Source organism: Corythoichthys intestinalis, unplaced genomic scaffold (genome assembly GCF_030265065.1).
Source record: "Corythoichthys intestinalis isolate RoL2023-P3 unplaced genomic scaffold, ASM3026506v1 HiC_scaffold_24, whole genome shotgun sequence".
NCBI lineage: Eukaryota > Metazoa > Chordata > Actinopteri > Syngnathiformes > Syngnathidae > Corythoichthys > Corythoichthys intestinalis.
In genome coordinates this window covers 1893734-2037912 of record NW_026651593.1, presented here as the reverse complement: position 1 = coordinate 2037912, position 144179 = coordinate 1893734, and positions in this window count along the sequence as shown.

Below are 144179 nucleotides of genomic sequence, written 5' to 3'. Positions count from 1 at the left end.
AAATTTCCACATGTAACTACTAGATTGTGATACAATACACTAATGGGTGAAGTTTGGTTTACTTCTGCGCAGCGGTTTGGGAGTTAACATCAAAATTACATTTCTCGGCCATATCGCATAGATCTCACTGTGAAAAGGCTTAAATGGCTTTTTTGACCTAAGTTTAATAATTGCGCTCAAACCAAATGTCCTAGAACGAAATTTTTAAATGTAACTACTAGAATGTGATACAATACACTATTGGGTGAAGTTTAATTGACTTCTGCGCAGCGGTTTGGGAGTTAACATCAAAATTACATTTCTCGGCCATATCGCATAGATCTCACTGTGAAAAGGCTTAAATGACTTTTTTAATTAAGTTTGATGATTGCGTTCAAACAAAATGTCCTAGAACAAAATTTTCAAATGTAACTACTAGATTGTGATACAATACACTATTGGGTGAAGTTTGGTTGACTTCTGCGCAGCGGTTTGGGAGTTAACATCAAAATTACATTTCTCGGCCATATCGCATAGATCTCACTGTGAAAAGGCTTAAATGACTTTTTTTAATTAAGTTTGAAGATTGCGCTCAAATCAAATGTCCTAGAACTAAATTTCCAAATGTAACTACTAGATTGTGATAAAATACACTATTGGGTGAAGTTTGGTTGACTTCTGCGCAGCGGTTTGGGAGTTAACATCAAAATTACATTTCTCGGCCATATCGCATAGATCTCACTGTGAAAAGGCTTAAATGACTTTTTTAATTAAGTTTAATGATTGCGCTCAAACCAAATGTCCTAGAACAAAATTTTCAAATGTAACTACTAGATTGTGATACAATACACTATTGGGTGAAGTTTGGTTGACTTCTGCGCAGCGGTTTGGGAGTTAACATCAAAATTACATTTCTCGGCCATATCGCATAGATCTCACTGTGAAAAGGCTTAAATGGCTTTTTTGACCTAAGTTTGAGGATTGCGCTCAAATCAAATGTCCTAGAACCAAATTTCCACATGTAACTACTAGATTGTGATACAATACACTAATGGGTGAAGTTTGGTTTACTTCTGCGCAGCGGTTTGGGAGTTAACATCAAAATTACATTTCTCGGCCATATCGCATAGATCTCACTGTGAAAAGGCTTAAATGGCTTTTTTGACCTAAGTTTAATAATTGCGCTCAAAGCAAATGTCCTAGAACGAAATTTTTAAATGTAACTACTAGAATGTGATACAATACACTATTGGGTGAAGTTTAATTGACTTCTGCGCAGCGGTTTGGGAGTTAACATCAAAATTACATTTCTCGGCCATATCGCATAGATCTCACTGTGAAAAGGCTTAAATGGCTTTTTTGACCTAAGTTTAATGATTGCGCTCAAACCAAATGTCCTAGAACGAAATTTTCAAATGTAACTACTAGAATGTGATACAATACACTATTGGGTGAAGTTTGGTTGACTTCTGCGCAGCGGTTTGGGAGTTAACATCAAAATTACATTTCTCGGCCATATCGCATAGATCTCACTGTGAAAAGGCTTAAATGGCTTTTTTGACCTAAGTTTGAGGATTGCGCTCAAATCAAATGTCCTAGAACCAAATTTCCACATGTAAATACTAGATTGTGATACAATACACTTATGGGTGAAGTTTGGTTGACTTCTGCGCAGCGGTTTGGGAGTTAACATCAAAATTACATTTCTCGGCCATATCGCATAGATCTCACTGTGAAAAGGCTTAAATGACTTTTTTAATTAAGTTTGATGATTGCGTTCAAACAAAATGTACTAGAACAAAATTTTCAAATGTAACTACTAGATTGTGATACAATACACTATTGGGTGAAGTTTGGTTGACTTCTGCGCAGCGGTTTGGGAGTTAACATCAAAATTACATTTCTCGGCCATATCGCATAGATCTCACTGTGAAAAGGCTTAAATGGCTTTTTTGACCTAAGTTTGAGGATTGCGCTCAAATCAAATGTCCTAGAACCAAATTTCCACATGTAACTACTAGATTGTGATACAATACATTAATGGGTGAAGTTTGGTTTACTTCTGCGCAGCGGTTTGGGAGTTAACATCAAAATTACATTTCTCGGCCATATCGCATAGATCTCACTGTGAAAAGGCTTAAATGACTTTTTTAATTAAGTTTGATGATTGCGTTCAAACAAAATGTCCTAGAACAAAATTTTCAAATGTAACTACTAGAATGTGATACAATACACTATTGGGTGAAGTTTGGTTTACTTCTGCGCAGCGGTTTGGGAGTTAACATCAAAATTACATTTCTCGGCCATATCGCATAGATCTCACTGTGAAAAGGCTTAAATGGCTTTTTTGACCTAAGTTTGAGGATTGCGCTCAAACAAAATGTCCTAGAACAAAATTTTCAAATGTAACTACTAGATTGTGATACAATACACTATTGGGTGAAGTTTGGTTGACTTCTGCGCAGCGGTTTGGGAGTTAACATCAAAATTACATTCCTCGGCCATATCGCATAGATCTCACTGTGAAAAGGCTTAAATGGCTTTTTTGACCTAAGTTTAATAATTGCGCTCAAACCAAATGTCCTAGAACGAAATTTTTAAATGTAACTACTAGAATGTGATACAATACACTATTGGGTGAAGTTTAATTGACTTCTGCGCAGCGGTTTGGGAGTTAACATCAAAATTACATTTCTCGGCCATATCGCATAGATCTCACTGTGAAAAGGCTTAAATGACTTTTTTAATTAAGTTTGATGATTGCGTTCAAACAAAATGTCCTAGAACAAAATTTTCAAATGTAACTACTAGATTGTGATACAATACACTATTGGGTGAAGTTTGGTTGACTTCTGCGCAGCGGTTTGGGAGTTAACATCAAAATTACATTTCTCGGCCATATCGCATAGATCTCACTGTGAAAAGGCTTAAATGACTTTTTTTAATTAAGTTTGAAGATTGCGCTCAAATCAAATGTCCTAGAACTAAATTTCCAAATGTAACTACTAGATTGTGATAAAATACACTATTGGGTGAAGTTTGGTTGACTTCTGCGCAGCGGTTTGGGAGTTAACATCAAAATTACATTTCTCGGCCATATCGCATAGATCTCACTGTGAAAAGGCTTAAATGACTTTTTTAATTAAGTTTAATGATTGCGCTCCAACCAAATGTCCTAGAACAAAATTTTCAAATGTAACTACTAGAATGTGATACAATACACTATTGGGTGAAGTTTGGTTAACTTCTGCGCAGCGGTTTGGGAGTTAACATCAAAATTACATTTCTCGGCCATATCGCATAGATCTCACTGTGAAAAGGCTTAAATGGCTTTTTTGACCTAAGTTTGAGGATTGCGCTCAAATCAAATGTCCTAGAACCAAATTTCCACATGTAACTACTAGATTGTGATACAATACACTAATGGGTGAAGTTTGGTTGACTTCTGCGCAGCGGTTTGGGAGTTAACATCAAAATTACATTTCTCGGCCATATCGCATAGATCTCACTGTGAAAAGGCTTAAATGACTTTTTTAATTAAGTTTGATGATTGCGTTCAAACAAAATGTCCTAGAACAAAATTTTCAAATGTAACTACTAGATTGTGATACAATACACTATTGGGTGAAGTTTGGTTGACTTCTGCGCAGCGGTTTGGGAGTTAACATCAAAATTACATTTCTCGGCCATATCGCATAGATCTCACTGTGAAAAGGCTTAAATGGCTTTTTTGACCTAAGTTTGAGGATTGCGCTCAAATCAAATGTCCTAGAACCAAATTTCCACATGTAACTACTAGATTGTGATACAATACACTAATGGGTGAAGTTTGGTTTACTTCTGCGCAGCGGTTTGGGAGTTAACATCAAAATTACATTTCTCGGCCATATCGCATAGATCTCACTGTGAAAAGGCTTAAATGGCTTTTTTGACCTAAGTTTAATAATTGCGCTCAAAGCAAATGTCCTAGAACGAAATTTTTAAATGTAACTACTAGAATGTGATACAATACACTATTGGGTGAAGTTTAATTGACTTCTGCGCAGCGGTTTGGGAGTTAACATCAAAATTACATTTCTCGGCCATATCGCATAGATCTCACTGTGAAAAGGCTTAAATGGCTTTTTTGACCTAAGTTTAATGATTGCGCTCAAACCAAATGTCCTAGAACGAAATTTTCAAATGTAACTACTAGAATGTGATACAATACACTATTGGGTGAAGTTTGGTTGACTTCTGCGCAGCGGTTTGGGAGTTAACATCAAAATTACATTTCTCGGCCATATCGCATAGATCTCACTGTGAAAAGGCTTAAATGTCTTTTTTGACCTAAGTTTGAGGATTGCGCTCAAATCAAATGTCCTAGAACCAAATTTCCACATGTAAATACTAGATTGTGATACAATACACTTATGGGTGAAGTTTGGTTGACTTCTGCGCAGCGGTTTGGGAGTTAACATCAAAATTACATTTCTCGGCCATATCGCATAGATCTCACTGTGAAAAGGCTTAAATGGCTTTTTTGACCTAAGTTTGAGGATTGCGCTCAAATCAAATGTCCTAGAACCAAATTTCAACATGTAACTACTAGATTGTGATACAATACACTAATGGGTGAAGTTTGGTTTACTTCTGCGCAGCGGTTTGGGAGTTAACATCAAAATTACATTTCTCGGCCATATCGCATAGATCTCACTGTGAAAAGGCTTAAATGGCTTTTTTGACCTAAGTTTGAGGATTGCGCTCAAATCAAATGTCCTAGAACCAAATTTCCACATGTAACTACTAGATTGTGATACAATACACTAATGGGTGAAGTTTGGTTTACTTCTGCGCAGCGGTTTGGGAGTTAACATCAAAATTACATTTCTCGGCCATATCGCATAGATCTCACTGTGAAAAGGCTTAAATGGCTTTTTTGACCTAAGTTTAATAATTGCGCTCAAACCAAATGTCCTAGAACGAAATTTTTAAATGTAACTACTAGAATGTGATACAATACACTATTGGGTGAAGTTTAATTGACTTCTGCGCAGCGGTTTGGGAGTTAACATCAAAATTACATTTCTCGGCCATATCGCATAGATCTCACTGTGAAAAGGCTTAAATGGCTTTTTTGACCTAAGTTTAATGATTGCGCTCAAACCAAATGTCCTAGAACGAAATTTTCAAATGTAACTACTAGAATGTGATACAATACACTATTGGGTGAAGTTTGGTTGACTTCTGCGCAGCGGTTTGGGAGTTAACATCAAAATTACATTTCTCGGCCATATCGCATAGATCTCACTGTGAAAAGGCTTAAATGGCTTTTTTGACCTAAGTTTGAGGATTGCGCTCAAATCAAATGTCCTAGAACCAAATTTCCACATGTAACTACTAGATTGTGATACAATACACTAATGGGTGAAGTTTGGTTGACTTCTGCGCAGCGGTTTGGGAGTTATCAAAATTACATTTCTCGGCCATATCGCATAGATCTCACTGTGAAAAGGCTTAAATGACTTTTTTAATTAAGTTTGATGATTGCGTTCAAACAAAATGTCCTAGAACAAAATTTTCAAATGTAACTACTAGATTGTGATACAATACACTATTGGGTGAAGTTTGGTTGACTTCTGCGCAGCGGTTTGGGAGTTAACATCAAAATTACATTTCTCGGCCATATCGCATAGATCTCACTGTGAAAAGGCTTAAATGACTTTTTTAATTAAGTTTGATGATTGCGTTCAAACAAAATGTCCTAGAACAAAATTTTCAAATGTAACTACTAGATTGTGATACAATACACTATTGGGTGAAGTTTGGTTGACTTCTGCGCAGCGGTTTGGGAGTTAACATCAAAATTACATTTCTCGGCCATATCGCGTAGATCTCACTGTGAAAAGGCTTAAATGGCTTTTTTGACCTAAGTTTAATAATTGCGCTCAAACCAAATGTCCTAGAAAAAATTTTTTAAATGTAACTACTAGAATGTGATACAATACTCTATTGGGTGAAGTTTAATTGACTTCTGCGCAGCGGTTTGGGAGTTAACATCAAAATTACATTTCTCGGCCATATCGCATAGATCTCACTGTGAAAAGGCTTAAATGGCTTTTTTGACCTAAGTTTAATGATTGCGCTCAAACCAAATGTCCTAGAACGAAATTTTCAAATGTAACTACTAGAATGTGATACAATACACTATTGGGTGAAGTTTGGTTGACTTCTGCGCAGCGGTTTGGGAGTTAACATCAAAATTACATTTCTCGGCCATATCGCATAGATCTCACTGTGAAAAGGCTTAAATGGCTTTTTTGACCTAAGTTTGAGGATTGCGCTCAAATCAAATGTCCTAGAACCAAATTTCCACATGTAACTACTAGATTGTGATACAATACACTAATGGGTGAAGTTTGGTTGACTTCTGCGCAGCGGTTTGGGAGTTATCAAAATTACATTTCTCGGCCATATCGCATAGATCTCACTGTGAAAAGGCTTAAATGACTTTTTTAATTAAGTTTGATGATTGCGTTCAAACAAAATGTCCTAGAACAAAATTTTCAAATGTAACTACTAGATTGTGATACAATACACTATTGGGTGAAGTTTGGTTGACTTCTGCGCAGCGGTTTGGGAGTTAACATCAAAATTACATTTCTCGGCCATATCGCATAGATCTCACTGTGAAAAGGCTTAAATGACTTTTTTAATTAAGTTTGATGATTGCGTTCAAACAAAATGTCCTAGAACAAAATTTTCAAATGTAACTACTAGATTGTGATACAATACACTATTGGGTGAAGTTTGGTTGACTTCTGCGCAGCGGTTTGGGAGTTAACATCAAAATTACATTTCTCGGCCATATCGCGTAGATCTCACTGTGAAAAGGCTTAAATGGCTTTTTTGACCTAAGTTTGAGGATTGCGCTCAAATCAAATGTCCTAGAACCAAATTTCCACATGTAACTACTAGATTGTGATACAATACACTAATGGGTGAAGTTTGGTTTACTTCTGCGCAGCGGTTTGGGAGTTAACATCAAAATTACATTTCTCGGCCATATCGCATAGATCTCACTGTGAAAAGGCTTAAATGACTTTTTTGACCTAAGTTTGAGGATTGCGCTCAAACCAAATGTCCTAGAACCAAATTTCCACATGTAACTACTAGATTGTGATACAATACACTAATGGGTGAAGTTTGGTTGACTTCTGCGCAGCGGTTTGGGAGTTAACATCAAAATTACATTTCTCGGCCATATCGCATAGATCTCACTGTGAAAAGGCTTAAATGACTTTTTTAATTAAGTTTGATGATTGCGTTCAAACAAAATGTCCTAGAACAAAATTTTCAAATGTAACTACTAGATTGTGATACAATACACTATTGGGTGAAGTTTGGTTGACTTCTGCGCAGCGGTTTGGGAGTTAACATTAAAATTACATTTCTCGGCCATATCGCATAGATCTCACTGTGAAAAGGCTTAAATGGCTTTTTTGACCTAAGTTTGAGGATTGCGCTCAAACAAAATGTCCTAGAACAAAATTTTCAAATGTAACTACTAGATTGTGATACAATACACTATTGGGTGAAGTTTGGTTGACTTCTGCGCAGCGGTTTGGGAGTTAACATCAAAATTACATACCTCGGCCATATCGCATAGATCTCACTGTGAAAAGGCTTAAATGGCTTTTTTGACCTAAGTTTAATGATTGCGCTCAAACCAAATGTCCTAGAACGAAATTTTCAAATGTAACTACCAGAATGTGATACAATACACTATTGGGTGAAGTTTGGTTGACTTCTGCGCAGCGGTTTGGGAGTTAACATCAAAATTACATTTCTCGGCCATATCGCATAGATCTCACTGTGAAAAGGCTTAAATGGCTTTTTTGACCTAAGTTTAATGATTGCGCTCAAACCAAATGTCCTAGAACGAAATTTTCAAATGTAACTACTAGAATGTGATACAATACACTATTGGGTGAAGTTTGGTTGACTTCTGCGCAGCGGTTTGGGAGTTAACATCAAAATTACATTTCTCGGCCATATCGCATAGATCTCACTGTGAAAAGGCTTAAATGGCTTTTTTGACCTAAGTTTGAGGATTGCGCTCAAATCAAATGTCCTAGAACCAAATTTCCACATGTAACTACTAGATTGTGATACAATACACTAATGGGTGAAGTTTGGTTGACTTCTGCGCAGCGGTTTGGGAGTTATCAAAATTACATTTCTCGGCCATATCGCATAGATCTCACTGTGAAAAGGCTTAAATGACTTTTTTAATTAAGTTTGATGATTGCGTTCAAACAAAATGTCCTAGAACAAAATTTTCAAATGTAACTACTAGATTGTGATACAATACACTATTGGGTGAAGTTTGGTTGACTTCTGCGCAGCGGTTTGGGAGTTAACATCAAAATTACATTTCTCGGCCATATCGCATAGATCTCACTGTGAAAAGGCTTAAATGACTTTTTTAATTAAGTTTGATGATTGCGTTCAAACAAAATGTCCTAGAACAAAATTTTCAAATGTAACTACTAGATTGTGATACAATACACTATTGGGTGAAGTTTGGTTGACTTCTGCGCAGCGGTTTGGGAGTTAACATCAAAATTACATTTCTCGGCCATATCGCGTAGATCTCACTGTGAAAAGGCTTAAATGGCTTTTTTGACCTAAGTTTAATAATTGCGCTCAAACCAAATGTCCTAGAAAAAAATTTTTAAATGTAACTACTAGAATGTGATACAATACACTATTGGGTGAAGTTTAATTGACTTCTGCGCAGCGGTTTGGGAGTTAACATCAAAATTACATTTCTCGGCCATATCGCATAGATCTCACTGTGAAAAGGCTTAAATGGCTTTTTTGACCTAAGTTTAATGATTGCGCTCAAACCAAATGTCCTAGAACGAAATTTTCAAATGTAACTACTAGAATGTGATACAATACACTATTGGGTGAAGTTTGGTTGACTTCTGCGCAGCGGTTTGGGAGTTAACATCAAAATTACATTTCTCGGCCATATCGCATAGATCTCACTGTGAAAAGGCTTAAATGGCTTTTTTGACCTAAGTTTGAGGATTGCGCTCAAATCAAATGTCCTAGAACCAAATTTCCACATGTAACTACTAGATTGTGATACAATACACTAATGGGTGAATTTGGTTGACTTCTGCGTAGCGGTTTGGGAGTTATCAAAATTACATTTCTCGGCCATATCGCATAGATCTCACTGTGAAAAGGCTTAAATGACTTTTTTAATTAAGTTTGATGATTGCGTTCAAACAAAATGTCCTAGAACAAAATTTTCAAATGTAACTACTAGATTGTGATACAATACACTATTGGGTGAAGTTTGGTTGACTTCTGCGCAGCGGTTTGGGAGTTAACATCAAAATTACATTTCTCGGCCATATCGCATAGATCTCACTGTGAAAAGGCTTAAATGACTTTTTTAATTAAGTTTGATGATTGCGTTCAAACAAAATGTCCTAGAACAAAATTTTCAAATGTAACTACTAGATTGTGATACAATACACTATTGGGTGAAGTTTGGTTGACTTCTGCGCAGCGGTTTGGGAGTGAACATCAAAATTACATTTCTCGGCCATATCGCGTAGATCTCACTGTGAAAAGGCTTAAATGGCTTTTTTGACCTAAGTTTGAGGATTGCGCTCAAATCAAATGTCCTAGAACCAAATTTCCACATGTAACTACTAGATTGTGATACAATACACTAATGGGTGAAGTTTGGTTTACTTCTGCGCAGCGGTTTGGGAGTTAACATCAAAATTACATTTCTCGGCCATATCGCATAGATCTCACTGTGAAAAGGCTTAAATGACTTTTTTGACCTAAGTTTGAGGATTGCGCTCAAACCAAATGTCCTAGAACCAAATTTCCACATGTAACTACTAGATTGTGATACAATACACTAATGGGTGAAGTTTGGTTGACTTCTGCGCAGCGGTTTGGGAGTTAACATCAAAATTACATTTCTCGGCCATATCGCATAGATCTCACTGTGAAAAGGCTTAAATGACTTTTTTAATTAAGTTTGATGATTGCGTTCAAACAAAATGTCCTAGAACAAAATTTTCAAATGTAACTACTAGATTGTGATACAATACACTATTGGGTGAAGTTTGGTTGACTTCTGCGCAGCGGTTTGGGAGTTAACATCAAAATTACATTTCTCGGCCATATCGCATAGATCTCACTGTGAAAAGGCTTAAATGGCTTTTTTGACCTAAGTTTGAGGATTGCGCTCAAACAAAATGTCCTAGAACAAAATTTTCAAATGTAACTACTAGATTGTGATACAATACACTATTGGGTGAAGTTTGGTTGACTTCTGCGCAGCGGTTTGGGAGTTAACATCAAAATTACATACCTCGGCCATATCGCATAGATCTCACTGTGAAAAGGCTTAAATGGCTTTTTTGACCTAAGTTTAATGATTGCGCTCAAACCAAATGTCCTAGAACGAAATTTTCAAATGTAACTACCAGAATGTGATACAATACACTATTGGGTGAAGTTTGGTTGACTTCTGCGCAGCGGTTTGGGAGTTAACATCAAAATTACATTTCTCGGCCATATCGCATAGATCTCACTGTGAAAAGGCTTAAATGACTTTTTTAATTAAGTTTGATGATTGCGTTCAAACAAAATGTCCTAGAACAAAATTTTCAAATGTAACTACTAGATTGTGATACAATACACTATTGGGTGAAGTTTGGTTGACTTCTGCGCAGCGGTTTGGGAGTTAACATCAAAATTACATTTCTCGGCCATATCGCATAGATCTCACTGTGAAAAGGCTTAAATGACTTTTTTTAATTAAGTTTGATGATTGCGTCAAACAAAATGTCCTAGAACAAAATTTTCAAATGTAACTACTAGATTGTGATACAATACACTATTGGGTGAAGTTTGGTTGACTTCTGCGCAGCGGTTTGGGAGTTAACATCAAAATTACATTTCTCGGCCATATCGCATAGATCTCACTGTGAAAAGGCTTAAATGACTTTTTTAATTAAGTTTGATGATTGCGTTCAAATAAAATGTCCTAGAACAAAATTTTCAAATGTAACTACTAGATTGTGATACAATACACTATTGGGTGAAGTTTGGTTGACTTCTGCGCAGCGGTTTGGGAGTTAACATCAAAATTACATTTCTCGGCCATATCGCATAGATCTCACTGTGAAAAGGCTTAAATGGCTTTTTTGACCTAAGTTTGAGGATTGCGCTCAAATCAAATGTCCTAGAACCAAATTTCCACATGTAACTACTAGAATGTGATACAATACACTAATGGGTGAAGTTTGGTTTACTTCTGCGCAGCGGTTTGGGAGTTAACATCAAAATTACATTTCTCGGCCATATCGCATAGATCTCACTGTGAAAAGGCTTAAATGGCTTTTTTGACCTAAGTTTGAGGATTGCGCTCAAATCAAATGTCCTAGAACCAAATTTCCACATGTAACTACTAGATTGTGATACAATACACTAATGGGTGAAGTTTGGTTTACTTCTGCGCAGCGGTTTGGGAGTTAACATCAAAATTACATTTCTCGGCCATATCGCATAGATCTCACTGTGAAAAGGCTTAAATGGCTTTTTTGACCTAAGTTTAATAATTGCGCTCAAACCAAATGTCCTAGAACGAAATTTTTAAATGTAACTACTCGAATGTGATACAATACACTATTGGGTGAAGTTTAATTGACTTCTGCGCAGCGGTTTGGGAGTTAACATCAAAATTACATTTCTCGGCCATATCGCATAGATCTCACTGTGAAAAGGCTTAAATGACTTTTTTAATTAAGTTTGATGATTGCGTTCAAACAAAATGTCCTAAAACAAAATTTTCAAATGTAACTACTAGAATGTGATACAATACACTATTGGGTGAAGTTTGGTTTACTTCTGCGCAGCGGTTTGGGAGTTAACATCAAAATTACATTTCTCGGCCATATCGCATAGATCTCACTGTGAAAAGGCTTAAATGGCTTTTTTGACCTAAGTTTAATGATTGCGCTCAAACCAAATGTCCTAGAACAAAATTTTCAAATGTAACTACTAGAATGTGATACAATACACTATTGGGTGAAGTTTGGTTGACTTCTGCGCAGCGGTTTGGGAGTTAACATCAAAATTACATTTCTCGGCCATATCGCATAGATCTCACTGTGAAAAGGCTTAAATGACTTTTTTAATTAAGTTTGATGATTGCGTTCAAACAAAATGTCCTAGAACAAAATTTTCAAATGTAACTACTAGATTGTGATACAATACACTATTGGGTGAAGTTTGGTTGACTTCTGCGCAGCGGTTTGGGAGTTAACATCAAAATTACATTTCTCGGCCATATCGCATAGATCTCACTGTGAAAAGGCTTAAATGGCTTTTTTGACCTAAGTTTGAGGATTGCGCTCAAATCAAATGTCCTAAAACCAAATTTCCACATGTAACTACTAGATTGTGATACAATACACTAATGGGTGAAGTTTGGTTTACTTCTGCGCAGCGGTTTGGGAGTTAACATCAAAATTACATTTCTCGGCCATATCGCATAGATCTCACTGTGAAAAGGCTTAAATGGCTTTTTTGACCTAAGTTTAATAATTGCGCTCAAACCAAATGTTCTAGAACGAAATTTTTAAATGTAACTACTAGAATGTGATACAATACACTATTGGGTGAAGTTTAATTGACTTCTGCGCAGCGGTTTGGGAGTTAACATCAAAATTACATTTCTCGGCCATATCGCATAGATCTCACTGTGAAAAGGCTTAAATGGCTTTTTTGACCTAAGTTTAATGATTGCGCTCAAACCAAATGTCCTAGAACGAAATTTTCAAATGTAACTACTAGAATGTGATACAATACACTATTGGGTGAAGTTTGGTTGACTTCTGCGCAGCGGTTTGGGAGTTAACATCAAAATTACATTTCTCGGCCATATCGCATAGATCTCACTGTGAAAAGGCTTAAATGGCTTTTTTGACCTAAGTTTGAGGATTGCGCTCAAATCAAATGTCCTAGAACCAAATTTCCACATGTAACTACTAGATTGTGATACAATACACTAATGGGTGAAGTTTGGTTGACTTCTGCGCAGCGGTTTGGGAGTTATCAAAATTACATTTCTCGGCCATATCGCATAGATCTCACTGTGAAAAGGCTTAAATGACTTTTTTAATTAAGTTTGATGATTGCGTTCAAACAAAATGTCCTAGAACAAAATTTTCAAATGTAACTACTAGATTGTGATACAATACACTATTGGGTGAAGTTTGGTTGACTTCTGCGCAGCGGTTTGGGAGTTAACATCAAAATTACATTTCTCGGCCATATCGCATAGATCTCACTGTGAAAAGGCTTAAATGACTTTTTTAATTAAGTTTGATGATTGCGTTCAAACAAAATGTCCTAGAACAAAATTTTCAAATGTAACTACTAGATTGTGATACAATACACTATTGGGTGAAGTTTGGTTGACTTCTGCGCAGCGGTTTGGGAGTTAACATCAAAATTACATTTCTCGGCCATATCGCGTAGATCTCACTGTGAAAAGGCTTAAATGGCTTTTTTGACCTAAGTTTGAGGATTGCGCTCAAATCAAATGTCCTAGAACCAAATTTCCACATGTAACTACTAGATTGTGATACAATACACTAATGGGTGAAGTTTGGTTTACTTCTGCGCAGCGGTTTGGGAGTTAACATCAAAATTACATTTCTCGGCCATATCGCATAGATCTCACTGTGAAAAGGCTTAAATGACTTTTTTGACCTAAGTTTGAGGATTGCGCTCAAACCAAATGTCCTAGAACCAAATTTCCACATGTAACTACTAGATTGTGATACAATACACTAATGGGTGAAGTTTGGTTGACTTCTGCGCAGCGGTTTGGGAGTTAACATCAAAATTACATTTCTCGGCCATATCGCATAGATCTCACTGTGAAAAGGCTTAAATGACTTTTTTAATTAAGTTTGATGATTGCGTTCAAACAAAATGTCCTAGAACAAAATTTTCAAATGTAACTACTAGATTGTGATACAATACACTATTGGGTGAAGTTTGGTTGACTTCTGCGCAGCGGTTTGGGAGTTAACATCAAAATTACATTTCTCGGCCATATCGCATAGATCTCACTGTGAAAAGGCTTAAATGGCTTTTTTGACCTAAGTTTGAGGATTGCGCTCAAACAAAATGTCCTAGAACAAAATTTTCAAATGTAACTACTAGATTGTGATACAATACACTATTGGGTGAAGTTTGGTTGACTTCTGCGCAGCGGTTTGGGAGTTAACATCAAAATTACATACCTCGGCCATATCGCATAGATCTCACTGTGAAAAGGCTTAAATGGCTTTTTTGACCTAAGTTTAATGATTGCGCTCAAACCAAATGTCCTAGAACGAAATTTTCAAATGTAACTACCAGAATGTGATACAATACACTATTGGGTGAAGTTTGGTTGACTTCTGCGCAGCGGTTTGGGAGTTAACATCAAAATTACATTTCTCGGCCATATCGCATAGATCTCACTGTGAAAAGGCTTAAATGACTTTTTTAATTAAGTTTGATGATTGCGTTCAAACAAAATGTCCTAGAACAAAATTTTCAAATGTAACTACTAGATTGTGATACAATACACTATTGGGTGAAGTTTGGTTGACTTCTGCGCAGCGGTTTGGGAGTTAACATCAAAATTACATTTCTCGGCCATATCGCATAGATCTCACTGTGAAAAGGCTTAAATGGCTTTTTTGACCTAAGTTTGAGGATTGCGCTCAAATCAAATGTCCTAAAACCAAATTTCCACATGTAACTACTAGATTGTGATACAATACACTAATGGTTGAAGTTTGGTTGACTTCTGCGCAGCGGTTTGGGAGTGAACATCAAAATTACATTTCTCGGCCATATCGCATAGATCTCACTGTGAAAAGGCTTAAATGACTTTTTTTAATTAAGTTTGATGATTGCGTCAAACAAAATGTCCTAGAACAAAATTTTCAAATGTAACTACTAGATTGTGATACAATACACTATTGGGTGAAGTTTGGTTGACTTCTGCGCAGCGGTTTGGGAGTTAACATCAAAATTACATTTCTCGGCCATATCGCATAGATCTCACTGTGAAAAGGCTTAAATGACTTTTTTAATTAAGTTTGATGATTGCGTTCAAATAAAATGTCCTAGAACAAAATTTTCAAATGTAACTACTAGATTGTGATACAATACACTATTGGGTGAAGTTTGGTTGACTTCTGCGCAGCGGTTTGGGAGTTAACATCAAAATTACATTTCTCGGCCATATCGCATAGATCTCACTGTGAAAAGGCTTAAATGGCTTTTTTGACCTAAGTTTGAGGATTGCGCTCAAATCAAATGTCCTAGAACCAAATTTCCACATGTAACTACTAGAATGTGATACAATACACTAATGGGTGAAGTTTGGTTTACTTCTGCGCAGCGGTTTGGGAGTTAACATCAAAATTACATTTCTCGGCCATATCGCATAGATCTCACTGTGAAAAGGCTTAAATGGCTTTTTTGACCTAAGTTTGAGGATTGCGCTCAAATCAAATGTCCTAGAACCAAATTTCCACATGTAACTACTAGATTGTGATACAATACACTAATGGGTGAAGTTTGGTTTACTTCTGCGCAGCGGTTTGGGAGTTAACATCAAAATTACATTTCTCGGCCATATCGCATAGATCTCACTGTGAAAAGGCTTAAATGGCTTTTTTGACCTAAGTTTAATAATTGCGCTCAAACCAAATGTCCTAGAACGAAATTTTTAAATGTAACTACTCGAATGTGATACAATACACTATTGGGTGAAGTTTAATTGACTTCTGCGCAGCGGTTTGGGAGTTAACATCAAAATTACATTTCTCGGCCATATCGCATAGATCTCACTGTGAAAAGGCTTAAATGACTTTTTTCAATTAAGTTTGAAGATTGCGCTCAAATCAAATGTCCTAGAACTAAATTTCCAAATGTAACTACTAGATTGTGATAAAATACACTATTGGGTGAAGTTTGGTTGACTTCTGCGCAGCGGTTTGGGAGTTAACATCAAAATTACATTTCTCGGCCATATCGCATAGATCTCACTGTGAAAAGGCTTAAATGACTTTTTTAATTGTTTAATGATTGCGCTCAAACCAAATGTCCTAGAACGAAATTTTCAAATGTAACTACTAGAATGTGATACAATACACTATTGGGTGAAGTTTGGTTAACTTCTGCGCAGCGGTTTGGGAGTTAACATCAAAATTACATTTCTCGGCCATATCGCATAGATCTCACTGTGAAAAGGCTTAAATGGCTTTTTTGACCTAAGTTTGAGGATTGCGCTCAAATCAAATGTCCTAGAACCAAATTTCCACATGTAACTACTAGATTGTGATACAATACACTAATGGGTGAAGTTTGGTTGACTTCTGCGCAGCGGTTTGGGAGTTAACATCAAAATTACATTTCTCGGCCATATCGCATAGATCTCACTGTGAAAAGGCTTAAATGACTTTTTAAATTAAGTTTGATGATTGCGTTCAAACAAAATGTCCTAGAACAAAATTTTCAAATGTAACTACTAGATTGTGATACAATACACTATTGGGTGAAGTTTGGTTGACTTCTGCGCAGCGGTTTGGGAGTTAACATCAAAATTACATTTCTCGGCCATATCGCATAGATCTCACTGTGAAAAGGCTTAAATGGCTTTTTTGACCTAAGTTTGAGGATTGCGCTCAAATCAAATGTCCTAGAACCAAATTTCCACATGTAACTACTAGATTGTGATACAATACACTAATGGGTGAAGTTTGGTTTACTTCTGCGCAGCGGTTTGGGAGTTAACATCAAAATTACATTTCTCGGCCATATCGCATAGATCTCACTGTGAAAAGGCTTAAATGGCTTTTTTGACCTAAGTTTAATAATTGCGCTCAAACCAAATGTCCTAGAACGAAATTTTTAAATGTAACTACTAGAATGTGATACAATACACTATTGGGTGAAGTTTAATTGACTTCTGCGCAGCGGTTTGGGAGTTAACATCAAAATTACATTTCTCGGCCATATCGCATAGATCTCACTGTGAAAAGGCTTAAATGGCTTTTTGACCTAAGTTTAATGATTGCGCTCAAATAAATTGTCCTAGAACAAAATTTTCAAATGTAACTACTAGATTGTGATACAATAAACTATTGGGTGAAGTTTGGTTGACTTCTGCGCAGCGGTTTGGGAGTTAACATCAAAATTACATTTCACGGCCATATCGCATAGATCTCACTGTGAAAAGGCTTAAATGGCTTTTTTGACCTAAGTTTGAGGATTGCGCTCAAATCAAATGTCCTAGAACCAAATTTCCACATGTAACTACTAGATTGTGATACAATACACTAATGGGTGAAGTTTGGTTTACTTCTGCGCAGCGGTTTGGGAGTTAACATCAAAATTACATTTCTCGGCCATATCGCATAGATCTCACTGTGAAAAGGCTTAAATGGCTTTTTTGACCTAAGTTTAATAATTGCGCTCAAACCAAATGTCCTAGAACGAAATTTTTAAATGTAACTACTAGAATGTGATACAATACACTATTGGGTGAAGTTTAATTGACTTCTGCGCAGCGGTTTGGGAGTTAACATCAAAATTACATTTCTCGGCCATATCGCATAGATCTCACTGTGAAAAGGCTTAAATGACTTTTTTAATTAAGTTTGATGATTGCGTTCAAACAAAATGTCCTAGAACAAAATTTTCAAATGTAACTACTAGATTGTGATACAATACACTATTGGGTGAAGTTTGGTTGACTTCTGCGCAGCGGTTTGGGAGTTAACATCAAAATTACATTTCTCGGCCATATCGCATAGATCTCACTGTGAAAAGGCTTAAATGACTTTTTTTAATTAAGTTTGAAGATTGCGCTCAAATCAAATGTCCTAGAACTAAATTTCCAAATGTAACTACTAGATTGTGATAAAATACACTATTGGGTGAAGTTTGGTTGACTTCTGCGCAGCGGTTTGGGAGTTAACATCAAAATTACATTTCTCGGCCATATCGCATAGATCTCACTGTGAAAAGGCTTAAATGACTTTTTTAATTAAGTTTAATGATTGCGCTCAAACCAAATGTCCTAGAACAAAATTTTCAAATGTAACTACTAGAATGTGATACAATACACTATTGGGTGAAGTTTGGTTAACTTCTGCGCAGCGGTTTGGGAGTTAACATCAAAATTACATTTCTCGGCCATATCGCATAGATCTCACTGTGAAAAGGCTTAAATGGCTTTTTTGACCTAAGTTTGAGGATTGCGCTCAAATCAAATGTCCTAGAACCAAATTTCCACATGTAACTACTAGATTGTGATACAATACACTAATGGGTGAAGTTTGGTTGACTTCTGCGCAGCGGTTTGGGAGTTAACATCAAAATTACATTTCTCGGCCATATCGCATAGATCTCACTGTGAAAAGGCTTAAATGACTTTTTTAATTAAGTTTGATGATTGCGTTCAAACAAAATGTCCTAGAACAAAATTTTCAAATGTAACTACTAGATTGTGATACAATACACTATTGGGTGAAGTTTGGTTGACTTCTGCGCAGCGGTTTGGGAGTTAACATCAAAATTACATTTCTCGGCCATATCGCATAGATCTCACTGTGAAAAGGCTTAAATGGCTTTTTTGACCTAAGTTTGAGGATTGCGCTCAAATCAAATGTCCTAGAACCAAATTTCCACATGTAACTACTAGATTGTGATACAATACACTAATGGGTGAAGTTTGGTTTACTTCTGCGCAGCGGTTTGGGAGTTAACATCAAAATTACATTTCTCGGCCATATCGCATAGATCTCACTGTGAAAAGGCTTAAATGGCTTTTTTGACCTAAGTTTAATAATTGCGCTCAAAGCAAATGTCCTAGAACGAAATTTTTAAATGTAACTACTAGAATGTGATACAATACACTATTGGGTGAAGTTTAATTGACTTCTGCGCAGCGGTTTGGGAGTTAACATCAAAATTACATTTCTCGGCCATATCGCATAGATCTCACTGTGAAAAGGCTTAAATGGCTTTTTTGACCTAAGTTTAATGATTGCGCTCAAACCAAATGTCCTAGAACGAAATTTTCAAATGTAACTACTAGAATGTGATACAATACACTATTGGGTGAAGTTTGGTTGACTTCTGCGCAGCGGTTTGGGAGTTAACATCAAAATTACATTTCTCGGCCATATCGCATAGATCTCACTGTGAAAAGGCTTAAATGGCTTTTTTGACCTAAGTTTGAGGATTGCGCTCAAATCAAATGTCCTAGAACCAAATTTCCACATGTAAATACTAGATTGTGATACAATACACTTATGGGTGAAGTTTGGTTGACTTCTGCGCAGCGGTTTGGGAGTTAACATCAAAATTACATTTCTCGGCCATATCGCATAGATCTCACTGTGAAAAGGCTTAAATGACTTTTTTAATTAAGTTTGATGATTGCGCTCAAACAAAATGTCCTAGAACAAATTTTTCAAATGTAACTACTAGATTGTGATACAATACACTATTGTGTGAAGTTTGGTTGACTTCTGCGCAGCGGTTTGGGAGTTAACATCAAAATTACATTCCTCGGCCATATCGCATAGATCTCACTGTGAAAAGGCTTAAATGGCTTTTTTGACCTAAGTTTGAGGATTGCGCTCAAATCAAATGTCCTAGAACCAAATTTCCACATGTAACTACTAGATTGTGATACATTACACTAATGGGTGAAGTTTGGTTTACTTCTGCGCAGCGGTTTGGGAGTTAACATCAAAATTACATTTCTCGGCCATATCGCATAGATCTCACTGTGAAAAGGCTTAAATGGCTTTTTTGACCTAAGTTTAATAATTGCGCTCAAACCAAATGTCCTAGAACGAAATTTTTAAATGTAACTACTAGAATGTGATACAATACACTATTGGGTGAAGTTTAATTGACTTCTGCGCAGCGGTTTGGGAGTTAACATCAAAATTACATTTCTCGGCCATATCGCATAGATCTCACTGTGAAAAGGCTTAAATGACTTTTTTAATTAAGTTTGATGATTGCGTTCAAACAAAATGTACTAGAACAAAATTTTCAAATGTAACTACTAGATTGTGATACAATACACTATTGGGTGAAGTTTGGTTGACTTCTGCGCAGCGGTTTGGGAGTTAACATCAAAATTACATTTCTCGGCCATATCGCATAGATCTCACTGTGAAAAGGCTTAAATGGCTTTTTTGACCTAAGTTTGAGGATTGCGCTCAAATCAAATGTCCTAGAACCAAATTTCCACATGTAACTACTAGATTGTGATACAATACATTAATGGGTGAAGTTTGGTTTACTTCTGCGCAGCGGTTTGGGAGTTAACATCAAAATTACATTTCTCGGCCATATCGCATAGATCTCACTGTGAAAAGGCTTAAATGACTTTTTTAATTAAGTTTGATGATTGCGTTCAAACAAAATGTCCTAGAACAAAATTTTCAAATGTAACTACTAGAATGTGATACAATACACTATTGGGTGAAGTTTGGTTTACTTCTGCGCAGCGGTTTGGGAGTTAACATCAAAATTACATTTCTCGGCCATATCGCATAGATCTCACTGTGAAAAGGCTTAAATGGCTTTTTTGACCTAAGTTTGAGGATTGCGCTCAAACAAAATGTCCTAGAACAAAATTTTCAAATGTAACTACTAGATTGTGATACAATACACTATTGGGTGAAGTTTGGTTGACTTCTGCGCAGCGGTTTGGGAGTTAACATCAAAATTACATTCCTCGGCCATATCGCATAGATCTCACTGTGAAAAGGCTTAAATGGCTTTTTTGACCTAAGTTTAATGATTGCGCTCAAACCAAATGTCCTAGAACGAAATTTTCAAATGTAACTACTAGAATGTGATACAATACACTATTGGGTGAAGTTTGGTTGACTTCTGCGCAGCGGTTTGGGAGTTAACATCAAAATTACATTTCTCGGCCATATCGCATAGATCTCACTATGAAAAGGCTTAAATGACTTTTTTAATTAAGTTTGATGATTGCGTTCAAACAAAATGTCCTAGAACAAAATTTTCAAATGTAACTACTAGATTGTGATACAATACACTATTGGGTGAAGTTTGGTTGACTTCTGCGCAGCGGTTTGGGAGTTAACATCAAAATTACATTTCTCGGCCATATCGCATAGATCTCACTGTGAAAAGGCTTAAATGGCTTTTTTGACCTAAGTTTGAGGATTGCGCTCAAATCAAATGTCCTAGAACCAAATTTCCACATGTAACTACTAGATTGTGATACAATACACTATTGGGTGAAGTTTGGTTGACTTCTGCGCAGCGGTTTGGGAGTTAACATCAAAATTACATTCCTCGGCCATATCGCATAGATCTCACTGTGAAAAGGCTTAAATGGCTTTTTTGACCTAAGTTTAATGATTGCGCTCAAACCAAATGTCCTAGAACGAAATTTTCAAATGTAACTACTAGAATGTGATACAATACACTATTGGGTGAAGTTTGGTTGACTTCTGCGCAGCGGTTTGGGAGTTAACATCAAAATTACATTTCTCGGCCATATCGCATAGATCTCACTGTGAAAAGGCTTAAATGACTTTTTTAATTAAGTTTGATGATTGCGTTCAAACAAAATGTCCTAGAACTAAATTTTCAAATGTAACTACTAGATTGTGATACAATACACTATTGGGTGAAGTTTGGTTGACTTCTGCGCAGCGGTTTGGGAGTTAACATCAAAATTACATTTCTCGGCCATATCGCATAGATCTCACTGTGAAAAGGCTTAAATGGCTTTTTTGACCTAAGTTTGAGGATTGCGCTCAAATCAAATGTCCATAAACCAAATTTCCACATGTAACTACTAGATTGTGATACAATACACTAATGGTTGAAGTTTGGTTGACTTCTGCGCAGCGGTTTGGGAGTGAACATCAAAATTACATTTCTCGGCCATATCGCATAGATCTCACTGTGAAAAGGCTTAAATGACTTTTTTTAATTAAGTTTGAAGATTGCGCTCAAATCAAATGTCCTAGAACTAAATTTCCAAATGTAACTACTAGATTGTGATAAAATACACTATTGGGTGAAGTTTGGTTGACTTCTGCGCAGCGGTTTGGGAGTTAACATCAAAATTACATTTCTCGGCCATATCGCATAGATCTCACTGTGAAAAGGCTTAAATGACTTTTTTAATTAAGTTTAATGATTGCGCTCAAACCAAATGTCCTAGAACGAAATTTTCAAATGTAACTACTAGAATGTGATACAATACACTATTGGGTGAAGTTTGGTTAACTTCTGCGCAGCGGTTTGGGAGTTAACATCAAAATTACATTTCTCGGCCATATCGCATAGATCTCACTGTGAAAAGGCTTAAATGGCTTTTTTGACCTAAGTTTGAGGATTGCGCTCAAATCAAATGTCCTAGAACCAAATTTTCACATGTAACTACTAGATTGTGATACAATACACTAATGGGTGAAGTTTGGTTGACTTCTGCGCAGCGGTTTGGGAGTTAACATCAAAATTACATTTCTCGGCCATATCGCATAGATCTCACTGTGAAAAGGCTTAAATTACTTTTTTAATTAAGTTTGATGATTGCGTTCAAACAAAATGTCCTAGAACAAAATTTTCAAATGTAACTACTAGATTGTGATACAATACACTATTGGGTGAAGTTTGGTTGACTTCTGCGCAGCGGTTTGGGAGTTAACATCAAAATTACATTTCTCGGCCATATCGCATAGATCTCACTGTGAAAAGGCTTAAATGACTTTTTTAATTAAGTTTGATGATTGCGTTCAAACAAAATGTCCTAGAACAAAATTTTCAAATGTAACTACTAGATTGTGATACAATACACTATTGGGTGAAGTTTGGTTGACTTCTGCGCAGCGGTTTGGGAGTTAACATCAAAATTACATTTCTCGGCCATATCGCATAGATCTCACTGTGAAAAGGCTTAAATGACTTTTTTAATTAAGTTTGATGATTGCGTTCAAACAAAATGTCCTAGAACAAAATTTTCAAATGTAACTACTAGATTGTGATACAATACACTATTGGGTGAAGTTTGGTTGACTTCTGCGCAGCGGTTTGGGAGTTAACATCAAAATTACATTTCTCGGCCATATCGCGTAGATCTCACTGTGAAAAGGCTTAAATGGCTTTTTTGACCTAAGTTTGAGGATTGCGCTCAAATCAAATGTCCTAGAACCAAATTTCCACATGTAACTACTAGATTGTGATACAATACACTAATGGGTGAAGTTTGGTTTACTTCTGCGCAGCGGTTTGGGAGTTAACATCAAAATTACATTTCTCGGCCATATCGCATAGATCTCACTGTGAAAAGGCTTAAATGACTTTTTTGACCTAAGTTTGAGGATTGCGCTCAAACCAAATGTCCTAGAACCAAATTTCCACATGTAACTACTAGATTGTGATACAATACACTAATGGGTGAAGTTTGGTTGACTTCTGCGCAGCGGTTTGGGAGTTAACATCAAAATTACATTTCTCGGCCATATCGCATAGATCTCACTGTGAAAAGGCTTAAATGACTTTTTTAATTAAGTTTGATGATTGCGTTCAAACAAAATGTCCTAGAACAAAATTTTCAAATGTAACTACTAGATTGTGATACAATACACTATTGGGTGAAGTTTGGTTGACTTCTGCGCAGCGGTTTGGGAGTTAACATCAAAATTACATTTCTCGGCCATATCGCATAGATCTCACTGTGAAAAGGCTTAAATGGCTTTTTTGACCTAAGTTTGAGGATTGCGCTCAAACAAAATGTCCTAGAACAAAATTTTCAAATGTAACTACTAGATTGTGATACAATACACTATTGGGTGAAGTTTGGTTGACTTCTGCGCAGCGGTTTGGGAGTTAACATCAAAATTACATACCTCGGCCATATCGCATAGATCTCACTGTGAAAAGGCTTAAATGGCTTTTTTGACCTAAGTTTAATGATTGCGCTCAAACCAAATGTCCTAGAACGAAATTTTCAAATGTAACTACCAGAATGTGATACAATACACTATTGGGTGAAGTTTGGTTGACTTCTGCGCAGCGGTTTGGGAGTTAACATCAAAATTACATTTCTCGGCCATATCGCATAGATCTCACTGTGAAAAGGCTTAAATGACTTTTTTAATTAAGTTTGATGATTGCGTTCAAACAAAATGTCCTAGAACAAAATTTTCAAATGTAACTACTAGATTGTGATACAATACACTATTGGGTGAAGTTTGGTTGACTTCTGCGCAGCGGTTTGGGAGTTAACATCAAAATTACATTTCTCGGCCATATCGCATAGATCTCACTGTGAAAAGGCTTAAATGGCTTTTTTGACCTAAGTTTGAGGATTGCGCTCAAATCAAATGTCCTAAAACCAAATTTCCACATGTAACTACTAGATTGTGATACAATACACTAATGGTTGAAGTTTGGTTGACTTCTGCGCAGCGGTTTGGGAGTGAACATCAAAATTACATTTCTCGGCCATATCGCATAGATCTCACTGTGAAAAGGCTTAAATGACTTTTTTTAATTAAGTTTGATGATTGCGTCAAACAAAATGTCCTAGAACAAAATTTTCAAATGTAACTACTAGATTGTGATACAATACACTATTGGGTGAAGTTTGGTTGACTTCTGCGCAGCGGTTTGGGAGTTAACATCAAAATTACATTTCTCGGCCATATCGCATAGATCTCACTGTGAAAAGGCTTAAATGACTTTTTTAATTAAGTTTGATGATTGCGTTCAAATAAAATGTCCTAGAACAAAATTTTCAAATGTAACTACTAGATTGTGATACAATACACTATTGGGTGAAGTTTGGTTGACTTCTGCGCAGCGGTTTGGGAGTTAACATCAAAATTACATTTCTCGGCCATATCGCATAGATCTCACTGTGAAAAGGCTTAAATGGCTTTTTTGACCTAAGTTTGAGGATTGCGCTCAAATCAAATGTCCTAGAACCAAATTTCCACATGTAACTACTAGAATGTGATACAATACACTAATGGGTGAAGTTTGGTTTACTTCTGCGCAGCGGTTTGGGAGTTAACATCAAAATTACATTTCTCGGCCATATCGCATAGATCTCACTGTGAAAAGGCTTAAATGGCTTTTTTGACCTAAGTTTCAGGATTGCGCTCAAATCAAATGTCCTAGAACCAAATTTCCACATGTAACTACTAGATTGTGATACAATACACTAATGGGTGAAGTTTGGTTTACTTCTGCGCAGCGGTTTGGGAGTTAACATCAAAATTACATTTCTCGGCCATATCGCATAGATCTCACTGTGAAAAGGCTTAAATGGCTTTTTTGACCTAAGTTTAATAATTGCGCTCAAACCAAATGTCCTAGAACGAAATTTTTAAATGTAACTACTCGAATGTGATACAATACACTATTGGGTGAAGTTTAATTGACTTCTGCGCAGCGGTTTGGGAGTTAACATCAAAATTACATTTCTCGGCCATATCGCATAGATCTCACTGTGAAAAGGCTTAAATGACTTTTTTAATTAAGTTTGATGATTGCGTTCAAACAAAATGTCCTAAAACAAAATTTTCAAATGTAACTACTAGAATGTGATACAATACACTATTGGGTGAAGTTTGGTTTACTTCTGCGCAGCGGTTTGGGAGTTAACATCAAAATTACATTTCTCGGCCATATCGCATAGATCTCACTGTGAAAAGGCTTAAATGGCTTTTTTGACCTAAGTTTGAGGATTGCGCTCAAACAAAATGTCCTAGAACAAAATTTTCAAATGTAACTACTAGATTGTGATACAATACACTATTGGGTGAAGTTTGGTTGACTTCTGCGCAGCGGTTTGGGAGTTAACATCAAAATTACATTCCTCGGCCATATCGCATAGATCTCACTGTGAAAAGGCTTAAATGGCTTTTTTGACCTAAGTTTAATGATTGCGCTCAAACCAAATGTCCTAAAACGAAATTTTCAAATGTAACTACTAGAATGTGATACAATACACTATTGGGTGAAGTTTGGTTGACTTCTGCGCAGCGGTTTGGGAGTTAACATCAAAATTACATTTCTCGGCCATATCGCATAGATCTCACTGTGAAAAGGCTTAAATGACTTTTTTAATTAAGTTTGATGATTGCGTTCAAACAAAATGTCCTAGAACAAAATTTTCAAATGTAACTACTAGATTGTGATACAATACACTATTGGGTGAAGTTTGGTTGACTTCTGCGCAGCGGTTTGGGAGTTAACATCAAAATTACATTTCTCGGCCATATCGCATAGATCTCACTGTGAAAAGGCTTAAATGGCTTTTTTGACCTAAGTTTGAGGATTGCGCTCAAATCAAATGTCCTAAAACCAAATTTCCACATGTAACTACTAGATTGTGATACAATACACTAATGGGTGAAGTTTGGTTTACTTCTGCGCAGCGGTTTGGGAGTTAACATCAAAATTACATTTCTCGGCCATATCGCATAGATCTCACTGTGAAAAGGCTTAAATGGCTTTTTTGACCTAAGTTTAATAATTGCGCTCAAACCAAATGTCCTAGAACGAAATTTTTAAATGTAACTACTAGAATGTGATACAATACACTATTGGGTGAAGTTTAATTGACTTCTGCGCAGCGGTTTGGGAGTTAACATCAAAATTACATTTCTCGGCCATATCGCATAGATCTCACTGTGAAAAGGCTTAAATGGCTTTTTTGACCTAAGTTTAATGATTGCGCTCAAACCAAATGTCCTAGAACGAAATTTTCAAATGTAACTACTAGAATGTGATACAATACACTATTGGGTGAAGTTTGGTTGACTTCTGCGCAGCGGTTTGGGAGTTAACATCAAAATTACATTTCTCGGCCATATCGCATAGATCTCACTGTGAAAAGGCTTAAATGGCTTTTTTGACCTAAGTTTGAGGATTGCGCTCAAATCAAATGTCCTAGAACCAAATTTCCACATGTAACTACTAGATTGTGATACAATACACTAATGGGTGAAGTTTGGTTGACTTCTGCGCAGCGGTTTGGGAGTTATCAAAATTACATTTCTCGGCCATATCGCATAGATCTCACTGTGAAAAGGCTTAAATGACTTTTTTAATTAAGTTTGATGATTGCGTTCAAACAAAATGTCCTAGAACAAAATTTTCAAATGTAACTACTAGATTGTGATACAATACACTATTGGGTGAAGTTTGGTTGACTTCTGCGCAGCGGTTTGGGAGTTAACATCAAAATTACATTTCTCGGCCATATCGCATAGATCTCACTGTGAAAAGGCTTAAATGACTTTTTTAATTAAGTTTGATGATTGCGTTCAAACAAAATGTCCTAGAACAAAATTTTCAATTGTAACTACTAGATTGTGATACAATACACTATTGGGTGAAGTTTGGTTGACTTCTGCGCAGCGGTTTGGGAGTTAACATCAAAATTACATTTCTCGGCCATATCGCGTAGATCTCACTGTGAAAAGGCTTAAATGGCTTTTTTGACCTAAGTTTGAGGATTGCGCTCAAATCAAATGTCCTAGAACCAAATTTCCACATGTAACTACTAGATTGTGATACAATACACTAATGGGTGAAGTTTGGTTTACTTCTGCGCAGCGGTTTGGGAGTTAACATCAAAATTACATTTCTCGGCCATATCGCATAGATCTCACTGTGAAAAGGCTTAAATGGCTTTTTTGACCTAAGTTTGAGGATTGCGCTCAAATCAAATGTCCTAGAACCAAATTTCCACATGTAACTACTAGATTGTGATACAATACACTAATGGGTGAAGTTTGGTTGACTTCTGCGCAGCGGTTTGGGAGTTATCAAAATTACATTTCTCGGCCATATCGCATAGATCTCACTGTGAAAAGGCTTAAATGACTTTTTTAATTAAGTTTGATGATTGCGTTCAAACAAAATGTCCTAGAACAAAATTTTCAAATGTAACTACTAGATTGTGATACAATACACTATTGGGTGAAGTTTGGTTGACTTCTGCGCAGCGGTTTGGGAGTTAACATCAAAATTACATTTCTCGGCCATATCGCATAGATCTCACTGTGAAAAGGCTTAAATGACTTTTTTAATTAAGTTTGATGATTGCGTTCAAACAAAATGTCCTAGAACAAAATTTTCAAATGTAACTACTAGATTGTGATACAATACACTATTGGGTGAAGTTTGGTTGACTTCTGCGCAGCGGTTTGGGAGTTAACATCAAAATTAGATTTCTCGGCCATATCGCGTAGATCTCACTGTGAAAAGGCTTAAATGGCTTTTTTGACCTAAGTTTGAGGATTGCGCTCAAATCAAATGTCCTAGAACCAAATTTCCACATGTAACTACTAGATTGTGATACAATACACTAATGGGTGAAGTTTGGTTTACTTCTGCGCAGCGGTTTGGGAGTTAACATCAAAATTACATTTCTCGGCCATATCGCATAGATCTCACTGTGAAAAGGCTTAAATGACTTTTTTGACCTAAGTTTGAGGATTGCGCTCAAACCAAATGTCCTAGAACCAAATTTCCACATGTAACTACTAGATTGTGATACAATACACTAATGGGTGAAGTTTGGTTGACTTCTGCGCAGCGGTTTGGGAGTTAACATCAAAATTACATTTCTCGGCCATATCGCATAGATCTCACTGTGAAAAGGCTTAAATGACTTTTTTGACCTAAGTTTGAGGATTGCGCTCAAACCAAATGTCCTAGAACCAAATTTCCACATGTAACTACTAGATTGTGATACAATACACTAATGGGTGAAGTTTGGTTGACTTCTGCGCAGCGGTTTGGGAGTTAACATCAAAATTACATTTCTCGGCCATATCGCATAGATCTCACTGTGAAAAGGCTTAAATGACTTTTTTAATTAAGTTTGATGATTGCGTTCAAACAAAATGTCCTAGAACAAAATTTTCAAATGTAACTACTAGATTGTGATACAATACACTATTGGGTGAAGTTTGGTTGACTTCTGCGCAGCGGTTTGGGAGTTAACATCAAAATTACATTTCTCGGCCATATCGCATAGATCTCACTGTGAAAAGGCTTAAATGGCTTTTTTGACCTAAGTTTGAGGATTGCGCTCAAACAAAATGTCCTAGAACAAAATTTTCAAATGTAACTACTAGATTGTGATACAATACACTATTGGGTGAAGTTTGGTTGACTTCTGCGCAGCGGTTTGGGAGTTAACATCAAAATTACATACCTCGGCCATATCGCATAGATCTCACTGTGAAAAGGCTTAAATGGCTTTTTTGACCTAAGTTTAATGATTGCGCTCAAACCAAATGTCCTAGAACGAAATTTTCAAATGTAACTACCAGAATGTGATACAATACACTATTGGGTGAAGTTTGGTTGACTTCTGCGCAGCGGTTTGGGAGTTAACATCAAAATTACATTTCTCGGCCATATCGCATAGATCTCACTGTGAAAAGGCTTAAATGACTTTTTTAATTAAGTTTGATGATTGCGTTCAAACAAAATGTCCTAGAACAAAATTTTCAAATGTAACTACTAGATTGTGATACAATACACTATTGGGTGAAGTTTGGTTGACTTCTGCGCAGCGGTTTGGGAGTTAACATCAAAATTACATTTCTCGGCCATATCGCATAGATCTCACTGTGAAAAGGCTTAAATGGCTTTTTTGACCTAAGTTTGAGGATTGCGCTCAAATCAAATGTCCTAAAACCAAATTTCCACATGTAACTACTAGATTGTGATACAATACACTAATGGTTGAAGTTTGGTTGACTTCTGCGCAGCGGTTTGGGAGTGAACATCAAAATTACATTTCTCGGCCATATCGCATAGATCTCACTGTGAAAAGGCTTAAATGACTTTTTTTAATTAAGTTTGATGATTGCGTCAAACAAAATGTCCTAGAACAAAATTTTCAAATGTAACTACTAGATTGTGATACAATACACTATTGGGTGAAGTTTGGTTGACTTCTGCGCAGCGGTTTGGGAGTTAACATCAAAATTACATTTCTCGGCCATATCGCATAGATCTCACTGTGAAAAGGCTTAAATGACTTTTTTAATTAAGTTTGATGATTGCGTTCAAATAAAATGTCCTAGAACAAAATTTTCAAATGTAACTACTAGATTGTGATACAATACACTATTGGGTGAAGTTTGGTTGACTTCTGCGCAGCGGTTTGGGAGTTAACATCAAAATTACATTTCTCGGCCATATCGCATAGATCTCACTGTGAAAAGGCTTAAATGGCTTTTTTGACCTAAGTTTGAGGATTGCGCTCAAATCAAATGTCCTAGAACCAAATTTCCACATGTAACTACTAGAATGTGATACAATACACTAATGGGTGAAGTTTGGTTTACTTCTGCGCAGCGGTTTGGGAGTTAACATCAAAATTACATTTCTCGGCCATATCGCATAGATCTCACTGTGAAAAGGCTTAAATGGCTTTTTTGACCTAAGTTTGAGGATTGCGCTCAAATCAAATGTCCTAGAACCAAATTTCCACATGTAACTACTAGATTGTGATACAATACACTAATGGGTGAAGTTTGGTTTACTTCTGCGCAGCGGTTTGGGAGTTAACATCAAAATTACATTTCTCGGCCATATCGCATAGATCTCACTGTGAAAAGGCTTAAATGGCTTTTTTGACCTAAGTTTAATAATTGCGCTCAAACCAAATGTCCTAGAACGAAATTTTTAAATGTAACTACTCGAATGTGATACAATACACTATTGGGTGAAGTTTAATTGACTTCTGCGCAGCGGTTTGGGAGTTAACATCAAAATTACATTTCTCGGCCATATCGCATAGATCTCACTGTGAAAAGGCTTAAATGACTTTTTTAATTAAGTTTGATGATTGCGTTCAAACAAAATGTCCTAAAACAAAATTTTCAAATGTAACTACTAGAATGTGATACAATACACTATTGGGTGAAGTTTGGTTTACTTCTGCGCAGCGGTTTGGGAGTTAACATCAAAATTACATTTCTCGGCCATATCGCATAGATCTCACTGTGAAAAGGCTTAAATGGCTTTTTTGACCTAAGTTTGAGGATTGCGCTCAAACAAAATGTCCTAGAACAAAATTTTCAAATGTAACTACTAGATTGTGATACAATACACTATTGGGTGAAGTTTGGTTGACTTCTGCGCAGCGGTTTGGGAGTTAACATCAAAATTACATTCCTCGGCCATATCGCATAGATCTCACTGTGAAAAGGCTTAAATGGCTTTTTTGACCTAAGTTTAATGATTGCGCTCAAACCAAATGTCCTAAAACGAAATTTTCAAATGTAACTACTAGAATGTGATACAATACACTATTGGGTGAAGTTTGGTTGACTTCTGCGCAGCGGTTTGGGAGTTAACATCAAAATTACATTTCTCGGCCATATCGCATAGATCTCACTGTGAAAAGGCTTAAATGACTTTTTTAATTAAGTTTGATGATTGCGTTCAAACAAAATGTCCTAGAACAAAATTTTCAAATGTAACTACTAGATTGTGATACAATACACTATTGGGTGAAGTTTGGTTGACTTCTGCGCAGCGGTTTGGGAGTTAACATCAAAATTACATTTCTCGGCCATATCGCATAGATCTCACTGTGAAAAGGCTTAAATGGCTTTTTTGACCTAAGTTTGAGGATTGCGCTCAAATCAAATGTCCTAAAACCAAATTTCCACATGTAACTACTAGATTGTGATACAATACACTAATGGTTGAAGTTTGGTTGACTTCTGCGCAGCGGTTTGGGAGTGAACATCAAAATTACATTTCTCGGCCATATCGCATAGATCTCACTGTGAAAAGGCTTAAATGACTTTTTTTAATTAAGTTTGAAGATTGCGCTCAAATCAAATGTCCTAGAACTAAATTTCCAAATGTAACTACTAGATTGTGATAAAATACACTATTGGGTGAAGTTTGGTTGACTTCTGCGCAGCGGTTTGGGAGTTAACATCAAAATTACATTTCTCGGCCATATCGCATAGATCTCACTGTGAAAAGGCTTAAATGACTTTTTTAATTAAGTTTAATGATTGCGCTCAAACCAAATGTCCTAGAACGAAATTTTCAAATGTAACTACTAGAATGTGATACAATACACTATTGGGTGAAGTTTGGTTAACTTCTGCGCAGCGGTTTGGGAGTTAACATCAAAATTACATTTCTCGGCCATATCGCATAGATCTCACTGTGAAAAGGCTTAAATGGCTTTTTTGACCTAAGTTTGAGGATTGCGCTCAAATCAAATGTCCTAGAACCAAATTTCCACATGTAACTACTAGATTGTGATACAATACACTAATGGGTGAAGTTTGGTTGACTTCTGCGCAGCGGTTTGGGAGTTAACATCAAAATTACATTTCTCGGCCATATCGCATAGATCTCACTGTGAAAAGGCTTAAATGACTTTTTTAATTAAGTTTGATGTTTGCGCTCAAACAAAATGTCCTAGAACAAAATTTTCAAATGTAACTACTAGATTGTGATACAATACACTATTGGGTGAAGTTTGGTTGACTTCTGCGCAGCGGTTTGGGAGTTAACATCAAAATTACATTTCTCGGCCATATCGCATAGATCTCACTGTGAAAAGGCTTAAATGGCTTTTTTGACCTAAGTTTGAGGATTGCGCTCAAATCAAATGTCCTAGAACCAAATTTCCACATGTAACTACTAGATTGTGATACAATACACTAATGGGTGAAGTTTGGTTGACTTCTGCGCAGCGGTTTGGGAGTTAACATCAAAATTACATTTCTCGGCCATATCGCATAGATCTCACTGTGAAAAGGCTTAAATGACTTTTTTAATTAAGTTTGATGATTGCGTTCAAACAAAATGTCCTAGAACAAAATTTTCAAATGTAACTACTAGATTGTGATACAATACACTATTGGGTGAAGTTTGGTTGACTTCTGCGCAGCGGTTTGGGAGTTAACATCAAAATTACATTTCTCGGCCATATCGCATAGATCTCACTGTGAAAAGGCTTAAATGACTTTTTTAATTAAGTTTGATGATTGCGTTCAAACAAAATGTCCTAGAACAAAATTTTCAAATGTAACTACTAGATTGTGATACAATACACTATTGGGTGAAGTTTGGTTGACTTCTGCGCAGCGGTTTGGGAGTTAACATCAAAATTACATTTCTCGGCCATATCGCATAGATCTCACTGTGAAAAGGCTTAAATGGCTTTTTTGACCTAAGTTTGAGGATTGCGCTCAAATCAAATGTCCTAGAACCAAATTTCCACATGTAACTACTAGATTGTGATACAATACACTAATGGGTGAAGTTTGGTTTACTTCTGCGCAGCGGTTTGGGAGTTAACATCAAAATTACATTTCTCGGCCATATCGCATAGATCTCACTGTGAAAAGGCTTAAATGGCTTTTTTGACCTAAGTTTAATAATTGCGCTCAAACCAAATGTCCTAGAACGAAATTTTTAAATGTAACTACTCGAATGTGATACAATACACTATTGGGTGAAGTTTAATTGACTTCTGCGCAGCGGTTTGGGAGTTAACATCAAAATTACATTTCTCGGCCATATCGCATAGATCTCACTGTGAAAAGGCTTAAATGACTTTTTTAATTAAGTTTGATGATTGCGTTCAAACAAAATGTCCTAGAACAAAATTTTCAAATGTAACTACTAGATTGTGATACAATACACTATTGGGTGAAGTTTGGTTCACTTCTGCGCAGCGGTTTGGGAGTTAACATCAAAATTACATTTCTCGGCCATATCGCATAGATCTCACTGTGAAAAGGCTTAAATGGCTTTTTTGACCTAAGTTTGAGGATTGCGCTCAAATCAAATGTCCTAGAACCAAATTTCCACATGTAACTACTAGATTGTGATACAATACATTAATGGATGAAGTTTGGTTTACTTCTGCGCAGCGGTTTGGGAGTTAACATCAAAATTACATTTCTCGGCCATATCGCATAGATCTCACTGTGAAAAGGCTTAAATGACTTTTTTAATTAAGTTTGATGATTGCGTTCAAACAAAATGTCCTAGAACAAAATTTTCAAATGTAACTACTAGAATGTGATACAATACACTATTGGGTGAAGTTTGGTTTACTTCTGCGCAGCGGTTTGGGAGTTAACATCAAAATTACATTTCTCGGCCATATCGCATAGATCTCACTGTGAAAAGGCTTAAATGGCTTTTTTGACCTAAGTTTGAGGATTGCGCTCAAACAAAATGTCCTAGAACAAAATTTTCAAATGTAACTACTAGATTGTGATACAATACACTATTGGGTGAAGTTTGGTTGACTTCTGCGCAGCGGTTTGGGAGTTAACATCAAAATTACATTCCTCGGCCATATCGCATAGATCTCACTGTGAAAAGGCTTAAATGGCTTTTTTGACCTAAGTTTAATGATTGCGCTCAAACCAAATGTCCTAGAACGAAATTTTCAAATGTAACTACTAGAATGTGATACAATACACTATTGGGTGAAGTTTGGTTGACTTCTGCGCAGCGGTTTGGGAGTTAACATCAAAATTACATTTCTCGGCCATATCGCATAGATCTCACTGTGAAAAGGCTTAAATGACTTTTTTAATTAAGTTTGATGATTGCGTTCAAACAAAATGTCCTAGAACAAAATTTTCAAATGTAACTACTAGATTGTGATACAATACACTATTGGGTGAAGTTTGGTTGACTTCTGCGCAGCGGTTTGGGAGTTAACATCAAAATTACATTTCTCGGCCATATCGCATAGATCTCACTGTGAAAAGGCTTAAATGGCTTTTTTGACCTAAGTTTGAGGATTGCGCTCAAATCAAATGTCCTAAAACCAAATTTCCACATGTAACTACTAGATTGTGATACAATACACTAATGGTTGAAGTTTGGTTGACTTCTGCGCAGCGGTTTGGGAGTGAACATCAAAATTACATTTCTCGGCCATATCGCATAGATCTCACTGTGAAAAGGCTTAAATGACTTTTTTTAATTAAGTTTGAAGATTGCGCTCAAATCAAATGTCCTAGAACTAAATTTCCAAATGTAACTACTAGATTGTGATAAAATACACTATTGGGTGAAGTTTGGTTGACTTCTGCGCAGCGGTTTGGGAGTTAACATCAAAATTACATTTCTCGGCCATATCGCATAGATCTCACTGTGAAAAGGCTTAAATGACTTTTTTAATTAAGTTTGATGATTGCGTTCAAACAAAATGTCCTAGAACAAAATTTTCAAATGTAACTACTAGATTGTGATACAATACACTATTGGGTGAAGTTTGGTTGACTTCTGCGCAGCGGTTTGGGAGTTAACATCAAAATTACATTTCTCGGCCATATCGCATAGATCTCACTGTGAAAAGGCTTAAATGGCTTTTTTGACCTATGTTTGAGGATTGCGCTCAAATCAAATGTCCTAGAACCAAATTTCCACATGTAACTACTAGATTGTGATACAATACACTAATGGGTGAAGTTTGGTTTACTTCTGCGCAGCGGTTTGGGAGTTAACATCAAAATTACATTTCTCGGCCATATCGCATAGATCTCACTGTGAAAAGGCTTAAATGGCTTTTTTGACCTAAGTTTAATAATTGCGCTCAAACCAAATGTCCTAGAACGAAATTTTTAAATGTAACTACTCGAATGTGATACAATACACTATTGGGTGAAGTTTAATTGACTTCTGCGCAGCGGTTTGGGAGTTAACATCAAAATTACATTTCTCGGCCATATCGCATAGATCTCACTGTGAAAAGGCTTAAATGACTTTTTTAATTAAGTTTGATGATTGCGTTCAAACAAAATGTCCTAGAACAAAATTTTCAAATGTAACTACTAGATTGTGATACAATACACTATTGGGTGAAGTTTGGTTGACTTCTGCGCAGCGGTTTGGGAGTTAACATCAAAATTACATTTCTCGGCCATATCGCATAGATCTCACTGTGAAAAGGCTTAAATGGCTTTTTTGACCTAAGTTTGAGGATTGCGCTCAAATCAAATGTCCTAGAACCAAATTTCCACATGTAACTACTAGATTGTGATACAATACATTAATGGATGAAGTTTGGTTTACTTCTGCGCAGCGGTTTGGGAGTTAACATCAAAATTACATTTCTCGGCCATATCGCATAGATCTCACTGTGAAAAGGCTTAAATGACTTTTTTAATTAAGTTTGATGATTGCGTTCAAACAAAATGTCCTAGAACAAAATTTTCAAATGTAACTACTAGAATGTGATACAATACACTATTGGGTGAAGTTTGGTTTACTTCTGCGCAGCGGTTTGGGAGTTAACATCAAAATTACATTTCTCGGCCATATCGCATAGATCTCACTGTGAAAAGGCTTAAATGGCTTTTTTGACCTAAGTTTAATAATTGCGCTCAAACCAAATGTCCTAAAACCAAATTTCCACATGTAACTACTAGATTGTGATACAATACACTAATGGTTGAAGTTTGGTTGACTTCTGCGCAGCGGTTTGGGAGTGAACATCAAAATTACATTTCTCGGCCATATCGCATAGATCTCACTGTGAAAAGGCTTAAATGGCTTTTTTGACCTAAGTTTGAGGATTGCGCTCAAATCAAATGTCCTAAAACCAAATTTCCACATGTAACTACTAGATTGTGATACAATACACTAATGGTTGAAGTTTGGTTGACTTCTGCGCAGCGGTTTGGGAGTGAACATCAAAATTACATTTCTCGGCCATATCGCATAGATCTCACTGTGAAAAGGCTTAAATGGCTTTTTTGACCTAAGTTTGAGGATTGCGCTCAAATCAAATGTCCTAAAACCAAATTTCCACATGTAACTACTAGATTGTGATACAATACACTAATGGTTGAAGTTTGGTTGACTTCTGCGCAGCGGTTTGGGAGTGAACATCAAAATTACATTTCTCGGCCATATCGCATAGATCTCACTGTGAAAAGGCTTAAATGACTTTTTTTAATTAAGTTTGAAGATTGCGCTCAAATCAAATGTCCTAGAACTAAATTTCCAAATGTAACTACTAGATTGTGATAAAATACACTATTGGGTGAAGTTTGGTTGACTTCTGCGCAGCGGTTTGGGAGTTAACATCAAAATTACATTTCTCGGCCATATCGCATAGATCTCACTGTGAAAAGGCTTAAATGACTTTTTTAATTAAGTTTGATGATTGCGTTCAAACAAAATGTCCTAGAACAAAATTTTCAAATGTAACTACTAGATTGTGATACAATACACTATTGGGTGAAGTTTGGTTGACTTCTGCGCAGCGGTTTGGGAGTTAACATCAAAATTACATTTCTCGGCCATATCGCATAGATCTCACTGTGAAAAGGCTTAAATGGCTTTTTTGACCTAAGTTTGAGGATTGCGCTCAAATCAAATGTCCTAGAACCAAATTTCCACATGTAACTACTAGATTGTGATACAATACACTAATGGGTGAAGTTTGGTTTACTTCTGCGCAGCGGTTTGGGAGTTAACATCAAAATTACATTTCTCGGCCATATCGCATAGATCTCACTGTGAAAAGGCTTAAATGGCTTTTTTGACCTAAGTTTGAGGATTGCGCTCAAACCAAATGTCCTAGAACGAAATTTTCAAATGTAACTACTAGAATGTGATACAATACACTTTTGGGTGAAGTTTGGTTGACTTCTGCGCAGCGGTTTGGGAGTTAACATCAAAATTACATTTCTCGGCCATATCGCATAGATCTCATTGTGAAAAGGCTTAAATGGCTTTTTTGACCTAAGTTTGAGGATTGCGCTCAAACAAAATGTCCTAGAACAAAATTTTCAAATGTAACTACTAGATTGTGATACAATACACTATTGGGTGAAGTTTGGTTGACTTCTGCGCAGCGGTTTGGGAGTTAACATCAAAATTACATTTCTCGGCCATATCGCATAGATCTCACTGTGAAAAGGCTTAAATGACTTTTTTAATTAAGTTTGATGATTGCGTTCAAACAAAATGTCCTAGAACAAAATTTTCAAATGTAACTACTAGATTGTGATACAATACACTATTGGGTGAAGTTTGGTTGACTTCTGCGCAGCGGTTTGGGAGTTAACATCAAAATTACATTTCTCGGCCATATCGCATAGATCTCACTGTGAAAAGGCTTAAATGGCTTTTTTGACCTAAGTTTGAGGATTGCGCTCAAATCAAATGTCCTAGAACCAAATTTCCACATGTAACTACTAGATTGTGATACAATACACTAATGGGTGAAGTTTGGTTTACTTCTGCGCAGCGGTTTGGGAGTTAACATCAAAATTACATTTCTCGGCCATATCGCATAGATCTCACTGTGAAAAGGCTTAAATGGCTTTTTTGACCTAAGTTTAATAATTGCGCTCAAACCAAATGTCCTTGAACGAAATTTTAAAATGTAACTACTAGAATGTGATACAATACACTATTGGGTGAAGTTTGGTTGACTTCTGCGCAGCGGTTTGGGAGTTAACATCAAAATTACATTTCTCGGCCATATCGCATAGATCTCACTGTGAAAAGGCTTAAATGGCTTTTTTGACCTAAGTTTGAGGATTGCGCTCAAATCAAATGTCCTAGAACCAAATTTCCACATGTAACTACTAGATTGTGATACAATACACTAATGGGTGAAGTTTGGTTGACTTCTGCGCAGCGGTTTGGGAGTTAACATCAAAATTACATTTCTCGGCCATATCGCATAGATCTCACTGTGAAAAGGCTTAAATAGCTTTTTTGACCTAAGTTTGAGGATTGCGCTCAAATCAAATGTCCTATAACCAAATTTCCACATGTAACTACTAGATTGTGATACAATACACTAATGGGTGAAGTTTGGTTGACTTCTGCGCAGCGGTTTGGGAGTTAACATCAAAATTACATTTCTCGGCCATATCGCATAGATCTCACTGTGAAAAGGCTTAAATGACTTTTTTAATTAAGTTTGATGATTGCGTTCAAACAAAATGTCCTAGAACAAAATTTTCAAATGTAACTACTAGATTGTGATACAATACACTATTGGGTGAAGTTTGGTTGACTTCTGCGCAGCGGTTTGGGAGTTAACATCAAAATTACATTTCTCGGCCATATCGCATAGATCTCACTGTGAAAAGGCTTAAATCGCTTTTTTGACCTAAGTTTGAGAATTGCGCTCAAATCAAATGTCCTAGAACCAAATTTCCACATGTAATTACTAGATTATGATACAATACACTAATGGGTGAAGTTTGGTTGACTTCTGCGCAGCGGTTTGGGAGTTAACATCAAAATTACATTTCTCGGCCATATCGCATAGATCTCACTGTGAAAAGGCTTAAATGACTTTTTTAATTAAGTGTAATGATTGCGCTCAAACAAAATGTCCTAGAACAAAATTTTCAAATGTAACTACTAGATTGTGATACAATACACTATTGGGTGAAGTTTAGTTGACTTATGCGCAGCGGTTTGGGAGTTAACATCAAAATTACATTTCTCGGCCATATCGCATAGATCTCACTGTGAAAAGGCTTAAATGGCTTTTTTGGCCTAAGTTTGAGGATTGCGCTCAAATCAAATGTCCTAGAACCAAATTTCCACATGTAACTACTAGATTGTGATACAATACACTAATGGTTGAAGTTTGGTTGACTTCTGCGCAGCGGTTTGGGAGTGAACATCAAAATTACATTTCTCGGCCATATCGCATAGATCTCACTGTGAAAAGGCTTAAATGACTTTTTTTAATTAAGTTTGAAGATTGCGCTCAAATCAAATGTCCTAGAACTAAATTTCCAAATGTAACTACTAGATTGTGATAAAATACACTATTGGGTGAAGTTTGGTTGACTTCTGCGCAGCGGTTTGGGAGTTAACATCAAAATTACATTTCTCGGCCATATCGCATAGATCTCACTGTGAAAAGGCTTAAATGGCTTTTTTGACCTAAGTTTGAGGATTGCGCTCAAATCAAATGTCCTATAACCAAATTTCCACATGTAACTACTAGATTGTGATACAATACACTAATGGGTGAAGTTTGGTTGACTTCTGCGCAGCGGTTTGGGAGTTAACATCAAAATTACATTTCTCGGCCATATCGCATAGATCTCACTGTGAAAAGGCTTAAATGACTTTTTTAATTAAGTTTGATGATTGCGTTCAAACAAAATGTCCTAGAACAAAATTTTCAAATGTAACTACTAGATTGTGATACAATACACTATTGGGTGAAGTTTGGTTGACTTCTGCGCAGCGGTTTGGGAGTTAACATCAAAATTACATTTCTCGGCCATATCGCATAGATCTCACTGTGAAAAGGCTTAAATGGCTTTTTTGACCTAAGTTTGAGGATTGCGCTCAAATCAAATGTCCTAGAACCAAATTTCCACATGTAACTACTAGATTGTGATACAATACACTAATGGGTGAAGTTTGGTTTACTTCTGCGCAGCGGTTTGGGAGTTAACATCAAAATTACATTTCTCGGCCATATCGCATAGATCTCACTGTGAAAAGGCTTAAATGGCTTTTTTGACCTAAGTTTAATGATTGCGCTCAAACCAAATGTCCTAGAACGAAATTTTCCAATGTAACTACTAGAATGTGATACAATACACTATTGGGTGAAGTTTGGTTGACTTCTGCGCAGCGGTTTGGGAGTTAACATCAAAATTACATTTCTCGGCCATATCGCATAGATCTCATTGTGAAAAGGCTTAAATGGCTTTTTTGACCTAAGTTTGAGGATTGCGCTCAAACAAAATGTCCTAGAACAAAATTTTCAAATGTAACTACTAGATTGTGATACAATACACTATTGGGTGAAGTTTGGTTGACTTCTGCGCAGCGGTTTGGGAGTTAACATCAAAATTACATTTCTCGGCCATATCGCATAGATCTCACTGTGAAAAGGCTTAAATGACTTTTTTAATTAAGTTTGATGATTGCGTTCAAACAAAATGTCCTAGAACAAAATTTTCAAATGTAACTACTAGATTGTGATACAATACATTATTGGGTGAAGTTTGGTTGACTTCTGCGCAGCGGTTTGGGAGTTAACATCAAAATTACATTTCTCGGCCATATCGCATAGATGTCACTGTGAAAAGGCTTAAATGGCTTTTTTGACCTAAGTTTGAGGATTGCGCTCAAATCAAATGTCCTAGAACCAAATTTCCACATGTAACTACTAGATTGTGATACAATACACTAATGGGTGAAGTTTGGTTGACTTCTGCGCAGCGGTTTGGGAGTTAACATCAAAATTACATTTCTCGGCCATATCGCATAGATCTCACTGTGAAAAGGCTTAAATAGCTTTTTTGACCTAAGTTTGAGGATTGCGCTCAAATCAAATGTCCTATAACCAAATTTCCACATGTAACTACTAGATTGTGATACAATACACTAATGGGTGAAGTTTGGTTGACTTCTGCGCAGCGGTTTGGGAGTTAACATCAAAATTACATTTCTCGGCCATATCGCATAGATCTCACTGTGAAAAGGCTTAAATGACTTTTTTAATTAAGTTTGATGATTGCGTTCAAACAAAATGTCCTAGAACAAAATTTTCAAATGTAACTACTAGATTGTGATACAATACACTATTGGGTGAAGTTTGGTTGACTTCTGCGCAGCGGTTTGGGAGTTAACATCAAAATTACATTTCTCGGCCATATCGCATAGATCTCACTGTGAAAAGGCTTAAATGGCTTTTTTGACCTAAGTTTAATGATTGCGCTCAAACCAAATGTCCTAGAACGAAATTTTCAAATGTAACTACTAGAATGTGATACAATACACTATTGGGTGAAGTTTGGTTGACTTCTGCGCAGCGGTTTGGGAGTTAACATCAAAATTACATTTCTCGGCCATATCGCATAGATCTCACTGTGAAAAGGCTTAAATGGCTTTTTTGACCTAAGTTTGAGGATTGCGCTCAAATCAAATGTCCTAGAACCAAATTTCCACATGTAACTACTAGATTGTGATACAATACACTAATGGGTGAAGTTTGGTTTACTTCTGCGCAGCGGTTTGGGAGTTAACATCAAAATTACATTTCTCGGCCATATCGCATAGATCTCACTGTGAAAAGGCTTAAATGGCTTTTTTGACCTAAGTTTAATAATTGTGCTCAAACCAAATGTCCTTGAACGAAATTTTAAAATGTAACTACTAGAATGTGATACAATACACTATTGGGTGAAGTTTGGTTGACTTCTGCGCAGCGGTTTGGGAGTTAACATCAAAATTACATTTCTCGGCCATATCGCATAGATCTCACTGTGAAAAGGCTTAAATGACTTTTTTAATTAAGTTTGATGATTGCGTTCAAACAAAATGTCCTACAACAAAATTTTCAAATGTAACTACTAGATTGTGATACAATACACTATTGGGTGAAGTTTGGTTGACTTCTGCGCAGCGGTTTGGGAGTTAACATCAAAATTACATTTCTCGGCCATATCGCATAGATCTCACTGTGAAAAGGCTTAAATGGCTTTTTTAATTAAGTTTAATGATTGCGCTCAAACCAAATGTCCTAAAACCAAATTTCCACATGTAACTACTAGAATGTGATACAATACACTATTGGGTGAAGTTTAGTTGACTTCTGCGCAGCGGTTTGGGAGTGAACATCAAAATTACATTTCTCGGCCATATCGCATAGATCTCACTGTGAAAAGGCTTAAATGACTTTTTTTAATTAAGTTTGAAGATTGCGCTCAAATCAAATGTCCTAGAACTAAATTTCCAAATGTAACTACTAGATTGTGATAAAATACACTATTGGGTGAAGTTTGGTTGACTTCTGCGCAGCGGTTTGGGAGTTAACATCAAAATTACATTTCTCGGCCATATCGCATAGATCTCACTGTGAAAAGGCTTAAATGGCTTTTTTGACCTAAGTTTGAGGATTGCGCTCAAATCAAATGTCCTATAACCAAATTTCCACATGTAACTACTAGATTTTGATACAATACACTAATGGGTGAAGTTTGGTTGACTTCTGCGCAGCGGTTTGGGAGTTAACATCAAAATTACATTTCTCGGCCATATCGCATAGATCTCACTGTGAAAAGGCTTAAATGACTTTTTTAATTAAGTTTGATGATTGCATTCAAACAAAATGTCCTAGAACAAAATTTTCAAATGTAACTACTAGATTGTGATACAATACACTATTGGGTGAAGTTTGGTTGACTTCTGCGCAGCGGTTTGGGAGTTAACATCAAAATTACATTTCTCGGCCATATCGCATAGATCTCACTGTGAAAAGGCTTAAATGGCTTTTTTGACCTAAGTTTGAGGATTGCGCTCAAATCAAATGTCTTAGAACCAAATTTCCACATGTAACTACTAGATGGTGATACAATACACTAATGGGTGAAGTTTGGTTTACTTCTGCGCAGCGGTTTGGGAGTTAACATCAAAATTACATTTCTCGGCCATATCGCATAGATCTCACTGTGAAAAGGCTTAAATGGCTTTTTTGACCTAAGTTTAATAATTGCGCTCAAACCAAATGTCCTAGAACGAAATTTTCAAATGTAACTACTAGAATGTGATACAATACACTATTGGGTGAAGTTAGGTTGACTTCTGCGCAGCGGTTTGGGAGTTAACATCAAAATTACATTTCTCGGCCATATCGCATAGATCTCACTGTGAAAAGGCTTAAATGGCTTTTTTGACCTAAGTTTGAGGATTGCGCTCAAATCAAATGTCCTAGAACCAAATTTCCACATGTAACTACTAGATTGTGATACAATACACTAATGGGTGAAGTTTGGTTGACTTCTGCGCAGCGGTTTGGGAGTTAACATCAAAATTACATTTCTCGGCCATATCGCATAGATCTCACTGTGAAAAGGCTTAAATGACTTTTTTAATTAAGTTTGATGATTGCGCTCAAACAAAATTTCCTAGAACAAAATTTTCAAATGTAACTACTAGATTGTGATACAATACACTATTGGGTGAAGTTTGGTTGACTTCTGCGCAGCGGTTTGGGAGTTAACATCAAAATTACATTTCTCGGCCATATCGCATAGATCTCACTGTGAAAAGGCTTAAATGGCTTTTTTGACCTAAGTTTGAGGATTGCGCTCAAACCAAATGTCCTAAAACGAAATTTTCAAATGTAACTACTAGATTGTGATACAATACACTATTGGGTGAAGTTTGGTTGACTTCTGCGCAGCGGTTTGGGAGTTAACATCAAAATTACATTTCTCGGCCATATCGCATAGATCTCACTGTGAAAAGGCTTAAATGGCTTTTTTGACCTAAGTTTGAGGATTGCGCTCAAATCAAATGTCCTAGAACCAAATTTCCACATGTAACTACTAGATTGTGATACAATACACTAATGGGTGAAGTTTGGTTGACTTCTGCGCAGCGGTTTGGGAGTTAACATCAAAATTACATTTCTCGGCCATATCGCATAGATCTCACTGTGAAAAGGCTTAAATGACTTTTTTAATTAAGTTTGATGATTGCGCTCAAACAAAATTTCCTAGAACAAAATTTTCAAATGTAACTACTAGATTGTGATACAATACACTATTGGGTGAAGTTTGGTTGACTTCTGCGCAGCGGTTTGGGAGTTAACATCAAAATTACATTTCTCGGCCATATCGCATAGATCTCACTGTGAAAAGGCTTAAATGGCTTTTTTGACCTAAGTTTGAGGATTGCGCTCAAACCAAATGTCCTAAAACGAAATTTTCAAATGTAACTACTAGATTGTGATACAATACACTATTGGGTGAAGTTTGGTTGACTTCTGCGCAGCGGTTTGGGAGTTAACATCAAAATTACATTTCTCGGCCATATCGCATAGATCTCACTGTGAAAAGGCTTAAATGACTTTTTTAATTAAGTTTGATGATTGCGTTCAAACAAAATGTCCTAGAACAAAATTTTCAAATGTAACTACTAGATTGTGATACAATACACTATTGGGTGAAGTTTGGTTGACTTCTGCGCAGCGGTTTGGGAGTTAACATCAAAATTACATTTCTCGGCCATATCGCATAGATCTCACTGTGAAAAGGCTTAAATGGCTTTTTTGACCTAAGTTTAAAGATTGCGCTCAAACCAAATGTTCTAGAACGAAATTTTAAAATGTAACTACTAGATTGTGATACAATACACTATTGGGTGAAGTTTGGTTGACTTCTGCGCAGCGGTTTGGGAGTTAACATCAAAATTACATTTCTCGGCCATATCGCATAGATCTCACTGTGAAAAGGCTTAAATGACTTTTTTAATTAAGTTTAATGATTGCGCTCAAACCAAATGTCCTAAAACGAAATTTTCAAATGTAACTACTAGAATGTGATACAATACACTATTGGGTGAAGTTTAGTTGACTTCTGCGCAGCGGTTTGGGAGTTAACATCAAAATTACATTTCTCGGCCATATCGCATAGATCTCACTGTGAAAAGGCTTAAATGGCTTTTTTGACCTAAGTTTGAGGATTGCGCTCAAATCAAATGTCCTAGAACCAAATTTCCACATGTAACTACGAGATTGTGATACAATACACTAATGGGTGAAGTTTGGTTTACTTCTGCGCAGCGGTTTGGGAGTTAACATCAAAATTACATTTCTCGGCCATATCGCATAGATCTCACTGTGAAAAGGCTTAAATGACTTTTTTAATTAAGTTTGATGATTGCGCTCAAACAAAATGTCCTAGAACAAAATTTTCAAATGTAACTACTAGATTGTGATACAATACACTATTGGGTGAAGTTTGGTTGACTTCTGCGCAGCGGTTTGGGAGTTAACATCAAAATTACATTTCTCGGCCATATCGCATAGATCTCACTGTGAAAAGGCTTAAATGACTTTTTTAATTAAGTTTGATGATTGCGTTCAAACAAAATGTCCTAGAACAAAATTTTCAAATGTAACTACTAGATTGTGATACAATACACTATTGGGTGAAGTTTGGTTGACTTCTGCGCAGCGGTTTGGGAGTTAACATCAAAATTACATTTCTCGGCCATATCGCATAGATCTCACTGTGAAAAGGCTTAAATGACTTTTTTAATTAAGTTTGAGGATTGCGCTCAAATCAAATGTCCTAGAACCAAATTGCCACATGTAACTACTAGATTGTGATACAATACACTAATGGGTGAAGTTTGGTTTACTTCTGCGCAGCGGTTTGGGAGTTAACATCAAAATTACATTTCTCGGCCATATCGCATAGATCTCACTGTGAAAAGGCTTAAATGGCTTTTTTGACCTAAGTTTAATAATTGCGCTCAAACCAAATGTCCTTGAACGAAATTTTAAAATGTAACTACTAGAATGTGATACAATACACTATTGGGTGAAGTTTGGTTGACTTCTGCGCAGCGGTTTGGGAGTTAACATCAAAATTACATTTCTCGGCCATATCGCATAGATCTCACTGTGAAAAGGCTTAAATGACTTTTTAAATTAAGTTTGATGATTGCGTTCAAACAAAATGTCCTAGAACAAAATTTTCAAATGTAACTACTAGATTGTGATACAATACACTATTGGGTGAAGTTTGGTTGACTTCTGCGCAGCGGTTTGGGAGTTAACATCAAAATTACATTTCTCGGCCATATCGCATAGATCTCACTGTGAAAAGGCTTAAATGGCTTTTTTGACCTAAGTTTGAGGATTGCGCTCAAATCAAATGTCCTAGAACCAAATTTCCACATGTAATTACTAGATTATGATACAATACACTAATGGGTGAAGTTTGGTTGACTTCTGCGCAGCGGTTTGGGAGTTAACATCAAAATTACATTTCTCGGCCATATCGCATAGATCTCACTGTGAAAAGGCTTAAATGACTTTTTTAATTAAGTGTAATGATTGCGCTCAAACAAAATGTCCTAGAACAAAATTTTCAAATGTAACTACTAGATTGTGATACAATACACTATTGGGTGAAGTTTAGTTGACTTCTGCGCAGCGGTTTGGGAGTTAACATCAAAATTACATTTCTCGGCCATATCGCATAGATCTCACTGTGAAAAGGCTTAAATGACTTTTTTTAATTAAGTTTGAAGATTGCGCTCAAATCAAATGTCCTAGAACTAAATTTTCAAATGTAACTACTAGAATGTGATACAATACACTATTGGGTGAAGTTTAGTTGACTTCTGCGCAGCGGTTTGGGAGTTAACATCAAAATTACATTTCTCGGCCATATCGCATAGATCTCACTGTGAAAAGGCTTAAATGGCTTTTTTGACCTAAGTTTGAGGATTGCGCTCAAATCAAATGTCCTAGAACCAAATTTCCACATGTAACTACTAGATTGTGATACAATACACTAATGGGTGAAGTTTGGTTGACTTCTGCGCAGCGGTTTGGGAGTTAACATCAAAATTACATTTCTCGGCCATATCGCATAGATCTCACTGTGAAAAGGCTTAAATAGCTTTTTTGACCTAAGTTTGAGGATTGCGCTCAAATCAAATGTCCTAGAACCAAATTTCCACATGTAACTACTAGATTGTGATACAATACACTAATGGGTGAAGTTTGGTTGACTTCTGCGCAGCGGTTTGGGAGTTAACATCAAAATTACATTTCTCGGCCATATCGCATAGATCTCACTGTGAAAAGGCTTAAATGACTTTTTTAATTAAGTTTGATGATTGCGTTCAAACAAAATGTCCTAGAACAAAATTTTCTAATGTAACTACTAGATTGTGATACAATACACTATTGGGTGAAGTTTGGTTGACTTCTGCGCAGCGGTTTGGGAGTTAACATCAAAATTACATTTCTCGGCCATATCGCATAGATCTCACTGTGAAAAGGCTTAAATGACTTTTTTAATTAAGTTTGATGATTGCGCTCAAACAAAATTTCCTAGAACGAAATTTTCAAATGTAACTACTAGATTGTGATACAATACACTATTGGGTGAAGTTTGGTTGACTTCTGCGCAGCGGTTTGGGAGTTAACATCAAAATTACATTTCTCGGCCATATCGCATAGATCTCACTGTGAAAAGGCTTAAATGGCTTTTTTGACCTAAGTTTAATGATTGCGCTAAAACCAAATGTCCTAGAACGAAATTTTAAAATGTAACTACTAGAATGTGATACAATACACTAATGGGTGAAGTTTGGTTGACTTCTGCGCAGCGGTTTGGGAGTTAACATCAAAATTACATTTCTCGGCCATATCGCATAGATCTCACTGTGAAAAGGCTTAAATGGCTTTTTTGACCTAAGTTTGAGGATTGCGCTCAAACCAAATGTCCTAGAACGAAATTTTAAAATGTAACTACTAGAATGTGATACAATACACTATTGGGTGAAGTTTGGTTGACTTCTGCGCAGCGGTTTGGGAGTTAACATCAAAATTACATTTCTCGGCCATATCGCATAGATCTCACTGTGAAAAGGCTTAAATGACTTTTTTAATTAAGTTTAATGATTGCGCTCAAACCAAATGTCCTAAAACGAAATTTTCAAATGTAACTACTAGAATGTGATACAATACACTATTGGGTGAAGTTTAGTTGACTTCTGCGCAGCGGTTTGGGAGTTAACATCAAAATTACATTTCTCGGCCATATCGCATAGATCTCACTGTGAAAAGGCTTAAATGGCTTTTTTGACCTAAGTTTGAGGATTGCGCTCAAATCAAATGTCCTAGAACCAAATTTCCACATGTAACTACTAGATTGTGATACAATACACTAATGGGTGAAGTTTGGTTTACTTCTGCGCAGCGGTTTGGGAGTTAACATCAAAATTACATTTCTCGGCCATATCGCATAGATCTCACTGTGAAAAGGCTTAAATGGCTTTTTTGACCTAAGTTTAATAATTGCGCTCAAACCAAATGTCCTAGAACGAAATTTTCAAATGTAACTACTAGAATGTGATACAATACACTATTGGGTGAAGTTTGGTTGACTTCTGCGCAGCGGTTTGGGAGTTAACATCAAAATTACATTTCTCGGCCATATCGCATAGATCTCACTGTGAAAAGGCTTAAATGGCTTTTTTGACCTAAGTTTGAGGATTGCGCTCAAATCAAATGTCCTAGAACCAAATTTCCACATGTAACTACTAGATTGTGATACAATACACTAATGGGTGAAGTTTGGTTGACTTCTGCGCAGCGGTTTGGGAGTTAACATCAAAATTACATTTCTCGGCCATATCGCATAGATCTCACTGTGAAAAGGCTTAAATGGCTTTTTTGACCTAAGTTTGAGGATTGCGCTCAAATCAAATGTCCAATAACCAAATTTCCACATGTAACTACTAGATTGTGATACAATACACTAATGGGTGAAGTTTGGTTGACTTCTGCGCAGCGGTTTGGGAGTTAACATCAAAATTACATTTCTCGGCCATATCGCATAGATCTCACTGTGAAAAGGCTTAAATGACTTTTTTAATTAAGTTTGATGATTGCGCTCAAACAAAATTTCCTAGAACAAAATTTTCAAATGTAACTACTAGATTGTGATACAATACACTATTGGGTGAAGTTTGGTTGACTTCTGCGCAGCGGTTTGGGAGTTAACATCAAAATTACATTTCTCGGCCATATCGCATAGATCTCACTGTGAAAAGGCTTAAATGGCTTTTTTGACCTAAGTTTGAGGATTGCGCTCAAATCAAATGTCCTAGAACCAAATTTCCACATGTAACTACTAGATTGTGATACAATACACTAATGGGTGAAGTTTGGTTGACTTCTGCGCAGCGGTTTGGGAGTTAACATCAAAATTACATTTCTCGGCCATATCGCATAGATCTCACTGTGAAAAGGCTTAAATGACTTTTTTAATTAAGTTTGATGATTGCGCTCAAACAAAATTTCCTAGAACAAAATTTTCAAATGTAACTACTAGATTGTGATACAATACACTATTGGGTGAAGTTTGGTTGACTTCTGCGCAGCGGTTTGGGAGTTAACATCAAAATTACATTTCTCGGCCATATCGCATAGATCTCACTGTGAAAAGGCTTAAATGACTTTTTTAATTAAGTTTGATGATTGCGTTCAAACAAAATGTCCTAGAACAAAATTTTCAAATGTAACTACTAGATTGTGATACAATACACTATTGGGTGAAGTTTGGTTGACTTCTGCGCAGCGGTTTGGGAGTTAACATCAAAATTACATTTCTCGGCCATATCGCATAGATCTCACTGTGAAAAGGCTTAAATGGCTTTTTTGACCTAAGTTTAAAGATTGCGCTCAAACCAAATGTTCTAGAACGAAATTTTAAAATGTAACTACTAGATTGTGATACAATACACTATTGGGTGAAGTTTGGTTGACTTCTGCGCAGCGGTTTGGGAGTTAACATCAAAATTACATTTCTCGGCCATATCGCATAGATCTCACTGTGAAAAGGCTTAAATGACTTTTTTAATTAAGTTTAATGATTGCGCTCAAACCAAATGTCCTAAAACGAAATTTTCAAATGTAACTACTAGAATGTGATACAATACACTATTGGGTGAAGTTTAGTTGACTTCTGCGCAGCGGTTTGGGAGTTAACATCAAAATTACATTTCTCGGCCATATCGCATAGATCTCACTGTGAAAAGGCTTAAATGGCTTTTTTGACCTAAGTTTGAGGATTGCGCTCAAATCAAATGTCCTAGAACCAAATTTCCACATGTAACTACTAGATTGTGATACAATACACTAATGGGTGAAGTTTGGTTTACTTCTGCGCAGCGGTTTGGGAGTTAACATCAAAATTACATTTCTCGGCCATATCGCATAGATCTCACTGTGAAAAGGCTTAAATGACTTTTTTAATTAAGTTTGATGATTGCGCTCAAACAAAATTTCCTAGAACAAAATTTTCAAATGTAACTACTAGATTGTGATACAATACACTATTGGGTGAAGTTTGGTTGACTTCTGCGCAGCGGTTTGGGAGTTAACATCAAAATTACATTTCTCGGCCATATCGCATAGATCTCACTGTGAAAAGGCTTAAATGGCTTTTTTGACCTAAGTTTGAGGATTGCGCTCAAATCAAATGTTCTAGAACCAAATTTCCACATGTAACTACTAGATTGTGATACAATACACTAATGGGTGAAGTTTGGTTGACTTCTGCGCAGCGGTTTGGGAGTTAACATCAAAATTACATTTCTCGGCCATATCGCATAGATCTCACTGTGAAAAGGCTTAAATGGCTTTTTTGACCTAAGTTTGAGGATTGCGCTCAAACCAAATGTCCTAAAACGAAATTTCCACATGTAACTACTAGATTGTGATACAATACACTATTGGGTGAAGTTTAGTTGACTTCTGCGCAGCGGTTTGGGAGTTAACATCAAAATTACATTTCTCGGCCATATCGCATAGATCTCACTGTGAAAAGGCTTAAATGGCTTTTTTGACCTAAGTTTGAGGATTGCGCTCAAATCAAATGTCCTAGAACCAAATTTCCACATGTAACTACTAGATTGTGATACAATACACTAATGGGTGAAGTTTGGTTTACTTCTGCGCAGCGGTTTGGGAGTTAACATCAAAATTACATTTCTCGGCCATATCGCATAGATCTCACTGTGAAAAGGCTTAAATGGCTTTTTTGACCTAAGTTTAATAATTGCGCTCAAACCAAATGTCCTAGAACGAAATTTTCAAATGTAACTACTAGAATGTGATACAATACACTATTGGGTGAAGTTTGGTTGACTTCTGCGCAGCGGTTTGGGAGTTAACATCAAAATTACATTTCTCGGCCATATCGCATAGATCTCACTGTGAAAAGGCTTAAATGGCTTTTTTGACCTAAGTTTGAGGATTGCGCTCAAATCAAATGTCCTAGAACCAAATTTCCACATGTAACTACTAGATTGTGATACAATACACTAATTGGTGAAGTTTGGTTGACTTCTGCGCAGCGGTTTGGGAGTTAACATCAAAATTACATTTCTCGGCCATATCGCATAGATCTCACTGTGAAAAGGCTTAAATGGCTTTTTTGACCTAAGTTTGAGGATTGCGCTCAAATCAAATGTCCTATAACCAAATTTCCACATGTAACTACTAGATTGTGATACAATACACTAATGGGTGAAGTTTGGTTTACTTCTGCGCAGCGGTTTGGGAGTTAACATCAAAATTACATTTCTCGGCCATATCGCATAGATCTCACTGTGAAAAGGCTTAAATGGCTTTTTTGACCTAAGTTTAATGATTGCGCTCAAACCAAATGTCCTATAACGAAATTTTCAAATGTAACTACTAGAATGTGATACAATACACTATTGGGTGAAGTTTGGTTGACTTCTGCGCAGCGGTTTGGGAGTTAACATCAAAATTACATTTCTCGGCCATATCGCATAGATCTCATTGTGAAAAGGCTTAAATGGCTTTTTTGACCTAAGTTTGAGGATTGCGCTCAAACAAAATGTCCTAGAACAAAATTTTCAAATGTAACTACTAGATTGTGATACAATACACTATTGGGTGAAGTTTGGTTGACTTCTGCGCAGCGGTTTGGGAGTTAACATTAAAATTACATTTCTCGGCCATATCGCATAGATCTCACTGTGAAAAGGCTTAAATGACTTTTTTAATTAAGTTTGATGATTGCGTTCAAACAAAATGTCCTAGAACAAAATTTTCAAATGTAACTACTAGATTGTGATACAATACACTATTGGGTGAAGTTTGGTTGACTTCTGCGCAGCGGTTTGGGAGTTAACATCAAAATTACATTTCTCGGCCATATCGCATAGATCTCACTGTGAAAAGGCTTAAATGGCTTTTTTGACCTAAGTTTGAGGATTGCGCTCAAATCAAATGTCCTAGAACCAAATTTCCACATGTAACTACTAGATTGTGATACAATACACTAATGGGTGAAGTTTGGTTTACTTCTGCGCAGCGGTTTGGGAGTTAACATCAAAATTACATTTCTCGGCCATATCGCATAGATCTCACTGTGAAAAGGCTTAAATGGCTTTTTTGACCTAAGTTTAATAATTGCGCTCTAACCAAATGTCCTTGAACGAAATTTTAAAATGTAACTACTAGAATGTGATACAATACACTATTGGGTGAAGTTTGGTTGACTTCTGCGCAGCGGTTTGGGAGTTAACATCAAAATTACATTTCTCGGCCATATCGCATAGATCTCACTGTGAAAAGGCTTAAATGACTTTTTAAATTAAGTTTGATGATTGCGTTCAAACAAAATGTCCTAGAACAAAATTTTCAAATGTAACTACTAGATGGTGATACAATACACTATTGGGTGAAGTTTGGTTGACTTCTGCGCAGCGGTTTGGGAGTTAACATCAAAATTACATTTCTCGGCCATATCGCATAGATCTCACTGTGAAAAGGCTTAAATGGCTTTTTTGACCTAAGTTTCAGGATTGCGCTCAAATCAAATGTCCTAGAACCAAATTTCCACATGTAATTACTAGATTATGATACAATACACTAATGGGTGAAGTTTGGTTGACTTCTGCGCAGCGGTTTGGGAGTTAACATCAAAATTACATTTCTCGGCCATATCGCATAGATCTCACTGTGAAAAGGCTTAAATGACTTTTTTAATTAAGTGTAATGATTGCGCTCAAACAAAATGTCCTAGAACAAAATTTTCAAATGTAACTACTAGATTGTGATACAATACACTATTGGGTGAAGTTTGGTTGACTTCTGCGCAGCGGTTTGGGAGTTAACATCAAAATTACATTTCTCGGCCATATCGCATAGATCTCACTGTGAAAAGGCTTAAATGACTTTTTTAATTAAGTGTAATGATTGCGCTCAAACAAAATGTCTTAGAACAAAATTTTCAAATGTAACTACTAGATTGTGATACAATACACTATTTGGTGAAGTTTAGTTGACTTCTGCGCAGCAGTTTGGGAGTTAACATCAAAATTACATTTCTCGGCCATATCGCATAGATCTCACTGTGAAAAGGCTTAAATGGCTTTTTTGACCTAAGTTTGAGGATTGCGCTCAAATCAAATGTCCTAGAACCAAATTTCCACATGTAACTACTAGATTGTGATACAATACACTAATGGTTGAAGTTTGGTTGACTTCTGCGCAGCGGTTTGGGAGTGAACATCAAAATTACATTTCTCGGCCATATCGCATAGATCTCACTGTGAAAAGGCTTAAATGACTTTTTTAAATTAAGTTTGAAGATTGCGCTCAAATCAAATGTCCTAGAACTAAATTTCCAAATGTAACTACTAGATTGTGATAAAATACACTATTGGGTGAAGTTTGGTTGACTTCTGCGCAGCGGTTTGGGAGTTAACATCAAAATTACATTTCTCGGCCATATCGCATAGATCTCACTGTGAAAAGGCTTAAATGGCTTTTTTGACCTAAGTTTGAGGATTGCGCTCAAATCAAATGTCCTATAACCAAATTTCCACATGTAACTACTAGATTGTGATACAATACACTAATGGGTGAAGTTTGGTTGACTTCTGCGCAGCGGTTTGGGAGTTAACATCAAAATTACATTTCTCGGCCATATCGCATAGATCTCACTGTGAAAAGGCTTAAATGACTTTTTTAATTAAGTTTGATGATTGTGTTCAAACAAAATGTCCTAGAACAAAATTTTCAAATGTAACTACTAGATTGTGATACAATACACTATTGGGTGAAGTTTGGTTGACTTCTGCGCAGCGGTTTGGGAGTTAACATCAAAATTACATTTCTCGGCCATATCGCATAGATCTCACTGTGAAAAGGCTTAAATGACTTTTTTAATTAAGTTTGATGATTGCGTTCAAACAAAATGTCCTAGAACAAAATTTTCAAATGTAACTACTAGATTGTGATACAATACACTATTGGGTGAAGTTTGGTTGACTTCTGCGCAGCGGTTTGGGAGTTAACATCAAAATTACATTTCTCGGCCATATCGCATAGATCTCACTGTGAAAAGGCTTAAATGGCTTTTTTGACCTAAGTTTGAGGATTGCGCTCAAATCAAATGTCCTAGAACCAAATTTCCACATGTAACTACTAGATTGTGATACAATACACTAATGGTTGAAGTTTGGTTGACTTCTGCGCAGCGGTTTGGGAGTTAACATCAAAATTACATTTCTCGGCCATATCGCATAGATCTCACTGTGAAAAGGCTTAAATGACTTTTTTTAATTAAGTTTGAAGATTGCGCTCAAATCAAATGTCCTAGAACTAAATTTCCAAATGTAACTACTAGATTGTGATAAAATACACTATTGGGTGAAGTTTGGTTGACTTCTGCGCAGCGGTTTGGGAGTTAACATCAAAATTACATTTCTCGGCCATATCGCATAGATCTCACTGTGAAAAGGCTTAAATGGCTTTTTTGACCTAAGTTTGAGGATTGCGCTCAAATCAAATGTCCTATAACCAAATTTCCACATGTAACTACTAGATTGTGATACAATACACTAATGGGTGAAGTTTGGTTGACTTCTGCGCAGCGGTTTGGGAGTTAACATCAAAATTACATTTCTCGGCCATATCGCATAGATCTCACTGTGAAAAGGCTTAAATGACTTTTTTAATTAAGTTTGATGATTGCGCTCAAACAAAATTTCCTAGAACAAAATTTTCAAATGTAACTACTAGATTGTGATACAATACACTATTGGGTGAAGTTTGGTTGACTTCTGCGCAGCGGTTTGGGAGTTAACATCAAAATTACATTTCTCGGCCATATCGCATAGATCTCACTGTGAAAAGGCTTAAATGACTTTTTTAATTAAGTTTGATGATTGCGTTCAAACAAAATGTCCTAGAACAAAATTTTCAAATGTAACTACTAGATTGTGATACAATACACTATTGGGTGAAGTTTGGTTGACTTCTGCGCAGCGGTTTGGGAGTTAACATCAAAATTACATTTCTCGGCCATATCGCATAGATCTCACTGTGAAAAGGCTTAAATGGCTTTTTTGACCTAAGTTTGAGGATTGCGCTCAAATCAAATGTCCTAGAACCAAATTTCCACATGTAACTACTAGATTGTGATACAATACACTAATGGGTGAAGTTTGGTTTACTTCTGCGCAGCGGTTTGGGAGTTAACATCAAAATTACATTTCTCGGCCATATCGCATAGATCTCACTGTGAAAAGGCTTAAATGGCTTTTTTGACCTAAGTTTAATGATTGCGCTCAAACCAAATGTCCTAGAACGAAATTTTCAAATGTAACTACTAGAATGTGATACAATACACTATTGGGTGAAGTTTGGTTGACTTCTGCGCAGCGGTTTGGGAGTTAACATCAAAATTACATTTCTCGGCCATATCGCATAGATCTCATTGTGAAAAGGCTTAAATGGCTTTTTTGACCTAAGTTTGAGGATTGCGCTCAAACAAAATGTCCTAGAACAAAATTTTCAAATGTAACTACTAGATTGTGATACAATACACTATTGGGTGAAGTTTGGTTGACTTCTGCGCAGCGGTTTGGGAGTTAACATCAAAATTACATTTCTCGGCCATATCGCATAGATCTCACTGTGAAAAGGCTTAAATGACTTTTTTAATTAAGTTTGATGATTGCGTTCAAACAAAATGTCCTAGAACAAAATTTTCAAATGTAACTACTAGATTGTGATACAATACACTATTGGGTGAAGTTTGGTTGACTTCTGCGCAGCGGTTTGGGAGTTAACATCAAAATTACATTTCTCGGCCATATCGCATAGATCTCACTGTGAAAAGGCTTAAATGGCTTTTTTGACCTAAGTTTGAGGATTGCGCTCAAATCAAATGTCCTAGAACCAAATTTCCACATGTAACTACTAGATTGTGATACAATACACTAATGGTTGAAGTTTGGTTGACTTCTGCGCAGCGGTTTGGGAGTTAACATCAAAATTACATTTCTCGGCCATATCGCATAGATCTCACTGTGAAAAGGCTTAAATGACTTTTTTTAATTAAGTTTGAAGATTGCGCTCAAATCAAATGTCCTAGAACTAAATTTCCAAATGTAACTACTAGATTGTGATAAAATACACTATTGGGTGAAGTTTGGTTGACTTCTGCGCAGCGGTTTGGGAGTTAACATCAAAATTACATTTCTCGGCCATATCGCATAGATCTCACTGTGAAAAGGCTTAAATGGCTTTTTTGACCTAAGTTTGAGGATTGCGCTCAAATCAAATGTCCTATAACCAAATTTCCACATGTAACTACTAGATTGTGATACAATACACTAATGGGTGAAGTTTGGTTGACTTCTGCGCAGCGGTTTGGGAGTTAACATCAAAATTACATTTCTCGGCCATATCGCATAGATCTCACTGTGAAAAGGCTTAAATGACTTTTTTAATTAAGTTTGATGATTGCGCTCAAACAAAATTTCCTAGAACAAAATTTTCAAATGTAACTACTAGATTGTGATACAATACACTATTGGGTGAAGTTTGGTTGACTTCTGCGCAGCGGTTTGGGAGTTAACATCAAAATTACATTTCTCGGCCATATCGCATAGATCTCACTGTGAAAAGGCTTAAATGACTTTTTTAATTAAGTTTGATGATTGCGTTCAAACAAAATGTCCTAGAACAAAATTTTCAAATGTAACTACTAGATTGTGATACAATACACTATTGGGTGAAGTTTGGTTGACTTCTGCGCAGCGGTTTGGGAGTTAACATCAAAATTACATTTCTCGGCCATATCGCATAGATCTCACTGTGAAAAGGCTTAAATGGCTTTTTTGACCTAAGTTTGAGGATTGCGCTCAAATCAAATGTCCTAGAACCAAATTTCCACATGTAACTACTAGATTGTGATACAATACACTAATGGGTGAAGTTTGGTTTACTTCTGCGCAGCGGTTTGGGAGTTAACATCAAAATTACATTTCTCGGCCATATCGCATAGATCTCACTGTGAAAAGGCTTAAATGGCTTTTTTGACCTAAGTTTAATGATTGCGCTCAAACCAAATGTCCTAGAACGAAATTTTCAAATGTAACTACTAGAATGTGATACAATACACTATTGGGTGAAGTTTGGTTGACTTCTGCGCAGCGGTTTGGGAGTTAACATCAAAATTACATTTCTCGGCCATATCGCATAGATCTCATTGTGAAAAGGCTTAAATGGCTTTTTTGACCTAAGTTTGAGGATTGCGCTCAAACAAAATGTCCTAGAACAAAATTTTCAAATGTAACTACTAGATTGTGATACAATACACTATTGGGTGAAGTTTGGTTGACTTCTGCGCAGCGGTTTGGGAGTTAACATCAAAATTACATTTCTCGGCCATATCGCATAGATCTCACTGTGAAAAGGCTTAAATGACTTTTTTAATTAAGTTTGATGATTGCGTTCAAACAAAATGTCCTAGAACAAAATTTTCAAATGTAACTACTAGATTGTGATACAATACACTATTGGGTGAAGTTTGGTTGACTTCTGCGCAGCGGTTTGGGAGTTAACATCAAAATTACATTTCTCGGCCATATCGCATAGATCTCACTGTGAAAAGGCTTAAATGACTTTTTTAATTAAGTTTGAGGATTGCGCTCAAATCAAATGTCCTAGAACCAAATTGCCACATGTAACTACTAGATTGTGATACAATACACTAATGGGTGAAGTTTGGTTTACTTCTGCGCAGCGGTTTGGGAGTTAACATCAAAATTACATTTCTCGGCCATATCGCATAGATCTCACTGTGAAAAGGCTTAAATGGCTTTTTTGACCTAAGTTTAATAATTGCGCTCAAACCAAATGTCCTTGAACGAAATTTTAAAATGTAACTACTAGAATGTGATACAATACACTATTGGGTGAAGTTTGGTTGACTTCTGCGCAGCGGTTTGGGAGTTAACATCAAAATTACATTTCTCGGCCATATCGCATAGATCTCACTGTGAAAAGGCTTAAATGACTTTTTAAATTAAGTTTGATGATTGCGTTCAAACAAAATGTCCTAGAACAAAATTTTCAAATGTAACTACTAGATTGTGATACAATACACTATTGGGTGAAGTTTGGTTGACTTCTGCGCAGCGGTTTGGGAGTTAACATCAAAATTACATTTCTCGGCCATATCGCATAGATCTCACTGTGAAAAGGCTTAAATGGCTTTTTTGACCTAAGTTTGAGGATTGCGCTCAAATCAAATGTCCTAGAACCAAATTTCCACATGTAATTACTAGATTATGATACAATACACTAATGGGTGAAGTTTGGTTGACTTCTGCGCAGCGGTTTGGGAGTTAACATCAAAATTACATTTCTCGGCCATATCGCATAGATCTCACTGTGAAAAGGCTTAAATGACTTTTTTAATTAAGTGTAATGATTGCGCTCAAACAAAATGTCCTAGAACAAAATTTTCAAATGTAACTACTAGATTGTGATACAATACACTATTGGGTGAAGTTTAGTTGACTTCTGCGCAGCGGTTTGGGAGTTAACATCAAAATTACATTTCTCGGCCATATCGCATAGATCTCACTGTGAAAAGGCTTAAATGGCTTTTTTGACCTAAGTTTGAGGATTGCGCTCAAATCAAATGTCCTAGAACCAAATTTCCACATGTAACTACTAGATTGTGATACAATACACTAATGGTTGAAGTTTGGTTGACTTCTGCGCAGCGGTTTGGGAGTGAACATCAAAATTACATTTCTCGGCCATATCGCATAGATCTCACTGTGAAAAGGCTTAAATGACTTTTTTTAATTAAGTTTGAAGATTGCGCTCAAATCAAATGTCCTAGAACTAAATTTTCAAATGTAACTACTAGAATGTGATACAATACACTATTGGGTGAAGTTTAGTTGACTTCTGCGCAGCGGTTTGGGAGTTAACATCAAAATTACATTTCTCGGCCATATCGCATAGATCTCACTGTGAAAAGGCTTAAATGGCTTTTTTGACCTAAGTTTGAGGATTGCGCTCAAATCAAATGTCCTAGAACCAAATTTCCACATGTAACTACTAGATTGTGATACAATACACTAATGGGTGAAGTTTGGTTGACTTCTGCGCAGCGGTTTGGGAGTTAACATCAAAATTACATTTCTCGGCCATATCGCATAGATCTCACTGTGAAAAGGCTTAAATAGCTTTTTTGACCTAAGTTTGAGGATTGCGCTCAAATCAAATGTCCTAGAACGAAATTTTCAAATGTAACTACTAGAATGTGATACAATACACTATTGGGTGAAGTTTGGTTGACTTCTGCGCAGCGGTTTGGGAGTTAACATCAAAATTACATTTCTCGGCCATATCGCATAGATCTCACTGTGAAAAGGCTTAAATGACTTTTTTAATTAAGTTTGATGATTGCGTTCAAACAAAATGTCCTAGAACAAAATTTTCAAATGTAACTACTAGATTGTGATACAATACACTATTGGGTGAAGTTTGGTTGACTTCTGCGCAGCGGTTTGGGAGTTAACATCAAAATTACATTTCTCGGCCATATCGCATAGATCTCACTGTGAAAAGGCTTAAATGGCTTTTTTGACCTAAGTTTGAGGATTGCGCTCAAATCAAATGTCCTAGAACCAAATTTCCACATGTAATTACTAGATTATGATACAATACACTAATGGGTGAAGTTTGGTTGACTTCTGCGCAGCGGTTTGGGAGTTAACATCAAAATTACATTTCTCGGCCATATCGCATAGATCTCACTGTGAAAAGGCTTAAATGACTTTTTTAATTAAGTGTAATGATTGCGCTCAAACAAAATGTCTTAGAACAAAATTTTCAAATGTAACTACTAGATTGTGATACAATACACTATTGGGTGAAGTTTGGTTGACTTCTGCGCAGCGGTTTGGGAGTTAACATCAAAATTACATTTCTCGGCCATATCGCATAGATCTCACTGTGAAAAGGCTTAAATGGCTTTTTTGACCTAAGTTTGAGGATTGCGCTCAAATCAAATGTCCTATAACCAAATTTCCACATGTAACTACTAGATTGTGATACAATACACTAATGGGTGAAGTTTGGTTTACTTCTGCGCAGCGGTTTGGGAGTTAACATCAAAATTACATTTCTCGGCCATATCGCATAGATCTCACTGTGAAAAGGCTTAAATGGCTTTTTTGACCTAAGTTTAATGATTGCGCTCAAACCAAATGTCCTAGAACGAAATTTTCAAATGTAACTACTAGAATGTGATACAATACACTATTGGGTGAAGTTTGGTTGACTTCTGCGCAGCGGTTTGGGAGTTAACATCAAAATTACATTTCTCGGCCATATCGCATAGATCTCATTGTGAAAAGGCTTAAATGGCTTTTTTGACCTAAGTTTGAGGATTGCGCTCAAACAAAATGTCCTAGAACAAAATTTTCAAATGTAACTACTAGATTGTGATACAATACACTATTGGGTGAAGTTTGGTTGACTTCTGCGCAGCGGTTTGGGAGTTAACATTAAAATTACATTTCTCGGCCATATCGCATAGATCTCACTGTGAAAAGGCTTAAATGACTTTTTTAATTAAGTTTGATGATTGCGTTCAAACAAAATGTCCTAGAACAAAATTTTCAAATGTAACTACTAGATTGTGATACAATACACTATTGGGTGAAGTTTGGTTGACTTCTGCGCAGCGGTTTGGGAGTTAACATCAAAATTACATTTCTCGGCCATATCGCATAGATCTCACTGTGAAAAGGCTTAAATGGCTTTTTTGACCTAAGTTTGAGGATTGCGCTCAAATCAAATGTCCTAGAACCAAATTTCCACATGTAACTACTAGATTGTGATACAATACACTAATGGGTGAAGTTTGGTTTACTTCTGCGCAGCGGTTTGGGAGTTAACATCAAAATTACATTTCTCGGCCATATCGCATAGATCTCACTGTGAAAAGGCTTAAATGGCTTTTTTGACCTAAGTTTAATAATTGCGCTCTAACCAAATGTCCTTGAACGAAATTTTAAAATGTAACTACTAGAATGTGATACAATACACTATTGGGTGAAGTTTGGTTGACTTCTGCGCAGCGGTTTGGGAGTTAACATCAAAATTACATTTCTCGGCCATATCGCATAGATCTCACTGTGAAAAGGCTTAAATGACTTTTTAAATTAAGTTTGATGATTGCGTTCAAACAAAATGTCCTAGAACAAAATTTTCAAATGTAACTACTAGATTGTGATACAATACACTATTGGGTGAAGTTTGGTTGACTTCTGCGCAGCGGTTTGGGAGTTAACATCAAAATTACATTTCTCGGCCATATCGCATAGATCTCACTGTGAAAAGGCTTAAATGGCTTTTTTGACCTAAGTTTCAGGATTGCGCTCAAATCAAATGTCCTAGAACCAAATTTCCACATGTAATTACTAGATTATGATACAATACACTAATGGGTGAAGTTTGGTTGACTTCTGCGCAGCGGTTTGGGAGTTAACATCAAAATTACATTTCTCGGCCATATCGCATAGATCTCACTGTGAAAAGGCTTAAATGACTTTTTTAATTAAGTGTAATGATTGCGCTCAAACAAAATGTCCTAGAACAAAATTTTCAAATGTAACTACTAGATTGTGATACAATACACTATTGGGTGAAGTTTGGTTGACTTCTGCGCAGCGGTTTGGGAGTTAACATCAAAATTACATTTCTCGGCCATATCGCATAGATCTCACTGTGAAAAGGCTTAAATGACTTTTTTAATTAAGTGTAATGATTGCGCTCAAACAAAATGTCTTAGAACAAAATTTTCAAATGTAACTACTAGATTGTGATACAATACACTATTTGGTGAAGTTTAGTTGACTTCTGCGCAGCAGTTTGGGAGTTAACATCAAAATTACATTTCTCGGCCATATCGCATAGATCTCACTGTGAAAAGGCTTAAATGGCTTTTTTGACCTAAGTTTGAGGATTGCGCTCAAATCAAATGTCCTAGAACCAAATTTCCACATGTAACTACTAGATTGTGATACAATACACTAATGGTTGAAGTTTGGTTGACTTCTGCGCAGCGGTTTGGGAGTGAACATCAAAATTACATTTCTCGGCCATATCGCATAGATCTCACTGTGAAAAGGCTTAAATGACTTTTTTAAATTAAGTTTGAAGATTGCGCTCAAATCAAATGTCCTAGAACTAAATTTCCAAATGTAACTACTAGATTGTGATAAAATACACTATTGGGTGAAGTTTGGTTGACTTCTGCGCAGCGGTTTGGGAGTTAACATCAAAATTACATTTCTCGGCCATATCGCATAGATCTCACTGTGAAAAGGCTTAAATGGCTTTTTTGACCTAAGTTTGAGGATTGCGCTCAAATCAAATGTCCTATAACCAAATTTCCACATGTAACTACTAGATTGTGATACAATACACTAATGGGTGAAGTTTGGTTGACTTCTGCGCAGCGGTTTGGGAGTTAACATCAAAATTACATTTCTCGGCCATATCGCATAGATCTCACTGTGAAAAGGCTTAAATGACTTTTTTAATTAAGTTTGATGATTGCGTTCAAACAAAATGTCCTAGAACAAAATTTTCAAATGTAACTACTAGATTGTGATACAATACACTATTGGGTGAAGTTTGGTTGACTTCTGCGCAGCGGTTTGGGAGTTAACATCAAAATTACATTTCTCGGCCATATCGCATAGATCTCACTGTGAAAAGGCTTAAATGGCTTTTTTGACCTAAGTTTGAGGATTGCGCTCAAATCAAATGTCCTAGAACCAAATTTCCACATGTAACTACTAGATTGTGATACAATACACTAATGGGTGAAGTTTGGTTTACTTCTGCGCAGCGGTTTGGGAGTTAACATCAAAATTACATTTCTCGGCCATATCGCATAGATCTCACTGTGAAAAGGCTTAAATGGCTTTTTTGACCTAAGTTTAATGATTGCGCTCAAACCAAATGTCCTAGAACGAAATTTTCCAATGTAACTACTAGAATGTGATACAATACACTATTGGGTGAAGTGTGGTTGACTTCTGCGCAGCGGTTTGGGAGTTAACATCAAAATTACATTTCTCGGCCATATCGCATAGATCTCATTGTGAAAAGGCTTAAATGGCTTTTTTGACCTAAGTTTGAGGATTGCGCTCAAACAAAATGTCCTAGAATAAAATTTTCAAATGTAACTACTAGATTGTGATACAATACACTATTGGGTGAAGTTTGGTTGACTTCTGCGCAGCGGTTTGGGAGTTAACATCAAAATTACATTTCTCGGCCATATCGCATAGATCTCACTGTGAAAAGGCTTAAATGACTTTTTTAATTAAGTTTGATGATTGCGTTCAAACAAAATGTCCTAGAACCAAATTTTCAAATGTAACTACTAGATTGTGATACAATACACTATTGGGTGAAGTTTGGTTGATTTCTGCGCAGCGGTTTGGGAGTTAACATCAAAATTACATTTCTCGGCCATATCGCATAGATCTCACTGTGAAAAGGCTTAAATGGCTTTTTTGACCTAAGTTTGAGGATTGCGCTCAAATCAAATGTCCTAGAACCAAATTTCCACATGTAACTACTAGATTGTGATACAATACACTAATGGGTGAAGTTTGGTTGACTTCTGCGCAGCGGTTTGGGAGTTAACATCAAAATTACATTTCTCGGCCATATCGCATAGATGTCACTGTGAAAAGGCTTAAATGGCTTTTTTGACCTAAGTTTGAGGATTGCGCTCAAATCAAATGTCCTAGAACCAAATTTCCACATGTAACTACTAGATTATGATACAATACACTAATGGGTGAAGTTTGGTTGACTTCTGCGCAGCGGTTTGGGAGTTAACATCAAAATTACATTTCTCGGCCATATCGCATAGATCTCACTGTGAAAAGGCTTAAATAGCTTTTTTGACCTAAGTTTGAGGATTGCGCTCAAATCAAATGTCCTATAACCACATTTCCACATGTAACTACTAGATTCTGATACAATACACTAATGGGTGAAGTTTGGTTGACTTCTGCGCAGCGGTTTGGGAGTTAACATCAAAATTACATTTCTCGGCCATATCGCATAGATCTCACTGTGAAAAGGCTTAAATGACTTTTTTAATTAAGTTTGATGATTGCGTTCAAACAAAATGTCCTAGAACAAAATTTTCAAATGTAACTACTAGATTGTGATACAATACACTATTGGGTGAAGTTTGGTTGACTTCTGCGCAGCGGTTTGGGAGTTAACATCAAAATTACATTTCTCGGCCATATCGCATAGATCTCACTGTGAAAAGGCTTAAATGGCTTTTTTGACCTAAGTTTAATGATTGCGCTCAAACCAAATGTCCTAGAACGAAATTTTCAAATGTAACTACTAGAATGTGATACAATACACTATTGGGTGAAGTTTGGTTGACTTCTGCGCAGCGGTTTGGGAGTTAACATCAAAATTACATTTCTCGGCCATATCGCATAGATCTCATTGTGAAAAGGCTTAAATGGCTTTTTTGACCTAAGTTTAAGGATTGCGCTCAAACAAAATGTCCTAGAACAAAATTTTCAAATGTAACTACTAGATTGTGATACAATACACTAATGGGTGAAGTTTGGTTTACTTCTGCGCAGCGGTTTGGGAGTTAACATCAAAATTACATTTCTCGGCCATATCGCATAGATCTCACTGTGAAAAGGCTTAAATGGTTTTTTTTGACCTAAGTTTAATAATTGCGCTCAAACCAAATGTCCTAGAACGAAATTTTCAAATGTAACTACTAGAATGTGATACAATACACTATTGGGTGAAGTTTGGTTGACTTCTGCGCAGCGGTTTGGGAGTTAACATCAAAATTACATTTCTCGGCCATATCGCATAGATCTCACTGTGAAAAGGCTTAAATGGCTTTTTTGACCTAAGTTTGAGGATTGCGCTCAAATCAAATGTCCTAGAACCAAATTTCCACATTTAACTACTAGATTGTGATACAATACACTAATGGGTGAAGTTTGGTTGACTTCTGCGCAGCGGTTTGGGAGTTAACATCAAAATTACATTTCTCGGCCATATCGCATAGATCTCACTGTGAAAAGGCTTAAATGGCTTTTTTGACCTAAGTTTGAGGATTGCGCTCAAATCAAATGTCCAATAACCAAATTTCCACATGTACCTACTAGATTGTGATACAATACACTAATGGGTGAAGTTTGGTTGACTTCTGCGCAGCGGTTTGGGAGTTAACATCAAAATTACATTTCTCGGCCATATCGCATAGATCTCACTGTGAAAAGGCTTAAATGACTTTTTTATTTAAGTTTGATGATTGCGTTCAAACAAAATGTCCTAGAACAAAATTTTCAAATGTAACTACTAGATTGTGATACAATACACTAATGGTTGAAGTTTGGTTGACTTCTGCGCAGCGGTTTGGGAGTGAACATCAAAATTACATTTCTCGGCCATATCGCATAGATCTCACTGTGAAAAGGCTTAAATGACTTTTTTTAATTAAGTTTGAAGATTGCGCTCAAATCAAATGTCCTAGAACTAAATTTCCAAATGTAACTACTAGATTGTGATAAAATACACTATTGGGTGAAGTTTGGTTGACTTCTGCGCAGCGGTTTGGGAGTTAACATCAAAATTACATTTCTCGGCCATATCGCATAGATCTCACTGTGAAAAGGCTTAAATGGCTTTTTTGACCTAAGTTTGAGGATTGCGCTCAAATCAAATGTCCTATAACCAAATTTCCACATGTAACTACTAGATTGTGATACAATACACTAATGGGTGAAGTTTGGTTGACTTCTGCGCAGCGGTTTGGGAGTTAACATCAAAATTACATTTCTCGGCCATATCGCATAGATCTCACTGTGAAAAGGCTTAAATGACTTTTTTAATTAAGTTTGATGATTGCGTTCAAACAAAATGTCCTAGAACAAAATTTTCAAATGTAACTACTAGATTGTGATACAATACACTATTGGGTGAAGTTTGGTTGACTTCTGCGCAGCGGTTTGGGAGTTAACATCAAAATTACATTTCTCGGCCATATCGCATAGATCTCACTGTGAAAAGGCTTAAATGGCTTTTTTGACCTAAGTTTGAGGATTGCGCTCAAATCAAATGTCCTAGAACCAAATTTCCACATGTAACTACTAGATTGTGATACAATAGTCTAATAGGTGAAGTTTGGTTTACTTCTGCGCAGCGGTTTGGGAGTTAACATCAAAATTACATTTCTCGGCCATATCGCATAGATCTCACTGTGAAAAGGCTTAAATGGCTTTTTTGACCTAAGTTTAATAATTGCGCTCAAACCAAATGTCCTAGAACGAAATTTTAAAATGTAACTACTAGAATGTGATACAATACACTATTGGGTGAAGTTTGGTTGACTTCTGCGCAGCGGTTTGGGAGTTAACATCAAAATTACATTTCTCGGCCATATCGCATAGATCTCACTGTGAAAAGGCTTAAATGGCTTTTTTGACCTAAGTTTGAGGATTGCGCTCAAATCAAATGTCCTAGAACCAAATTTCCACATGTAACTACTAGATTGTGATACAATACACTAATGGGTGAAGTTTGGTTGACTTCTGCGCAGCGGTTTGGGAGTTAACATCAAAATTACATTTCTCGGCCATATCGCATAGATCTCACTGTGAAAAGGCTTAAATGACTTTTTTAATTAAGTTTGATGATTGCGCTCAAACAAAATTTCCTAGAACAAAATTTTCAAATGTAACTACTAGATTGTGATACAATACACTATTGGGTGAAGTTTGGTTGACTTCTGCGCAGCGGTTTGGGAGTTAACATCAAAATTACATTTCTCGGCCATATCGCATAGATCTCACTGTGAAAAGGCTTAAATGACTTTTTTAATTAAGTTTGATGATTGCGTTCAAACAAAATGTCCTAGAACAAAATTTTCAAATGTAACTACTAGATTGTGATACAATACACTATTGGGTGAAGTTTGGTTGACTTCTGCGCAGCGGTTTGGGAGTTAACATCAAAATTACATTTCTCGGCCATATCGCATAGATCTCACTGTGAAAAGGCTTAAATGGCTTTTTTGACCTAAGTTTAAAGATTGCGCTCAAACCAAATGTCCTAGAACGAAATTTTCAAATGTAACTACTAGATTGTGATACAATACACTAATGGGTGAAGTTTGGTTGACTTCTGCGCAGCGGTTTGGGAGTTAACATCAAAATTACATTTCTCGGCCATATCGCATAGATCTCACTGTGAAAAGGCTTAAATGACTTTTTTAATTAAGTTTGATTATTGCGCTCAAACAAAATTTCCTAAAACAAAATTTTCAAATGTAACTACTAGATTGTGATACAATACACTATTGGGTGAAGTTTGGTTGACTTCTGCGCAGCGGTTTGGGAGTTAACATCAAAATTACATTTCTCGGCCATATCGCATAGATCTCACTGTGAAAAGGCTTAAATGACTTTTTTAATTAAGTTTGATGATTGCGTTCAAACAAAATGTCCTAGAACAAAATTTTCAAATGTAACTACTAGATTGTGATACAATACACTATTGGGTGAAGTTTGGTTGACTTCTGCGCAGCGGTTTGGGAGTTAACATTAAAATTACATTTCTCGGCCATATCGCATAGATCTCACTGTGAAAAGGCTTAAATGGCTTTTTTGACCTAAGTTTGAGGATTGCGCTCAAATCAAATGTCCTAGAACCAAATTTCCACATGTAATTACTAGATTATGATACAATACACTAATGGGTGAAGTTTGGTTGACTTCTGCGCAGCGGTTTGGGAGTTAACATCAAAATTACATTTCTCGGCCATATCGCATAGATCTCACTGTGAAAAGGCTTAAATGAGTTTTTTAATGAAGTTTAATGATTGCGCTCAAACAAAATGTCCTAGAACAAAATTTTCAAATGTAACTACTAGATTGTGATACAATACACTATTGGGTGAAGTTTAGTTGACTTCTGCGCAGCGGTTTGGGAGTTAACATCAAAATTACATTTCTCGGCCATATCGCATAGATCTCACTGTGAAAAGGCTTAAATGGCTTTTTTGAACTAAGTTTGAGGATTGCGCTCAAATCAAATGTCCTAGAACCAAATTTCCACATGTAACTACTAGATTGTGATACAATACACTAATGGTTGAAGTTTGGTTGACTTCTGCGCAGCGGTTTGGGAGTGAACATCAAAATTACATTTCTCGGCCATATCGCATAGATCTCACTGTGAAAAGGCTTAAATGACTTTTTTTAATTAAGTTTGAAGATTGCGCTCAAATCAAATGTCCTAGAACTAAATTTCCAAATGTAACTACTAGATTGTGATAAAATACACTATTGGGTGAAGTTTGGTTGACTTCTGCGCAGCGGTTTGGGAGTTAACATCAAAATTACATTTCTCGGCCATATCGCATAGATCTCACTGTGAAAAGGCTTAAATGGCTTTTTTGACCTAAGTTTAATAATTGCGCTCAAACCAAATGTCCTTGAACGAAATTTTAAAATGTAACTACTAGAATGTGATACAATACACTATTGGGTGAAGTTTGGTTGACTTCTGCGCAGCGGTTTGGGAGTTAACATCAAAATTACATTTCTCGGCCATATCGCATAGATCTCACTGTGAAAAGGCTTAAATGGCTTTTTTGACCTAAGTTTGAGGATTGCGCTCAAATCAAATGTCCTAGAACCAAATTTCCACATGTAACTACTAGATTGTGATACAATACACTAATGGGTGAAGTTTGGTTGACTTCTGCGCAGCGGTTTGGGAGTTAACATCAAAATTACATTTCTCGGCCATATCGCATAGATCTCACTGTGAAAAGGCTTAAATGGCTTTTTTGACCTAAGTTTGAGGATTGCGCTCAAATCAAATGTCCTATAACCAAATTTCCACATGTAACTACTAGATTGTGATACAATACACTAATGGGTGAAGTTTGGTTGACTTCTGCGCAGCGGTTTGGGAGTTAACATCAAAATTACATTTCTCGGCCATATCGCATAGATCTCACTGTGAAAAGGCTTAAATGACTTTTTTAATTAAGTTTGATGATTGCGTTCAAACAAAATGTCCTAGAACAAAATTTTCAAATGTAACTACTAGATTGTGATTCAATACACTATTGGGTGAAGTTTGGTTGACTTCTGCGCAGCGGTTTGGGAGTTAACATCAAAATTACATTTCTCGGCCATATCGCATAGATCTCACTGTGAAAAGGCTTAAATGGCTTTTTTGACCTAAGTTTGAGGATTGCGCTCAAATCAAATGTCCTAGAACCAAATTTCCACATGTAACTACTAGATTGTGATACAATACACTAATGGGTGAAGTTTGGTTTACTTCTGCGCAGCGGTTTGGGAGTTAACATCAAAATTACATTTCTCGGCCATATCGCATAGATCTCACTGTGAAAAGGCTTAAATGGCTTTTTTGACCTAAGTTTAATAATTGCGCTCAAACCAAATGTCCTAGAACGAAATTTTAAAATGTAACTACTAGAATGTGATACAATACACTATTGGGTGAAGTTTGGTTGACTTCTGCGCAGCGGTTTGGGAGTTAACATCAAAATTACATTTCTCGGCCATATCGCATAGATCTCACTGTGAAAAGGCTTAAATGGCTTTTTTGACCTAAGTTTGAGGATTGCGCTCAAATCAAATGTCCTAGAACCAAATTTCCACATGTAACTACTAGATTGTGATACAATACACTAATGGGTGAAGTTTGGTTGACTTCTGCGCAGCGGTTTGGGAGTTAACATCAAAATTACATTTCTCGGCCATATCGCATAGATCTCACTGTGAAAAGGCTTAAATGACTTTTTTAATTAAGTTTGATGATTGCGCTCAAACAAAATTTCCTAGAACAAAATTTTCAAATGTAACTACTAGATTGTGATACAATACACTATTGGGTGAAGTTTGGTTGACTTCTGCGCAGCGGTTTGGGAGTTAACATCAAAATTACATTTCTCGGCCATATCGCATAGATCTCACTGTGAAAAGGCTTAAATGACTTTTTTAATTAAGTTTGATGATTGCGTTCAAACAAAATGTCCTAGAACAAAATTTTCAAATGTAACTACTAGATTGTGATACAATACACTATTGGGTGAAGTTTGGTTGACTTCTGCGCAGCGGTTTGGGAGTTAACATCAAAATTACATTTCTCGGCCATATCGCATAGATCTCACTGTGAAAAGGCTTAAATGGCTTTTTTGACCTAAGTTTAAAGATTGCGCTCAAACCAAATGTCCTAGAACGAAATTTTCAAATGTAACTACTAGATTGTGATACAATACACTAATGGGTGAAGTTTGGTTGACTTCTGCGCAGCGGTTTGGGAGTTAACATCAAAATTACATTTCTCGGCCATATCGCATAGATCTCACTGTGAAAAGGCTTAAATGGCTTTTTTGACCTAAGTTTGAGGATTGCGCTCAAATCAAATGTCCTATAACCAAATTTCCACATGTAACTACTAGATTGTGATACAATACACTAATGGGTGAAGTTTGGTTGACTTCTGCGCAGCGGTTTGGGAGTGAACATCAAAATTACATTTCTCGGCCATATCGCATAGATCTCACTGTGAAAAGGCTTAAATGGCTTTTTTAATTAAGTTTGATGATTGCGCTCAAACAAAATTTCCTAAAACAAAATTTTCAAATGTAACTACTAGATTGTGATACAATACACTATTGGGTGAAGTTTGGTTGACTTCTGCGCAGCGGTTTGGGAGTTAACATCAAAATTACATTTCTCGGCCATATCGCATAGTTCTCACTGTGAAAAGGCTTAAATGGCTTTTTTGACCTAAGTTTGAGGATTGCGCTCAAATCAAATGTCCTAGAACCAAATTTCCACATGTAACTACTAGATTGTGATACAATACACTAATGGGTGAAGTTTGGTTTACTTCTGCGCAGCGGTTTGGGAGTTAACATCAAAATTACATTTCTCGGCCATATCGCATAGATCTCACTGTGAAAAGGCTTAAATGACTTTTTTAATTAAGTTTGATGATTGCGCTCAAACAAAATTTCCTAGAACAAAATTTTCAAATGTAACTACTAGATTGTGATACAATACACTATTGGGTGAAGTTTGGTTGACTTCTGCGCAGCGGTTTGGGAGTTAACATCAAAATTACATTTCTCGGCCATATCGCATAGATCTCACTGTGAAAAGGCTTAAATGACTTTTTTAATTAAGTTTGATGATTGCGTTCAAACTAAATGTCCTAGAACAAAATTTTCAAATGTAACTACTAGATTGTGATACAATACACTAATGGGTGAAGTTTGGTTGACTTCTGCGCAGCGGTTTGGGAGTTAACATCAAAATTACATTTCTCGGCCATATCGCATAGATCTCACTGTGAAAAGGCTTAAATGGCTTTTTTGACCTAAGTTTAATGATTGCGCTCAAACCAAATGTCCTAGAACGAAATTTTCAAATGTAACTACTAGAATGTGATACAATACACTATTGGGTGAAGTTTGGTTGACTTCTGCGCAGCGGTTTGGGAGTTAAAATCAAAATTACATTTCTCGGCCATATCGCATAGATCTCACTGTGAAAAGGCTTAAATGGCTTTTTTGACCTAAGTTTAATAATTGCGCTCAAACCAAATGTCCTAGAACGAAATTTTCAAATGTAACTACTAGATTGTGATACAATACACTATTGGGTGAAGTTTAGTTGACTTCTGCGCAGCGGTTTGGGAGTTAACATCAAAATTACATTTCTCGGCCATATCGCATAGATCTCACTGTGAAAAGGCTTAAATGGCTTTTTTGACCTAAGTTTGAGGATTGCGCTCAAATCAAATGTCCTAGAACCAAATTTCCACATGTAACTACTAGATTGTGATACAATACACTAATGGTTGAAGTTTGGTTGACTTCTGCGCAGCGGTTTGGGAGTGAACATCAAAATTACATTTCTCGGCCATATCGCATAGATCTCACTGTGAAAAGGCTTAAATGGCTTTTTTGACCTAAGTTTAATAATTGCGCTCAAACCAAATGTCCTAGAACGAAATTTTAAAATGTAACTACTAGAATGTGATACAATACACTATTGGGTGAAGTTTGGTTGACTTCTGCGCAGCGGTTTGGGAGTTAACATCAAAATTACATTTCTCGGCCATATCGCATAGATCTCACTGTGAAAAGGCTTAAATGGCTTTTTTGACCTAAGTTTGAGGATTACGCTCAAATCAAATGTCCTAGAACCAAATTTCCACATGTAACTACTAGATTGTGATACAATACACTAATGGGTGAAGTTTGGTTGACTTCTGCGCAGCGGTTTGGGAGTTAACATCAAAATTACATTTCTCGGCCATATCGCATAGATCTCACTGTGAAAAGGCTTAAATGACTTTTTTAATTAAGTTTGATGATTGCGCTCAAACAAAATTTCCTAGAACAAAATTTTCAAATGTAACTACTAGATTGTGATACAATACACTATTGGGTGAAGTTTGGTTGACTTCTGCGCAGCGGTTTGGGAGTTAACATCAAAATTACATTTCTCGGCCATATCGCATAGATCTCACTGTGAAAAGGCTTAAATGACTTTTTTAATTAAGTTTGATGATTGCGTTCAAACAAAATGTCCTAGAACAAAATTTTCAAATGTAACTACTAGATTGTGATACAATACACTATTGGGTGAAGTTTGGTTGACTTCTGCGCAGCGGTTTGGGAGTTAACATCAAAATTACATTTCTCGGCCATATCGCATAGATCTCACTGTGAAAAGGCTTAAATGGCTTTTTTGACCTAAGTTTAAAGATTGCGCTCAAACCAAATGTCCTTGAACGAAATTTTCAAATGTAACTACTAGATTGTGATACAATACACTAATGGGTGAAGTTTGGTTGACTTCTGCGCAGCGGTTTGGGAGTTAACATCAAAATTACATTTCTCGGCCATATCGCATAGATCTCACTGTGAAAAGGCTTAAATGGCTTTTTTGACTTAAGTTTGAGGATTGCGCTCAAATCAAATGTCCTATACCCAAATTTCCACATGTAACTACTAGATTGTGATACAATACACTAATGGGTGAAGTTTGGTTGACTTCTGCGCAGCGGTTTGGGAGTGAACATCAAAATTACATTTCTCGGCCATATCGCATAGATCTCACTGTGAAAAGGCTTAAATGACTTTTTTAATTAAGTTTGATGATTGCGCTCAAACAAAATTTCCTAAAACAAAATTTTCAAATGTAACTACTAGATTGTGATACAATACACTAATGGGTGAACTTTGGTTGACTTCTGCGCAGCGGTTTGGGAGTTAACATCAAAATTACATTTCTCGGCCATATCGCATAGATCTCACTGTGAAAAGGCTTAAATGGCTTTTTTGACCTAAGTTTAATGATTGCGCTCAAACCAAATGTCCTAGAACGAAATTTTCAAATGTAACTACTAGAATGTGATACAATACACTATTGGGTGAAGTTTGGTTGACTTCTGCGCAGCGGTTTGGGAGTTAAAATCAAAATTACATTTCTCGGCCATATCGCATAGATCTCACTGTGAAAAGGCTTAAATGGCTTTTTTGACCTAAGTTTAATAATTGCGTTCAAACCAAATGTCCTAGAACGAAATTTTCAAATGTAACTACTAGAATGTGATACAATACACTATTGGGTGAAGTTTGGTTGACTTCTGCGCAGCGGTTTGGGAGTTAACATCAAAATTACATTTCTCGGCCATATCGCATAGATCTCACTGTGAAAAGGCTTAAATGACTTTTTTAATTAAGTTTGATGATTGCGTTCAAACAAAATTTCCTAGAACAAAATTTTCAAATGTAACTACTAGATTGTGATACAATACACTATTGGGTGAAGTTTGGTTGACTTCTGCGCAGCGGTTTGGGAGTTAACATCAAAATTACATTTCTCGGCCATATCGCATAGATCTCACTGTGAAAAGGCTTAAATGGCTTTTTTGACCTAAGTTTGAGGATTGCGCTCAAATCAAATGTCCTATAACCAAATTTCCACATGTAACTACTAGATTGTGATACAATACACTAATGGGTGAAGTTTGGTTGACTTCTGCGCAGCGGTTTGGGAGTTAACATCAAAATTACATTTCTCGGCCATATCGCATAGATCTCACTGTGAAAAGGCTTAAATGACTTTTTTAATTAAGTTTGATGATTGCGTTCAAATAAAATGTCCTAGAACAAAATTTTCAAATGTAACTACTAGATTGTGATACAATACACTATTGGGTGAAGTTTGGTTGACTTCTGCGCAGCGGTTTGGGAGTTAACATCAAAATTACATTTCTCGGCCATATCGCATAGATCTCACTGTGAAAAGGCTTAAATGGCTTTTTTGACCTAAGTTTGAGGATTGCGCTCAAATCAAATGTCCTAGAACCAAATTTCCACATGTAACTACTAGATTGTGATACAATACACCAATGGGTGAAGTTTGGTTTACTTCTGCGCAGCGGTTTGGGAGTTAACATCAAAATTACATTTCTCGGCCATATCGCATAGATCTCACTGTGAAAAGGCTTAAATGGCTTTTTTGACCTAAGTTTAATAATTGCGCTCAAACCAAATGTCCTAGAACGAAATTTTAAAATGTAACTACTAGAATGTGATACAATACACTATTGGGTGAAGTTTGGTTGACTTCTGCGCAGCGGTTTGGGAGTTAACATCAAAATTACATTTCTCGGCCATATCGCATAGATCTCACTGTGAAAAGGCTTAAATGGCTTTTTTGACCTAAGTTTGAGGATTGCGCTCAAATCAAATGTCCTAGAACCAAATTTCCACATGTAACTACTAGATTGTGATACAATACACTAATGGGTGAAGTTTGGTTGACTTCTGCGCAGCGGTTTGGGAGTTAACATCAAAATTACATTTCTCGGCCATATCGCATAGATCTCACTGTGAAAAGGCTTAAATGACTTTTTTAATTAAGTTTGATGATTGCGCTCAAACAAAATTTCCTAGAACAAAATTTTCAAATGTAACTACTAGATTGTGATACAATACACTATTGGGTGAAGTTTGGTTGACTTCTGCGCAGCGGTTTGGGAGTTAACATCAAAATTACATTTCTCGGCCATATCGCATAGATCTCACTGTGAAAAGGCTTAAATGACTTTTTTAATTAAGTTTGATGATTGCGTTCAAACAAAATGTCCTAGAACAAAATTTTCAAATGTAACTACTAGATTGTGATACAATACACTATTGGGTGAAGTTTGGTTGACTTCTGCGCAGCGGTTTGGGAGTTAACATCAAAATTACATTTCTCGGCCATATCGCATAGATCTCACTGTGAAAAGGCTTAAATGGCTTTTTTGACCTAAGTTTGAGGATTGCGCTCAAATCAAATGTCCTATAACCAAATTTCCACATGTAACTACTAGATTGTGATACAATACACTAATGGGTGAAGTTTGGTTGACTTCTGCGCAGCGGTTTGGGAGTGAACATCAAAATTACATTTCTCGGCCATATCGCATAGATCTCACTGTGAAAAGGCTTAAATGGCTTTTTTGACTTAAGTTTGAGGATTGCGCTCAAATCAAATGTCCTATAACCAAATTTCCACATGTAACTACTAGATTGTGATACAATACACTAATGGGTGAAGTTTGGTTGACTTCTGCGCAGCGGTTTGGGAGTGAACATCAAAATTACATTTCTCGGCCATATCGCATAGATCTCACTGTGAAAAGGCTTAAATGACTTTTTTAATTAAGTTTGATGATTGCGCTCAAACAAAATTTCCTAAAACAAAATTTTCAAATGTAACTACTAGATTGTGATACAATACACTAATGGGTGAAGTTTGGTTGACTTCTGCGCAGCGGTTTGGGAGTTAACATCAAAATTACATTTCTCGGCCATATCGCATAGATCTCACTGTGAAAAGGCTTAAATGGCTTTTTTGACCTAAGTTTAATGATTGCGCTCAAACCAAATGTCCTAGAACGAAATTTTCAAATGTAACTACTAGAATGTGATACAATACACTATTGGGTGAAGTTTGGTTGACTTCTGCGCAGCGGTTTGGGAGTTAAAATCAAAATTACATTTCTCGGCCATATCGCATAGATCTCACTGTGAAAAGGCTTAAATGGCTTTTTTGACCTAAGTTTAATAATTGCGCTCAAACCAAATGTCCTAGAACGAAATTTTCAAATGTATCTACTAGAATGTGATACAATACACTATTGGGTGAAGTTTGGTTGACTTCTGCGCAGCGGTTTGGGAGTTAACATCAAAATTACATTTCTCGGCCATATCGCATAGATCTCACTGTGAAAAGGCTTAAATGACTTTTTTAATTAAGTTTGATGATTGCGTTCAAACAAAATGTCCTAGAACAAAATTTTCAAATGTAACTACTAGATTGTGATACAATACACTATTGGGTGAAGTTTGGTTGACTTCTGCGCAGCGGTTTGGGAGTTAACATCAAAATTACATTTCTCGGCCATATCGCATAGATCTCACTGTGAAAAGGCTTAAATGGCTTTTTTGACCTAAGTTTGAGGATTGCGCTCAAATCAAATGTCCTATAACCAAATTTCCACATGTAACTACTAGATTGTGATACAATACACTAATGGGTGAAGTTTGGTTGACTTCTGCGCAGCGGTTTGGGAGTTAACATCAAAATTACATTTCTCGGCCATATCGCATAGATCTCACTGTGAAAAGGCTTAAATGACTTTTTTAATTAAGTTTGATGATTGCGTTCAAACAAAATGTCCTAGAACAAAATTTTCAAATGTAACTACTAGATTGTGATACAATACACTATTGGGTGAAGTTTGGTTGACTTCTGCGCAGCGGTTTGGGAGTTAACATCAAAATTACATTTCTCGGCCATATCGCATAGATCTCACTGTGAAAAGGCTTAAATGGCTTTTTTGACCTAAGTTTGAGGATTGCGCTCAAATCAAATGTCCTATAACCAAATTTCCACATGTAACTACTAGATTGTGATACAATACACCAATGGGTGAAGTTTGGTTTACTTCTGCACAGCGGTTTGGGAGTTAACATCAAAATTACATTTCTCGGCCATATCGCATAGATCTCACTGTGAAAAGGCTTAAATGGCTTTTTTGACCTAAGTTTAATAATTGCGCTCAAACCAAATGTCCTAGAACGAAATTTTAAAATGTAACTACTAGAATGTGATACAATACACTATTGGGTGAAGTTTGGTTGACTTCTGCGCAGCGGTTTGGGAGTTAACATCAAAATTACATTTCTCGGCCATATCGCATAGATCTCACTGTGAAAAGGCTTAAATGGCTTTTTTGACCTAAGTTTGAGGATTGCGCTCAAATCAAATGTCCTAGAACCAAATTTCCACATGTAACTACTAGATTGTGATACAATACACTAATGGTTGAAGTTTGGTTGACTTCTGCGCAGCGGTTTGGGAGTGAACATCAAAATTACATTTCTCGGCCATATCGCATAGATCTCACTGTGAAAAGGCTTAAATGGCTTTTTTGACCTAAGTTTGAGGATTGCGCTCAAATCAAATGTCCAATAACCAAATTTCCACATGTAACTACTAGATTGTGATACAATACCCTAATGGGTGAAGTTTGGTTGACTTCTGCGCAGCGGTTTGGGAGTTAACATCAAAATTACATTTCTCGGCCATATCGCATAGATCTCACTGTGAAAAGGCTTAAATGGCTTTTTTGACCTAAGTTTAATGATTGCGCTCAAACCAAATGTCCTAGAACGAAATTTTCAAATGTAACTACTAGAATGTGATACAATACACTATTGGGTGAAGTTTGGTTGACTTCTGCGCAGCGGTTTGGGAGTTAAAATCAAAATTACATTTCTCGGCCATATCGCATAGATCTCACTGTGAAAAGGCTTAAATGGCTTTTTTGACCTAAGTTTAATAATTGCGTTCAAACCAAATGTCCTAGAACGAAATTTTCAAATGTAACTACTAGAATGTGATACAATACACTATTGGGTGAAGTTTGGTTGACTTCTGCGCAGCGGTTTGGGAGTTAACATCAAAATTACATTTCTCGGCCATATCGCATAGATCTCACTGTGAAAAGGCTTAAATGACTTTTTTAATTAAGTTTGATGATTGCGTTCAAACAAAATTTCCTAGAACAAAATTTTCAAATGTAACTACTAGATTGTGATACAATACACTATTGGGTGAAGTTTGGTTGACTTCTGCGCAGCGGTTTGGGAGTTAACATCAAAATTACATTTCTCGGCCATATCGCATAGATCTCACTGTGAAAAGGCTTAAATGGCTTTTTTGACCTAAGTTTGAGGATTGCGCTCAAATCAAATGTCCTAGAACCAAATTTCCACATGTAACTACTAGATTGTGATACAATACACTAATGGGTGAAGTTTGGTTGACTTCTGCGCAGCGGTTTGGGAGTTAACATCAAAATTACATTTCTCGGCCATATCGCATAGATCTCACTGTGAAAAGGCTTAAATGACTTTTTTAATTAAGTTTGATGATTGCGCTCAAACAAAATTTCCTAGAACAAAATTTTCAAATGTAACTACTAGATTGTGATACAATACACTATTGGGTGAAGTTTGGTTGACTCTGCGCAGCGGTTTGGGAGTTAACATCAAAATTACATTTCTCGGCCATATCGCATAGATCTCACTGTGAAAAGGCTTAAATGACTTTTTTAATTAAGTTTGATGATTGCGTTCAAACAAAATGTCCTAGAACAAAATTTTCAAATGTAACTACTAGATTGTGATACAATACACTATTGGGTGAAGTTTGGTTGACTTCTGCGCAGCGGTTTGGGAGTTAACATCAAAATTACATTTCTCGGCCATATCGCATAGATCTCACTGTGAAAAGGCTTAAATGGCTTTTTTGACCTAAGTTTGAGGATTGCGCTCAAATCAAATGTCCTATAACCAAATTTCCACATGTAACTACTAGATTGTGATACAATACACTAATGGGTGAAGTTTGGTTGACTTCTGCGCAGCGGTTTGGGAGTGAACATCAAAATTACATTTCTCGGCCATATCGCATAGATCTCACTGTGAAAAGGCTTAAATGGCTTTTTTGACTTAAGTTTGAGGATTGCGCTCAAATCAAATGTCCTATAACCAAATTTCCACATGTAACTACTAGATTGTGATACAATACACTAATGGGTGAAGTTTGGTTGACTTCTGCGCAGCGGTTTGGGAGTGAACATCAAAATTACATTTCTCGGCCATATCGCATAGATCTCACTGTGAAAAGGCTTAAATGACTTTTTTAATTAAGTTTGATGATTGCGCTCAAACAAAATTTCCTAAAACAAAATTTTCAAATGTAACTACTAGATTGTGATACAATACACTAATGGGTGAAGTTTGGTTGACTTCTGCGCAGCGGTTTGGGAGTTAACATCAAAATTACATTTCTCGGCCATATCGCATAGATCTCACTGTGAAAAGGCTTAAATGGCTTTTTTGACCTAAGTTTAATGATTGCGCTCAAACCAAATGTCCTAGAACGAAATTTTCAAATGTAACTACTAGAATGTGATACAATACACTATTGGGTGAAGTTTGGTTGACTTCTGCGCAGCGGTTTGGGAGTTAAAATCAAAATTACATTTCTCGGCCATATCGCATAGATCTCACTGTGAAAAGGCTTAAATGGCTTTTTTGACCTAAGTTTAATAATTGCGCTCAAACCAAATGTCCTAGAACGAAATTTTCAAATGTATCTACTAGAATGTGATACAATACACTATTGGGTGAAGTTTGGTTGACTTCTGCGCAGCGGTTTGGGAGTTAACATCAAAATTACATTTCTCGGCCATATCGCATAGATCTCACTGTGAAAAGGCTTAAATGACTTTTTTAATTAAGTTTGATGATTGCGTTCAAACAAAATGTCCTAGAACAAAATTTTCAAATGTAACTACTAGATTGTGATACAATACACTATTGGGTGAAGTTTGGTTGACTTCTGCGCAGCGGTTTGGGAGTTAACATCAAAATTACATTTCTCGGCCATATCGCATAGATCTCACTGTGAAAAGGCTTAAATGGCTTTTTTGACCTAAGTTTGAGGATTGCGCTCAAATCAAATGTCCTATAACCAAATTTCCACATGTAACTACTAGATTGTGATACAATACACTAATGGGTGAAGTTTGGTTGACTTCTGCGCAGCGGTTTGGGAGTTAACATCAAAATTACATTTCTCGGCCATATCGCATAGATCTCACTGTGAAAAGGCTTAAATGACTTTTTTAATTAAGTTTGATGATTGCGTTCAAACAAAATGTCCTAGAACAAAATTTTCAAATGTAACTACTAGATTGTGATACAATACACTATTGGGTGAAGTTTGGTTGACTTCTGCGCAGCGGTTTGGGAGTTAACATCAAAATTACATTTCTCGGCCATATCGCATAGATCTCACTGTGAAAAGGCTTAAATGGCTTTTTTGACCTAAGTTTGAGGATTGCGCTCAAATCAAATGTCCTATAACCAAATTTCCACATGTAACTACTAGATTGTGATACAATACACCAATGGGTGAAGTTTGGTTTACTTCTGCACAGCGGTTTGGGAGTTAACATCAAAATTACATTTCTCGGCCATATCGCATAGATCTCACTGTGAAAAGGCTTAAATGGCTTTTTTGACCTAAGTTTAATAATTGCGCTCAAACCAAATGTCCTAGAACGAAATTTTAAAATGTAACTACTAGAATGTGATACAATACACTATTGGGTGAAGTTTGGTTGACTTCTGCGCAGCGGTTTGGGAGTTAACATCAAAATTACATTTCTCGGCCATATCGCATAGATCTCACTGTGAAAAGGCTTAAATGGCTTTTTTGACCTAAGTTTGAGGATTGCGCTCAAATCAAATGTCCTAGAACCAAATTTCCACATGTAACTACTAGATTGTGATACAATACACTAATGGTTGAAGTTTGGTTGACTTCTGCGCAGCGGTTTGGGAGTGAACATCAAAATTACATTTCTCGGCCATATCGCATAGATCTCACTGTGAAAAGGCTTAAATGGCTTTTTTGACCTAAGTTTGAGGATTGCGCTCAAATCAAATGTCCAATAACCAAATTTCCACATGTAACTACTAGATTGTGATACAATACCCTAATGGGTGAAGTTTGGTTGACTTCTGCGCAGCGGTTTGGGAGTTAACATCAAAATTACATTTCTCGGCCATATCGCATAGATCTCACTGTGAAAAGGCTTAAATGGCTTTTTTGACCTAAGTTTAATGATTGCGCTCAAACCAAATGTCCTAGAACGAAATTTTCAAATGTAACTACTAGAATGTGATACAATACACTATTGGGTGAAGTTTGGTTGACTTCTGCGCAGCGGTTTGGGAGTTAAAATCAAAATTACATTTCTCGGCCATATCGCATAGATCTCACTGTGAAAAGGCTTAAATGGCTTTTTTGACCTAAGTTTAATAATTGCGTTCAAACCAAATGTCCTAGAACGAAATTTTCAAATGTAACTACTAGAATGTGATACAATACACTATTGGGTGAAGTTTGGTTGACTTCTGCGCAGCGGTTTGGGAGTTAACATCAAAATTACATTTCTCGGCCATATCGCATAGATCTCACTGTGAAAAGGCTTAAATGACTTTTTTAATTAAGTTTGATGATTGCGTTCAAACAAAATTTCCTAGAACAAAATTTTCAAATGTAACTACTAGATTGTGATACAATACACTATTGGGTGAAGTTTGGTTGACTTCTGCGCAGCGGTTTGGGAGTTAACATCAAAATTACATTTCTCGGCCATATCGCATAGATCTCACTGTGAAAAGGCTTAAATGGCTTTTTTGACCTAAGTTTGAGGATTGCGCTCAAATCAAATGTCCTATAACCAAATTTCCACATGTAACTACTAGATTGTGATACAATACACTAATGGGTGAAGTTTGGTTGACTTCTGCGCAGCGGTTTGGGAGTTAACATCAAAATTACATTTCTCGGCCATATCGCATAGATCTCACTGTGAAAAGGCTTAAATGACTTTTTTAATTAAGTTTGATGATTGCGTTCAAATAAAATGTCCTAGAACAAAATTTTCAAATGTAACTACTAGATTGTGATACAATACACTATTGGGTGAAGTTTGGTTGACTTCTGCGCAGCGGTTTGGGAGTTAACATCAAAATTACATTTCTCGGCCATATCGCATAGATCTCACTGTGAAAAGGCTTAAATGGCTTTTTTGACCTAAGTTTGAGGATTGCGCTCAAATCAAATGTCCTAGAACCAAATTTCCACATGTAACTACTAGATTGTGATACAATACACCAATGGGTGAAGTTTGGTTTACTTCTGCGCAGCGGTTTGGGAGTTAACATCAAAATTACATTTCTCGGCCATATCGCATAGATCTCACTGTGAAAAGGCTTAAATGGCTTTTTTGACCTAAGTTTAATAATTGCGCTCAAACCAAATGTCCTAGAACGAAATTTTAAAATGTAACTACTAGAATGTGATACAATACACTATTGGGTGAAGTTTGGTTGACTTCTGCGCAGCGGTTTGGGAGTTAACATCAAAATTACATTTCTCGGCCATATCGCATAGATCTCACTGTGAAAAGGCTTAAATGGCTTTTTTGACCTAAGTTTGAGGATTGCGCTCAAATCAAATGTCCTAGAACCAAATTTCCACATGTAACTACTAGATTGTGATACAATACACTAATGGGTGAAGTTTGGTTGACTTCTGCGCAGCGGTTTGGGAGTTAACATCAAAATTACATTTCTCGGCCATATCGCATAGATCTCACTGTGAAAAGGCTTAAATGACTTTTTTAATTAAGTTTGATGATTGCGCTCAAACAAAATTTCCTAGAACAAAATTTTCAAATGTAACTACTAGATTGTGATACAATACACTATTGGGTGAAGTTTGGTTGACTTCTGCGCAGCGGTTTGGGAGTTAACATCAAAATTACATTTCTCGGCCATATCGCATAGATCTCACTGTGAAAAGGCTTAAATGACTTTTTTAATTAAGTTTGATGATTGCGTTCAAACAAAATGTCCTAGAACAAAATTTTCAAATGTAACTACTAGATTGTGATACAATACACTATTGGGTGAAGTTTGGTTGACTTCTGCGCAGCGGTTTGGGAGTTAACATCAAAATTACATTTCTCGGCCATATCGCATAGATCTCACTGTGAAAAGGCTTAAATGGCTTTTTTGACCTAAGTTTGAGGATTGCGCTCAAATCAAATGTCCTATAACCAAATTTCCACATGTAACTACTAGATTGTGATACAATACACTAATGGGTGAAGTTTGGTTGACTTCTGCGCAGCGGTTTGGGAGTGAACATCAAAATTACATTTCTCGGCCATATCGCATAGATCTCACTGTGAAAAGGCTTAAATGGCTTTTTTGACTTAAGTTTGAGGATTGCGCTCAAATCAAATGTCCTATAACCAAATTTCCACATGTAACTACTAGATTGTGATACAATACACTAATGGGTGAAGTTTGGTTGACTTCTGCGCAGCGGTTTGGGAGTGAACATCAAAATTACATTTCTCGGCCATATCGCATAGATCTCACTGTGAAAAGGCTTAAATGACTTTTTTAATTAAGTTTGATGATTGCGCTCAAACAAAATTTCCTAAAACAAAATTTTCAAATGTAACTACTAGATTATGATACAATACACTAATGGGTGAAGTTTGGTTGACTTCTGCGCAGCGGTTTGGGAGTTAACATCAAAATTACATTTCTCGGCCATATCGCATAGATCTCACTGTGAAAAGGCTTAAATGGCTTTTTTGACCTAAGTTTAATGATTGCGCTCAAACCAAATGTCCTAGAACGAAATTTTCAAATGTAACTACTAGAATGTGATACAATACACTATTGGGTGAAGTTTGGTTGACTTCTGCGCAGCGGTTTGGGAGTTAAAATCAAAATTACATTTCTCGGCCATATCGCATAGATCTCACTGTGAAAAGGCTTAAATGGCTTTTTTGACCTAAGTTTAATAATTGCGCTCAAACCAAATGTCCTAGAACGAAATTTTCAAATGTATCTACTAGAATGTGATACAATACACTATTGGGTGAAGTTTGGTTGACTTCTGCGCAGCGGTTTGGGAGTTAACATCAAAATTACATTTCTCGGCCATATCGCATAGATCTCACTGTGAAAAGGCTTAAATGACTTTTTTAATTAAGTTTGATGATTGCGTTCAAACAAAATGTCCTAGAACAAAATTTTCAAATGTAACTACTAGATTGTGATACAATACACTATTGGGTGAAGTTTGGTTGACTTCTGCGCAGCGGTTTGGGAGTTAACATCAAAATTACATTTCTTGGCCATATCGCATAGATCTCACTGTGAAAAGGCTTAAATGGCTTTTTTGACCTAAGTTTGAGGATTGCGCTCAAATCAAATGTCCTATAACCAAATTTCCACATGTAACTACTAGATTGTGATACAATACACTAATGGGTGAAGTTTGGTTGACTTCTGCGCAGCGGTTTGGGAGTTAACATCAAAATTACATTTCTCGGCCATATCGCATAGATCTCACTGTGAAAAGGCTTAAATGACTTTTTTAATTAAGTTTAATGATTGCGCTCAAACCAAATGTCCTAGAACGAAATTTTCAAATGTAACTACTAGAATGTGATACAATACACTATTGGTTGAAGTTTAGTTGACTTCTGCGCAGCGGTTTGGGAGTTAACATCAAAATTACATTTCTCGGCCATATCGCATAGATCTCACTGTGAAAAGGCTTAAATGGATTTTTTGACCTAAGTTTGAGGATTGCGCTCAAATCAAATGTGCTAGAACCAAATTTCCACATGTAACTACTAGATTGTGATACAATACACTAATGGGTGAAGTTTGGTTTACTTCTGCGCAGCGGTTTGGGAGTTAACATCAAAATTACATTTCTCGGCCATATCGCATAGATCTCACTGTGAAAAGGCTTAAATGGCTTTTTTGACCTAAGTTTAATAATTGCGCTCAAACCAAATGTCCTAGAACGAAATTTTAAAATGTAACTACTAGAATGTGATACAATACACTATTGGGTGAAGTTTGGTTGACTTCTGCGCAGCGGTTTGGGAGTTAACATCAAAATTACATTTCTCGGCCATATCGCATAGATCTCACTGTGAAAAGGCTTAAATGGCTTTTTTGACCTAAGTTTGAGGATTGCGCTCAAATCAAATGTCCTAGAACCAAATTTCCACATGTAACTACTAGATTGTGATACAATACACTAATGGGTGAAGTTTGGTTGACTTCTGCGCAGCGGTTTGGGAGTGAACATCAAAATTACATTTCTCGGCCATATCGCATAGATCTCACTGTGAAAAGGCTTAAATGGCTTTTTTAATTAAGTTTGATGATTGCGCTCAAACAAAATTTGCTAAAACAAAATTTTCAAATGTAACTACTAGATTGTGATACAATACACTATTGGGTGAAGTTTGGTTGACTTCTGCGCAGCGGTTTGGGAGTTAACATCAAAATTACATTTCTCGGCCATATCGCATAGTTCTCACTGTGAAAAGGCTTAAATGGCTTTTTTGACCTAAGTTTGAGGATTGCGCTCAAATCAAATGTCCTAGAACCAAATTTCCACATGTAACTACTAGATTGTGATACAATACACTAATTGGTGAAGTTTGGTTGACTTCTGCGCAGCGGTTTGGGAGTTAACATCAAAATTACATTTCTCGGCCATATCGCATAGATCTCACTGTGAAAAGGCTTAAATGACTTTTTTAATTAAGTTTGATGATTGCGCTCAAACAAAATTTCCTAGAACAAAATTTTCAAATGTAACTACTAGATTGTGATACAATACACTATTGGGTGAAGTTTGGTTGACTTCTGCGCAGCGGTTTGGGAGTTAACATCAAAATTACATTTCTCGGCCATATCGCATAGATCTCACTGTGAAAAGGCTTAAATGACTTTTTTAATTAAGTTTGATGATTGCGTTCAAACAAAATGTCTTAGAACAAAATTTTCAAATGTAACTACTAGATTGTGATACAATACACTATTGGGTGAAGTTTGGTTGACTTCTGCGCAGCGGTTTGGGAGTTAACATCAAAATTACATTTCTCGGCCATATCGCATAGATCTCACTGTGAAAAGGCTTAAATGGCTTTTTTGACCTAAGTTTAAAGATTGCGCTCAAACCAAATGTCCTAGAACGAAATTTTCAAATGTAACTACTAGATTGTGATACAATACACTAATGGGTGAAGTTTGGTTGACTTCTGCGCAGCGGTTTGGGAGTTAACATCAAAATTACATTTCTCGGCCATATCGCATAGATCTCACTGTGAAAAGGCTTAAATGGCTTTTTTGACTTAAGTTTGAGGATTGCGCTCAAATCAAATGTCCTATAACCAAATTTCCACATGTAACTACTAGATTGTGATACAATACACTAATGGGTGAAGTTTGGTTGACTTCTGCGCAGCGGTTTGGGAGTGAACATCAAAATTACATTTCTCGGCCATATCGCATAGATCTCACTGTGAAAAGGCTTAAATGACTTTTTTAATTAAGTTTGATGATTGCGCTCAAACAAAATTTCCTAAAACAAAATTTTCAAATGTAACTACTAGATTGTGATACAATACACTAATGGGTGAAGTTTGGTTGACTTCTGCGCAGCGGTTTGGGAGTTAACATCAAAATTACATTTCTCGGCCATATCGCATAGATCTCACTGTGAAAAGGCTTAAATGGCTTTTTTGACCTAAGTTTAATGATTGCGCTCAAACCAAATGTCCTAGAACGAAATTTTCAAATGTAACTACTAGAATGTGATACAATACACTATTGGGTGAAGTTTGGTTGACTTCTGCGCAGCGGTTTGGGAGTTAAAATCAAAATTACATTTCTCGGCCATATCGCATAGATCTCACTGTGAAAAGGCTTAAATGGCTTTTTTGACCTAAGTTTAATAATTGCGCTCAAACCAAATGTCCTAGAACGAAATTTTCAAATGTAACTACTAGATTGTGATACAATACACTATTGGGTGAAGTTTAGTTGACTTCTGCGCAGCGGTTTGGGAGTTAACATCAAAATTACATTTCTCGGCCATATCGCATAGATCTCACTGTGAAAAGGCTTAAATGGCTTTTTTGACCTAAGTTTGAGGATTGCGCTCAAATCAAATGTCCTAGAACCAAATTTCCACATGTAACTACTAGATTGTGATACAATACACTAATGGTTGAAGTTTGGTTGACTTCTGCGCAGCGGTTTGGGAGTGAACATCAAAATTACATTTCTCGGCCATATCGCATAGATCTCACTGTGAAAAGGCTTAAATGGCTTTTTTGACCTAAGTTTGAGGATTGCGCTCAAATCAAATGTCCAATAACCAAATTTCCACATGTAACTACTAGATTGTGATACAATACCCTAATGGGTGAAGTTTGGTTGACTTCTGCGCAGCGGTTTGGGAGTTAACATCAAAATTACATTTCTCGGCCATATCGCATAGATCTCACTGTGAAAAGGCTTAAATGACTTTTTTAATTAAGTTTAATGATTGCGCTCAAACCAAATGTCCTAGAACGAAATTTTCAAATGTAACTACTAGAATGTGATACAATACACTATTGGGTGAAGTTTAGTTGACTTCTGCGCAGCGGTTTGGGAGTTAACATCAAAATTACATTTCTCGGCCATATCGCATAGATCTCACTGTGAAAAGGCTTAAATGGATTTTTTGACCTAAGTTTGAGGATTGCGCTCAAATCAAATGTGCTAGAACCAAATTTCCACATGTAACTACTAGATTGTGATACAATACACTAATGGGTGAAGTTTGGTTTACTTCTGCGCAGCGGTTTGGGAGTTAACATCAAAATTACATTTCTCGGCCATATCGCATAGATCTCACTGTGAAAAGGCTTAAATGGCTTTTTTGACCTAAGTTTAATAATTGCGCTCAAACCAAATGTCCTAGAACGAAATTTTAAAATGTAACTACTAGAATGTGATACAATACACTATTGGGTGAAGTTTGGTTGACTTCTGCGCAGCGGTTTGGGAGTTAACATCAAAATTACATTTCTCGGCCATATCGCATAGATCTCACTGTGAAAAGGCTTAAATGGCTTTTTTGACCTAAGTTTGAGGATTGCGCTCAAATCAAATGTCCTAGAACCAAATTTCCACATGTAACTACTAGATTGTGATAAAATACACTAATGGGTGAAGTTTGGTTGACTTCTGCGCAGCGGTTTGGGAGTTAACATCAAAATTACATTTCTCGGCCATATCGCATAGATCTCACTGTGAAAAGGCTTAAATGACTTTTTTAATTAAGTTTGATGATTGCGCTCAAACAAAATTTCCTAGAACAAAATTTTCAAATGTAACTACTAGATTGTGATACAATACACTATTGGGTGAAGTTTGGTTGACTTCTGCGCAGCGGTTTGGGAGTTAACATCAAAATTACATTTCTCGGCCATATCGCATAGATCTCACTGTGAAAAGGCTTAAATGACTTTTTTAATTAAGTTTGATGATTGCGTTCAAACAAAATGTCCTAGAACAAAATTTTCAAATGTAACTACTAGATTGTGATACAATACACTATTGGGTGAAGTTTGGTTGACTTCTGCGCAGCGGTTTGGGAGTTAACATCAAAATTACATTTCTCGGCCATATCGCATAGATCTCACTGTGAAAAGGCTTAAATGGCTTTTTTGACCTAAGTTTAATAATTGCGCTCAAACCAAATGTCCTAGAACGAAATTTTAAAATGTAACTACTAGATTGTGATACAATACACTAATGGTTGAAGTTTGGTTGACTTCTGCGCAGCGGTTTGGGAGTGAACATCAAAATTACATTTCTCGGCCATATCGCATAGATCTCACTGTGAAAAGGCTTAAATGACTTTTTTAATTAAGTTTGATGATTGCGCTCAAACAAAATGTCCTAAAACAAAATTTTCAAATGTAACTACTAGATTGTGATACAATACACTAATGGGTGAAGTTTGGTTGACTTCTGCGCAGCGGTTTGGGAGTTAACATCAAAATTACATTTCTCGGCCATATCGCATAGATCTCACTGTGAAAAGGCTTAAATGACTTTTTTAATTAAGTTTAATGATTGCGCTCAAACCAAATGTCCTAGAACGAAATTTTCAAATGTAACTACTAGAATGTGATACAATACACTATTGGGTGAAGTTTAGTTGACTTCTGCGCAGCGGTTTGGGAGTTAACATCAAAATTACATTTCTCGGCCATATCGCATAGATCTCACTGTGAAAAGGCTTAAATGGATTTTTTGACCTAAGTTTGAGGATTGCGCTCAAATCAAATGTCCTAGAACCAAATTTCCACATGTAACTACTAGATTGTGATACAATACACTAATGGGTGAAGTTTGGTTTACTTCTGCGCAGCGGTTTGGGAGTTAACATCAAAATTACATTTCTCGGCCATATCGCATAAATCTCACTGTGAAAAGGCTTAAATGGCTTTTTTGACCTAAGTTTAATAATTGCGCTCAAACCAAATGTCCTAGAACGAAATTTTAAAATGTAACTACTAGAATGTGATACAATACACTATTGGGTGAAGTTTGGTTGACTTCTGCGCAGCGGTTTGGGAGTTAACATCAAAATTACATTTCTCGGCCATATCGCATAGTTCTCACTGTGAAAAGGCTTAAATGGCTTTTTTGACCTAAGTTTGAGGATTGCGCTCAAATCAAATGTCCTAGAACCAAATTTCCACATGTAACTACTAGATTGTGATACAATACACTAATGGGTGAAGTTTGGTTGACTTCTGCGCAGCGGTTTGGGAGTTAACATCAAAATTACATTTCTCGGCCATATCGCATAGATCTCACTGTGAAAAGGCTTAAATGACTTTTTTAATTAAGTTTGATGATTGCGCTCAAACAAAATGTCCTAGAACAAAATTTTCAAATGTAACTACTAGATTGTGATACAATACACTATTGGGTGAAGTTTGGTTGACTTCTGCGCAGCGGTTTGGGAGTTAACATCAAAATTACATTTCTCGGCCATATCGCATAGATCTCACTGTGAAAAGGCTTAAATGACTTTTTTAATTAAGTTTGATGATTGCGTTCAAACAAAATGTCCTAGAACAAAATTTTCAAATGTAACTACTAGATTGTGATACAATACACTATTGGGTGAAGTTTGGTTGACTTCTGCGCAGCGGTTTGGGAGTTAACATCAAAATTACATTTCTCGGCCATATCGCATAGATCTCACTGTGAAAAGGCTTAAATGGCTTTTTTGACCTAAGTTTAAAGATTGCGCTCAAACCAAATGTCCTAGAACGAAATTTTCAAATGTAACTACTAGATTGTGATACAATACACTAATGGGTGAAGTTTGGTTGACTTCTGCGCAGCGGTTTGGGAGTTAACATCAAAATTACATTTCTCGGCCATATCGCATAGATCTCACTGTGAAAAGGCTTAAATGGCTTTTTTGACTTAAGTTTGAGGATTGCGCTCAAATCAAATGTCCTATAACCAAATTTCCACATGTAACTACTAGATTGTGATACAATACACTAATGGGTGAAGTTTGGTTGACTTCTGCGCAGCGGTTTGGGAGTGAAAATCAAAATTACATTTCTCGGCCATATCGCATAGATCTCACTGTGAAAAGGCTTAAATGACTTTTTTAATTAAGTTTGATGATTGCGCTCAAACAAAATTTCCTAAAACAAAATTTTCAAATGTAACTACTAGATTGTGATACAATACACTAATGGGTGAAGTTTGGTTGACTTCTGCGCAGCGGTTTGGGAGTTAACATCAAAATTACATTTCTCGGCCATATCGCATAGATCTCACTGTGAAAAGGCTTAAATGGCTTTTTTGACCTAAGTTTGAGGATTGCGCTCAAATCAAATGTCCTAGAACCAAATTTCCACATGTAACTACTAGATTGTGATACAATACACTAATGGGTGAAGTTTGGTTGACTTCTGCGCAGCGGTTTGGGAGTTAACATCAAAATTACATTTCTCGGCCATATCGCATAGATCTCACTGTGAAAAGGCTTAAATGGCTTTTTTGACCTAAGTTTGAGGATTGCGCTCAAATCAAATGTCCTAGAACCAAATTTCCACATGTAACTACTAGATTGTGATACAATACACTAATGGGTGAAGTTTGGTTTACTTCTGCGCAGCGGTTTGGGAGTTAACATCAAAATTACATTTCTCGGCCATATCGCATAGATCTCACTGTGAAAAGGCTTAAATGACTTTTTAAATTAAGTTTGATGATTGCGTTCAAACAAAATGTCCTAGAACAAAATTTTCAAATGTAACTACTAGATTGTGATACAATACACTATTGGGTGAAGTTTGGTTGACTTCTGCGCAGCGGTTTGGGAGTTAACAGCAAAATTACATTTCTCGGCCATATCGCATAGATCTTACTGTGAAAAGGCTTAAATGGCTTTTTTGACCTAAGTTTGAGGATTGCGCTCAAACCAAATGTCCTAGAACGAAATTTTAAAATGTAACTACTAGAATGTGATACAATACACTAATGGGTGAAGTTTGGTTGACTTCTGCGCAGCGGTTTGGGAGTTAACATCAAAATTACATTTCTCGGCCATATCGCATAGATCTCACTGTGAAAAGGCTTAAATGACTTTTTTAATTAAGTTTGATGATTGCGCTCAAACAAAATTTCCTAGAACAAAATTTTCAAATGTAACTACTAGATTGTGATACAATACACTATTGGGTGAAGTTTGGTTGACTTCTGCGCAGCGGTTTGGGAGTTAACATCAAAATTACATTTCTCGGCCATATCGCATAGATCTCACTGTGAAAAGGCTTAAATGACTTTTTTGACCTAAGTTTAAAGATTGCGCTCAAACCAAATGTCCTAGAACGAAATTTTCAAATGTAACTACTAGATTGTGATACAATACACTAATGGGTGAAGTTTGGTTGACTTCTGCGCAGCGGTTTGGGAGTTAACATCAAAATTACATTTCTCGGCCATATCGCATAGATCTCACTGTGAAAAGGCTTAAATGGCTTTTTTGACTTAAGTTTGAGGATTGCGCTCAAATCAAATGTCCTATAACCAAATTTCCACATGTAACTACTAGATTGTGATACAATACACTAATGGGTGAAGTTTGGTTGACTTCTGCGCAGCGGTTTGGGAGTGAACATCAAAATTACATTTCTCGGCCATATCGCATAGATCTCACTGTGAAAAGGCTTAAATGACTTTTTTAATTAAGTTTGATGATTGCGCTCAAACAAAATTTCCTAAAACAAAATTTTCAAATGTATCTACTAGATTGTGATACAATACACTAATGGGTGAAGTTTGGTTGACTTCTGCGCAGCGGTTTGGGAGTTAACATCAAAATTACATTTCTCGGCCATATCGCATAGATCTCACTGTGAAAAGGCTTAAATGGCTTTTTTGACCTAAGTTTAATGATTGCGCTCAAACCAAATGTCCTAGAACGAAATTTTCAAATGTAACTACTAGAATGTGATACAATACACTATTGGGTGAAGTTTGGTTGACTTCTGCGCAGCGGTTTGGGAGTTAAAATCAAAATTACATTTCTCGGCCATATCGCATAGATCTCACTGTGAAAAGGCTTAAATGGCTTTTTTGACCTAAGTTTAATAATTGCGCTCAAACCAAATGTCCTAGAACGAAATTTTCAAATGTAACTACTAGAATGTGATACAATACACTATTGGGTGAAGTTTGGTTGACTTCTGCGCAGCGGTTTGGGAGTTAACATCAAAATTACATTTCTCGGCCATATCGCATAGATCTCACTGTGAAAAGGCTTAAATGACTTTTTTAATTAAGTTTAATGATTGCGCTCAAACCAAATGTCCTAGAACGAAATTTTCAAATGTAACTACTAGAATGTGATACAATACACTATTGGGTGAAGTTTAGTTGACTTCTGCGCAGCGGTTTGGGAGTTAACATCAAATTACATTTCTCGGCCATATCGCATAGATCTCACTGTGAAAAGGCTTAAATGGCTTTTTTGACCTAAGTTTGAGGATTGCGCTCAAATCAAATGTCCTAGAACCAAATTTCCACATGTAACTACTAGATTGTGATACAATACACTAATGGTTGAAGTTTGGTTGACTTCTGCGCAGCGGTTTGGGAGTGAACATCAAAATTACATTTCTCGGCCATATCGCATAGATCTCACTGTGAAAAGGCTTAAATGACTTTTTTTAATTAAGTTTGAAGATTGCGCTCAAATCAAATGTCCTAGAACTAAATTTCCAAATGTAACTACTAGATTGTGATAAAATACACTATTGGGTGAAGTTTGGTTGACTTCTGCGCAGCGGTTTGGGAGTTAACATCAAAATTACATTTCTCGGCCATATCGCATAGATCTCACTGTGAAAGGCTTAAATGGCTTTTTTGACCTAAGTTTGAGGATTGCGCTCAAATCAAATGTCCTAGAACAAAATTTCAAATGTAACTACTAGATTGTGATACAATACACTAATGGGTGAAGTTTGGTTCACTTCTGCGCAGCGGTTTGGGAGTTAACATCAAAATTACATTTCTCGGCCATATCGCATAGATCTCACTGTGAAAAGGCTTAAATGGCTTTTTTGACTTAAGTTTGAGGATTGCGCTCAAATCAAATGTCCTATAACCAAATTTCCACATGTAACTACTAGATTGTGATACAATACACTAATGGGTGAAGTTTGGTTGACTTCTGCGCAGCGGTTTGGGAGTTAACATCAAAATTACATTTCTCGGCCATATCGCATAGATCTCACTGTGAAAAGGCTTAAATGACTTTTTTAATTAAGTTTGATGATTGCGCTCAAACAAAATTTCCTAAAACAAAATTTTCAAATGTAACTACTAGATTGTGATAAAATACACTAATGGGTGAAGTTTGGTTGACTTCTGCGCAGCGGTTTGGGAGTTAACATCAAAATTACATTTCTCGGCCATATCGCATAGATCTCACTGTGAAAAGGCTTAAATGACTTTTTTAATTAAGTTTAATGATTGCGCTCAAACCAAATGTCCTAGAACGAAATTTTCAAATGTAACTACTAGAATGTGATACAATACACTATTGGGTGAAGTTTAGTTGACTTCTGCGCAGCGGTTTGGGAGTTAACATCAAAATTACATTTCTCGGCCATATCGCATAGATCTCACTGTGAAAAGGCTTAAATGTATTTTTTGACCTAAATTTGAGGATTGCGCTCAAATCAAATGTCCTAGAACCAAATTTCCACATGTAACTACTAGATTGTGATACAATACACTAATGGGTGAAGTTTGGTTTACTTCTGCGCAGCGGTTTGGGAGTTAACATCAAAATTACATTTCTCGGCCATATCGCATAAATCTCACTGTGAAAAGGCTTAAATGGCTTTTTTGACCTAAGTTTAATAATTGCGCTCAAACCAAATGTCCTAGAACGAAATTTTAAAATGTAACTACTAGAATGTGATACAATACACTATTGGGTGAAGTTTGGTTGACTTCTGCGCAGCGGTTTGGGAGTTAACATCAAAATTACATTTCTCGGCCATATCGCATAGTTCTCACTGTGAAAAGGCTTAAATGGCTTTTTTGACCTAAGTTTGAGGATTGCGCTCAAACAAAATTTCCTAGAACAAAATTTTCAAATGTAACTACTAGATTGTGATACAATACACTATTGGGTGAAGTTTGGTTGACTTCTGCGCAGCGGTTTGGGAGTTAACATCAAAATTACATTTCTCGGCCATATCGCATAGATCTCACTGTGAAAAGGCTTAAATGACTTTTTTAATTAAGTTTGATGATTGCGTTCAAACAAAATGTCCTAGAACAAAATTTTCAAATGTAACTACTAGATTGTGATACAATACACTATTGGGTGAAGTTTGGTTGACTTCTGCGCAGCGGTTTGGGAGTTAACATCAAAATTACATTTCTCGGCCATATCGCATAGATCTCACTGTGAAAAGGCTTAAATGGCTTTTTTGACCTAAGTTTAAAGATTGCGCTCAAACCAAATGTCCTAGAACGAAATTTTCAAATGTAACTACTAGATTGTGATACAATACACTAATGGGTGAAGTTTGGTTGACTTCTGCGCAGCGGTTTGGGAGTTAACATCAAAATTACATTTCTCGGCCATATCGCATAGATCTCACTGTGAAAAGGCTTAAATGGCTTTTTTGACTTAAGTTTGAGGATTGCGCTCAAATCAAATGTCCTATAACCAAATTTCCACATGTAACTACTAGATTGTGATACAATACACTAATGGGTGAAGTTTGGTTGACTTCTGCGCAGCGGTTTGGGAGTGAACATCAAAATTACATTTCTCGGCCATATCGCATAGATCTCACTGTGAAAAGGCTTAAATGACTTTTTTAATTAAGTTTGATGATTGCGCTCAAACAAAATTTCCTAAAACAAAATTTTCAAATGTAACTACTAGATTGTGATACAATACACTAATGGGTGAAGTTTGGTTGACTTCTGCGCAGCGGTTTGGGAGTTAACATCAAAATTACATTTCTCGGCCATATCGCATAGATCTCACTGTGAAAAGGCTTAAATGGCTTTTTTGACCTAAGTTTAATGATTGCGCTCAAACCAAATGTCCTAGAACGAAATTTTCAAATGTAACTACTAGAATGTGATACAATACACTATTGGGTGAAGTTTGGTTGACTTCTGCGCAGCAGTTTGGGAGTTAACATCAAAATTACATTTCTCGGCCATATCGCATAGATCTCACTGTGAAAAGGCTTAAATGGCTTTTTTGACTTAAGTTTGAGGATTGCGCTCAAATCAAATGTCCTATAACCAAATTTCCACATGTAACTACTAGATTGTGATACAATACACTAATGGGTGAAGTTTGGTTGACTTCTGCGCAGCGGTTTGGGAGTTAACATCAAAATTACATTTCTCGGCCATATCGCATAGATCTCACTGTGAAAAGGCTTAAATGACTTTTTTAATTAAGTTTGATGATTGCGCTCAAACAAAATTTCCTAAAACAAAATTTTCAAATGTAACTACTAGTTTGTGATACAATACACTAATGGGTGAAGTTTGGTTGACTTCTGCGCAGCGGTTTGGGAGTTAACATCAAAATTACATTTCTCGGCCATATCGCATAGATCTCACTGTGAAAAGGCTTAAATGACTTTTTTAATTAAGTTTAATGATTGCGCTCAAACCAAATGTCCTAGAACGAAATTTTCAAATGTAACTACTAGAATGTGATACAATACACTATTGGGTGAAGTTTAGTTGACTTCTGCGCAGCGGTTTGGGAGTTAACATCAAAATTACATTTCTCGGCCATATCGCATAGATCTCACTGTGAAAAGGCTTAAATGGATTTTTTGACCTAAATTTGAGGATTGCGCTCAAATCAAATGTCCTAGAACCAAATTTCCACATGTAACTACTAGATTGTGATACAATACACTAATGGGTGAAGTTTGGTTTACTTCTGCGCAGCGGTTTGGGAGTTAACATCAAAATTACATTTCTCGGCCATATCGCATAAATCTCACTGTGAAAAGGCTTAAATGGCTTTTTTGACCTAAGTTTAATAATTGCGCTCAAACCAAATGTCCTAGAACGAAATTTTAAAATGTAACTACTAGAATGTGATACAATACACTATTGGGTGAAGTTTGGTTGACTTCTGCGCAGCGGTTTGGGAGTTAACATCAAAATTACATTTCTCGGCCATATCGCATAGTTCTCACTGTGAAAAGGCTTAAATGGCTTTTTTGACCTAAGTTTGAGGATTGCGCTCAAATCAAATGTCCTAGAACCAAATTTCCACATGTAACTACTAGATTGTGATACAATACACTAATGGGTGAAGTTTGGTTGACTTCTGCGCAGCGGTTTGGGAGTTAACATCAAAATTACATTTCTCGGCCATATCGCATAGATCTCACTGTGAAAAGGCTTAAATGACTTTTTTAATTAAGTTTGATGATTGCGCTCAAACAAAATTTCCTAGAACAAAATTTTCAAATGTAACTACTAGATTGTGATACAATACACTATTGGGTGAAGTTTGGTTGACTTCTGCGCAGCGGTTTGGGAGTTAACATCAAAATTACATTTCTCGGCCATATCGCATAGATCTCACTGTGAAAAGGCTTAAATGACTTTTTTAATTAAGTTTGATGATTGCGTTCAAACAAAATGTCCTAGAACAAAATTTTCAAATGTAACTACTAGATTGTGATAAAATACACTATTGGGTGAAGTTTGGTTGACTTCTGCGCAGCGGTTTGGGAGTTAACATCAAAATTACATTTCTCGGCCATATCGCATAGATCTCACTGTGAAAAGGCTTAAATGGCTTTTTTGACCTAAGTTTAAAGATTGCGCTCAAACCAAATGTCCTAGAACGAAATTTTCAAATGTAACTACTAGATTGTGATACAATACACTAATGGGTGAAGTTTGGTTGACTTCTGCGCAGCGGTTTGGGAGTTAACATCAAAATTACATTTCTCGGCCATATCGCATAGATCTCACTGTGAAAAGGCTTAAATGGCTTTTTTGACTTAAGTTTGAGGATTGCGCTCAAATCAAATGTCCTATAACCAAATTTCCACATGTAACTACTAGATTGTGATACAATACACTAATGGGTGAAGTTTGGTTGACTTCTGCGCAGCGGTTTGGGAGTTAACATCAAAATTACATTTCTCGGCCATATCGCATAGATCTCACTGTGAAAAGGCTTAAATGACTTTTTTAATTAAGTTTGATGATTGCGCTCAAACAAAATTTCCTAAAACAAAATTTTCAAATGTAACTACTAGATTGTGATACAATACACTAATGGGTGAAGTTTGGTTGACTTCTGCGCAGCGGTTTGGGAGTTAACATCAAAATTACATTTCTCGGCCATATCGCATAGATCTCACTGTGAAAAGGCTTAAATGGCTTTTTTGACCTAAGTTTAATGATTGCGCTCAAACCAAATGTCCTAGAACGAAATTTTTAAATGTAACTACTAGAATGTGATACAATACACTATTGGGTGAAGTTTGGTTGACTTCTGCGCAGCGGTTTGGGAGTTAAAATCAAAATTACATTTCTCGGCCATATCGCATAGATCTCACTGTGAAAAGGCTTAAATGGCTTTTTTGACCTAAGTTTAATAATTGCGCTCAAACCAAATGTTCTAGAACGAAATTTTCAAATGTAACTACTAGATTGTGATACAATACACTATTGGGTGAAGTTTAGTTGACTTCTGCGCAGCGGTTTGGGAGTAAACTTCAAAATTACATTTCTCGGCCATATCGCATAGATCTCACTGTGAAAAGGCTTAAATGGCTTTTTTGACCTAAGTTTGAGGATTGCGCTCAAATCAAATGTCCTAGAACCAAATTTCCACATGTAACTACTAGATTGTGATACAATACACTAATGGTTGAAGTTTGGTTGACTTCTGCGCAGCGGTTTGGGACTGAACATCAAAATTACATTTCTCGGCCATATCGCATAGATCTCACTGTGAAAAGGCTTAAATGACTTTTTAAATTAAGTTTGATGATTGCGTTCAAACAAAATGTCCTAGGACAAAATTTTCAAATGTAACTACTAGATTGTGATACAATACACTATTGGGTGAAGTTTGGTTGACTTCTGCGCAGCGGTTTGGGAGTTAACATCAAAATTACATTTCTCGGCCATATCGCATAGATCTCACTGTGAAAAGGCTTAAATGGCTTTTTTGACCTAAGTTTGAGGATTGCGCTCAAACCAAATGTCCTAGAACGAAATTTTAAAATGTAACTACTAGAATGTGATACAATACACTAATGGGTGAAGTTTGGTTGACTTCTGCGCAGCGGTTTGGGAGTTAACATCAAAATTACATTTCTCGGCCATATCGCATAGATCTCACTGTGAAAAGGCTTAAATGACTTTTTTAATTAAGTTTGATGATTGCGCTCAAACAAAATTTCCTAGAACAAAATTTTCAAATGTAACTACTAGATTGTGATACAATACACTATTGGGTGAAGTTTGGTTGACTTCTGCGCAGCGGTTTGGGAGTTAACATCAAAATTACATTTCTCGGCCATATCGCATAGATCTCACTGTGAAAAGGCTTAAATGACTTTTTTAATTAAGTTTGATGATTGCGTTCAAACAAAATGTCCTAGAACAAAATTTTCAAATGTAACTACTAGATTGTGATACAATACACTATTGGGTGAAGTTTGGTTGACTTCTGCGCAGCGGTTTGGGAGTTAACATCAAAATTACATTTCTCGGCCATATCGCATAGATCTCACTGTGAAAAGGCTTAAATGGCTTTTTTGACCTAAGTTTAAAGATTGCGCTCAAACCAAATGTCCTAGAACGAAATTTTCAAATGTAACTACTAGATTGTGATACAATACACTAATGGGTGAAGTTTGGTTGACTTCTGCGCAGCGGTTTGGGAGTTAACATCAAAATTACATTTCTCGGCCATATCGCATAGATCTCACTGTGAAAAGGCTTAAATGGCTTTTTTGACTTAAGTTTGAGGATTGCGCTCAAATCAAATGTCCTATAACCAAATTTCCACATGTAACTACTAGATTGTGATACAATACACTAATGGGTGAAGTTTGGTTGACTTCTGCGCAGCGGTTTGGGAGTGAACATCAAAATTACATTTCTCGGCCATATCGCATAGATCTCACTGTGAAAAGGCTTAAATGACTTTTTTAATTAAGTTTGATGATTGCGCTCAAACAACATTTCCTAAAACAAAATTTTCAAATGTAACTACTAGATTGTGATACAATACACTAATGGGTGAAGTTTGGTTGACTTCTGCGCAGCGGTTTGGGAGTTAACATCAAAATTACATTTCTCGGCCATATCGCATAGATCTCACTGTGAAAAGGCTTAAATGGCTTTTTTGACCTAAGTTTAATGATTGCGCTCAAACCAAATGTCCTAGAACGAAATTTTCAAATGTAACTACTAGAATGTGATACAATACACTATTGGGTGAAGTTTGGTTGACTTCTGCGCAGCGGTTTGGGAGTTAAAATCAAAATTACATTTCTCGGCCATATCGCATAGATCTCACTGTGAAAAGGCTTAAATGGCTTTTTTGACCTAAGTTTAATAATTGCGCTCAAACCAAATGTCCTAGAACGAAATTTTCAAATGTAACTACTAGAATGTGATACAATACACTATTGGGTGAAGTTTGGTTGACTTCTGCGCAGCGGTTTGGGAGTTAACATCAAAATTACATTTCTCGGCCATATCGCATAGATCTCACTGTGAAAAGGCTTAAATGGCTTTTTTGACCTAAGTTTGAGGATTGCGCTCAAATCAAATGTCCTAGAACCAAATTTCCACATGTAACTACTAGATTGTGATACAATACACTAATAGGTGAAGTTTGGTTGACTTCTGCGCAGCGGTTTGGGAGTTAACATCAAAATTACATTTCTCGGCCATATCGCATAGATCTCACTGTGAAAAGGCTTAAATGGCTTTTTTGACCTAAGTTTGAGGATTGCGCTCAAATCAAATGTCCAATAACCAAATTTCCACATGTAACTACTAGATTGTGATACAATACCCTAATGGGTGAAGTTTGGTTGACTTCTGCGCAGCAGTTTGGGAGTTAACATCAAAATTACATTTCTCGGCCATATCGCATAGATCTCACTGTGAAAAGGCTTAAATGACTTTTTTAATTAAGTTTGATGATTGCGTTCAAACAAAATGTCCTAGAACAAAATTTTCAAATGTAACTACTAGATTGTGATACAATACACTATTGGGTGAAGTTTGGTTGACTTCTGCGCAGCGGTTTGGGAGTTAACATCAAAATTACATTTCTCGGCCATATCGCATAGATCTCACTGTGAAAAGGCTTAAATGGCTTTTTTGACCTAAGTTTGAGGATTGCGCTCAAATCAAATGTCCTAGAACCAAATTTCCACATGTAATTACTAGATTATGATACAATACACTAATGGGTGAAGTTTGGTTGACTTCTGCGCAGCGGTTTGGGAGTTAACATCAAAATTACATTTCTCGGCCATATCGCATAGATCTCACTGTGAAAAGGCTTAAATGACTTTTTTAATTAAGTTTAATGATTGCGCTCAAACAAAATGTCCTAGAACAAAATTTTCAAATGTAACTACTAGATTGTGATACAATACACTATTGGGTGAAGTTTGGTTGACTTCTGCGCAGCGGTTTGGGAGTTAACATCAAAATTACATTTCTCGGCCATATCGCATAGATCTCACTGTGAAAAGGCTTAAATGGCTTTTTTGACCTAAGTTTGAGGATTGCGCTCAAATCAAATGTCCTAGAACCAAATTTCCACATGTAACTACTAGATTGTGATACAATACACTAATGGGTGAAGTTTGGTTTACTTCTGCGCAGCGGTTTGGGAGTTAACATCAAAATTACATTTCTCGGCCATATCGCATAGATCTCACTGTGAAAAGGCTTAAATGACTTTTTTAATTAAGTTTGATGATTGCGTTCAAACAAAATGTCCTAGAACAAAATTTTCAAATGTAACTACTAGATTGTGATACAATACACTATTGGGTGAAGTTTGGTTGACTTCTGCGCAGCGGTTTGGGAGTTAACATCAAAATTACATTTCTCGGCCATATCGCATAGATCTCACTGTGAAAAGGCTTAAATGGCTTTTTTGACCTAAGTTTAAAGATTGCGCTCAAACCAAATGTCCTAGAACGAAATTTTCAAATGTAACTACTAGATTGTGATACAATACACTAATGGGTGAAGTTTGGTTGACTTCTGCGCAGCGGTTTGGGAGTTAACATCAAAATTACATTTCTCGGCCATATCGCATAGATCTCACTGTGAAAAGGCTTAAATGGCTTTTTTGACCTAAGTTTGAGGATTGCGCTCAAATCAAATGTCCAATAACCAAATTTCCACATGTAACTACTAGATTGTGATACAATACCCTAATGGGTGAAGTTTGGTTGACTTCTGCGCAGCGGTTTGGGAGTTAACATCAAAATTACATTTCTCGGCCATATCGCATAGATCTCACTGTGAAAAGGCTTAAATGACTTTTTTAATTAAGTTTAATGATTGCGCTCAAACCAAATGTCCTAGAACGAAATTTTCAAATGTAACTACTAGAATGTGATACAATACACTATTGGGTGAAGTTTAGTTGACTTCTGCGCAGCGGTTTGGGAGTTAACATCAAAATTACATTTCTCGGCCATATCGCATAGATCTCACTGTGAAAAGGCTTAAATGGATTTTTTGACCTAAGTTTGAGGATTGCGCTCAAATCAAATGTCCTAGAACCAAATTTCCACATGTAACTACTAGATTGTGATACAATACACTAATGGGTGAAGTTTGGTTTACTTCTGCGCAGCGGTTTGGGAGTTAACATCAAAATTACATTTCTCGGCCATATCGCATAGATCTCACTGTGAAAAGGCTTAAATGGCTTTTTTGACCTAAGTTTAATAATTGCGCTCAAACCAAATGTCCTAGAACGAAATTTTAAAATGTAACTACTAGAATGTGATACAATACACTATTGGGTGAAGTTTGGTTGACTTCTGCGCAGCGGTTTGGGAGTTAACATCAAAATTACATTTCTCGGCCATATCGCATAGATCTCACTGTGAAAAGGCTTAAATGGCTTTTTTGACCTAAGTTTGAGGATTGCGCTCAAATCAAATGTCCTAGAACCAAATTTCCACATGTAACTACTAGATTGTGATACAATACACTCATGGGTGAAGTTTGGTTTACTTCTGCGCAGCGGTTTGGGAGTTAACATCAAAATTACATTTCTCGGCCATATCGCATAGATCTCACTGTGAAAAGGCTTAAATGACTTTTTAAATTAAGTTTGATGATTGCGTTCAAACAAAATGTCCTAGAACAAAATTTTCAAATGTAACTACTAGATTGTGATACAATACACTATTGGGTGAAGTTTGGTTGACTTCTGCGCAGCGGTTTGGGAGTTAACATCAAAATTACATTTCTCGGCCATATCGCATAGATCTCACTGTGAAAAGGCTTAAATGGCTTTTTTGACCTAAGTTTGAGGATTGCGCTCAAACCAAATGTCCTAGAACGAAATTTTAAAATGTAACTACTAGAATGTGATACAATACACTAATGGGTGAAGTTTGGTTGACTTCTGCGCAGCGGTTTGGGAGTTAACATCAAAATTACATTTCTCGGCCATATCGCATAGATCTCACTGTGAAAAGGCTTAAATGACTTTTTTAATTAAGTTTGATGATTGCGCTCAAACAAAATTTCCTAGAACAAAATTTTCAAATGTAACTACTAGATTGTGATACAATACACTATTGGGTGAAGTTTGGTTGACTTCTGCGCAGCGGTTTGGGAGTTAACATCAAAATTACATTTCTCGGCCATATCGCATAGATCTCACTGTGAAAAGGCTTAAATGACTTTTTTAATTAAGTTTGATGATTGCGTTCAAACAAAATGTCCTAGAACAAAATTTTCAAATGTAACTACTAGATTGTGATACAATACACTATTGGGTGAAGTTTGGTTTACTTCTGCGCAGCGGTTTGGGAGTTAACATCAAAATTACATTTCTCGGCCATATCGCATAGATCTCACTGTGAAAAGGCTTAAATGGCTTTTTTGACCTAAGTTTAATAATTGCGCTCAAACCAAATGTCCTAGAACGAAATTTTAAAATGTAACTACTAGAATGTGATACAATACACTATTGGGTGAAGTTTGGTTGACTTCTGCGCAGCGGTTTGGGAGTTAACATCAAAATTACATTTCTCGGCCATATCGCATAGATCTCACTGTGAAAAGGCTTAAATGGCTTTTTTGACCTAAGTTTGAGGATTGCGCTCAAATCAAATGTCCTAGAACCAAATTTCCACATGTAACTACTAGATTGTGATACAATACACTAATGGGTGAAGTTTGGTTTACTTCTGCGCAGCGGTTTGGGAGTTAACATCAAAATTACATTTCTCGGCCATATCGCATAGATCTCACTGTGAAAAGGCTTAAATGACTTTTTAAATTAAGTTTGATGATTGCGTTCAAACAAAATGTCCTAGAACAAAATTTTCAAATGTAACTACTAGATTGTGATACAATACACTATTGGGTGAAGTTTGGTTGACTTCTGCGCAGCGGTTTGGGAGTTAACATCAAAATTACATTTCTCGGCCATATCGCATAGATCTCACTGTGAAAAGGCTTAAATGGCTTTTTTGACCTAAGTTTGAGGATTGCGCTCAAACCAAATGTCCTAGAACGAAATTTTAAAATGTAACTACTAGAATGTGATACAATACACTAATGGGTGAAGTTTGGTTGACTTCTGCGCAGCGGTTTGGGAGTTAACATCAAAATTACATTTCTCGGCCATATCGCATAGATCTCACTGTGAAAAGGCTTAAATGACTTTTTTAATTAAGTTTGATGATTGCGCTCAAACAAAATTTCCTAGAACAAAATTTTCAAATGTAACTACTAGATTGTGATACAATACACTATTGGGTGAAGTTTGGTTGACTTCTGCGCAGCGGTTTGGGAGTTAACATCAAAATTACATTTCTCGGCCATATCGCATAGATCTCACTGTGAAAAGGCTTAAATGACTTTTTTAATTAAGTTTGATGATTGCGTTCAAACAAAATGTCCTAGAACAAAATTTTCAAATGTAACTACTAGATTGTGATACAATACACTATTGGGTGAAGTTTGGTTGACTTCTGCGCAGCGGTTTGGGAGTTAACATCAAAATTACATTTCTCGGCCATATCGCATAGATCTCACTGTGAAAAGGCTTAAATGGCTTTTTTGACCTAAGTTTAAAGATTGCGCTCAAACCAAATGTCCTAGAACGAAATTTTCAAATGTAACTACTAGATTGTGATACAATACACTAATGGGTGAAGTTTGGTTGACTTCTGCGCAGCGGTTTGGGAGTTAACATCAAAATTACATTTCTCGGCCATATCGCATAGATCTCACTGTGAAAAGGCTTAAATGGCTTTTTTGACTTAAGTTTGAGGATTGCGCTCAAATCAAATGTCCTATAACCAAATTTCCACATGTAACTACTAGATTGTGATACAATACACTAATGGGTGAAGTTTGGTTGACTTCTGCGCAGCGGTTTGGGAGTGAACATCAAAATTACATTTCTCGGCAATATCGCATAGATCTCACTGTGAAAAGGCTTAAATGACTTTTTTAATTAAGTTTGATGATTGCGCTCAAACAACATTTCCTAAAACAAAATTTTCAAATGTAACTACTAGATTGTGATACAATACACTAATGGGTGAAGTTTGGTTGACTTCTGCGCAGCGGTTTGGGAGTTAACATCAAAATTACATTTCTCGGCCATATCGCATAGATCTCACTGTGAAAAGGCTTAAATGGCTTTTTTGACCTAAGTTTAATGATTGCGCTCAAACCAAATGTCCTAGAACGAAATTTTCAAATGTAACTACTAGAATGTGATACAATACACTATTGGGTGAAGTTTGGTTGACTTCTGCGCAGCGGTTTGGGAGTTAAAATCAAAATTACATTTCTCGGCCATATCGCATAGATCTCACTGTGAAAAGGCTTAAATGGCTTTTTTGACCTAAGTTTAATAATTGCGCTCAAACCAAATGTCCTAGAACGAAATTTTCAAATGTAACTACTAGAATGTGATACAATACACTATTGGGTGAAGTTTGGTTGACTTCTGCGCAGCGGTTTGGGAGTTAACATCAAAATTACATTTCTCGGCCATATCGCATAGATCTCACTGTGAAAAGGCTTAAATGGCTTTTTTGACCTAAGTTTGAGGATTGCGCTCAAATCAAATGTCCTAGAACCAAATTTCCACATGTAACTACTAGATTGTGATACAATACACTAATAGGTGAAGTTTGGTTGACTTCTGCGCAGCGGTTTGGGAGTTAACATCAAAATTACATTTCTCGGCCATATCGCATAGATCTCACTGTGAAAAGGCTTAAATGGCTTTTTTGACCTAAGTTTGAGGATTGCGCTCAAATCAAATGTCCAATAACCAAATTTCCACATGTAACTACTAGATTGTGATACAATACCCTAATGGGTGAAGTTTGGTTGACTTCTGCGCAGCAGTTTGGGAGTTAACATCAAAATTACATTTCTCGGCCATATCGCATAGATCTCACTGTGAAAAGGCTTAAATGACTTTTTTAATTAAGTTTGATGATTGCGTTCAAACAAAATGTCCTAGAACAAAATTTTCAAATGTAACTACTATATTGTGATACAATACACTATTGGGTGAAGTTTGGTTGACTTCTGCGCAGCGGTTTGGGAGTTAACATCAAAATTACATTTCTCGGCCATATCGCATAGATCTCACTGTGAAAAGGCTTAAATGGCTTTTTTGACCTAAGTTTGAGGATTGCGCTCAAATCAAATGTCCTAGAACCAAATTTCCACATGTAATTACTAGATTATGATACAATACACTAATGGGTGAAGTTTGGTTGACTTCTGCGCAGCGGTTTGGGAGTTAACATCAAAATTACATTTCTCGGCCATATCGCATAGATCTCACTGTGAAAAGGCTTAAATGACTTTTTTAATTAAGTTTAATGATTGCGCTCAAACAAAATGTCCTAGAACAAAATTTTCAAATGTAACTACTAGATTGTGATACAATACACTATTGGGTGAAGTTTAGTTGACTTCTGCGCAGCGGTTTGGGAGTTAACATCAAAATTACATTTCTCGGCCATATCGCATAGATCTCACTGTGAAAAGGCTTAAATGGCTTTTTTGACCTAAGTTTGAGGATTGCGCTCAAATCAAATGTCCTAGAACCAAATTTCCACATGTAACTACTAGATTGTGATACAATACACTAATGGTTGAAGTTTGGTTGACTTCTGCGCAGCGGTTTGGGAGTGAACATCAAAATTACATTTCTCGGCCATATCGCATAGATCTCACTGTGAAAAGGCTTAAATGGCTTTTTTGACCTAAGTTTGAGGATTGCGCTCAAATCAAATGTCCTAGAACCAAATTTCCACATGTAATTACTAGATTATGATACAATACACTAATGGGTGAAGTTTGGTTGACTTCTGCGCAGCGGTTTGGGAGTTAACATCAAAATTACATTTCTCGGCCATATCGCATAGATCTCACTGTGAAAAGGCTTAAATGACTTTTTTAATTAAGTTTAATGATTGCGCTCAAACAAAATGTCCTAGAACAAAATTTTCAAATGTAACTACTAGATTGTGATACAATACACTATTGGGTGAAGTTTAGTTGACTTCTGCGCAGCGGTTTGGGAGTTAACATCAAAATTACATTTCTCGGCCATATTGCATAGATCTCACTGTGAAAAGGCTTAAATGGCTTTTTTGACCTAAGTTTGAGGATTGCGCTCAAATCAAATATCCTAGAACCAAATTTCCACATGTAACTACTAGATTGTGATACAATACACTAATGGTTGAAGTTTGGTTGACTTCTGCGCAGCGGTTTGGGAGTGAACATCAAAATTACATTTCTCGGCCATATCGCATAGATCTCACTGTGAAAAGGCTTAAATGACTTTTTTTAATTAAGTTTGAAGATTGCGCTCAAATCAAATGTCCTAGAACTAAATTTCCAAATGTAACTACTAGATTGTGATAAAATACACTATTGGGTGAAGTTTGGTTGACTTCTGCGCAGCGGTTTGGGAGTTAACATCAAAATTACATTTCTCGGCCATATCGCATAGATCTCACTGTGAAAAGGCTTAAATGGCTTTTTTGACCTAAGTTTGAGGATTGCGCTCAAATCAAATGTCCTATAACCAAATTTCCACATGTAACTACTAGATTGTGATACAATACACTATTGGGTGAAGTTTGGTTGACTTCTGCGCAGCGGTTTGGGAGTTAACATCAAAATTACATTTCTCGGCCATATCGCATAGATCTCACTGTAAAAAGGCTTAAATGGCTTTTTTGACCTAAGTTTGAGGATTGCGCTCAAATCAAATGTCCTAGAACGAAATTTTCAAATGTAACTACTAGAATGTGATACAATACACTATTGGGTGAAGTTTGGTTGACTTCTGCGCAGCGGTTTGGGAGTGAACATCAAAATTACATTTCCTGGCCATATCGCATAGATCTCACTGTGAAAAGGCTTAAATGACTTTTTTAATTAAGTTTGATGATTGCGCTCAAACAACATTTCCTAAAACAAAATTTTCAAATGTAACTACTAGATTGTGATACAATACACTAATGGGTGAAGTTTGGTTGACTTCTGCGCAGCGGTTTGGGAGTTAACATCAAAATTACATTTCTCGGCCATATCGCATAGATCTCACTGTGAAAAGGCTTAAATGGCTTTTTTGACCTAAGTTTAATGATTGCGCTCAAACCAAATGTCCTAGAACGAAATTTTCAAATGTAACTACTAGAATGTGATACAATACACTATTGGGTGAAGTTTGGTTGACTTCTGCGCAGCGGTTTGGGAGTTAAAATCAAAATTACATTTCTCGGCCATATCGCATAGATCTCACTGTGAAAAGGCTTAAATGGCTTTTTTGACCTAAGTTTAATAATTGCGCTCAAACCAAATGTCCTAGAACGAAATTTTCAAATGTAACTACTAGAATGTGATACAATACACTATTGGGTGAAGTTTGGTTGACTTCTGCGCAGCGGTTTGGGAGTTAACATCAAAATTACATTTCTCGGCCATATCGCATAGATCTCACTGTGAAAAGGCTTAAATGGCTTTTTTGACCTAAGTTTGAGGATTGCGCTCAAATCAAATGTCCTAGAACCAAATTTCCACATGTAACTACTAGATTGTGATACAATACACTAATAGGTGAAGTTTGGTTGACTTCTGCGCAGCGGTTTGGGAGTTAACATCAAAATTACATTTCTCGGCCATATCGCATAGATCTCACTGTGAAAAGGCTTAAATGGCTTTTTTGACCTAAGTTTGAGGATTGCGCTCAAATCAAATGTCCAATAACCAAATTTCCACATGTAACTACTAGATTGTGATACAATACCCTAATGGGTGAAGTTTGGTTGACTTCTGCGCAGCAGTTTGGGAGTTAACATCAAAATTACATTTCTCGGCCATATCGCATAGATCTCACTGTGAAAAGGCTTAAATGACTTTTTTAATTAAGTTTGATGATTGCGTTCAAACAAAATGTCCTAGAACAAAATTTTCAAATGTAACTACTAGATTGTGATACAATACACTATTGGGTGAAGTTTGGTTGACTTCTGCGCAGCGGTTTGGGAGTTAACATCAAAATTACATTTCTCGGCCATATCGCATAGATCTCACTGTGAAAAGGCTTAAATGGCTTTTTTGACCTAAGTTTGAGGATTGCGCTCAAATCAAATGTCCTAGAACCAAATTTCCACATGTAATTACTAGATTATGATACAATACACTAATGGGTGAAGTTTGGTTGACTTCTGCGCAGCGGTTTGGGAGTTAACATCAAAATTACATTTCTCGGCCATATCGCATAGATCTCACTGTGAAAAGGCTTAAATGACTTTTTTAATTAAGTTTAATGATTGCGCTCAAACAAAATGTCCTAGAACAAAATTTTCAAATGTAACTACTAGATTGTGATACAATACACTATTGGGTGAAGTTTGGTTGACTTCTGCGCAGCGGTTTGGGAGTTAACATCAAAATTACATTTCTCGGCCATATCGCATAGATCTCACTGTGAAAAGGCTTAAATGGCTTTTTTGACCTAAGTTTGAGGATTGCGCTCAAATCAAATGTCCTAGAACCAAATTTCCACATGTAACTACTAGATTGTGATACAATACACTAATGGGTGAAGTTTGGTTTACTTCTGCGCAGCGGTTTGGGAGTTAACATCAAAATTACATTTCTCGGCCATATCGCATAGATCTCACTGTGAAAAGGCTTAAATGACTTTTTTAATTAAGTTTGATGATTGCGTTCAAACAAAATGTCCTAGAACAAAATTTTCAAATGTAACTACTAGATTGTGATACAATACACTATTGGGTGAAGTTTGGTTGACTTCTGCGCAGCGGTTTGGGAGTTAACATCAAAATTACATTTCTCGGCCATATCGCATAGATCTCACTGTGAAAAGGCTTAAATGGCTTTTTTGAACTAAGTTTAAAGATTGCGCTCAAACCAAATGTCCTAGAACGAAATTTTCAAATGTAACTACTAGATTGTGATACAATACACTAATGGGTGAAGTTTGGTTGACTTCTGCGCAGCGGTTTGGGAGTTAACATCAAAATTACATTTCTCGGCCATATCGCATAGATCTCACTGTGAAAAGGCTTAAATGGCTTTTTTGACCTAAGTTTGAGGATTGCGCTCAAATCAAATGTCCAATAACCAAATTTCCACATGTAACTACTAGATTGTGATACAATACCCTAATGGGTGAAGTTTGGTTGACTTCTGCGCAGCGGTTTGGGAGTTAACATCAAAATTACATTTCTCGGCCATATCGCATAGATCTCACTGTGAAAAGGCTTAAATGACTTTTTTAATTAAGTTTAATGATTGCGCTCAAACCAAATGTCCTAGAACGAAATTTTCAAATGTAACTACTAGAATGTGATACAATACACTATTGGGTGAAGTTTAGTTGACTTCTGCGCAGCGGTTTGGGAGTTAACATCAAAATTACATTTCTCGGCCATATCGCATAGATCTCACTGTGAAAAGGCTTAAATGGATTTTTTGACCTAAGTTTGAGGATTGCGCTCAAATCAAATGTCCTAGAACCAAATTTCCACATGTAACTACTAGATTGTGATACAATACACTAATGGGTGAAGTTTGGTTTACTTCTGCGCAGCGGTTTGGGAGTTAACATCAAAATTACATTTCTCGGCCATATCGCATAGATCTCACTGTGAAAAGGCTTAAATGGCTTTTTTGACCTAAGTTTAATAATTGCGCTCAAACCAAATGTCCTAGAACGAAATTTTAAAATGTAACTACTAGAATGTGATACAATACACTATTGGGTGAAGTTTGGTTGACTTCTGCGCAGCGGTTTGGGAGTTAACATCAAAATTACATTTCTCGGCCATATCGCATAGATCTCACTGTGAAAAGGCTTAAATGGCTTTTTTGACCTAAGTTTGAGGATTGCGCTCAAATCAAATGTCCTAGAACCAAATTTCCACATGTAACTACTAGATTGTGATACAATACACTAATGGGTGAAGTTTGGTTTACTTCTGCGCAGCGGTTTGGGAGTTAACATCAAAATTACATTTCTCGGCCATATCGCATAGATCTCACTGTGAAAAGGCTTAAATGACTTTTTAAATTAAGTTTGATGATTGCGTTCAAACAAAATGTCCTAGAACAAAATTTTCAAATGTAACTACTAGATTGTGATACAATACACTATTGGGTGAAGTTTGGTTGACTTCTGCGCAGCGGTTTGGGAGTTAACATCAAAATTACATTTCTCGGCCATATCGCATAGATCTCACTGTGAAAAGGCTTAAATGGCTTTTTTGACCTAAGTTTGAGGATTGCGCTCAAACCAAATGTCCTAGAACGAAATTTTAAAATGTAACTACTAGAATGTGATACAATACACTAATGGGTGAAGTTTGGTTGACTTCTGCGCAGCGGTTTGGGAGTTAACATCAAAATTACATTTCTCGGCCATATCGCATAGATCTCACTGTGAAAAGGCTTAAATGACTTTTTTAATTAAGTTTGATGATTGCGCTCAAACAAAATTTCCTAGAACAAAATTTTCAAATGTAACTACTAGATTGTGATACAATACACTATTGGGTGAAGTTTGGTTGACTTCTGCGCAGCGGTTTGGGAGTTAACATCAAAATTACATTTCTCGGCCATATCGCATAGATCTCACTGTGAAAAGGCTTAAATGACTTTTTTAATTAAGTTTGATGATTGCGTTCAAACAAAATGTCCTAGAACAAAATTTTCAAATGTAACTACTAGATTGTGATACAATACACTATTGGGTGAAGTTTGGTTTACTTCTGCGCAGCGGTTTGGGAGTTAACATCAAAATTACATTTCTCGGCCATATCGCATAGATCTCACTGTGAAAAGGCTTAAATGGCTTTTTTGACCTAAGTTTAATAATTGCGCTCAAACCAAATGTCCTAGAACGAAATTTTAAAATGTAACTACTAGAATGTGATACAATACACTATTGGGTGAAGTTTGGTTGACTTCTGCGCAGCGGTTTGGGAGTTAACATCAAAATTACATTTCTCGGCCATATCGCATAGATCTCACTGTGAAAAGGCTTAAATGGCTTTTTTGACCTAAGTTTGAGGATTGCGCTCAAATCAAATGTCCTAGAACCAAATTTCCACATGTAACTACTAGATTGTGATACAATACACTAATGGGTGAAGTTTGGTTTACTTCTGCGCAGCGGTTTGGGAGTTAACATCAAAATTACATTTCTCGGCCATATCGCATAGATCTCACTGTGAAAAGGCTTAAATGACTTTTTAAATTAAGTTTGATGATTGCGTTCAAACAAAATGTCCTAGAACAAAATTTTCAAATGTAACTACTAGATTGTGATACAATACACTATTGGGTGAAGTTTGGTTGACTTCTGCGCAGCGGTTTGGGAGTTAACATCAAAATTACATTTCTCGGCCATATCGCATAGATCTCACTGTGAAAAGGCTTAAATGGCTTTTTTGACCTAAGTTTGAGGATTGCGCTCAAACCAAATGTCCTAGAACGAAATTTTAAAATGTAACTACTAGAATGTGATACAATACACTAATGGGTGAAGTTTGGTTGACTTCTGCGCAGCGGTTTGGGAGTTAACATCAAAATTACATTTCTCGGCCATATCGCATAGATCTCACTGTGAAAAGGCTTAAATGACTTTTTTAATTAAGTTTGATGATTGCGCTCAAACAAAATTTCCTAGAACAAAATTTTCAAATGTAACTACTAGATTGTGATACAATACACTATTGGGTGAAGTTTGGTTGACTTCTGCGCAGCGGTTTGGGAGTTAACATCAAAATTACATTTCTCGGCCATATCGCATAGATCTCACTGTGAAAAGGCTTAAATGACTTTTTTAATTAAGTTTGATGATTGCGTTCAAACAAAATGTCCTAGAACAAAATTTTCAAATGTAACTACTAGATTGTGATACAATACACTATTGGGTGAAGTTTGGTTGACTTCTGCGCAGCGGTTTGGGAGTTAACATCAAAATTACATTTCTCGGCCATATCGCATAGATCTCACTGTGAAAAGGCTTAAATGGCTTTTTTGACCTAAGTTTAAAGATTGCGCTCAAACCAAATGTCCTAGAACGAAATTTTCAAATGTAACTACTAGATTGTGATACAATACACTAATGGGTGAAGTTTGGTTGACTTCTGCGCAGCGGTTTGGGAGTTAACATCAAAATTACATTTCTCGGCCATATCGCATAGATCTCACTGTGAAAAGGCTTAAATGGCTTTTTTGACTTAAGTTTGAGGATTGCGCTCAAATCAAATGTCCTATAACCAAATTTCCACATGTAACTACTAGATTGTGATACAATACACTAATGGGTGAAGTTTGGTTGACTTCTGCGCAGCGGTTTGGGAGTGAACATCAAAATTACATTTCTCGGCCATATCGCATAGATCTCACTGTGAAAAGGCTTAAATGACTTTTTTAATTAAGTTTGATGATTGCGCTCAAACAACATTTCCTAAAACAAAATTTTCAAATGTAACTACTAGATTGTGATACAATACACTAATGGGTGAAGTTTGGTTGACTTCTGCGCAGCGGTTTGGGAGTTAACATCAAAATTACATTTCTCGGCCATATCGCATAGATCTCACTGTGAAAAGGCTTAAATGGCTTTTTTGACCTAAGTTTAATGATTGCGCTCAAACCAAATGTCCTAGAACGAAATTTTCAAATGTAACTACTAGAATGTGATACAATACACTATTGGGTGAAGTTTGGTTGACTTCTGCGCAGCGGTTTGGGAGTTAAAATCAAAATTACATTTCTCGGCCATATCGCATAGATCTCACTGTGAAAAGGCTTAAATGGCTTTTTTGACCTAAGTTTAATAATTGCGCTCAAACCAAATGTCCTAGAACGAAATTTTCAAATGTAACTACTAGAATGTGATACAATACACTATTGGGTGAAGTTTGGTTGACTTCTGCGCAGCGGTTTGGGAGTTAACATCAAAATTACATTTCTCGGCCATATCGCATAGATCTCACTGTGAAAAGGCTTAAATGGCTTTTTTGACCTAAGTTTGAGGATTGCGCTCAAATCAAATGTCCTAGAACCAAATTTCCACATGTAACTACTAGATTGTGATACAATACACTAATAGGTGAAGTTTGGTTGACTTCTGCGCAGCGGTTTGGGAGTTAACATCAAAATTACATTTCTCGGCCATATCGCATAGATCTCACTGTGAAAAGGCTTAAATGGCTTTTTTGACCTAAGTTTGAGGATTGCGCTCAAATCAAATGTCCAATAACCAAATTTCCACATGTAACTACTAGATTGTGATACAATACCCTAATGGGTGAAGTTTGGTTGACTTCTGCGCAGCAGTTTGGGAGTTAACATCAAAATTACATTTCTCGGCCATATCGCATAGATCTCACTGTGAAAAGGCTTAAATGACTTTTTTAATTAAGTTTGATGATTGCGCTCAAACAACATTTCCTAAAACAAAATTTTCAAATGTAACTACTAGATTGTGATACAATACACTAATGGGTGAAGTTTGGTTGACTTCTGCGCAGCGGTTTGGGAGTTAACATCAAAATTACATTTCTCGGCCATATCGCATAGATCTCACTGTGAAAAGGCTTAAATGGCTTTTTTGACCTAAGTTTAATGATTGCGCTCAAACCAAATGTCCTAGAACGAAATTTTCAAATGTAACTACTAGAATGTGATACAATACACTATTGGGTGAAGTTTGGTTGACTTCTGCGCAGCGGTTTGGGAGTTAAAATCAAAATTACATTTCTCGGCCATATCGCATAGATCTCACTGTGAAAAGGCTTAAATGGCTTTTTTGACCTAAGTTTAATAATTGCGCTCAAACCAAATGTCCTAGAACGAAATTTTCAAATGTAACTACTAGAATGTGATACAATACACTATTGGGTGAAGTTTGGTTGACTTCTGCGCAGCGGTTTGGGAGTTAACATCAAAATTACATTTCTCGGCCATATCGCATAGATCTCACTGTGAAAAGGCTTAAATGGCTTTTTTGACCTAAGTTTGAGGATTGCGCTCAAATCAAATGTCCTAGAACCAAATTTCCACATGTAACTACTAGATTGTGATACAATACACTAATAGGTGAAGTTTGGTTGACTTCTGCGCAGCGGTTTGGGAGTTAACATCAAAATTACATTTCTCGGCCATATCGCATAGATCTCACTGTGAAAAGGCTTAAATGGCTTTTTTGACCTAAGTTTGAGGATTGCGCTCAAATCAAATGTCCAATAACCAAATTTCCACATGTAACTACTAGATTGTGATACAATACCCTAATGGGTGAAGTTTGGTTGACTTCTGCGCAGCAGTTTGGGAGTTAACATCAAAATTACATTTCTCGGCCATATCGCATAGATCTCACTGTGAAAAGGCTTAAATGACTTTTTTAATTAAGTTTGATGATTGCGTTCAAACAAAATGTCCTAGAACAAAATTTTCAAATGTAACTACTATATTGTGATACAATACACTATTGGGTGAAGTTTGGTTGACTTCTGCGCAGCGGTTTGGGAGTTAACATCAAAATTACATTTCTCGGCCATATCGCATAGATCTCACTGTGAAAAGGCTTAAATGGCTTTTTTGACCTAAGTTTGAGGATTGCGCTCAAATCAAATGTCCTAGAACCAAATTTCCACATGTAATTACTAGATTATGATACAATACACTAATGGGTGAAGTTTGGTTGACTTCTGCGCAGCGGTTTGGGAGTTAACATCAAAATTACATTTCTCGGCCATATCGCATAGATCTCACTGTGAAAAGGCTTAAATGACTTTTTTAATTAAGTTTAATGATTGCGCTCAAACAAAATGTCCTAGAACAAAATTTTCAAATGTAACTACTAGACTGTGATACAATACACTATTGGGTGAAGTTTAGTTGACTTCTGCGCAGCGGTTTGGGAGTTAACATCAAAATTACATTTCTCGGCCATATCGCATAGATCTCACTGTGAAAAGGCTTAAATGGCTTTTTTGACCTAAGTTTGAGGATTGCGCTCAAATCAAATGTCCTAGAACCAAATTTCCACATGTAACTACTAGATTGTGATACAATACACTAATGGTTGAAGTTTGGTTGACTTCTGCGCAGCGGTTTGGGAGTGAACATCAAAATTACATTTCTCGGCCATATCGCATAGATCTCACTGTGAAAAGGCTTAAATGGCTTTTTTGACCTAAGTTTGAGGATTGCGCTCAAATCAAATGTCCTAGAACCAAATTTCCACATGTAATTACTAGATTATGATACAATACACTAATGGTTGAAGTTTGGTTGACTTCTGCGCAGCGGTTTGGGAGTTAACATCAAAATTACATTTCTCGGCCATATCGCATAGATCTCACTGTGAAAAGGCTTAAATGACTTTTTTAATTAAGTTTAATGATTGCGCTCAAACAAAATGTCCTAGAACAAAATTTTCAAATGTAACTACTAGATTGTGATACAATACACTATTGGGTGAAGTTTAGTTGACTTCTGCGCAGCGGTTTGGGAGTTAACATCAAAATTACATTTCTCGGCCATATTGCATAGATCTCACTGTGAAAAGGCTTAAATGGCTTTTTTGACCTAAGTTTGAGGATTGCGCTCAAATCAAATATCCTAGAACCAAATTTCCACATGTAACTACTAGATTGTGATACAATACACTAATGGTTGAAGTTTGGTTGACTTCTGCGCAGCGGTTTGGGAGTGAACATCAAAATTACATTTCTCGGCCATATCGCATAGATCTCACTGTGAAAAGGCTTAAATGACTTTTTTTAATTAAGTTTGAAGATTGCGCTCAAATCAAATGTCCTAGAACTAAATTTCCAAATGTAACTACTAGATTGTGATAAAATACACTATTGGGTGAAGTTTGGTTGACTTCTGCGCAGCGGTTTGGGAGTTAACATCAAAATTACATTTCTCGGCCATATCGCATAGATCTCACTGTGAAAAGGCTTAAATGGCTTTTTTGACCTAAGTTTGAGGATTGCGCTCAAATCAAATGTCCTATAACCAAATTTCCACATGTAACTACTAGATTGTGATACAATACACTATTGGGTGAAGTTTGGTTGACTTCTGCGCAGCGGTTTGGGAGTTAACATCAAAATTACATTTCTCGGCCATATCGCATAGATCTCACTGTAAAAAGGCTTAAATGGCTTTTTTGACCTAAGTTTGAGGATTGCGCTCAAATCAAATGTCCTAGAACGAAATTTTCAAATGTAACTACTAGAATGTGATACAATACACTATTGGGTGAAGTTTGGTTGACTTCTGCGCAGCGGTTTGGGAGTTAACATCAAAATTACATTTCTCGGCCATATCGCATAGATCTCACTGTGAAAAGGCTTAAATGGCTTTTTTGACCTAAGTTTTAGGATTGCGCTCAAACAAAATGTCCTAGAACAAAATTTTCAAATGTAACTACTAGATTGTGATACAATACACTATTGGGTGAAGTTTGGTTGACTTCTGCGCAGCGGTTTGGGAGTTAACATCAAAATTACATTTCTCGGCCATATCGCATAGATCTCACTGTGAAAAGGCTTAAATGACTTTTTTAATTAAGTTTGATGATTGCGTTCAAACAAAATGTCCTAGAACAAAATTTTCAAATGTAACTACTAGATTGTGATACAATACACTATTGGGTGAAGTTTGGTTGACTTCTGCGCAGCGGTTTGGGAGTTAACATCAAAATTACATTTCTCGGCCATATCGCATAGATCTCACTGTGAAAAGGCTTAAATGACTTTTTTGACCTAAGTTTAATAATTGCGCTCAAACCAAATGTCCTTGAACGAAATTTTAAAATGTAACTACTAGAATGTGATACAATACACTATTGGGTGAAGTTTGGTTGACTTCTGCGCAGCGGTTTGGGAGTTAACATCAAAATTACATTTCTCGGCCATATCGCATAGATCTCACTGTGAAAAGGCTTAAATGGCTTTTTTGACCTAAGTTTGAGGATTGCGCTCAAATCAAATGTCCTAGAACCAAATTTCCACATGTAACTACTAGATTGTGATACAATACACTAATGGGTAGAGTTTGGTTGACTTCTGCGCAGCGGTTTGGGAGTTAACATCAAAATTACATTTCTCGGCCATATCGCATAGATCTCACTGTGAAAAGGCTTAAATGGCTTTTTTGACCTAAGTTTGAGGATTGCGCTCAAATCAAATGTCCTATAACCAAATTTCCACATGTAACTACTAGATTGTGATACAATACACTAATGGGTGAAGTTTGGTTGACTTCTGCGCAGCGGTTTGGGAGTTAACATCAAAATTACATTTCTCGGCCATATCGCACAGATCTCACTGTGAAAAGGCTTAAATGACTTTTTTAATTAAGTTTGATGATTGCGTTCAAACAAAATGTCCTAGAACAAAATTTTCAAATGTAACTACTAGATTGTGATACAATACACTATTGGGTGAAGTTTGGTTGACTTCTGCGCAGCGGTTTGGGAGTTAACATCAAAATTACATTTCTCGGCCATATCGCATAGATCTCACTGTGAAAAGGCTTAAATGGCTTTTTTGACCTAAGTTTGAGGATTGCGCTCAAATCAAATGTCCTAGAACCAAATTTCCACATGTAACTACTAGATTGTGATACAATACACTAATGGGTGAAGTTTGGTTTACTTCTGCGCAGCGGTTTGGGAGTTAACATCAAAATTACATTTCTCGGCCATATCGCATAGATCTCACTGTGAAAAGGCTTAAATGACTTTTTTAATTAAGTTTGATGATTGCGTTCAAACAAAATGTCCTAGAACAAAATTTTCAAATGTAACTACTAGATTGTGATACAATACACTATTGGGTGAAGTTTGGTTGACTTCTGCGCAGCGGTTTGGGAGTTAACATCAAAATTACATTTCTCGGCCATATCGCATAGATCTCACTGTGAAAAGGCTTAAATGGCTTTTTTGACCTAAGTTTAAAGATTGCGCTCAAACCAAATGTCCTAGAACGAAATTTTCAAATGTAACTACTAGATTGTGATACAATACACTAATGGGTGAAGTTTGGTTGACTTCTGCGCAGCGGTTTGGGAGTTAACATCAAAATTACATTTCTCGGCCATATCGCATAGATCTCACTGTGAAAAGGCTTAAATGGCTTTTTTGACCTAAGTTTGAGGATTGCGCTCAAATCAAATGTCCTATAACCAAATTTCCACATGTAACTACTAGATTGTGATACAATACACTAATGGGTGAAGTTTGGTTGACTTCTGCGCAGCGGTTTGGGAGTGAACATCAAAATTACATTTCTCGGCCATATCGCATAGATCTCACTGTGAAAAGGCTTAAATGACTTTTTTAATTAAGTTTGATGATTGCGCTCAAACAAAATTTCCTAAAACAAAATTTTCAAATGTAACTACTAGATTGTGATACAATACACTATTGGGTGAAGTTTGGTTGACTTCTGCGCAGCGGTTTGGGAGTTAACATCAAAATTACATTTCTCGGCCATATCGCATAGATCTCACTGTGAAAAGGCTTAAATGACTTTTTTAATTAAGTTTGATGATTGCGTTCAAACAAAATGTCCTAGAACAAAATTTTCAAATGTAACTACTAGATTGTGATACAATACACTATTGGGTGAAGTTTGGTTGACTTCTGCGCAGCGGTTTGGGAGTTAACATCAAAATTACATTTCTCGGCCATATCGCATAGATCTCACTGTGAAAAGGCTTAAATGACTTTTTTAATTAAGTTTAATAATTGCGCTCAAACCAAATGTCCTAAAACGAAATTTTCAAATGTAACTACTAGAATGTGATACAATACACTATTGGGTGAAGTTTAGTTGACTTCTGCGCAGCGGTTTGGGAGTTAACATCAAAATTACATTTCTCGGCCATATCGCATAGATCTCACTGTGAAAAGGCTTAAATGGCTTTTTTGACCTAAGTTTGAGGATTGCGCTCAAATCAAATGTCCTAGAACCAAATTTCCACATGTAACTACTAGATTGTGATACAATACACTAATGGGTGAAGTTTGGTTTACTTCTGCGCAGCGGTTTGGGAGTTAACATCAAAATTACATTTCTCGGCCATATCGCATAGATCTCACTGTGAAAAGGCTTAAATGGCTTTTTTGACCTAAGTTTAATAATTGCGCTCAAACCAAATGTCCTAGAACGAAATTTTCAAATGTAACTACTAGAATGTGATACAATACACTATTGGGTGAAGTTTGGTTGACTTCTGCGCAGCGGTTTGGGAGTTAACATCAAAATTACATTTCTCGGCCATATTGCATAGATCTCACTGTGAAAAGGCTTAAATGGCTTTTTTGACCTACGTTTGAGGATTGCGCTCAAATCAAATGTCCTAGAACCAAATTTCCACATGTAACTACTAGATTGTGATACAATACACTAATGGGTGAAGTTTGGTTGACTTCTGCGCAGCGGTTTGGGAGTTAACATCAAAATTACATTTCTCGGCCATATCGCATAGATCTCACTGTGAAAAGGCTTAAATGACTTTTTTAATTAAGTTTGATGATTGCGTTCAAACAAAATGTCCTAGAACAAAATTTTCAAATGTAACTACTAGATTGTGATACAATACACTATTGGGTGAAGTTTGGTTGACTTCTGCGCAGCGGTTTGGGAGTTAACATCAAAATTACATTTCTCGGCCATATCGCATAGATCTCACTGTGAAAAGGCTTAAATGGCTTTTTTGACCTAAGTTTGAGGATTGCGCTCAAATCAAATGTCCTAGAACCATATTTCCACATGTAACTACTAGATTGTGATACAATACACTAATAGGTGAAGTTTGGTTGACTTCTGCGCAGCGGTTTGGGAGTTAACATCAAAATTACATTTCTCGGCCATATCGCATAGATCTCACTGTGAAAAGGCTTAAATGGCTTTTTTGACCTAAGTTTGAGGATTGCGCTCAAATCAAATGTCCTAGAACCAAATTTCCACATGTAACTACTAGATTGTGATACAATACCCTAATGGGTGAAGTTTGGTTGACTTCTGCGCAGCGGTTTGGGAGTTAACATCAAAATTACATTTCTCGGCCATATCGCATAGATCTCACTGTGAAAAGGCTTAAATGACTTTTTTAATTAAGTTTGATGATTGCGTTCAAACAAAATGTCCTAGAACAAAATTTTTAAATGTAACTACTAGATTGTGATACAATACACTATTGGGTGAAGTTTGGTTGACTTCTGCGCAGCGGTTTGGGAGTTAACATCAAAATTACATTTCTCGGCCATATCGCATAGATCTCACTGTGAAAAGGCTTAAATGGCTTTTTTGACCTAAGTTTGAGGATTGCGCTCAAATCAAATGTCCTAGAACCAAATTTCCACATGTAACTACTAGATTGTGATAAAATACACTAATGGGTGAAGTTTGGTTGACTTCTGCGCAGCGGTTTGGGAGTTAACATCAAAATTACATTTCTCGGCCATATCGCATAGATCTCACTGTGAAAAGGCTTAAATGACTTTTTTAATTAAGTTTGATGATTGCGCTCAAACAAAATTTCCTAGAACAAAATTTTCAAATGTAACTACTAGATTGTGATACAATACACTATTGGGTGAAGTTTGGTTGACTTCTGCGCAGCGGTTTGGGAGTTAAAATCAAAATTACATTTCTCGGCCATATCGCATAGATCTCACTGTGAAAAGGCTTAAATGACTTTTTTAATTAAGTTTGATGATTGCGTTCATACAAAATGTCCTAGAACAAAATTTTCAAATGTAACTACTAGAATGTGATACAATACACTATTGGGTGAAGTTTGGTTGACTTCTGCGCAGCGGTTTGGGAGTTAACATCAAAATTACATTTCTCGGCCATATCGCATAGATCTCACTGTGAAAAGGCTTAAATGACTTTTTTAATTAAGTTTGATGATTGCGTTCAAACAAAATGTCCTAGAACAAAATTTTTAAATGTAACTACTAGATTGTGATACAATACACTATTGGGTGAAGTTTGGTTGACTTCTGCGCAGCGGTTTGGGAGTTAACATCAAAATTACATTTCTCGGCCATATCGCATAGATCTCACTGTGAAAAGGCTTAAATGGCTTTTTTGACCTAAGTTTGAGGATTGCGCTCAAATCAAATGTCCTAGAACCAAATTTCCACATGTAACTACTAGATTGTGATAAAATACACTAATGGGTGAAGTTTGGTTGACTTCTGCGCAGCGGTTTGGGAGTTAACATCAAAATTACATTTCTCGGCCATATCGCATAGATCTCACTGTGAAAAGGCTTAAATGACTTTTTTAATTAAGTTTGATGATTGCGCTCAAACAAAATTTCCTAGAACAAAATTTTCAAATGTAACTACTAGATTGTGATACAATACACTATTGGGTGAAGTTTGGTTGACTTCTGCGCAGCGGTTTGGGAGTTAACATCAAAATTACATTTCTCGGCCATATCGCATAGATCTCACTGTGAAAAGGCTTAAATGACTTTTTTAATTAAGTTTGATGATTGCGTTCATACAAAATGTCCTAGAACAAAATTTTCAAATGTAACTACTAGAATGTGATACAATACACTATTGGGTGAAGTTTGGTTGACTTCTGCGCAGCGGTTTGGGAGTTAACATCAAAATTACATTTCTCGGCCATATCGCATAGATCTCACTGTGAAAAGGCTTAAATGGCTTTTTTGACCTAAGTTTGAGGATTGCGCTCAAATCAAATGTCCTAGAACCAAATTTCCACATGTAACTACTAGATTGTGATACAATACACTAATGGGTGAAGTTTGGTTTACTTCTGCGCAGCGGTTTGGGAGTTAACATCAAAATTACATTTCTCGGCCATATCGCATAGATCTCACTGTGAAAAGGCTTAAATGGCTTTTTTGACCTAAGTTTAATAATTGCGCTCAAACCAAATGTCCTAGAACGAAATTTTAAAATGTAACTACTAGAATGTGATACAATACACTATTGGGTGAAGTTTGGTTGACTTCTGCGCAGCGGTTTGGGAGTTAACATCAAAATTACATTTCTCGGCCATATCGCATAGATCTCACTGTGAAAAGGCTTAAATGGCTTTTTTGACCTAAGTTTGAGGATTGCGCTCAAATCAAATGTCCTAGAACCAAATTTCCACATGTAACTACTAGATTGTGATACAATACACTATTGGGTGAAGTTTGGTTGACTTCTGCGCAGCGGTTTGGGAGTTAACATCAAAATTACATTTCTCGGCCATATCGCATAGATCTCACTGTGAAAAGGCTTAAATGGCTTTTTTGACCTAAGTTTAAAGATTGCGCTCAAACCAAATGTCCTAGAACGAAATTTTCAAATGTAACTACTAGATTGTGATACAATACACTAATGGGTGAAGTTTGGTTGACTTCTGCGCAGCGTTTTGGGAGTTAACATCAAAATTACATTTCTCGGCCATATCGCATAGATCTCACTGTGAAAAGGCTTAAATGGCTTTTTTGACCTAAGTTTGAGGATTGCGCTCAAATCAAATGTCCTATAACCAAATTTCCACATGTAACTACTAGATTGTGATACAATACACTAATGGGTGAAGTTTGGTTGACTTCTGCGCAGCGGTTTGGGAGTGAACATCAAAATTACATTTCTCGGCCATATCGCATAGATCTCACTGTGAAAAGGCTTAAATGGCTTTTTTGACCTAAGTTTGAGGATTGCGCTCAAATCAAATGTCCTAGAACCAAATTTCCACATGTAACTACTAGATTGTGATAAAATACACTAATGGGTGAAGTTTGGTTGACTTCTGCGCAGCGGTTTGGGAGTTAACATCAAAATTACATTTCTCGGCCATATCGCATAGATCTCACTGTGAAAAGGCTTAAATGACTTTTTTAATTAAGTTTGATGATTGCGCTCAAACAAAATTTCCTAGAACAAAATTTTCAAATGTAACTACTAGATTGTGATACAATACACTATTGGGTGAAGTTTGGTTGACTTCTGCGCAGCGGTTTGGGAGTTAACATCAAAATTACATTTCTCGGCCATATCGCATAGATCTCACTGTGAAAAGGCTTAAATGGCTTTTTTGACCTAAGTTTGAGGATTGCGCTCAAATCAAATGTCCTATAACCAAATTTCCACATGTAACTACTAGATTGTGATACAATACACTAATGGTTGAAGTTTGGTTGACTTCTGCGCAGCGGTTTGGGAGTTAACATCAAAATTACATTTCTCGGCCATATCGCATAGATCTCACTGTGAAAAGGCTTAAATGGCTTTTTTGACCTAAGTTTAAAGATTGCGCTCAAACCAAATGTCCTAGAACGAAATTTTCAAATGTAACTACTAGATTGTGATACAATACACTAATGGGTGAAGTTTGGTTGACTTCTGCGCAGCGTTTTGGGAGTTAACATCAAAATTACATTTCTCGGCCATATCGCATAGATCTCACTGTGAAAAGGCTTAAATGGCTTTTTTGACCTAAGTTTGAGGATTGCGCTCAAATCAAATGTCCTATAACCAAATTTCCACATGTAACTACTAGATTGTGATACAATACACTAATGGGTGAAGTTTGGTTGACTTCTGCGCAGCGGTTTGGGAGTGAACATCAAAATTACATTTCTCGGCCATATCGCATAGATCTCACTGTGAAAAGGCTTAAATGGCTTTTTTGACCTAAGTTTGAGGATTGCGCTCAAATCAAATGTCCTAGAACCAAATTTCCACATGTAACTACTAGATTGTGATAAAATACACTAATGGGTGAAGTTTGGTTGACTTCTGCGCAGCGGTTTGGGAGTTAACATCAAAATTACATTTCTCGGCCATATCGCATAGATCTCACTGTGAAAAGGCTTAAATGACTTTTTTAATTAAGTTTGATGATTGCGCTCAAACAAAATTTCCTAGAACAAAATTTTCAAATGTAACTACTAGATTGTGATACAATACACTATTGGGTGAAGTTTGGTTGACTTCTGCGCAGCGGTTTGGGAGTTAACATCAAAATTACATTTCTCGGCCATATCGCATAGATCTCACTGTGAAAAGGCTTAAATGGCTTTTTTGACCTAAGTTTGAGGATTGCGCTCAAATCAAATGTCCTATAACCAAATTTCCACATGTAACTACTAGATTGTGATACAATACACTAATGGGTGAAGTTTGGTTGACTTCTGCGCAGCGGTTTGGGAGTGAACATCAAAATTACATTTCTCGGCCATATCGCATAGATCTCACTGTGAAAAGGCTTAAATGGCTTTTTTGACCTAAGTTTGAGGATTGCGCTCAAATCAAATGTCCTAGAACCAAATTTCCACATGTAACTACTAGATTGTGATAAAATACACTAATGGGTGAAGTTTGGTTGACTTCTGCGCAGCGGTTTGGGAGTTAACATCAAAATTACATTTCTCGGCCATATCGCATAGATCTCACTGTGAAAAGGCTTAAATGACTTTTTTAATTAAGTTTGATGATTGCGCTCAAACAAAATTTCCTAGAACAAAATTTTCAAATGTAACTACTAGATTGTGATACAATACACTATTGGGTGAAGTTTGGTTGACTTCTGCGCAGCGGTTTGGGAGTTAACATCAAAATTACATTTCTCGGCCATATCGCATATATCTCACTGTGAAAAGGCTTAAATGGCTTTTTTGACCTAAGTTTGAGGATTGCGCTCAAATCAAATGTCCTATAACCAAATTTCCACATGTAACTACTAGATTGTGATACAATACACTAATGGGTGAAGTTTGGTTGACTTCTGCGCAGCGGTTTGGGAGTTAACATCAAAATTACATTTCTCGGCCATATCGCATAGATCTCACTGTGAAAAGGCTTAAATGACTTTTTTAATTAAGTTTGATGATTGCGTTCAAACAAAATGTCCTAGAACAAAATTTTCAAATGTAACTACTAGATTGTGATACAATACACTATTGGGTGAAGTTTGGTTGACTTCTGCGCAGCGGTTTGGGAGTTAACATCAAAATTACATTTCTCGGCCATATCGCATAGATCTCACTGTGAAAAGGCTTAAATGGCTTTTTTGACCTAAGTTTGAGGATTGCGCTCAAATCAAATGTCCTAGAACCAAATTTCCACATGTAACTACTAGATTGTGATACAATACACTAATGGGTGAAGTTTGGTTTACTTCTGCGCAGCGGTTTGGGAGTTAACATCAAAATTACATTTCTCGGCCATATCGCATAGATCTCACTGTGAAAAGGCTTAAATGGCTTTTTTGACCTAAGTTTAATAATTGCGCTCAAACCAAATGTCCTAGAACGAAATTTTAAAATGTAACTACTAGAATGTGATACAATACACTATTGGGTGAAGTTTGGTTGACTTCTGCGCAGCGGTTTGGGAGTTAACATCAAAATTACATTTCTCGGCCATATCGCATAGATCTCACTGTGAAAAGGCTTAAATGGCTTTTTTGACCTAAGTTTGAGGATTGCGCTCAAATCAAATGTCCTAGAACCAAATTTCCACATGTAACTACTAGATTGTGATACAATACACTAATGGGTGAAGTTTGGTTTACTTCTGCGCAGCGGTTTGGGAGTTAACATCAAAATTACATTTCTCGGCCATATCGCATAGATCTCACTGTGAAAAGGCTTAAATGGCTTTTTTGACCTAAGTTTGAGGATTGCGCTCAAATCAAATGTCCTATAACCAAATTTCCACACGTAACTACTAGATTGTGATACAATACACTAATGGGTGAAGTTTGGTTGACTTCTGCGCAGCGGTTTGGGAGTTAACATCAAAATTACATTTCTCGGCCATATCGCATAGATCTCACTGTGAAAAGGCTTAAATGACTTTTTTAATTAAGTTTGATGATTGCGCTCAAACAAAATTTCCTAGAACAAAATTTTCAAATGTAACTACTAGATTGTGATACAATACACTATTGGGTGAAGTTTGGTTGACTTCTGCGCAGCGGTTTGGGAGTTAACATCAAAATTACATTTCTCGGCCATATCGCATAGATCTCACTGTGAAAAGGCTTAAATGACTTTTTTAATTAAGTTTGATGATTGCGTTCAAACAAAATGTCCTAGAACAAAATTTTCAAATGTAACTACTAGAATGTGATACAATACACTATTGGGTGAAGTTTGGTTGACTTCTGCGCAGCGGTTTGGGAGTTAACATCAAAATTACATTTCTCGGCCATATCGCATAGATCTCACTGTGAAAAGGCTTAAATGGCTTTTTTAATTAAGTTTGATGATTGCGCTCAAACAAAATTTCCTAGAACAAAATTTTCAAATGTAACTACTAGATTGTGATACAATACACTATTGGGTGAAGTTTGGTTGACTTCTGCGCAGCGGTTTGGGAGTTAACATCAAAATTACATTTCTCGGCCATATCGCATAGATCTCACTGTGAAAAGGCTTAAATGGCTTTTTTGACCTAAGTTTGAGGATTGCGCTCAAATCAAATGTCCTATAACCAAATTTCCACACGTAACTACTAGATTGTGATACAATACACTAATGGGTGAAGTTTGGTTGACTTCTGCGCAGCGGTTTGGGAGTTAACATCAAAATTACATTTCTCGGCCATATCGCATAGATCTCACTGTGAAAAGGCTTAAATGACTTTTTTAATTAAGTTTGATGATTGCGTTCAAACAAAATGTCCTAGAACAAAATTTTTAAATGTAACTACTAGATTGTGATACAATACACTATTGGGTGAAGTTTGGTTGACTTCTGCGCAGCGGTTTGGGAGTTAACATCAAAATTACATTTCTCGGCCATATCGCATAGATCTCACTGTGAAAAGGCTTAAATGGCTTTTTTGACCTAAGTTTGAGGATTGCGCTCAAATCAAATGTCCTAGAACCAAATTTCCACATGTAACTACTAGATTGTGATAAAATACACTAATGGGTGAAGTTTGGTTGACTTCTGCGCAGCGGTTTGGGAGTTAACATCAAAATTACATTTCTCGGCCATATCGCATAGATCTCACTGTGAAAAGGCTTAAATGACTTTTTTAATTAAGTTTGATGATTGCGCTCAAACAAAATTTCCTAGAACAAAATTTTCAAATGTAACAACTAGATTGTGATACAATACACTATTGGGTGAAGTTTGGTTGACTTCTGCGCAGCGGTTTGGGAGTTAACATCAAAATTACATTTCTCGGCCATATCGCATAGATCTCACTGTGAAAAGGCTTAAATGACTTTTTTAATTAAGTTTGATGATTGCGTTCATACAAAATGTCCTAGAACAAAATTTTCAAATGTAACTACTAGAATGTGATACAATACACTATTGGGTGAAGTTTGGTTGACTTCTGCGCAGCGGTTTGGGAGTTAACATCAAAATTACATTTCTCGGCCATATCGCATAGATCTCACTGTGAAAAGGCTTAAATGGCTTTTTTGACCTAAGTTTGAGGATTGCGCTCAAATCAAATGTCCTAGAACCAAATTTCCACATGTAACTACTAGATTGTGATAAAATACACTAATGGGTGAAGTTTGGTTGACTTCTGCGCAGCGGTTTGGGAGTTAACATCAAAATTACATTTCTCGGCCATATCGCATAGATCTCACTGTGAAAAGGCTTAAATGACTTTTTTAATTAAGTTTGATGATTGCGCTCAAACAAAATTTCCTAGAACAAAATTTTCAAATGTAACTACTAGATTGTGATACAATACACTATTGGGTGAAGTTTGGTTGACTTCTGCGCAGCGGTTTGGGAGTTAACATCAAAATTACATTTCTCGGCCATATCGCATAGATCTCACTGTGAAAAGGCTTAAATGGCTTTTTTGACCTAAGTTTGAGGATTGCGCTCAAATCAAATGTCCTATAACCAAATTTCCACATGTAACTACTAGATTGTGATACAATACACTAATGGGTGAAGTTTGGTTGACTTCTGCGCAGCGGTTTGGGAGTTAACATCAAAATTACATTTCTCGGCCATATCGCATAGATCTCACTGTGAAAAGGCTTAAATGACTTTTTTAATTAAGTTTGATGATTGCGTTCAAACAAAATGTCCTAGAACAAAATATTTAAATGTAACTACTAGATTGTGATACAATACACTATTGGGTGAAGTTTGGTTGACTTCTGCGCAGCGGTTTGGGAGTTAACATCAAAATTACATTTCTCGGCCATATCGCATAGATCTCACTGTGAAAAGGCTTAAATGGCTTTTTTGACCTAAGTTTGAGGATTGCGCTCAAATCAAATGTCCTAGAACCAAATTTCCACATGTAACTACTAGATTGTGATAAAATACACTAATGGGTGAAGTTTGGTTGACTTCTGCGCAGCGGTTTGGGAGTTAACATCAAAATTACATTTCTCGGCCATATCGCATAGATCTCACTGTGAAAAGGCTTAAATGACTTTTTTAATTAAGTTTGATGATTGCGCTCAAACAAAATTTCCTAGAACAAAATTTTCAAATGTAACTACTAGATTGTGATACAATACACTATTGGGTGAAGTTTGGTTGACTTCTGCGCAGCGGTTTGGGAGTTACATCAAAATTACATTTTTCGGCCATATCGCATAGATCTCACTGTGAAAAGGCTTAAATGACTTTTTTAATTAAGTTTGATGATTGCGTTCAAACAAAATGTCCTAGAACAAAATTTTCAAATGTAACTACTAGATTGTGATACAATACACTATTGGGTGAAGTTTGGTTGACTTCTGCGCAGCGGTTTGGGAGTTAACATCAAAATTACATTTCTCGGCCATATCGCATAGATCTCACTGTGAAAAGGCTTAAATGGCTTTTTTTGACCTAAGTTTGAGGATTGCGCTCAAATCAAATGTCCTAGAACCAAATTTCCACATGTAACTACTAGATTGTGATAAAATACACTAATGGGTGAAGTTTGGTTGACTTCTGCGCAGCGGTTTGGGAGTTAACATCAAAATTACATTTCTCGGCCATATCGCATAGATCTCACTTTGAAAAGGCTTAAATGACTTTTTTAATTAAGTTTGATGATTGCGCTCAAACAAAATTTCCTAGAACAAAATTTTCAAATGTAACTACTAGATTGTGATACAATACACTATTGGGTGAAGTTTGGTTGACTTCTGCGCAGCGGTTTGGGAGTTAACATCAAAATTACATTTCTCGGCCATATCGCATAGATCTCACTGTGAAAAGGCTTAAATGGCTTTTTTGACCTAAGTTTGAGGATTGCGCTCAAATCAAATGTCCTATAACCAAATTTCCACACGTAACTACTAGATTGTGATACAATACACTAATGGGTGAAGTTTGGTTGACTTCTGCGCAGCGGTTTGGGAGTTAACATCAAAATTACATTTCTCGGCCATATCGCATAGATCTCACTGTGAAAAGGCTTAAATGACTTTTTTAATTAAGTTTGATGATTGCGTTCAAACAAAATGTCCTAGAACAAAATTTTTAAATGTAACTACTAGATTGTGATACAATACACTATTGGGTGAAGTTTGGTTGACTTCTGCGCAGCGGTTTGGGAGTTAACATCAAAATTACATTTCTCGGCCATATCGCATAGATCTCACTGTGAAAAGGCTTAAATGGCTTTTTTGACCTAAGTTTGAGGATTGCGCTCAAATCAAATGTCCTAGAACCAAATTTCCACATTTAACTACTAGATTGTGATAAAATACACTAATGGGTGAAGTTTGGTTGACTTCTGCGCAGCGGTTTGGGAGTTAACATCAAAATTACATTTCTCGGCCATATCGCATAGATCTCACTGTGAAAAGGCTTAAATGACTTTTTTAATTAAGTTTGATGATTGCGCTCAAACAAAATTTCCTAGAACAAAATTTTTAAATGTAACTACTAGATTGTGATACAATACACTATTGGGTGAAGTTTGGTTGACTTCTGCGCAGCGGTTTGGGAGTTAACATCAAAATTACATTTCTCGGCCATATCGCATAGATCTCACTGTGAAAAGGCTTAAATGACTTTTTTAATTAAGTTTGATGATTGCGTTCATACAAAATGTCCTAGAACAAAATTTTCAAATGTAACTACTAGAATGTGATACAATACACTATTGGGTGAAGTTTGGTTGACTTCTGCGCAGCGGTTTGGGAGTTAACATCAAAATTACATTTCTCGGCCATATCGCATAGATCTCACTGTGAAAAGGCTTAAATGGCTTTTTTGACCTAAGTTTGAGGATTGCGCTCAAATCAAATGTCCTAGAACCAAATTTCCACATGTAACTACTAGATTGTGATAAAATGCACTAATGGGTGAAGTTTGGTTGACTTCTGCGCAGCGGTTTGGGAGTTAACATCAAAATTACATTTCTCGGCCATATCGCATAGATCTCACTGTGAAAAGGCTTAAATGACTTTTTTAATTAAGTTTGATGATTGCGCTCAAACAAAATTTCCTAGAACAAAATTTTCAAATGTAACTACTAGATTGTGATACAATACACTATTGGGTGAAGTTTGGTTGACTTCTGCGCAGCGGTTTGGGAGTTAACATCAAAATTACATTTCTCGGCCATATCGCATAGATCTCACTGTGAAAAGGCTTAAATGGCTTTTTAGACCTAAGTTTGAGGATTGCGCTCAAATCAAATGTCCTATAACCAAATTTCCACATGTAACTACTAGATTGTGATACAATACACTAATGGGTGAAGTTTGGTTGACTTCTGCGCAGCGGTTTGGGAGTTAACATCAAAATTACATTTCTCGGCCATATCGCATAGATCTCACTGTGAAAAGGCTTAAATGACTTTTTTAATTAAGTTTGATGATTGCGCTCAAACAAAATTTCCTAGAACAAAATTTTCAAATGTAACTACTAGATTGTGATACAATACACTATTGGGTGAAGTTTGGTTGACTTCTGCGCAGCGGTTTGGGAGTTAACATCAAAATTACATTTCTCGGCCATATCGCATACATCTCACTGTGAAAAGGCTTAAATGACTTTTTTAATTAAGTTTGATGATTGCGTTCAAACAAAATGTCCTAGAACAAAATTTTCAAATGTAACTACTAGATTGTGATACAATACACTATTGGGTGAAGTTTGGTTGACTTCTGCGCAGCGGTTTGGGAGTTAACATCAAAATTACATTTCTCGGCCATATCGCATAGATCTCACTGTGAAAAGGCTTAAATGGCTTTTTTGACCTAAGTTTGAGGATTGCGCTCAAACAAAATGTCCTAGAACAAAATTTTCAAATGTAACTACTAGATTGTGATACAATACACTATTGGGTGAAGTTTGGTTGACTTCTGCGCAGCGGTTTGGGAGTTAACATCAAAATTACATTTCTCGGCCATATCGCATAGATCTCACTGTGAAAAGGCTTAAATGACTTTTTTAATTAAGTTTGATGATTGCGTTCAAACAAAATGTCCTGGAACAAAATTTTTAAATGTAACTACTAGATTGTGTTACAATACACTATTGGGTGAAGTTTGGTTGACTTCTGCGCAGCGGTTTGGGAGTTAACATCAAAATTACATTTCTCGGCCATATCGCATAGATCTCACTGTGAAAAGGCTTAAATGGCTTTTTTGACCTAAGTTTGAGGATTGCGCTCAAATCAAATGTCCTAGAACCAAATTTCCACATGTAACTACTAGATTGTGATAAAATACACTAATGGGTGAAGTTTGGTTGACTTCTGCGCAGCGGTTTGGGAGTTAACATCAAAATTACATTTCTCGGCCATATCGCATAGATCTCACTGTGAAAAGGCTTAAATGACTTTTTTAATTAAGTTTGATGATTGCGCTCAAACAAAATTTCCTAGAACAAAATTTTCAAATGTAACTACTAGATTGTGATACAATACACTATTGGGTGACGTTTGGTTGACTTCTGCGCAGCGGTTTGGGAGTTAACATCAAAATTACATTTCTCGGCCATATCGCATAGATCTCACTGTGAAAAGGCTTAAATGACTTTTTTAATTAAGTTTGATGATTGCGTTCAAACAAAATGTCCTAGAACAAAATTTTCAAATGTAACTACTAGATTGTGATACAATACACTATTGGGTGAAGTTTGGTTGACTTCTGCGCAGCGGTTTGGGAGTTAACATCAAAATTACATTTCTCGGCCATATCGCATAGATCTCACTGTGAAAAGGCTTAAATGGCTTTTTTGACCTAAGTTTGAGGATTGCGCTCAAATCAAATGTCCTATAACCAAATTTCCACACGTAACTACTAGATTGTGATACAATACACTAATGGGTGAAGTTTGGTTGACTTCTGCGCAGCGGTTTGGGAGTTAACATCAAAATTACATTTCTCGGCCATATCGCATAGATCTCACTGTGAAAAGGCTTAAATGACTTTTTTAATTAAGTTTGATGATTGCGTTCAAACAAAATGTCCTAGAACAAAATTTTTAAATGTAACTACTAGATTGTGATACAATACACTAATGGGTGAAGTTTGGTTGACTTCTGCGCAGCGGTTTGGGAGTTAACATCAAAATTACATTTCTCGGCCATATCGCATAGATCTCACTGTGAAAAGGCTTAAATGACTTTTTTAATTAAGTTTGATGATTGCGTTCAAACAAAATGTCCTAGAACAAAATTTTTAAATGTAACTACTAGATTGTGATACAATACACTATTGGGTGAAGTTTGGTTGACTTCTGCGCAGCGGTTTGGGAGTTAACATCAAAATTACATTTCTCGGCCATATCGCATAGATCTCACTGTGAAAAGGCTTAAATGGCTTTTTTGACCTAAGTTTGAGGATTGCGCTCAAATCAAATGTCCTAGAACCAAATTTCCACATGTAACTACTAGATTGTGATAAAATACACTAATGGGTGAAGTTTGGTTGACTTCTGCGCAGCGGTTTGGGAGTTAACATCAAAATTACATTTCTCGGCCATATCGCATAGATCTCACTGTGAAAAGGCTTAAATGACTTTTTTAATTAAGTTTGATGATTGCGCTCAAACAAAATTTCCTAGAACAAAATTTTCAAATGTAACTACTAGATTGTGATACAATACACTATTGGGTGAAGTTTGGTTGACTTCTGCGCAGCGGTTTGGGAGTTAACATCAAAATTACATTTCTCGGCCATATCGCATAGATCTCACTGTGAAAAGGCTTAAATGACTTTTTTAATTAAGTTTGATGATTGCGTTCAAACAAAATGTCCTAGAACAAAATTTTCAAATGTAACTACTAGAATGTGATACAATACACTATTGGGTGAAGTTTGGTTGACTTCTGCGCAGCGGTTTGGGAGTTAACATCAAAATTACATTTCTCGGCCATATCGCATAGATCTCACTGTGAAAAGGCTTAAATGACTTTTTTAATTAAGTTTGATGATTGCGCTCAAACAAAATTTCCTAGAACAAAATTTTCAAATGTAACTACTAGATTGTGATACAATACACTATTGGGTGAAGTTTGGTTGACTTCTGCGCAGCGGTTTGGGAGTTAACATCAAAATTACATTTCTCGGCCATATCGCATAGATCTCACTGTGAAAAGGCTTAAATGGCTTTTTTGACCTAAGTTTGAGGATTGCGCTCAAATCAAATGTCCTATAACCAAATTTCCACATGTAACTACTAGATTGTGATACAATACACTAATGGGTGAAGTTTGGTTGACTTCTGCGCAGCGGTTTGGGAGTTAACATCAAAATTACATTTCTCGGCCATATCGCATAGATCTCACTGTGAAAAGGCTTAAATGACTTTTTTAATTAAGTTTGATGATTGCGTTCAAACAAAATGTCCTAGAACAAAATTTTTAAATGTAACTACTAGATTGTGATACAATACACTATTGGGTCAAGTTTGGTTGACTTCTGCGCAGCGGTTTGGGAGTTAACATCAAAATTACATTTCTCGGCCATATCGCATAGATCTCACTGTGAAAAGGCTTAAATGGCTTTTTTGACCTAAGTTTGAGGATTGCGCTCAAATCAAATGTCCTAGAACCAAATTTCCACATGTAACTACTAGATTGTGATAAAATACACTAATGGGTGAAGTTTGGTTGACTTCTGCGCAGCGGTTTGGGAGTTAACATCAAAATTACATTTCTCGGCCATATCGCATAGATCTCACTGTGAAAAGGCTTAAATGACTTTTTTAATTAAGTTTGATGATTGCGCTCAAACAAAATTTCCTAGAACAAAATTTTCAAATGTAACTACTAGATTGTGATACAATACACTATTGGGTGAAGTTTGGTTGACTTCTGCGCAGCGGTTTGGGAGTTACATCAAAATTACATTTCTCGGCCATATCGCATAGATCTCACTGTGAAAAGGCTTAAATGACTTTTTTAATTAAGTTTGATGATTGCGTTCAAACAAAATGTCCTAGAACAAAATTTTCAAATGTAACTACTAGATTGTGATACAATACACTATTGGGTGAAGTTTGGTTGACTTCTGCGCAGCGGTTTGGGAGTGAACATCAAAATTACATTTCTCGGCCATATCGCATAGATCTCACTGTGAAAAGGCTTAAATGACTTTTTTAATTAAGTTTGATGATTGCGCTCAAACAACATTTCCTAAAACAAAATTTTCAAATGTAACTACTAGATTGTGATACAATACACTAATGGGTGAAGTTTGGTTGACTTCTGCGCAGCGGTTTGGGAGTTAACATCAAAATTACATTTCTCGGCCATATCGCATAGATCTCACTGTGAAAAGGCTTAAATGGCTTTTTTGACCTAAGTTTAATGATTGCGCTCAAACCAAATGTCCTAGAACGAAATTTTCAAATGTAACTACTAGAATGTGATACAATACACTATTGGGTGAAGTTTGGTTGACTTCTGCGCAGCGGTTTGGGAGTTAAAATCAAAATTACATTTCTCGGCCATATCGCATAGATCTCACTGTGAAAAGGCTTAAATGGCTTTTTTGACCTAAGTTTAATAATTGCGCTCAAACCAAATGTCCTAGAACGAAATTTTCAAATGTAACTACTAGAATGTGATACAATACACTATTGGGTGAAGTTTGGTTGACTTCTGCGCAGCGGTTTGGGAGTTAACATCAAAATTACATTTCTCGGCCATATCGCATAGATCTCACTGTGAAAAGGCTTAAATGGCTTTTTTGACCTAAGTTTGAGGATTGCGCTCAAATCAAATGTCCAATAACCAAATTTCCACATGTAACTACTAGATTGTGATACAATACCCTAATGGGTGAAGTTTGGTTGACTTCTGCGCAGCAGTTTGGGAGTTAACATCAAAATTACATTTCTCGGCCATATCGCATAGATCTCACTGTGAAAAGGCTTAAATGACTTTTTTAATTAAGTTTGATGATTGCGTTCAAACAAAATGTCCTAGAACAAAATTTTCAAATGTAACTACTAGATTGTGATACAATACACTATTGGGTGAAGTTTGGTTGACTTCTGCGCAGCGGTTTGGGAGTTAACATCAAAATTACATTTCTCGGCCATATCGCATAGATCTCACTGTGAAAAGGCTTAAATGGCTTTTTTGACCTAAGTTTGAGGATTGCGCTCAAATCAAATGTCCTAGAACCAAATTTCCACATGTAATTACTAGATTATGATACAATACACTAATGGGTGAAGTTTGGTTGACTTCTGCGCAGCGGTTTGGGAGTTAACATCAAAATTACATTTCTCGGCCATATCGCATAGATCTCACTGTGAAAAGGCTTAAATGACTTTTTTAATTAAGTTTAATGATTGCGCTCAAACAAAATGTCCTAGAACAAAATTTTCAAATGTAACTACTAGATTGTGATACAATACACTATTGGGTGAAGTTTAGTTGACTTCTGCGCAGCGGTTTGGGAGTTAACATCAAAATTACATTTCTCGGCCATATCGCATAGATCTCACTGTGAAAAGGCTTAAATGGCTTTTTTGACCTAAGTTTGAGGATTGCGCTCAAATCAAATGTCCTAGAACCAAATTTCCACATGTAACTACTAGATTGTGATACAATACACTAATGGTTGAAGTTTGGTTGACTTCTGCGCAGCGGTTTGGGAGTGAACATCAAAATTACATTTCTCGGCCATATCGCATAGATCTCACTGTGAAAAGGCTTAAATGACTTTTTTGACCTAAGTTTGAGGATTGCGCTCAAATCAAATGTCCTAGAACCAAATTTCCACATGTAACTACTAGATTGTGATACAATACACTAATGGGTGAAGTTTGGTTGACTTCTGCGCAGCGGTTTGGGAGTTAACATCAAAATTACATTTCTCGGCCATATCGCATACATCTCACTGTGAAAAGGCTTAAATGACTTTTTTAATTAAGTTTGATGATTGCGTTCAAACAAAATGTCCTAGAACAAAATTTTCAAATGTAACTACTAGATTGTGATACAATACACTATTGGGTGAAGTTTAGTTGACTTCTGCGCAGCGGTTTGGGAGTTAACATCAAAATTACATTTCTCGGCCATATTGCATAGATCTCACTGTGAAAAGGCTTAAATGGCTTTTTTGACCTAAGTTTGAGGATTGCGCTCAAATCAAATATCCTAGAACCAAATTTCCACATGTAACTACTAGATTGTGATACAATACACTAATGGTTGAAGTTTGGTTGACTTCTGCGCAGCGGTTTGGGAGTGAACATCAAAATTACATTTCTCGGCCATATCGCATAGATCTCACTGTGAAAAGGCTTAAATGACTTTTTTTAATTAAGTTTGAAGATTGCGCTCAAATCAAATGTCCTAGAACTAAATTTCCAAATGTAACTACTAGATTGTGATAAAATACACTATTGGGTGAAGTTTGGTTGACTTCTGCGCAGCGGTTTGGGAGTTAACATCAAAATTACATTTCTCGGCCATATCGCATAGATCTCACTGTGAAAAGGCTTAAATGGCTTTTTTGACCTAAGTTTGAGGATTGCGCTCAAATCAAATGTCCTATAACCAAATTTCCACATGTAACTACTAGATTGTGATACAATACACTATTGGGTGAAGTTTGGTTGACTTCTGCGCAGCGGTTTGGGAGTTAACATCAAAATTACATTTCTCGGCCATATCGCATAGATCTCACTGTAAAAAGGCTTAAATGGCTTTTTTGACCTAAGTTTGAGGATTGCGCTCAAATCAAATGTCCTAGAACGAAATTTTCAAATGTAACTACTAGAATGTGATACAATACACTATTGGGTGAAGTTTGGTTGACTTCTGCGCAGCGGTTTGGGAGTTAACATCAAAATTACATTTCTCGGCCATATCGCATAGATCTCACTGTGAAAAGGCTTAAATGGCTTTTTTGACCTAAGTTTGAGGATTGCGCTCAAACAAAATGTCCTAGAACAAAATTTTCAAATGTAACTACTAGATTGTGATACAATACACTATTGGGTGAAGTTTGGTTGACTTCTGCGCAGCGGTTTGGGAGTTAACATCAAAATTACATTTCTCGGCCATATCGCATAGATCTCACTGTGAAAAGGCTTAAATGACTTTTTTAATTAAGTTTGATGATTGCGTTCAAACAAAATGTCCTAGAACAAAATTTTCAAATGTAACTACTAGATTGTGATACAATACACTATTGGGTGAAGTTTGGTTGACTTCTGCGCAGCGGTTTGGGAGTTAACATCAAAATTACATTTCTCGGCCATATCGCATAGATCTCACTGTGAAAAGGCTTAAATGACTTTTTTGACCTAAGTTCAATAATTGCGCTCAAACCAAATGTCCTTGAACGAAATTTTAAAATGTAACTACTAGAATGTGATACAATACACTATTGGGTGAAGTTTGGTTGACTTCTGCGCAGCGGTTTGGGAGTTAACATCAAAATTACATTTCTCGGCCATATCGCATAGATCTCACTGTGAAAAGGCTTAAATGGCTTTTTTGACCTAAGTTTGAGGATTGCGCTCAAATCAAATGTCCTAGAACCAAATTTCCACATGTAACTACTAGATTGTGATACAATACACTAATGGGTAGAGTTTGGTTGACTTCTGCGCAGCGGTTTGGGAGTTAACATCAAAATTACATTTCTCGGCCATATCGCATAGATCTCACTGTGAAAAGGCTTAAATGGCTTTTTTGACCTAAGTTTGAGGATTGCGCTCAAATCAAATGTCCTATAACCAAATTTCCACATGTAACTACTAGATTGTGATACAATACACTAATGGGTGAAGTTTGGTTGACTTCTGCGCAGCGGTTTGGGAGTTAACATCAAAATTACATTTCTCGGCCATATCGCACAGATCTCACTGTGAAAAGGCTTAAATGACTTTTTTAATTAAGTTTGATGATTGCGTTCAAACAAAATGTCCTAGAACAAAATTTTCAAATGTAACTACTAGATTGTGATACAATACACTATTGGGTGAAGTTTGGTTGACTTCTGCGCAGCGGTTTGGGAGTTAACATCAAAATTACATTTCTCGGCCATATCGCATAGATCTCACTGTGAAAAGGCTTAAATGGCTTTTTTGACCTAAGTTTGAGGATTGCGCTCAAATCAAATGTCCTATAACCAAATTTCCACATGTAACTACTAGATTGTGATACAATACACTAATGGGTGAAGTTTGGTTGACTTCTGCGCAGCGGTTTGGGAGTGAACATCAAAATTACATTTCTCGGCCATATCGCATAGATCTCACTGTGAAAAGGCTTAAATGACTTTTTTAATTAAGTTTGATGATTGCGCTCAAACAAAATTTCCTAAAACAAAATTTTCAAATGTAACTACTAGATTGTGATACAATACACTATTGGGTGAAGTTTGGTTGACTTCTGCGCAGCGGTTTGGGAGTTAACATCAAAATTACATTTCTCGGCCATATCGCATAGATCTCACTGTGAAAAGGCTTAAATGACTTTTTTAATTAAGTTTGATGATTGCGTTCAAACAAAATGTCCTAGAACAAAATTTTCAAATGTAACTACTAGATTGTGATACAATACACTATTGGGTGAAGTTTGGTTGACTTCTGCGCAGCGGTTTGGGAGTTAACATCAAAATTACATTTCTCGGCCATATCGCATAGATCTCACTGTGAAAAGGCTTAAATGACTTTTTTAATTAAGTTTAATAATTGCGCTCAAACCAAATGTCCTAAAACGAAATTTTCAAATGTAACTACTAGAATGTGATACAATACACTATTGGGTGAAGTTTAGTTGACTTCTGCGCAGCGGTTTGGGAGTTAACATCAAAATTACATTTCTCGGCCATATCGCATAGATCTCACTGTGAAAAGGCTTAAATGGCTTTTTTGACCTAAGTTTGAGGATTGCGCTCAAATCAAATGTCCTAGAACCAAATTTCCACATGTAACTACTAGATTGTGATACAATACACTAATGGGTGAAGTTTGGTTTACTTCTGCGCAGCGGTTTGGGAGTTAACATCAAAATTACATTTCTCGGCCATATCGCATAGATCTCACTGTGAAAAGGCTTAAATGGCTTTTTTGACCTAAGTTTAATAATTGCGCTCAAACCAAATGTCCTAGAACGAAATTTTCAAATGTAACTACTAGAATGTGATACAATACACTATTGGGTGAAGTTTGGTTGACTTCTGCGCAGCGGTTTGGGAGTTAACATCAAAATTACATTTCTCGGCCATATTGCATAGATCTCACTGTGAAAAGGCTTAAATGGCTTTTTTGACCTACGTTTGAGGATTGCGCTCAAATCAAATGTCCTAGAACCAAATTTCCACATGTAACTACTAGATTGTGATACAATACACTAATGGGTGAAGTTTGGTTGACTTCTGCGCAGCGGTTTGGGAGTTAACATCAAAATTACATTTCTCGGCCATATCGCATAGATCTCACTGTGAAAAGGCTTAAATGACTTTTTTAATTAAGTTTGATGATTGCGTTCAAACAAAATGTCCTAGAACAAAATTTTCAAATGTAACTACTAGATTGTGATACAATACACTATTGGGTGAAGTTTGGTTGACTTCTGCGCAGCGGTTTGGGAGTTAACATCAAAATTACATTTCTCGGCCATATCGCATAGATCTCACTGTGAAAAGGCTTAAATGGCTTTTTTGACCTAAGTTTGAGGATTGCGCTCAAATCAAATGTCCTATAACCAAATTTCCACATGTAACTACTAGATTGTGATACAATACACTAATGGGTGAAGTTTGGTTGACTTCTGCGCAGCGGTTTGGGAGTGAACATCAAAATTACATTTCTCGGCCATATCGCATAGATCTCACTGTGAAAAGGCTTAAATGGCTTTTTTGACCTAAGTTTGAGGATTGCGCTCAAATCAAATGTCCTAGAACCAAATTTCCACATGTAACTACTAGATTGTGATAAAATACACTAATGGGTGAAGTTTGGTTGACTTCTGCGCAGCGGTTTGGGAGTTAACATCAAAATTACATTTCTCGGCCATATCGCATAGATCTCACTGTGAAAAGGATTAAATGACTTTTTTAATTAAGTTTGATGATTGCGCTCAAACAAAATTTCCTAGAACAAAATTTTCAAATGTAACTACTAGATTGTGATACAATACACTATTGGGTGAAGTTTGGTTGACTTCTGCGCAGCGGTTTGGGAGTTAACATCAAAATTACATTTCTCGGCCATATCGCATAGATCTCACTGTGAAAAGGCTTAAATGGCTTTTTTGACCTAAGTTTGAGGATTGCGCTCAAATCAAATGTCCTATAACCAAATTTCCACATGTAACTACTAGATTGTGATACAATACACTAATGGGTGAAGTTTGGTTGACTTCTGCGCAGCGGTTTGGGAGTTAACATCAAAATTACATTTCTCGGCCATATCGCATAGATCTCACTGTGAAAAGGCTTAAATGACTTTTTTAATTAAGTTTGATGATTGCGTTCAAACAAAATGTCCTAGAACAAAATTTTCAAATGTAACTACTAGATTGTGATACAATACACTATTGGGTGAAGTTTGGTTGACTTCTGCGCAGCGGTTTGGGAGTTAACATCAAAATTACATTTCTCGGCCATATCGCATAGATCTCACTGTGAAAAGGCTTAAATGGCTTTTTTGACCTAAGTTTGAGGATTGCGCTCAAATCAAATGTCCTAGAACCAAATTTCCACATGTAACTACTAGATTGTGATACAATACACTAATGGGTGAAGTTTGGTTTACTTCTGCGCAGCGGTTTGGGAGTTAACATCAAAATTACATTTCTCGGCCATATCGCATAGATCTCACTGTGAAAAGGCTTAAATGGCTTTTTTGACCTAAGTTTAATAATTGCGCTCAAACCAAATGTCCTAGAACGAAATTTTAAAATGTAACTACTAGAATGTGATACAATACACTATTGGGTGAAGTTTGGTTGACTTCTGCGCAGCGGTTTGGGAGTTAACATCAAAATTACATTTCTCGGCCATATCGCATAGATCTCACTGTGAAAAGGCTTAAATGGCTTTTTTGACCTAAGTTTGAGGATTGCGCTCAAATCAAATGTCCTAGAACCAAATTTCCACATGTAACTACTAGATTGTGATACAATACACTAATGGGTGAAGTTTGGTTTACTTCTGCGCAGCGGTTTGGGAGTTAACATCAAAATTACATTTCTCGGCCATATCGCATAGATCTCACTGTGAAAAG